Source organism: Eptatretus burgeri, chromosome 11 (assembly GCF_056783735.1).
Source record: "Eptatretus burgeri isolate ZD-2024b chromosome 11, Ebu_testis_v1, whole genome shotgun sequence".
Classification (NCBI taxonomy): domain Eukaryota; kingdom Metazoa; phylum Chordata; class Myxini; order Myxiniformes; family Myxinidae; genus Eptatretus; species Eptatretus burgeri.
Window position 1 is genome coordinate 95624766 of NC_140971.1, and position 126344 is coordinate 95751109.

At 44.6% G+C, this 126344-nt stretch overlaps 2 protein-coding genes across 5 annotated transcripts; one reads left to right on the plus strand and one right to left on the minus strand.

The window, feature by feature from the left end:
• Nucleotides 1–1752: 1752 nt before the first annotated feature.
• LOC147017699 (uncharacterized) lies at nt 1753–11936 on the minus strand. 3 transcript variants are annotated; one of them, XM_085847505.1, is made up of 3 exons: nt 11806–11936; nt 10266–10350; nt 1753–4722 (listed from the first exon to the last, which is right to left on the minus strand). In XM_085847505.1, exon 3 carries the CDS (start codon nt 3819–3821, stop codon nt 2304–2306), a length of 1518 nt encoding a protein of 505 aa, XP_085703631.1. In that variant the 5' UTR covers nt 3822–4722; nt 10266–10350; nt 11806–11936; the 3' UTR covers nt 1753–2303. The 3 variants fall into 3 exon arrangements, with proteins under 3 accessions (XP_085703631.1, XP_085703632.1, XP_085703633.1); XM_085847506.1 differs by lacking the exon at nt 11806–11936 and adding an exon at nt 10497–10741; XM_085847507.1 differs by lacking the exon at nt 10266–10350 and having other exon boundaries at nt 11806–11901.
• TRIM71 (tripartite motif containing 71) lies at nt 10703–121585 on the plus strand. Of its 2 annotated transcripts, XM_085847502.1 has the most exons (5): nt 10703–11500; nt 86071–86226; nt 99333–99467; nt 117446–117784; nt 118389–121585. In XM_085847502.1, exons 1-5 carry the CDS (start codon nt 10796–10798, stop codon nt 119511–119513), a joined length of 2460 nt encoding a protein of 819 aa, XP_085703628.1. In that variant the 5' UTR covers nt 10703–10795; the 3' UTR covers nt 119514–121585. The 2 variants fall into 2 exon arrangements, with proteins under 2 accessions (XP_085703628.1, XP_085703629.1); XM_085847503.1 differs by lacking the exon at nt 86071–86226.
• Nucleotides 121586–126344: the final 4759 nt, after the last annotated feature.

Sequence of the window (126344 nt, forward strand, 5' to 3'; positions counted from 1 at the left end):
AAACGGGAGGTATACGACTGTGCGTGGATCTTCGTGAACCCGATAAGGCGATCGTAATAGACAGTCATCCACTCCCACATATTGAGGAGGTATTCTCAGAACTTTGGTGAGTGAGAATGTTTCCTACTATTGATCTTCAGAGTGCATACCATCAAGTGTCCTTGCATGAGGAAAGCAGAGACCTTACGGCTTTCAAAACACACGAGGGACTTTTCCGGTTTTGCCGTGTTCCTGATGGTCTTGCTTCTGCTCCCAATGCATTCCAGTGAATGATGTCACAGACCTTAGCTGACCAGGAGGGCATCCGGTGTTACCGAGATGACATAATTTTGTGTGCTTTGTCTCCTGAGAAACACGAGGAACGTCTTCAAGCTGTTTTCAATCGTATCCTTGATCAAGCAGGCTTAAAACTGCAGTATGAGAAAACTCATTTGAGGAAGGCTGAACTTTCTTTTCTGGGTCATGTGATCTCAGAAAAGGGTATGAGACCAAATGCCAAACATGTGGTGTCAGTAGCACAAGCACCACCCTCAAAGGATGCATCTGCTCTGCGTTCTTTTCTGGGTTTGACTTCTTGGTCCTCCAAATTCATTCCCAATTGTGCGACAGTCGTGGAGCCACTTCGTGCCTCACTGCGCAAGGATGCTGACTTCTCCTGGACCGAGGCTGCACACACTCGATTTGAAAGGATAAAAAAATGCAATGCTAACAGCCCTGCACTTGCTTTGTTTGACCCGGCTCTGACCACCATTGGGACGACAGACGCGTCTGATTTATGGACTCGGAGCGGTGCTCACTCGACTTCATGAGGACTCTACAGAGGAAACAGTAGCATTTGCGTCATAAACGTGAACAGAATGCGAACGCAAGTTCTCTACAGTTGAGAAGGAAGCACTCGCCTGCGTCTGGGCAATTGAGAATTGGCGTACTTACCTGTGGGGTCGGAAATTTATCCTGCGTAGAGACAACAGTCTACTGACCACACTACTGTCTTTGAAAGGTCTTGGGCAAGCTGGAATGAGAATTGCACGTTGGGCTGCACGCTTACTGTCGTCTAACTCCAAAATTATGTACAAACCTGGCCATTAAAATGTGACTGCAGACTGTTTATCTCGGTTACCACTCCCCATGACAGAGTTTTACCACGAACTGGATGCAGAAATGGTGGCTTTAGTGTCCGCTGACTCCGCTACTGTACCTGTGGAACAATTTAAGGAAACTTGCAATTGATGCTATATTCTACAGAACGTGTGAGGATATGTCTCCAGAGGATGGCCTTGCAATGTGAAGGGCATTGACCCAAATGTACTTCCCTACTTTCGCATTCGGAATGAACTGGCTGTACAGGAGGATTACTTGATTCGGGGCACTCACCGTGTGATTAGTGCCGACAGAACTTCAACCCAAGTTAATCCAGCTTGCCCATGATGTTTATCAAGGTATTGTAAGGACTAAACAAAGGCTGCGTGACCTACTGGTGGCCAAGGATGGACCCCCACGTGGAAGTTGCCATCAAGTCGTGCATTACTTGCCAAATGCATGATAAAACAGCTGTCGCTCGGGTACCACCTTTGCAACCAGTTCCGCTCCCTAATGCTGCTTGGGAAAAGCTTGCCATCGATATAGTGCGACCACTTGATAACGGCCAAATGGTCTGTCGCTATGTCATTACCTTCATTGATTACTTCAGCAAATGGCCAGAAGTGGCCTTTACGTCCCAAGTAACATCTGCTACAGTTATCAACTTCCTGATTACAGTATTCAGTCGTGAAGGAAATCCACGGGAACTTATCTCTGACAATGGATCTCGGTTTGTTTCAACTGAGTTTGAAACATTCCTGCAGGAAAGAAAGATCAAACACTGCCAGAGTTGTATCTATTACCCACAACCATAGACTCCTATAGAGAAGGACTGGAACCTCCCATGCTCGGGGTTTGGAACTTGAGTCTGAAGGATTAACTTGAGTCCGGGGCTAAAATGACTTCGAGAAGGGCTCGAGACACGATCTCGGGATCCATATAGGAGTGTTTGAGGACGGCGAGTTCAATAGTGTCATCTTCAACACCACCTGAGGTCATCTTCAAGGTCAAAAGGTCATATTTCAAGGTCAAATTACTGAATTTTGGTATTTTTTGCCCGTTTTTGTGTCTAACTTTATAAACGGTGAGAGATGGCTGATTGTAATGAGATGCAAGTGTGTAGAGCTGTCAAACTTTAATATTTATTGTCATATATTGTATTACATAAACATTATATGCATGTCACAACACTATGCCTATTAGAACTATGTCTATGTCTATTACTAGTTGGAAAGCTTTTCTTGCCTCCTGAGGCATCCCAAAGCTTTTTCTTTGTCACTTACATTGAGGACATGAGCTTTCAATAGAATGTTAGCTAAAGTATTACATGCAGCATTACTACGAGCTAAAGGTGCATCTCCAGACGATAACAGCTCAGCAAAATGAAATCGGCAACGCATTTTAGTCTTGTCATACAAATTATAGGCATTATGTACAAAAAAGACGGTTGACATAGTCGGCACACTCAATCCACCTCTATTCAATTTAACTAGAAACTCAGATGACACCTCGTTACCATCTTCATCATCAATGATCTCCTCCATACTAGTGCTATCGCCAAATTTATGAACAAGGTGTCCGGCCAAATAAACTACTTTATGCTTAAGGGCATCGTCAGACCCCAAGAGATCCTGAGTGTCTTGAGGAGTAATCTCGTCAATGAGTTCACTTCGCTCATCTGGATTTATGGAAGTTGTACAGTTCTTGTCACAATCAATCACACGAGAACTAGATTCGGGCATAATGTCATGCTTAATGAGTGTTTGCAAATTTACAATTTTAGCTGCAGCCATAATGTCAGCTACGTCAATGTAGAAGTTTCCACCGCTTCTTTGCCTGGCTTGGCCGAAAAACCTTTCCAAGGCTTCATCTGCAAATATAGGAGGAAGAACGTAGTCAAAGTCTTTCTCTGCCAGAAGCAATTTGGCAGCATCCACATTATTACGTGTGGACACAGTGAAGGCTTCAGCAGTTTGCTGAGTTAGCCTCAGCTTACGACCACCACCTCCTTGCCATGCGCAGGTAGATATAACTTGGCAGGCCTGCTCCAGCCTAGGGAAACTTGTACAGTCTCCTGTCCAAGGCTGTCTGAATTCGTCGCACAGATGGATAGCTGAGAAACGGTCTTTCACGTTCATCATCTTGAACCACTCACTCATTATCTGGGTGAGGATGATTGTGCCTTCGCTGATCCCCAGTGAATCCTTGAAGGTCTTTAAAGCAGCGACAGTCTTGTCATTGAACACTTGGCATACCAATGGTACGCTCTGGCGTTGAAGGGGCTTGGGGAAAACAGCGGTGTGCGTAAGCTTGGTTAAGCGAATAGGAGTAGCCCGGTCGATCTCATAAACCTTCTGAATATCACTCCAGTAAGCTTTGTACTCATTACCATCTACGACAAATGAGAGTGTCTTGCCATCAACAGTAATCCAGTTGTTGCGAACATTTTTGAAGATGTGCACGTAGTCGTACACTAAGAACATAGATTGCTCTTGAATTGACAGCACTTGGAAACTACCTGGTCCTCCAAGTTTTGAATAAACACTGCGGTTGGTATTGCAATTGTCACATATCAAAGAAATCACAGCACCGCCAGCACCAACTACAGCTGATGCAGCTTCGATAAGGAGTTCCTTCAGCTGATCTGCAGTTAGATTTTTGCAGGGCAAAATGCGTAGAATATAGCGTGGACCACCGAAATGGCAGGCAACTTCAACAACCATAGCATGTGAAGCAAGCATTTCGTGTTCATCACCCGCTGCTGAATTTTGAGCATATCCTCCAACATGCCCCCAGAAAATCGCAATGTCTCGACCAGCTTTACCTCGTCAAACATTAAATTGACCAAACGCTGCTGTGGTTTAAGCTGGTCGAACAAGGTTTTGAGGTTGGAGTCCTGCTGACTACTAGCAAGCATCCTTTTTACCTTTTTTGTTGATGGTGGAATGATTAAGCCGGATCGACGAATCATTTTGTATGCACTGGGTGATATGTTGTGAAGCTGCATTGTGAAAATCATAGTATCAGTATCAAATCGGCGACGATCAAGAGGTTTGAACATAAGATGCAGCTGTGACAGAAGGAAGGTGAAATGAGGAAGCTCGTGTCCCTCAGTCATCCAACAGAGCTGGCTTAGACCTCAGTCCAACAGAGCAACAACAGAGCCAGGAAAATAGGAGCTGATTTTAGCACAGAAGTGGTCGAAATCTTGGATATTGTCTGCAGCCTCATCAGCTGCCTGCGTCTTCTTAGCTCTTGATTCTGATGTAAAAGATGATGTTGGGCGTGGGGCTGAGGTCACCTGCTTCAAAGCTGATTTCGGTACTCCAGGAAATATTGATGGGGGTTCTTTGGGTCGTTTGCCACCCCGAACTGACACCCAATCACAATTGAAATGTGTCTCACAAATATATATACATATATATATATAATCCTTTAAGCACCTTGAGCTTTCTTTCTCATTTGGCATTGCCAATATCCATCTCTCCCTCTCCTCAGGATCGTTTGGGAAGGATATGACCTTTACATGAGGCATCCCATCATAGTTTCCTCTACAACCAAAGCAGCTGCAACGACATGGCATATTGTCACCAAAGCAGGAAACAACACAAAGATCCTGTGAGATCACCAGTTGGACAGTTTCTGAAAGAGAAACAAACAAAACATACATTAGTTAATGATGATAGAAATCAGCAAGTAGGTGCAGTAGGTGCACAATGTCATGTTTTGTCACAGACTTTAGAAAAGTTTTCCTCTGAGTTAGACACAAAAACCGGCACAAAATACCAAAATTCAGTAATTTCACCTTGAAATATGACCTTTTGACCTTGAAGATGACCTCAGGTGGTGTTGAAAATGACACTATTGAACTCGCGGTCCTCAAAAACCCCTACATGGATCCCGAGATCGTGTCTTGAGCCCTTCTAGAAGTCATTTTAGCCCCTGACTCAAGTTAATCCTTCAGACTCAAGTTACAAACCCTGAGATCGTGAGGTTCCAGTCCTTCTCTATAGGAGTCTATGTCCACAAGCCAACGGGGAGATAGAACCATTTAACAGAGTGTTTAAGCACTGTTTACATCCTGCAAATCTCTAAGGGAAGCCCTGGAAATCATTCGTTCCCAACCTCTTGCAAACATATCGAGCTACAAGACATGCAACAACTCATCAGACCCCTGCTGAACAGACCCCATGGAGGTACATTGCACACCAAGTTGCACATTGTGGACAGTCAAATCAGCGTACCTGCTGCAACACTCGAGGATGTGTGACGCTGTGTTCAACAGAAACAAGAGAAGTCTAAATGATACACAGACAAGCGTCGGGGAGCGAAACCTTCCACCTTCCAATGTGGTTCTTTCGTGCGAGTTCGGAAACCTGGACTTCACCAGAAAGTACAAAACAAGTTTACCCAACCCCTCAAGATCAGTGAACAGAGAGGTCCTGCTACCTTCAGACTCTCTGATGGTAAAGTGTGGAATGTAATTCATCTAGCAGCTGCGATTGAGACCTCCAATGGACTTTCTGCTGGAAGCACGACGGGTTCTGAGGACTATAGGACACATTGACCTGTCCAACAAATGCCTCCACAAGTTTTTGCCCCAGGTGTTCGTCGTGAGACGATATATCGTCGAACCCCTGATTGGACCAAGGACTTTGTCATGTGACATGTTATCTTGCATTGCACGCTGACTATTTTTGGGGGGTTTTCATTACCAGTTGTTATTTTAACGAAAAAAGCAATATGTGGAATTGGGAGTTGCATGAATGCATGATGAACCTTAACTGACAAGGTGGAACTGAGAGTGACGTCAGAGAGTTCTGGAGCCAGGGCGCCAGGAGAAGCCATTAAAAACGGTTGAGCTGAAGATCCTTCGTGTAGGGTAGGAGGGGGCTGACTTTGATGCACAACAAGTGCATAATTCAATTTGAATTAAACGAGTGCATGCCCGTACGTGCAAAAAAAAAAAAAAAAAATTTCAGACCGTGTGCCAGAAACAACAACCACAAGGCCGTTCCTTCGCTCTCGCGTGCCTGTACGTGTGTGGCCGTACGTGCGTGGCCATACGTGCAAAAATGAAAAAAAAAACTGTCAAACCACGTTCCAGAAACAACAACCACAAGGCCGTTCCTTCGCTCTCGTAAACGACGACTGGATTGGGGCATTGTGTTTATCTATAAATGCGGATAAGAAATCGAGAAATTATTAGAATACAGTAAGTCATCACTATCCGGAAGTCCGTACGTTTTAACCCGTAATGGGGAACGTGCTCTAACTTGGCCATAACTTGGGAGCCACTTGTCCGATTAATTTCAAACCTTGAAAAGGCAAACAAACAGAGATTGCTGGAATTATAGATAGAATATAGATACTGTGGGTGCAAGACTCCAAGCAACGTGTCCTGTCATTGGTAACCGAGGATCTTTTCCCCAACGGCCACGCCTACGCAGCAACGTGTCCTGTCATTGGTTTGGTAAATAAATGGCCATAACTTGGGAACCACTTGTCCGATTAATATCAAACCTTGAAAAGGCACATACTCAGGTCCCCAGCAATATACCTGGCAAGTTTCAATTAGATCAGACCAGTGGTTGTCGAGAAACAGCGATCACAGACACACAGAGATTTCTGGAATTACAGATAGATAAAGATTTTAAAAGTGGTACAAATTAATTAATTCCGGAATTTGCCGCCGTTTCACTGCACTTTACCCAGTGTCTATTACACCACCTTATTTGACGCGTCACAAATGTTATTCATGCCTGTTGTTTGTGTCCTTTATAACGTCTTTCAAAAGATGCTTTTTTATTGTCAAGTTTCCTGTTTGAAATTATTTTCAATATTGTTTCACTCCCAGACAGGCAGACAAAGTAAAAATGTGATCTCGCTCTCTGCGCACGTGTGGTCGGGACGAATTCAGAGACAAAGTTCGTTTTGCGATTCACGTTCAAAATATATCATTCAATTGAAATCAAGTTATTCCTCCATTATAAACTGATGTTTACAGACAGACACAGACTGACGGACAGGCATGAACCAATTGGGAATCACCCCGCTTTTCACTTCGGGTGTACGGGGTAATTCCCAAGTTGTCAGTTATGGGATAGTGGGGAACTTCTGAGCTATCTCGCCTGGGTTGGAATCCCGACCCAGCGATAAACTACCATCCTGGAGTTTGATGGGCAGTGTAATTCATTTCATGATGTCGCCATTGTGAAGAGTAGGCGAGTTATCGCAGGCATCCCAAACAAATTACAAATAGCTGTTACCTTCGTTTGAACGTCAGGTCTGGCCAGCAGGTTCGGGATGGACTTGGGTCAAACACGTTCCTCTGCCGATCACAAAACGTGGGAATAATTGGGGGAGTAGTAGTAGTCGTAGTCATCAAAGTTGTTGGTTCATCCTTTCAGCAAAATAATGATATGCAGAAACACCAAATATTTATTTTAAATATTTTCTTGACCTTGGAATAAATGTTTATTTTCCTCATTTCAGGGATCCATTGTTTTCTTTGAGTTCAGCAGAGAGTGTGTCTGGACATTTTCCCCATTTCCTTTTGACATGCTCTCACATGCATCACGAAAAGAAACCTTCTTGGGTAGCACTGTGAACATTCGCAGCTCTTTCCACTCCTGTCTGGTGTATTTCCTGTGCAAAGGACGTTCTGCCCTTTTGCATATCCTGTTTGTAAGCTCGTGTCCTCCATGAGAATGCCCCGTGGTTTCTCCCATTTGCTTTGCTCTCTGTGTTGTGGATCTGGAACTAACCCTTTGGGAACTATAAGGTGTACAGACTCCATGTCTCCACGAGTGTCGAGCCATGAAAACGGTCCCTGTGCTCCACCCGTTGGTGGAGACCTCGAAGTCGTGACCTTCGTGTGGATCTTCTTTGAGCAAACATTGAAAGCCACTCGGGCATGTCCACCTGGACCGTGGTACCTCCTGTTGTAGGTGTGAGTTTTGTTCTCTGCTCTCCTTCAGGTGCTCACCACATGGGATCAACTCCTCATTATGTAATGGGCCAGTCGTTGTGCTCTATGATGCACAATGAGCCAGTAGTTGGATTGAATGATGTGCAATGAGCCAGTAGTTGTTTACCATGATGTACAATGGGCCAGTAGTTTTATTCCACGATGTGCAATGGGCCAGCCATTGTATTCCATGATGTACAATTGGCCAGCATTTGTGTTCCATGATGTACAATGGGTCAGCAGTTGTGTTCCATGATGTGCAGTGAGCCAGTCGTTGTGTTCGATCCTGAATTTGGTTTTTAAATTTGATTATTGGGTGTTAGGAAAGTTAGGTAGTCAGACCCAGGATTTTGAAAGAGGGGTAGGAGGGGGTTGACGTGTGAAAATCTAATGGAAAATGGAGCCAGCACCACAATGAGAATTGGACACTTCAGGTAAATGGCAGAATAATTTTTTTATCTTTTAAGACAAAGGAATGAATATAAATGACTGCTAGGATTAAACACCAGACTGGAGTAAAACCACAGGGATTGAACACCCCAATTATGGAGTAAAACCATGGAGATTAAACACCCTAATTATGAAGTAAAACCATGGAGATTAAATACCCCAATTGTGGAATAAAACCATGGGGATTAAACACCCCAATTATGGAGTAAAACCATGGGGATAAAATACCACACTATAATAAAACCACAGTGATTAAACACAACAATTATGGAGTAAAACCATGGGGATAAAATACCACACTATAATAAAACCACAGTGATTAAACACAACAATTATGGAGTAAAACCATGGGGATTAAATACCAAACTATAATAAAACCATGGGGATTAAATACCCTAATTATGGAGTAAAACCATGGGGATTAAACACCTCAATTATGGAGTAAAACCATGGGCATTAAATACCAAGGGGATTAAACATAAACCAAGGGGATAATAAAACCAAGGGGATTAAACACCCTAATTATGAAGTAAACCATGGAGATTAATTACCAAACTATAATAAAACCATGGTGATTAAACACCCCAATTATGGAGTAAAACCATGGGGATTAAATACCAAACTATAATAAAACCATGGTGATTAAACACAATTATGGAGTAACACCTGGAGATTAAATACCAAACTGTAATAAAGCCATGGTGATTAAACACAATTATGGAGTAAAACCATGGCGATTAAATACTAAACTATAATAAAACCATGGTGATTAAACACAATTATGGATGAAAACCATGGAGATTAAATACCAAACTATAATAAAACCATAGTGATTAAACACAACAATTATGGAGTAAAACCATGGGGATTAAATACCAAACTATAATAAAACCATGGTGATTAAACACAATTATGGGGTAAAACCATGGGGATTAAATACCAAACTGTAATGAAACCATGGTGATTAAACACAATTATGGAGTAAAACCATGGGGATTAAATACCAAACTACAATAAAACTATGGTGATTAAACACAATTATGGAGTAAAACCATGGTGATTAAACACAATTATGGATGAAAACCATGGAGATTAAATACCAAACTATAATAAAACCATGGTGATTAAACACAACAATTATGGAGTAAAACCATGGGGATTAAATACCAAACTATAATAAAACCATGGTGATTAAACACAATTATGGAGTAAAACCATGGTGATTAAACACAATTATGGGGTAAAACCATGGGGATTAAATACCAAACTATAATAAAACCATGGTGATTAAACACCCCAATTATGGAGTAAAACCATGGGGATTAAATACCAAACTATAATAAAACCATGGTGATTATACACAACAATTATGGAGTAAAACCATGGGGATTAAATACCAAACTATAATAAAGCCATGGTGATTAAACACAACAATTATGGAGTAAAACTATGGTGTAAGTTTACTCACCCCAATGGAATATGACCACGAGATTGAAACACTGGACATGTAATTAAATATCACACGATTGCAAACGAAAACCAAGAGGATGAAATCTTGAAACCCCGGACTCATAAAATAAAACTGGAAGGGCACTCGGTAGAGCGCATACCTCCACCACGTAATGTCTGATCCACGAGAACATTTCGGGCCCAATACATGTTTGAAATATCATGCCACACAATACGACATCGATTTTGGCCCTGTCTCTCTCAATGGCGAAGAATCACTTTAAAAATTAAATAATTCTCTTATTCAGATCTTCACCAAAATCGAATGATTTCGTCCTTGTGACACACCCAACCCGTCCACCAAGCTTCATGCGAATCCGTCCCCGACTTTTTGAGATATCCTGCACACAAACAAACAAACGGACAGACATAAAGGAGTGAAAACATAACCTCATTCACCTTCGGTGGCGGACATAATTCAAGAAAACCTTTTCTACGATAGGTAAATGGAAAACCTAAATTTGAAAACGTGGAGGAAGTGGATAACCTGTGGGGTGCTTGTGGCGGGAAAGCGTTTGGGTGCTTGGGTTGAACCGTGTGTGGTAGTTTGTGAGGAGGGAGACCTTGTTGGCTGGAGCTTGATCGGTCCGGGAAGGATGGCATTGGGGTTTGGGGAGGGATCGGTGTTCGAGGGCGGAGGTAAGGGATTGGGACAAGCTTGGGAGCGGTATTTGGAGGCGGAGTTGGGGTTTGGGGGGAGTGGTTGGGGGAGGGAGAGCGAGAGAGAAGGGCCGCGGAGATCAGCCGTAGAAGCCGGGATGCGGCGCAGCTGAAAGCTCGGCCGCTATGGCCGCGTTTGCGGGTGGCCCCCGGGGCCAGGTCGCGTCCCCACCAGCGACCCCACAGCGCTGTCCACTATGCCGGGAACACTTTGGTTTCCGGGCTGCTGGTCCACTCCGCGCCTTGCCGTGCCTGCACGCTTTCTGTCCTCCGTGCCTCGAAGCGCGACGACGCCGGGACGGACGCCTCGCCTGTCCCACTTGCCATCGTGAAGCGGCGCTCGGCGAAGCGGGAGTGAACGGCCTGCCATCGGGACTCCTGCTCTCCCGCCTGCTCGATGCCGCGGGACTCGCGACCACAGGCAATGGGCGACCACGCTCGCTGCTGCCCGCGGGTAACGGTGCCGGACCGGGGTCTCCCGGACCCCTGAACGAAGGAAACGGGGCCTGGGAGTCCGGCACCGTGGCGATTCACAGCATGTCACCGTCGGACTCACCTCCGGGAAGTCCGGGTGCGCACGGCGGCGGCTCGGGCTCTGAAGCGATGTTGAGGACTCCTGTTCGCTCCCGGTCGGTCGCCGAGCCCGCTCCACTGCTTGACCACTTCCACAGCAGTCTCAGACTTCGTGGACCTCCCGGGCCTGCAAGTCGTCCGCCCGGTCCCGCCGCCTTTCCGCGACCCTCCCTGGTCTCTTCGCTTCCTCTGTCCGCCATGAGCACCCTCTCCGCTTTGGGAGACCGAGGCCCATTGTGTTTGCATCACGGAACCGAGGTGAGCCTCGCTGGACCGCCGTGGAAACGGCGGTGCTTGTGGGTCCAGTGTTGAAAATCACGCTATAAATGGCTGTGAGTTAACGAGGGTCACCGATGACTGTGACCTCGTGGAGATGTCACCATTGTCGCGATTTGTTTGTCATTGGTTTCCCTTCATGGGGTTTATTTAATACGTTTTTTGACAAGTGCCCAAGACCCGAGGTTGTAGACCGCGTTTTCATACCGTTACCCTGGAGTCCCGTGAACACAAGCACAGGTTCGTTTGTTTGTCCAACTTAATGTATCTACTTATTACGTACGCACGTTTGTACTGAAGGTACCACCAAGTTGTGGTGGCTGACCAGCAGGAAAGGTTCGGCTCCGACGGTTCGACCGCCGCTCGGTCTTCATTTCGCACTGCAAGCATCGTGTGTCAGGTCTCCTCCCAATGGGGAGGAGACCCCGTGACCGCAACGTACCATCCCCCTGCCCAACAGCCTCAGTGTCAGAGGTGCAGGAGATCATGGAGGACGAGCAAGTCACGAATTGTGAACTCACAGTTTACAAGTTTATACCCTTATAAATAATGACATTTCTTCCAACATAATGAGAGCAAAACAAAGATGACGCATCAAGGACAATGTGGTATCTTGTGAGTGAGTCATTGATGTGTTTATGCACATTATCGAGTCGGATATGACACCATGCTCAATTGGGGCGGGGGGGGGGGGGGGATGAGTGGAGATGTCAAATGTGGTTGGGAGAGATAGATTTGGGAGGCAGGAGGTTGAATCGTGGGGATTATGGGGTGTCGTGTTGGTAGTGTTGTTGTTGCTTGCTCATCCATGTCCTTGGGTTTTGTACATGTGCGCTTGTCTGATACAGTGCGGAGTATGTGCAGACATTCATGTCGGTGATGTCCGACACGCGAGCCATCGGTGCGATATTTTCTGAAGGTTCATGGTAGGTATTCTGTATGAGAAATTTCCATGCATCCCCTCACTGGAGGAATGTCCGAGTCATTTCTGAGACCAGGTGGCCCGTTGTTCCGTTGGACCAAATTTTCATTGGTCTTCACTATCATGGGCGATTTTGCTCGTCTGGATAAAAACAATAGGTTTCTCGGCCTGGAGGGCCTTGGAACCCAAATATTGATAATAATTCGAGGACTTTCAGGGTCTTGGTTGTCTTAAGGGTCTTGGGGATCTGAAACGGTCTTCAAAGGTTGAAAGGAAGTCAGCAGTCTGAAGGTACATTCCAATAGTATGTAATTAATTGATGTACGAAATTAGACACAAAAATCATGATACACACACACACACACACACACACACACACACACACACACACACACACACACACACACACACACACACACACGCACACACACCCATCTCTAAGCTGTCTATCTTGAGTTGAAATCTCGACCCATCTATAAACTGTCATCTTGGTGTGTCACTGACAGACAAGGCAATTCATCAATGTGTGTGCCGTCCCTCGGATGGACATTCAGCTGGGCGTCCTGTCTGTTGGCATGAGTTGGTGTCCTTTGCGAAGAGTAGGCGAGCTATCTCCGGCACTGTGAACAAATCACAAATCCCTGCAGCAAACTTTAAAGTTAGGGAAAAGGTGGAGTCCCCGTCGATGTACACGTGTTATAAAGGAAACTCCATCCGGGTCGAACTGTTCACTTTGGCAGAGCGAGGTTGTTGTGGTCGTACACGTGACGTCATCTCACAATGCCATCGTACCACCATGTTGGAGTCTCGTGAGGTGTCAGTTGAAAGACTCCTCGTCGGTGTCTTTCACGAAGAATGGGAGAGTTATCGCCGGCACCAAGCTACAAATTGCTGCCAAAATCAGATCCCGTGGAATGTCAGGACTGGCCAGCCGGTTCATGAAAGACTTGGGCCAATATTAACTACCGCATACCCTACAGGAAGGTGGTATTAATTGGGGCCATTGTAAGTGGAAGTAGTCGTAGTGAGCCCTTTGGTATTGGCTGTTGTTGACTTGACGCCATTGTGTCCATGGCAAGGTGTGGTTTTGTTGAGTGTGAGTGCGAAGTCAACTAAACGGAATTGGATAAACGGTGTGAACAAAACATTGAATTATATAATTTGTTTTGTGAAAATGGCTAGGTGTTGAAATTGAATTTTTATATATTTTTATTTTTACGGGGAATCGTGTGCAGAAGCTCTTCGGTAGCGTTAAGGTTTATTGCTTATATTATGAGACAGTTAAAATATACTCATGGGAAATGGTGATTTTAATTGAACATGTCAGGAAAACTCTGAAACGTAAAAATAAAGATGCAGAAAAACCTAACATTTTAAACTCCAACTCCAATCCCGACCCCAACTCCGACTCCGACTCCAACTCCAACCAAGAGGCGGACTGACCAGTTGGCCATTCCAGCACTGACCGAGGGCCCGGCTCATGAAAGAGCCCGTGATGAAATCGGAAATGTTTGTGTTTTCAGAAATCAGAATGGGAAAGCAGGGAAGGTGATTTTTCAAACGTCTATTTAGACTTAGTACGGGACGGTATCGTAATTGGTGTTCTGGTTGAAAGTCGATTTCAATTGATTCCTGAAAAAAAAATTCAACAAAGTTACTTGAACGAACATTTACCGGAGGTTAAAGTTACACTTTCAAACTTTACAGAAAACTGTGATTAACCATAAATGTGCGTTACAAAAACCTGGGTCTGCACCCGCTTCGTGAAATGTTTTTTTATTAACCATCTCCATTCGTATTTTGTTAATCTTATCGAGAAATAGCTCGGTGTTCATTTGACGAGGGTGTAAATTGACTCGGTCGGTCCGATCATCCCGCTATCTATTTCATTGTAGATCATTCGGCTAAAGTGACCTTTTGTTTTCCCATGTTTGTTGTGGGAAACTTTTATTTCACGTTAAGTGTCATTCCAAAATTTTATCTGGGAGTCCCAAAGACCAATTTTTCCCGAGGGCCCAGAATGCCGTCAGTCCGCCCCTGGCCTAACCCGAACCATAACGGTGGTCAGCATGTACGGGTTAGCATGCCACGTAACCAAAATATCCTCGTCAAATGGGGCCCTATTTGAGACAGCGCCAGTTAGCACGGTCACACTACAGCTTGTAACCAATATTCTCATCTCATGAAGCCTTTGTGAAGGCCCGGTCACACCTTGACGTTTTAGCCAGCGATGGCAACGTATTAAAATGTATGTAAAATGCTGGCTTACGTTGAACTTTTGATGTTTTTTTTTAAAGATTCGGACGTATTCATAACGAGTTTGTCGTATGTATAACGCATTGGTAATGGACACAGAACGTTTCGTTGTGTTATAGATAACTTATACCAACGAATGCTGAACCTGTTGTCAGTCTTCACAACCGATGCCCAACGATAGTCTAACTTAGGCATAGCGCGTTGCACGCATCGCCGTGACGTAGCCTATTAAAAGGCTGACGCACAACGATTCGAATCATAACTGCCGTAGAAATGGAAGTGACAACGTCGCGGTCACACCTTGGCGATCTTGCCAGCGTATGCCGACCTAAGAAAAATGTGTCTAAAACGTTGGGGCATGTCAAATACGGTACGAGTAAGTTTGGTATACGTGAGTAGAACGCTAAAGCACGCTATCATACGTCGTAGTAAGTAGAGTACGTCAAGAAATTTTAAACATGTTCAAAATTTTTGGACGTACTCGGCGTATGACACACGTTCCGCATGCGATGGGGATAAGTTTTACACACGATATGTGGACGCTTACACACGTCCACAAAGGCGACTTATAAGCTACTCATAAGTCGAAACACGTCGCGGTAATGTCTTTTTTACTCGAAACTTATTTCTAACTTATGTTTGACGTGCTTTGAACCAATTCTTTACGTAGTCCCAACACACATCGACGTATGTAGACGTATTCCAATGACGTCTTCCGGTCGACAAAAATAAATAAATTAACGTGTTTCTAGCTTACAACTGCCATATAAAGACGTGTTCCCAGCGGTTTTGGGAATTGGTATATAAAAATGCTGCTCATAAAAGGGGAACCCAACAGTGTATTCGAGTCCTTTTTGAGTCGATGTCCATGTCAGCAGAAACAGTATCAGTATCAGTATTAGTATTAGTATTAGTATTAGTAGTAGTTTGTTCATGTTGGCAGTAGTAGGTGAGTGTGAGGGGGAGGGTGTGGGTTATGATGGATGATGGATCCTCCTTGCGTCCGCGTGTCCACGGGTAGGAGACATCTTTTCACCATTGTTCGAAGTTCTTCGCGGCTAATTTTTTTATGGGGCTTTTTCAACAATGAGCTATAGCTTGTTTTTACGATTTAGGTCTATTCATAACGGGTTGGACAAATGCACAATGAACTAATAATGTGCATAGAGTGCTTTGATTACTTATAGATACGATATACCAACGAATAATTATCGTGAAGCCGGCGTTCACAAACTATGCCCAACGATAGCCTAACTTATCCATATCGTGCGGCAGTTTATCTTTGCCGGTGACGTAGGGTTTGCTATTCATAGGCTGCCACTCAACGATTTAAATGGCTGCATCTCCACTATTGAAAGTAGACGCTTGAGCTCAACAATTGGATTTTTTTTACACTCAACGACTTTTAAACGGTACCACTCAGCTATTTTCATTGTTTACAATGAACGATTTAAATTGCTGTCACTCGCCTTTGTTTTTTGACGCTGGGGTTTTGAAATTTGAAGCGTTTCTTCTGAACGTGTTAAAACGCTCAAACTCGACTATTTTAAATAGACGCTGCCGATGGACAATTGGAATCATAGCCAAGCTAGACATTGAAGTGTGAACATCCTCGTCATGCCGAAGAAAAGTTTGAAGAATGCTGCAAATAAGTGTCCTGGCCGTGGCCGTGGACGCTGACGCAAGGACGATCCATTATACCGACGTCTTTCAGCCTATGAGTAACTTAAAAGTAACGTCTGTCGACGTGTGGCAACGATCGCGTAACGTGCCAACAACACGTTAATCATAGGTTAGAAATAAGTTTCGGGTACACTAAACATTACCTCGGCGTGTCTCAACTTATGATTAACTTACAAGTAGCATGTGTTGACGTCTGTCAACGATCGCAGACCGTGCAATACAACTTGTGGCCAGCGTAGCGGAACGTGTGAGTCATACGCCGGCATACGTCGTGAAATTTCAAGCATGAAAAAATTTGAGGACAACCAAAAAGTACAACGTTTAAAGCCAACGTACAACGACGTATGGCAGCGTTTTTCAGCATGCTCTCAATGTTATCAAAACTTACCCATAACGTATTCAACGTGTGCCAGCGTTTTAGAAAAAAAATTCAAAAATCGGCATATGTTGGCTAAAACGTCAAGGTGTGACCGGGCCTTTAGTAACGTGAAAACAGAGTGCAGGACCTAAAGGGGTATATGCCATCCAACACTCCACCGCTTGATACTTTAAAAGAGAACAGCCCTGGCTATCGTGGCTCCGGTTAGCACGGCCCTGGTTAGTACCACCCTGTTTAGCACTGGCGCGGTTAGCACGGCCCTGGTTAGTACTGCCCTAGTTTGTGTGGCACCGTTTAGCAGGGTTCGGTTAGCATGGCCCTGGTTAGTCCTGTCCCGTTGAGCACGGTCCCAGTTGGTACAGCTTGTAACCAATATTCCCATGTAATGAGGCCTTGGTTAATGTGGATCCTCACGGTGGTGGTTGTATGTGGGGGGGAGGGTGGGGAATGCTTTCTCACACTCTGCCCCCTTTAAAAAAGAGAATGTTTACCCTTTTAGTAAATTTCGTAAAATACTGATCACACTCAAACCTTTGAGGATACCTGTGCTCGAGTGCATATTGTGTATCGTGCCCGCACCTGTACCAATTGTGCTTCACCTGTATAAATATGGAGTTTATGTTCACCGGTTTGTAGCTTCTGTAATTACCATGAGAATTTTCCCTTTTAAAAAAACATTTTATTGTTTTTCAAACTGAAACACTTGGATGAGTGTAAGTGTTACACTTTGTTTCGTGTATTTTTACATTTTGAATGTATTTGTTGTACAACGGTACATTAGGCGTTTATCACGTGATTGTTTTCCTGAAATGCTTGATCCGATGGTCGTGTCCCCATTTTATGTGGGTGGCTGGTCGAGGTTTTTATCGGTCGTTTGACACAGTCGGTCTGGTTTAAAGCTTAAGAATAATTGCAGAGAATGCTCTGAACGTGTGGTAGGAGGTTGTGAAGACATGTTTCCATTGTACATGCCAAATGTAAAAGTTGTCTCATTTCATACCAGGTGGGAAACGGAGGGGTTAGCTCGGTGGGAATGTGCGGGAGTGGGGATGGGGGTTTGCATCCGATGCTTGGTAATTGTGAGTTGCGTGGTGGAAGTGCTGGATCAGCAGCAATTTTACTGTTTGTGTGTATAAAAAATAAATGACCTTCTCCACTACTCCTGAATATGTTGCAAGGCACAAGGAATGCTAAGCTGTGTACTTCTCTCCTCGAGAGAAATTATCCCCACGTCCTTGTCGGGTCGGTCGGGGAAAGTTTCCAGCTCTACGGCGGATCCTGGCAGCTCGTATTTCTGTTCCTTTGCCAGGTACAGATATCTTGACCCGAGTTAAAAAGCTGCGGGTGTGACCGCCCTGGCAGAGAGAGTCGGACAATCTCTCACCACCATTTTCATGGGAACTCGGCACAACTCTACCAATGTGGTTCCATGAAGACCATTAAGTGGAACGTCGATCGATGATGACGCTCCATCTCATTGCTATCGTGAAAAAGATCATGTTGTCGTCCCTTTGGTGTGTAGTATTGGCCTTACCCTTTACCTATTATTGGTACAGCGCACACTTTGTATCACACTCCTTTTTGATGCCTCTGCATACGAAGGTCCGACAGAGGTCTTGTATTTTGGGGTTGTCCGTACGTTCTTCTGTAATCGTTTTTATCTTGCCAAAACGAAGTTTTTGCAAGATATGTTAGTCAGCTTGGATGTTTTTTTTTGTTGTTTGTTTGTTTGTCTGTAATCACGTATAAAAAAATTCTGCAGAGCACAGTTATCATCGGAAATTTTTGTAACTTCGCATATCAGAGGCCGATAGAGGTCCCTTTCAGTGCACAAAATTTTGAAGGTCAAGGTCAAAGGTCAAGGTCACTTTGGCACAAATCAGGGGAGTCGACAAAACCCTTATTTTTTGAGTAATTTTGATCGGATCGTCTTCAAACTTCATGGGAATATAGTTCATGGTCTGGCGCTCAGCTGATTAATTTTTGGTGGCGATTGGCCTTGACCTTCATGGTTAGCGCCTAAGGTCAAACATATTTGACCCCAAGGTCAAATTTTCAAGTTTTAGGAACCATATCGTGTAGTACCTCAAATTGAACACCTCGATGAGTACTTTCTAGATATGTCAAGCTTGAGACATTATGACGTCATTTGGTGACGTTATGAGGCAAACGCATATTTTTCATGGTTCCTCTGTAGAACGATTCTCATTGGCAGATATTATGGCAGATATTCTCTCGTAGGCAGATATTCCTCAAGGAGTCTCTCCTGGTGGATAGCAGCTCTGTTCACCTCAGTGTGACCTTAAAGAAGTCACACGTGGTCACCTTTTGGCAAGGTACGGGTCACCCTGCGGGTGACATTGGTTTATTTTTTTTTTGGATAACTTGAGAACCACTCAAAGGGATTTCAACCAAACCTGGCACAAGTATGGACTGTTATACAAAGTTGAACTGATTACATTTTGGGTTAAAAAGATCAAAAGGTCAAAGGTCATGTGCCCTTTGAGAATCATTTTGCAGACAATAACTCAAGTTAGAAATAGACTCGTGCGTGGCCGTACGTGCAAAAAAAAAAAAAAAAACCTTCAAACCGCGTGCCAGAAACAACAACCACACAGGCCGTTCCTTCGCTCTCGCATGCCCGTACGTGCGTGCCCGTACGTGTGTGGCTGTACGTGCGTGGCCGTACGTGCAAAAAAAATAACTCGAAGAACCACACACGCCGTTCCTTCCCTCTCGTAAATGATGACTGGATTGGGGCATTGTGTTTGTCTATAAATGCGCATAAGAAATCGAGAAATTATGAGAATACAGTAAGTCATCACTATCCGGAAGTCCGTACGTTGTAACCCTTAATGGGGAACGTGGCTCAGGATCTCTTCCCCATCGGCCACGCCTACGCAGCAACATGTCCTGTCATTGGTAACTAAATGGCTCCCTTTCCCCATCGGCCACTCCTACGCAGCAACGTGTCCTGTCATTGGTTTGGTAAATAAATGGCCATAACTTGGGAACCACTTGTCCGATTAATATCAAACCTTGAAAAGGCACATCCTCAGGTCCCCAGCAATATACCTGGCAAGTTTCAATTAGATCGGACCAGTGGTTGTCGAGAAACAGCGGTCACAGACACACACACAGAGATTGCTGGAATTATAGATAGATGATGTTGTCTCTTCAACTTATCTCTCTTTTCTCTTCTCTCTCTCTCTCTCTCTCTCTCTCTCTCTCTCTCTCTCTCTCTCTCTCTCTCTCTCTCTCTCTCTCTCTCTCTCTCTCTCTCTCTCTCTCTCTCTCTCTCTCTCTCTCTCTCTCTCTCTGGGACGTTTAATTGAGATCAAACCTAATAGGTTGACATCTGATGTGGGTGGAGGCATATCCATCCACACGTTCACATCAAATTTTATAAGCACTGGAGACCCAACAAGACTTGCGTACTCCACTCAAAGGTCAAATGTGATTCTGAATCCTCTCTTTTTAATGAATTTCGTAAAAAAAATTCAAACCCCAACCATTACGGATCGCAAAAGTTCAAATGGTATATCTTCGAGAGCAAAATGTTGAATTCCTCATGAGATTCGTGGTATCGGAACCGTTCTTGCTGGCTCGGCTCGTCCCTAGCAAATGACACATTCAGTATGTGCACGCAGTGATCATGTTTATCATGGAGGATAATTTTGCTGGAACATGCGTCCTTGCCAGCACGTTGGTTCGCGGGACAACGTGGTCCTTGCAGCTGCAGCACCATGTTATGTATTTACGAAAAGGAATAAAATTTGAATTGTTTTGACCGTTCGTTCTTCAACGAATGCGGATGCACATGCATGAACCTTCCTCTCCCCAACCCCTTCCCTCTGCCGCGTCACCCTTTACCACAATCACTGGTGAATCGCCCCGGAGAGGAAGCCGATTCTTTGCGTGATTCAAAAGGGGTGGCCATTAAATTGACAGAAAATGTTGAAAATTGTCTTAATGTGCACTCAAACGTCCCACCATTTACGTAGCTGTTCGTGAATGAAGTAACCAGATTTGGCCGGATTTGGAATCCAAGAAAGAACTTCCGTTTCGTGTGTTTTTTCACAACATCTACTCCCAAAAGATGTGTTTTCATTACAAATCCGGGATTGTGACTCGGTGCCTTGTTATTGATCGAACGATTACTTGTCGGAATGATAAGTTTTGCAAAACGTTCGGGCAAATATAAAATATGATTGATGAATGAGAACGACCAAACATCTATTCTTGTGAGGGACAAAGGAAATGTCGCGCTCCCAATCACGGACCGGAGATGGCCGCAAAAAAATTGTCCGATAAAGGATGCAAAGTGGAAAAATCAAACGAATTAACAACTTGATCATATCTAGGAATTCCTTCTGATTTTTTTGGAAACTTTTGAATGGTTTCACTTTCATGATTTGTTGAGATACATTAGTGATGAGCAACAGCTCTGGAGAACGGTCGGAGGAAGCATATGGGCCGATGTTATAGCATTAGCCCACATTGTAAGCCCTACCCTCCTCCTTTTCCTGGCCCACGTCCTGAGTGCCTCAGGTCACCTCCTGGCGTCTGTAATTAGTGGCCGCAAAAGCTGCCTCTTTCTCTTGCCAGCAGCTCGATTATCCAGGGGCCCGTTGGTGGCGTTTACGATACCTCAAATAATCCATGCCACATTCCCATCATGTAAAGTACATCTGCGATCGCTCTGTCGGAGGACAACAAGCTGGATTTCTATGAAGTAATTTTTTTTTGAGGAAACATTGAATGGATAGAAAAAGAAGAAAAAAAAGATGACGTGGTAGGATTTCCGAAGTTTCAAAAAGTCGGAGTGTTTGTCAAGCGCAGCGAGGTCTGAGTTTTGCTGTGCAGTCTGTTGTGGAGAGCATTAATCGGTGGACAGTTGAGAGCTTTCTAGCAGGTGGTCAGCAGAAAAGTGGGGAAGGCATTTTTTTTTTATTTCATATTCTTGAGGATCAGTTTGATAGATCATAGAAAAGTTTTATTAAAAAAAATACAAGGACCTCTTCAACTGTGTCACTTACATCCACATTCTCCCACTGTCCCGAAAAGCAAAACAGCGGAATCCCAAAGTGTTCATGAAAAACAATCAGTTCCGTTGTACAATCATAGGTATACCAGCAACAACCAATCACAGAACATCAATGCGTTGCTCAACAAAATTGGTCGTAAATAATTTGACAGACCCGCCCCATTTGTTATGGTCTTTCCATTTTTTTTTTTTTTTAAATCATTCTGTTTGTGTTTTTGTTTCTCCTGACTTATTGGTCACTTTTAATTTCAATTCTCACGATGACTAATTTTCAAGAACGACCTTATTATGTCTGCTCGACTCGACTTCCGCTGCACAGTCATCGGAACACAGCTTGACCATAGCGTGATGACATCAGTTTGGTGACGTCATCCATTTTGTCTCCGGTAACCTGCTGGGGCCCTGGTGCCAAAGTGGGGGTAGCGAGCTGCTTTTCAGCCTGCTTGTGACAGGACCAGAGGCGATACAAATGTGGCAGCAAGGCTGGCCTGCCCCATCCCTCTGCCCCGAGTTCACGGTATAAATGAGCCTATCTTGGTTCTTTTGACTTCATTGACTTTAGTCCTGATTTCAATCGCCTCTGAAGAGTCCTAAAAGTCTTATTGTCTCACCTTTAGTATTTCGATCTTGCCAATCAAGTGTCTTCATTGTAATTTGCAAGTTCATTAATCCAGTTAAAAAACACAAGTCCAAAACAGCAAAGTAAACATTGCTACAAGTAATTAAAATATAGATAAGTGCCATTTGGCCCATAACCTCTATTCTTCTATAATCCCATCCCAGCACTCAGCAAATGTTTCACAGCCAACCATAACCAAAAGAGTAGGCCGTTGTGTACTCGTACCCAGTCCACATTCTCAAGCAGTTTTACTGTTGTATGCTAGTATACAATGACATTATCCTTTTCCAAAGATTCCACGGGTTGTTTGGTATCTACAGCCAAAAGGAAATCAGAGCAGTCAGCTTTATGTCCCTCTTTCAAAAGATAGTGAGCTTTGAAATGACACGTACCTGCTAAAACTGCGTTCAAATTTGACCATGTTGGGAACGCATCCTCTCGGAAATTGCACTTTGAACAGAGCCGTTTTTCTGCTTGGTGTCACATTCTTGTCTTTTTGGCAGTTACTTGTTTGGCATTCACAAATTGAACTGTGCATCAAACATTATCAAGCCTTGAGCCTTGTTTGGGTGTTTGTTGTTTACCTTTGCATTTGTATATATATACATATAATGTGTGTGTGTAACTCATTATACTCACTGACTCACTGATATTAAAGTTAGGTACCTTCCGGGTGATGTAGAAAGCTGAAATTTCACGTGCCGATGTCAATCAAAGCCAATACACCAGGGGAAAAAAACCACAAAACAGTCAGAAAGCATCTGTAAATGAAAATATAAATTAACAAGAAAAAGAGCAATCAGAGATTGCAAACCCTTGCCAGGACTTCTTTTGAGTGGTGTATTTTTCTAGGTTTTCAGGTAAATCCAATATGTGACTTCAGACGTCATGTGTGACTCTTGTTCCTCATGGACAGGCGTTCATATGTGTAAAATTTCGCCTCAATCTTTTCAGCCATTTCAGAGCCAGAAGATTTTTTAAAGGTTTTTTTTTTTAAAAGAATATGGCTGCTGAAGCACGTGACTGATGACGTCATGATTTTTTTTTTTCTGTGGACCATTTTATCCCAGGATGACCCTCAAAAATTTTCATACTGATCGGATGTGGCGTTCTGCATCTGCAATTATGACGTCATGAGGGCACCTATGACCTCATTAAAAAATCGCACTCTTTCCCATGAGGCATACTTGCTGTGTGCCAAATTTCAAAATTTTCCTTGGTGTGGTTTCAGAGATAGAGGTCCAAAGTTTTTCCATTTTTCCAATATGGCTGCCACACCACGTGACATACGACATCATAACTATCATTGAAACATTCTACATGAGTACTCGCACCAATGGTGAAAATTTTGTCTCAATCCGACAAGCAGTTGCGGGGAAGAACACAAAAGTTCTGTGTGGACAAACTAACAGACAGACAAACAAACAAACAAACAAACAGACCCAAATGCAATACCCTCTCAGTCTCCTCCAGTGAATCAAATCCTTTTGACCGAATCCTTTGGTCGGGGTAATGAAAAAATAAATGAAAAAAATGGTGGGAAGCGACCGGAGACAATGGGGAAGCACAGTTCATTATTGCTTACAATGTGTAAGCATACCTTGCTCATATACAGTATATATACCAGAAGCACCCACTCCCTATGGGAGCTGTCAAGGGGGTCATGTTATGATATTTATGCCTATTTTACTCCAAGGGGTTCCAGGATTACACACACAAAAAATGATTGCGATCGGTTCAGCCGTTTTTGCGGTACCTGGGAACAGACAGATGAACAGACGGTGAATTATAGTAAGATAATTGACCCCTCCCACACTCATCTAGCCGAGGTAGCTGCGTTTGTACAAGCTGCGTCTTTTGACGTTTAAAGACGTTCACATGAAAGGTAGGTGTGTGTGTGTGTGTGTGTGTGTGTGTGTGTGTGTGTGTGTGTGTGTGTGTGTGTGTGTGTGTGTGTGTGTGTGTGTGTCTGTGTGTATATATATATATATATATATATATATATATATATATATATATACATATATATATATATATATATGTATGTATTGTTATGTCTGGCTTTCTTCTTGGGACTATGGTGCAGTACTTGATCTTTATTTTGATTCACTCCAGTCTATTTTTGAGGATACAAAACTCAAAAAACATTTTCCATTAGAGAGTAATTACATTTCTTCTATTGGAAATGTAGACGGTGACTTGCAAACTGAGCCTCAAGGGCGGTGTACAGAAGCGTTAAAAAAAAAAAAACAATAAATGCAGGGGACGTGGAAGTCAAATTTACGACACATGCTGTGGGACATGCAGAGTAAATCTAGTGTTCATTTACATCCATAGGATGTCTAATAAATAAGAAGATAAAAGCACACCTGACGCTAGGCCGAGGTTTCACACTTTGACATGCTCACGAGGCTGTACTGTCGAAACGAAACATCCCAGAAGATAAAGAAAATAGGGTCACATTTGTACAATGCAGTGTTTTAAAATAATGCTTTTTCTTGCTACAAAACATCATATCTACCAGTCACCTGAATATTTTTTGAATAAAATAATTCCAACCGATCATTTCTGGTTGGTTTTTGTACTAGTTATTTAACAAACAACAATTCTAGCACAGGGAAAGAATATACAAGAAGCAATTCAATCAATAACTAGAACTGCACTCGGTAGAACGCATACCTCCGCCAGGTTTAATAGTTTACATGTTTTTATGTTTTGTATCCCACTGATGGGTCGGATCGGCATTCAGACCTGAACCAAAATTTAACTGGCTTGTTCTTTTCACTTAACCAACAAATCTACCTAGTTTTGTCATAACCAGTCAAAAATGTTTTGAAATATCGTGCCGTATATCATTTTTGTCCCCATCTCTCACTTTGGCCCCAATCAGAAAGTTTCCATCACATCATACAAATACACATCCCTTTCTCTCGGATGTTTCCATATATTTTCAGATTCTTTTAGAAGCCTTGTGAGCCGTTTAAGGGAACGTCGTTTTGAAAGTCACATGTTGTGAACATTGGTTAGTGAATGAGCGCTCATACAAAGTACTTAACTCTGATTTGCTTTAAAAAGACATCTTGTATGTAAGATTATTGATATAATTTTGGCACTTCCCCCCCCCCCCCATGCTAAACTGAACAGGGAAATACACATATTCTGCAGACTTTGTTTAGTTAAAAAAATATATATATTTATATTTCTTTGTGCCATTGTGCATGTTCAATAGCCTTCGGTTAAGTTTGTGTTTGAATCCTGTCTGCTTTGTAGTTCGTAAGGAATACAAGGGATCAGGAAAAATTTAATAGGGTGTATGCACGATGACGTCACTGCAACAACATATGGCACGCAGCGCATGTTGGCGAGGCAGGATGATCCAGTCAGCCATTACAGAATGTACCACCATGGCGAAAGATCAATACCGTTGCCTTCCAGGCTGTTGTAACACAAGGGGGAAGAAGCCATGAGGACTTTCATTCGACGTCCTCCAAAAAAAATGAGAGTTTGAGGAAGCTATGGGTCCAGAAAATGTCAAGGAAACATTTTATTCCTGGTGATTCTGACCATGCTTGTGGTGAACACTTTGAAGGAAGAGCAACAACAGCATGATTTATTTTATTTTATTTTATTTTTTGCTTTTTGAAAACATTTAATATGGATTGAAAATTTACATGTTGTTGTTGTTGTTGTTGTTGACAATTGTCCATTGGATTGTCCTTCCCTCTAAACCATAATTGGAGGTTTCTGTTTTCATTTGGCTCCATTATAAAAGTTATCTTCAGACGTTGCTGTTAAAACTGCCTTCCATGGTGCCGGTGCTTTTGCTGAACGGTTTCTTTTCATGAGGAATGTCACTCCCTCTTGTCGAGAAAATGGAGAACAGAAAGTTGATCTCAGATGTTGATTTTTAAAAATAAAACACACGCCTTGATGGGTTAATCGGATGGCATAGGGAGTGGGTTCCGTGGAACATTTGACAGAGCAATCTGGTGCTGACAGCCCGTGAAGTCAACTCGAGCGGTCACACTACCTACGCTGTGCACTAATTCAACCTTTATTCCATCTGTATACCCCCAGCTTGCTTCAACCAAGTCTTTAGTTCTGCTCCTTGCAACTCACCGGGATCTCTTCCACTCAAGCTCATGTTTGGAACTATGAAAGCTCACGTGACTGACAAAAGAGAACATTCTGATTTGAACTTTGATGCTTTATCACCTGGGTTCCCACAATACATTGCAAGTATGCTGTAAATGCATACTCCCTATTTATTTTTTTATTTATTAAAATACGTTGGCCCGGGGGTGGGGGGGGAGCCGCAGGAATATACAGCATATAAAATTTAGTCGAAAAGTAACGCACTGAGCAGAAAAGAATAAAAATAATTTATTGTTCCCTGATGTTTCAAGAACACACAAAAACATACACAAATTATATATGCACACCACACGCATGTACATACACAAATGCACACACAGACACAAACACACATATACATATACATAACACATGCACACATACATACATACAGTGTCTAAACACAGTGTCTAAACACACAGTGTCTAAACAAAGTCGACACCCCCCTTTGATAGTTTTTACCTTTTGTTGCCTTACGGCCTGGAATTAAATTTCATTAAATCAGACTTTCTACCTTGACTTACACACCGTAACCCATAACTTCCAAGTGAAAAATAAATACGAAAAATTTCATAAAGTTAATTAAAAATACAAAACTAGAATATCTTGGTTGGATAAGTGTCCACCCCCACTCCCCCACCTCATCCCACTGAGTTAATACTTGGTGGAAACACCTTTGACAGCAATTACAGCTGTGAGTCTGTTGGGATAGGTCTCTCCCAACTTTGCACACCTTGATTGGGCAATATTTTCCCATTCTTCTGCACAAAACTGTTCAAGATCAGTGAAGTTGTGTGGGGAGTGTTGATGGACAGCAATCTTCAAGTCTTGCCTCAGATATTTGATTGGATTTAGGTCAGGGCTCTGATTGGGCCACTCGAGGACATTTATCTATTTGTTCCTGAACTACTCCAGTGTAGCTTTGGCTATGTGCTTAGGGTCGTCATCATGCTGAAAGTGAACTTCTGATGTCCCAATTTCAGCTTTCTTGCAGAGTACAGCAGGTTTTCCTCTTGGATTTTTCTGTATTTTGCTCCATCCATTTTCCCTTTTATCCTGACAAGTGCCCCAATCCCTGCTGATGAGAAACATCCCCATAGCATGATGCTGCCACCACCATGTTTCACATGAGGGATGGTGTTCTTTGGGTGATGTGCTGTGTTGGGGTTGCATCAAACATAACGTTTTGCATTTAGGCCAAAAAGCTCCATCTTGGTTTCGTCAGACCACAAAACTTTTTTCCACATGGCTTCAGAATCTCCAGAGTGGATTTTGCATTCCTCAAATGGGACTCAAGGTGGGCTTTTTCTGTGTAACGGCTTCCTTTGCTTGCCACCGTACCGTACAGGTCAAACTTGTGGAGTGCTTTTGATATTGTTATCACATGCACGCAGTGACCAGTCTTTGCCATAAAGGCCTGTAGGTCTTTCAAAGTTGCCATTGGCCTATTGGTGGCCTCTATGATCAGTGTCCTCCTTGGTTGGTCATCCAGTTTAGAGAGACAGCTTGATCGAGGCAGGGTCTTGGTGGTACCATACACCTTCCACTTCTTAATGATTGTCTTTATTTTTCTCCAAGGGATCTTCAAGGCCTTTGATATATTTTTATACTCATCCCTTGATCTGTGCCTTTCCACAACTTTATCTCGGAGGTCTTTTGAAAGCTCCTTGGGTCTCATGGTTGAGCCTTTGGTGTGAAATGCACTACCGAGCAGAGGAAACACATGGGAACAGCTGATTTTATTCCGAAATAATCAGAATCAGGGGTGGTGTCCCTAGATATAATTAGGGGTGTCCCCATAAGCACAACAATTTAACACAAGTTAAGGCCAATTAACTTGGTGTGTAATTTTGATGATGATTCCTTATACCTGAGCGAATTTACAATTACTATTTTTAAAGGGGGGAGGGGGTGGACACTTATCCAGTCAAGATATTCTAGTTTTGTATTTATAATTAATAACCTGAAATTTGTAGAATTTGTTTTTCACTTGGAAGTTGTGGGTTATGATGTGTAAATAAAGGGGAAAAAGTCTGATTTAATGAAATTTAATTCCAGGCTATAAGGCAACTCAAGGTGAAATTTTTTAAAGTGGTGTAAACTTTCTATCAGCACTATATATATATATATATATATATATATATATATATATATATATATATATATATATATATATATATACATACATACATTCACTGATATATGCTTACATAGACTGTACATGCACACACACACACACACACACACACACACACACACACACACACACACACACACACCTAGAATATCTTGGTTGGATAAGGGTCCATCCCCCTGAGTTAATACTTGGTGGAAGCACCTTTGACAGCAATTGCAGCTTTTTTTTTCTGTGCACGCGCACACACGCACACGCACACATGCACATACGCACACACACACACATCCAAACACAACAATATGGGGTCGAGGGGGAGTTAGCACATTTTGCCCCCTCCCTCTCGTCGTCTTTGATGGGAGCAAAGCGACAACTTTGGGATGGAGGACCACCTGTGTAGCGTCTGTCTGGTATCCCGCCAGTCAACAATGCATTTGCAATGCGATGTAGGCCCACAGCTGCAGTGGCTTTTATCGGGCCAATGGCCACACACGTGGCTCCCGCTGTTGCGCTGATCGACATGCATTTGGGACATGGCCTGGTCACGCAGCCGAGAGGGCTTTGTCAGATCAATCTTGTCGAGTATGGGACCGATCTTCGGTGGGGTAGAGGACCACGCTGAATATAACAGCTTTGGTGTGGCCAAAGCATTTGTGACGCAGCTTAGCATTGCAGCTTGGTGTGCTTTAACTCCCTCAGCTTGGTGTGCTTTGTCCCTCCCACCGAGGATTACTCCCTTTTACTGACTCCCTCCCACGGTGAACGGATGGGACTGAGCTTCGGTGGGACCACATGTGGAGATTATGATCGGTGGCAGCAGTGCACCCTGTCCGGGCATGCAGGTGTGTCCCCGGGTGGGATCGGGAATACACGGGAGATCCCGCCCATCTACGTCATTGCTGCCCTGGGGACAGAGGGGGAAACAGTGCATGGATAAGGAGACGGCTTGGTCCATGAGTCATGGTTCCTTGCCGGGGTGAAAATGGATGCTTCAGATCCAGGGAAGGCTCCATTCAGTGCAACAGACTCGCTTGTGGAGATGGCTACCGATGGTGGCGGCACATACACACACATATCCATGGGTCATGATTTATACATATGCATGTGCAGTTGTGATTGTATATGCACATGAATCATGGTTGTGCACATATTAGGTCAATACATGACATTGTATACAAACTTATTGATTTGTGATGATACACACATTATACGTGACATATTATGCACACACACACACACACACACACACACACACACACACACACACACACACACGCATTTCAATAAAATAGACATTATCAAAGCTTTTCTCAGGTTAAAACCACAAGCAGATGAAGAAGAAGCACCAAACTCATTTTTAATGTTACAATATAATGTCCTCAACGTTGATTGGTTGACAGAAAGAAAGGACGGGATTACCTGATTGGTGGAACCAAAGAGTATCATGAATAATGAGTAGGCCACTTGAGCCATCATGAATAATGATTAGACGGTGATGAATCACCAAATACCGGCGGAAACATAATGCTAATTTGCTGAGGGCTCGTTGGGGGGGCATGGGAGGGGTGGTGGTTTTCATGATGACTCAACTGACTGTGGTAGAGTTAGCACACAGTCAAGCCATCATATTCAAAATATCTATAAAGTTCGGACAAATCTCCGTCGACAAAGAATGTGATTGGTTGACCTGATGAATGTTTCCTCCATTGTATGAAAGAGCTAAATTGCGTCCTTACTCAGGATTTTCAACCAGCTGATACGATATTGCTCTGCACATTGAGGATTATTCAGTAAACGGTAACCAATTGCAGAGGCACAGGGAATAGTTGTCGTACTTTGTACATTCTTACAAGCCCGAGTTGGTTGTTTCTGTTCGGTTGACTGACCCTGTCTGATCCCCAAAGGGACGTGTTGTTCAATGTGATCCTTCAATCTCAAGGATGTGCGGCCCACGTACCTCGCGTCACACTGGCATGGAAATTCGTAAATTATCTTACTGATATGAGAGGCGGGCAGAACATCTTTTGGATGTCAGTCCAAAAAGATGTTCTGCCAGCCTCATTGTTATTCTTCTTCTTCATCCATCACAATCGCACAACAAAAATAAATTGTCAAAATATGGTAATCCATAAGAGTATTGTGATGTCGTAATGTGGCGTCATTCCTACCTTTTCTGGTTGTTTTTTTTTAATATTTTTTTTTCTTGTTTCTGCAATTTTTTTGTAAGTAATAAAATGCTTGATGTTTCAAATGTTTTATTATTTTGGTATGGATTAAATCCATCTATGTTATTAAATTTGGCTTATGGTACATTCTACCCCCTCAATCCTGGCTTTTGGTTCATTCCGCTATGTGGATTACCACATTTGCGAAACGATGCGATTATCATTTCAAAAAAATAAGAAAATGCTTAATTTTTTATATATTTTATTTTGGTATGAATTAAATCCATCTACAGTAAGTTATTAAATTGTTTTAATTCTTGTTTCAGTTGATTTGGGTGATGGGATGGATATGTATCGCTTTTGGTATGGTTTGGTCCATTGTCCATTTCCCCCTCTCCCACGATCCTGGCCTGGTTTGGTTGAGTCCACATTTACGTTTGATTTATTTTCCTAATAAAACGATTAATGTTTTATTTATTTTTACATTTTGGGGTGCGTGCACTAGCCCAGAGACAAAGGAACTTCCTCGCGTTGGAATCACCATCATAGCTTCAGCAGCTATTGAGGTAGGTCGGGCTACAGTTTTACATTGTTTTAAGAGGTGAAGAAGCAGAAGAAGAAAAAGAAGAGGAAGTACAAATCATTGATTTAGCCATCTCCCGATTTGGTGCTTTAGTGATTTATTTTGGCGTCTTGGGAGTTCAGAAAACGCTCGAGAATAAAAGGTATGGCTTTTAAGTGATTATGACTTCACTCTATAGTAGTTTATAAGCCTATCATTGTGTACAACTGTACACAATTTAATGGGCCCCATTCCCCCCCACCCCCGTATCATCCCTCAATATGGAGTACTGCCGTACTCCATGATATCAAAGACTTTAAAAATGTCTTTTTCCTTGCTTGACACTCAACATTCCAAAAGGATAATGCATGGATATGGAACGAGAGGGAGGGAGGAGGGGGGGTGGAGGGGAAGTAGGGGTGGGGAAATTTCCTTTTGTATCCATCCTCTCCAACCCATTCCTCCACACACCCATTCTTTGTCCAAATCTCCCTCTATTTTGTCCTTCAACTCCACTGTTGATGTCCCCCCCCCCCCCATCTTATGAGCCTTAACTCTGCATACAAAAACAAAAACTGTCATCGGTTGCCATTGTGCAGGCTTGATGGGCCGAATGATCTTTTTCTGTGATGAAGTTCTTTGGAAGGGAAGTCATAGGTATATTATATATTGCAAACCGTGGTGTCTGTCCGTACATTCGTCTGTCTCCCATTTACGGCGGCTGCTTCCCGCACTGCGTTTGAAAAGCTCAACATTAACTTTTGAAATGACGAGAGAACAGGCTTGAATAATGTTGATGTCAAATTGTATTTCACAACCAAGATATTTTGCCCTCTTTTTAGACAAATTGAACGATGTTTCACCACCATTTTGCAGTGGATGGTAAAAGTGGCTCGGAGCTTTGGTTCTGAGTGAAACCAAGAGTGCAACGCAATTGACCTTTTTTAAAGTGCATGAAATAATTTAAATTGATCGATTAACTTTAACTCTTCCCATAACTGGGGATGGATACTTTTACTAGCGATTAATATTATGTTCCTTAAACGTCGTGGTTTGTCAAAAATGCTATTTGACAAACGTGCTCGAATAACTGAAAAGTGCGTAATTGAATTGTATTTCAATATAGCTTTCAGGTGTTTTGTGGTGCATGCTGCATCGGTTAAATGTGTTCAATGGTGAAAGGAAATGTACGAGGAAAAGACTGTGAGAAAACGGGGGCCACCAGGCAAAGAGAGGGATTTTGAAATGGCTGCAGCGGACGGAAGGGGCCAAAGGTCAGGGCCGTGGAGCAGGTTGGGGCAGCATGGCAGAAAACAAAAAGGAGTGGATTGTTTGTGATACGGCCTTCCTCCAAATATGAAAAGACTAAGAGGCGCCGATGGAGTCTGTCACGACGTACAACAAAAAGGGAAATTGTCTACCCCTTGCATGAGACTGTTTGCTTGCTCCTCACCCACGGGCCTCTTAACCCGTTATTTTAGACATTTTTGACTCTTTTTCTCTTCACTCTCCCCATCATCTCCTTCCTACTGGTTGAACGATAAGAGGATAATTCCTTCACTTCGTGCCCATGCAACCCTCCAGAAATTTTGGCAATGAAGTGCTCGGGATCATCGCTGCCTTCTCAGTTACGGACTGCATTATCAAAAGGCAGAAAATAGAACGACATGGTGTGGTTGTTGTAATAATGTGGCTAAATTTGGAAATTCCAAAGGATGTACAAATCATTTTATTTTATTTTTTTCCTTTTCATGTTTTGTTGTACCCGAGAGCACAGTCCGTGCATACCGTTGTAACTTGTCTGTTTTATCTCGATAGTTTGAATCCATTCCCGATAGATCATTTATAGAGCTCACTCACATAAGTGTGTGGTGTGTGCGTGTACTGAGCCGAGCCCCGATATAAAGCTATCATGATCGATTTGTTGTTGTATACTTTACCCAACAATGATTAGTATGCATGAGAGTTTCATTCAGTTCCCATAACCTCATGGGTGTCGTTGCACACCAGTACTTCCAGGTTTGTTATGACATCATGTTCAGAGCAGTTCAATCACAACTTAAATGCCAAATTTTTGTGCCACAACTGCCAAGAATAAAGACTTGCTGATTTTGTGCCAGCCTGCGTTTGAATCCCGACCCAGCTATAAACTGTCATCCTGGTGTTTCGCAGGTAGAGTGGTGTGTGTGTGTGTGTGTGTGTGTGTGTGTGTGTGTGTGTGTGTGTGTGTGTGTGTGTGTGTGTGTGTGTGTGTGTGTGTGTGTGTGTGTGTGTGTGTGTGTGTGTGTGTTGTGCGCCATCCGCCCAGTTGGACATTAAAGATCCCACGGTGTCCTCGAAGAGTCGGCAAGCTATCACCAGCTCATTCTGAACACATTTCAAATTCTTGATATAACTACTAGTGGGAAGGCAATGGCAAACTGCCCAGTATAACCATTGCCAAGAAACTGCATCGGCAGCCTGACGTTCTGCAACAGAGTACAGCACATCAGAATGGGACCAAATTATGTGCCTGGTTTACAAGAACAGCACCAACAGGATGGTGTGGAGGTACCACACCTACCTCCAAGTTGTCCAGCCCGGATTCCCGACCTGACCCTAAACTGTTGGATTGATGTTTCGCAAGCAAGACGTTGCATGAATGAGTGTGCCACCCCTCAGATGGCATGATAAGCTGGGGTTGCAGCTTGACAGAATTTGCTGCTGGTGGACATTAAAGATCCCACTGTGTCTCTGCCACAAGAGTCTGCCATTGTGTGTCAGAATTCTGACCACATTCCAAAATTGTACCCTGACTACAGCTGGGAAGGCAATGGCAAACCACTGAATATATTTCCTTACCGCATGAGACTGCCTCGGCAGCGATTTCCCTGGCAAGGGTACGGACTCGCTCGCCATGGTAAATGTATCACACATCTCCCTTCTTGTACCTCGGATCTCATTCACCCCCCCCATATTTGGTTGGCTAAGTTACTGTACTGTACTGTAAGGACTCCTGTACTGCATATGTTCACATTGTTACGCCTTTACCTCCGTACGTTCAGGGCCACACGACAGAAGTGCACAATCAGGCTCACAGATTAGTTGTTCGTGTGCCCGGCATCTGGTTAAACGTAACAGGCGTGTTTATAGGACACTTGTATGGTATAAAAGCAAACCACGCCTGTGTTTTACATGATATGCATGGGAAGTACGCAATTTACACGGCACTCACATGATACAAAAGGGAATAAGCTCACAGTTTGTACATTTAATGATGAAACGTGTTATGGCCTTGATCTTTTGTGTAGCTTTTTTTCTTTTGTTCGAGCCTTGCCAATTCTCTTGCCTTTTTTACCTCCACCACCAAAGGTGGAAGGAGGTAATGTTTTTACCCCTGTCTTTGTGCCTGTCTGTCTTTGTTTGTTTGTTTGTTTGTTTGTCTGTTTGTGTGCAGGATATGTCAAAAAGTTGTCGACGGATTCAGATGATACTTGGTGGGTAGGTTGTGTGTGTGGCAAGGACTAATTGATTCGATTTTGGTAAAGATCCGAATCCGGATCTGGATAAGGGAATTATTTAATTTTTAAAGTGATTCTTCACCATTGAGAGATAGGGCCAGAAACGACGTAGTACTGTATAGCATGATATTTCAAAAATGTATTGGGCCCGATATGTTCTCATGGATCAGGCATTATGTGGCGGAGGTATGTGCTCTACCGAGTGCTCTTCTAGTTTCATGTGTTTTTCACACAGCCACTAAATAACTTGCCATCCATGTACCAATGACTGCATACCGTATCATTCCCCAACAAGATAGGCCAAGACAGTGGCTGCTTTAGCCATTCATGTTCTTTCCCAATTTGACTTGCAAACCAAGGGGGTGGTGGACTCGGATTTTTTTTTTGAACCAACTACACTTTATATAGGTATTTCTCAGGGTATTACGACTGGAAACACTCCTGTACTTTCCAAAATTGAAAGCAATTTAATCGACTGAAATTGCTTTTGGTGCATGAAAAAGTCTCTTGTAAGGAAATGGCACTGATATTTTTCCATGCTGTTTGTTGACTCTTTGATTGACGTCACAAAAAAGAAAATCTTAATAGGATCTGCATGCACAACCTGCGAGTTGTTTTTGTTGTTGTTCTTTCACGCTCACAATTATTCCCACCTTGTGGGGTCGGTCATGCAACGTTTTTAGGCCTAAATCTTTCATGAACCGGCTGGCCCAGCCTGACGTTTCACTAAGTGGGTTAGAGCAGAAATTTGTAATTTGTTCAGGGTGCAGGCGATAACTCGTCTCGTCTTCATGAACAACACTGGGAGATCGTTAATGTCCACCAACGAATTCCAGCAGACGGGACACCCAGTTGAACGTCCGGCTGAGGGATGGCACACGCATTGATAAATCACCCTGCTTTATGAAACACCATGATGGCGGTTTATAGCTGGGTCGAGATTCAGACCGGAGTCAAGGGGGTGCATACCTCTAAGAGTCTAAGGTATCCTGCCAAACCAACTTGTGAGTGGCAAAGTAAAACGAGATATCTGCGATCACAAAGCGATCACCAAGGGTAAGCCTCCGCTGGCACCCACAATACAATTGTGGCCTTTTTTTTTCTTTCAGATTGCCAACATTTTTCAGACCTTGACCTTCAACATTTTGGGATAGAGTGTAAATAAATAAAATGTATCCCCATCCACACTCTATCCATAAAACTCAACTTCATGAAAATCGAAGGAAAATTGTTCAAATTATGATTAAAAAAAAAAAGGTGTTTTTGTCAATTCGATCAAAATCCGAAAAATATAAGGTCAGGATACTAATCACATACCAGGTGCACAACTTCAGTGCAGGTACACAATTCTGATGCAAAAACATCTTGGAAAGCCAAGCGGTGTTTGAGATACCGCATTGGCGAAATTGAGCGATGAGGTTTTATCTAAAGAGGGCAATTTCGTTCCGATCGTTCAAACCTTACTCAACTTGTGGTGAAAAATGTTAAAATGTCTATAAGCAAGTCGTGACCTTAAAATTAGGTCAAGGTCAAAAAGATACGTCAACCTCACATACTTTGTATTGCTGATTGCTGATGCAAAATTTAATTTCAAAAGTCCCTGCCAGCTCCAGCTCGAGATACAGCTTGGAAAATGGGAGTGCAGGAAGAATAATAATAATAAAAAACCCTAAATAGTGCTTTAGTACTTATAGGTGTCCAAAAAACTCTGGGGTACCATTAAAAATCGGGGGCACTAATTGTAGAAACACACCCGACAATAGATATGCCTCTAGCTATCCTATAGAGGGAGGCGTAATAATTTTTTTAAATAAAAATATATGGCATGTTGTTACCACGGCACCAGGACTGCTCATGGATGATTGAACTGCAAGCAAGTTGAGTAGTGTCACTCAGGATGATGAACCAGCAGTCAGTACTGAGTTTGCACAAAGTTGGTTTCATCATTTGATTGATGTTTGCTTTTTTAAAGGTCTCAGTCATGTGATAAGGCTGGCAGGATAGCTTATAGGTGTGCACACTCGTCTTTAAGCTGTCTAGCCTGGGTTGGAATCCCGAGCTAACTATAAACTGGCATCCTGGTGTTTCACAGGCTGAGTGATTCATCATTGTGTGCCATGCCCCGGGTGGACATTAAGCCGGGCGTCCCATGTGCCAGCATTAGTTGGTGGACGTTAAAGATCCCACGGTGTCCTTTGCGAAGAGTAAGTGAGCTATCTGCCCTTTGTCTATATTGACAAAATTTATTCATATCAACGTCTATCGATGTATGTGTGTGTGTGTGTGTGTGTGTGTGTGTGTGTGTGTGTGTGTGTGTGTGTGTGTGTGTGTGTGTGTGTGTGTGTGTGTGTGTGTGTGTGTGTGCGTGCATGCGCTGTTCATAAACATTACATATTCTCTGTTAACTCCTCTACCCCTTGCCCTATCTCTCTGTCCCATCCTCACTCCACCCTCTCCTAATGCAGTGCAGCATCCTCCCACACCTCTTCCCTTTTTCTGTCTCTGAATGTATTTGGATGGTGGTTATCTCCACACATATGCAGATGGTGGTTATCTCTGCACGTATCCGGACGGTGGTTATGTCCGGATGATGGTCATCTCCGGATGTGGTCAGACGGTGGTTATGTCCGGACGGACCCTCCCCTCACACTGCCTTCCCTTGCCCTCCCCCCACGCTGCCTTCCCTTGCCCTCTCATGCTGCCATCCCCTCCGCTCACCTCACACTTCTGTCCCTTCCCTTCACACTGCCTTCCCTTCCCCCACCCCTCCTTACTCCCCCCACCTCTCCTCACTACCTCATTCCTCCTTGCTCACTCACCCCCTCTTCGCACCCCCACCCCTTCTCGCTCCCCCGTGCTTCCTCGCACCCCCACCCCTCCTCGGTCTCCCTACCTCCTCGCTTCTCTACCCCTCTTTTTCTTCCCCCCCTCTTGGTATACCCATCGTCCGGATGGTGGTTATCTCCGTACGTGTCCGGATGGTGGCTATGTCCAGACAGACCATCCCCTCACGCTGCCTTCCCTTGACGTATCTGAACGGTGGTTATCTCCGGAGGTGTCCAGACTGTTATCTCTGGACACGTTCATTGATTCATTCATTCATTCATTTCGGTTTATTGAGACCTTCAAACATTCGACAAGGCAGTCCGAAGACTGATATTTGTCAGGTTTCCAATAATAAAACAAACTTACAAATTTATATATTGTTATGGGCTGGCGGGGTCGGATGAGAAGACCATTAGGTGGGGGAAAGCTACGTCGATTCCTACCAGACTTCCCGGAATTGTAGGCCGTCGCTCACGGATAATTCCGTGACGCGGTGGGTCGCTTAACCGACCGTGGACGCCAATAACTCAACCGCGTGACCTAGGGTCCTCCTATCTAGAATCAGGTAACCTAATTAACCACCGGGGAACCACGCCCTCGGTACTCCTTGTCCGAACTGGATCACTCTACCAACTACGGATCACCTTTCCGGATCGGATGCAGCTGAGCGGCACTGCCAAGGACATATCGGCTCGAAGGAACGGATTGTTGTGAATAAAGACTCGGCTAAACTTAGATCCGAACCATGCTGGACCAATGGAGGAAAAGACAAAGGCAAGCTGGGAACATTTCTACAATTGTTATTTATTTACAATAAGCGAGGAAAAGCATGTGGCACAACAAAAGGTTTATTGGGGGGTGTAATGCAGGAAAAGATGAGAGAGGTGTGGGGTGCGACAATTATACAAGCAACTTACAAAAGCAGACCCAGTGCAGACCTGACGTGAGATTAATAAAAGCAATAACAATCACAACAATGAAGATCTTTCCAGGCTTATCTAACGGACAGGTGCCAACACTCTCAGACACACACTCAGACAAAATAAACCCAATGAAAGGCAAAGGACTTTTGCAGCCAGGGAGGGAGGGAGTTGAGGTCACAGTTTTTGGTACCTGAGTATTTCAGGGGAAGGGATGCTCCGTGGTGCAGCACCCGACAAAAGCTGTGCAGTTCGGTCCACAGCTGCACGTGTGGTCATCGTGTCTGCAGCAGGAGCTTGAGTGGAGGAGAGCGGAGTCCAAAATGGTGAGAGTTGAGCAGTAGACAGAACCAGGTAAGAGGCTTGGTGGAGGTCATGTCGGTGGGGACCAGTAGGCTGGCCGTCGAGGTGAGACGTAAGCAGAGCCAAGCAGCCGGAACACCTTCGCAACAACTCCTTCAATTCCCTTTCGCACTTCTCCTTTCAATGGCCTCCCACAACAACCTTCCCATCCAACGACAACCTTCCCATTCAACTCAATACCTTCGCATCCAACAATTCTGATTGACTTCTTCCTTTTCATCCACCCCAACTTCGCCCCAATTCTGAGGATTGCTCCGTACTTTATAGATCATGGAGCTCGGGGAGGTGCCATGGCAAAACCGACGTCATCGTCCGATCCGAGCATCCCAATTGGACCGGGCCTTCATGTGGTCTGCCTTTCTGGGCGTGGTTTCGGCCAGACGCTAGTTTGGCCCGCCCATGCTGCGCCTGTCTGGGTTTGGGAAGGTGGATGCTGATGCGGCTTCCATAGCGAACGTCGGGATTTTGCCTCAGAAAACGAGACTCCGGATACAGCGGGTAGACAGTGGTACGCTGTGGCCAACGAAACGAGGGTAGTAAGCGAGATGAATTTACCTCAGATAAAGGAGAGAATAAAATAAAAGGGAAAAATGATTTATTTATCCTAACTAAAGCCCATCGTAACACACCCCCTTGCTTTTCCACTAAACAAAAGGTAGGGACCTAACTACACGTATATTAATGGAATAACTGACTCAGGACAACTGTATGTTGTATGCATACGGTTCCGAGAACCGTAACAATATATATCGGGAAAGAATAATCGTATCAAATGCATAAAATAAATGTATAGAATGAAAATGCAAATCAGTCAGGAAGCAGAGACATTTTATATTACAACAAAAAATGTCCACGCACTGAGTCCGCAAGGCTCAAAGCTCACTCAGCCAGGGCACACAGAGCACTGACATCAGCGAAGAGATCACCTGCACAGTGTCCGCAAACATTGAGCAGGACCCATGAGCGCTCAGGGTACATAGAGCATTGGGGCCTCCTGTTGGGGCTTGCATTGGGGCCTCCTGTTGGGGCTTGCATTGGGGCCTCCTGTTGGGGCATGCATTGGGGCCTCCTGTTGGGGCATGCATTGGGGCCTCCTGTTGGGGCATGCATTGGGGCCTCCTGTTGGGGCATGCATTGGGGCCTCCTGTTGGGGCATGCATTGGGGCCTCCTGTTGGGGCTTGCATTGGGGCCTCCTGTTGGGGCTTGCATTGGGGCCTCCTGTTGGGGCTTGCATTGGGGCCTCCTGTTGGGGCTTGCATTGGGGCCTCCTGTTGGGGCTTGCATTGGGGCCTCCTGTTGGGGCTTGCATTGGGGCCTCCTGTTGGGGCTTGCATTGGGGCCTCCTGTTGGGGCATGCATTGGGGCCTCCTGTTGGGGCATGCATTGGGGCCTCCTGTTGGGGCTTGCATTGGGGCCTCCTGTTGTGGCCTACTGTTGGGGCTTGCATTGGAGCCTCCTGTTGGGGCTTGCATTGGGGCCTCCTGTTGGGGCTTGCATTGGGGCCTCCTGTGAGGTCTTGCATTGGGGCCTACTGTGAGGCCTTGCATTGGAGCCTCCTGTTGGGGCTTGCATTGGAGCCTACTGTGAGGCCTTGCATTGGGGCCTACTGTGAGGCCTTGCATTGGGGCCTACTGTGAGGCCTTGCATTGGGGCCTACTGTGAGGCCTTGCATTGGGGCCTACTGTGAGGCCTTGCATTGGGGCCTACTGTGAGGCCTTGCATTGGGGCCTACTGTGAGGCCTTGCATTGGGGCCTACTGTGAGGCCTGGATTGTGGCCTACTGGGGGTGGGCTGCATTGAACGCTGTGCTTGCTCAAACTCTTGCTGCAGCTTCTCCAGTTTGGATCCCTGATCTTGCCTTGAGTTTGGTACTGGAGGATATGGTGCCGCTCACATACACACCATCTGGGCCTACCAGAGAGTGAGGAGTGTGAAGCGGGGGTACCAGACTTCAGGGAAGGGTTGTCGGATTCATTATCTCTCCTCTTACATTTTTAGAACCATCAGATTGCAGGTCCTCTCTTGGGACTGGCCCGATTCCAAAGGGATTCAATCCAGTTGCCGCTGTCTTTTACACAAACTTTCTTCTTCATCTTTCTTCTTTATTTCCTTCTTCATTATGTATATGTATATATTTCTGATGGTTACAATCCCCAAATAAAAGCGGGTTGATCGTATGTTGGCTTGGTGTGTTGTAGGCCGTGACGATACATACATTCATATAATACTAAATTAGAGAGAGAGAGAGAGAGAGAGAGAGAGAGAGAGAGAGAGAGAGAGAGAGAGAGAGAGAGAGAGAGAGAGAGAGAGAGAGAGAGAGAGAGAGAGAGAGAGAGAGAGATATAGATATATAGAGAGCTAGAGAGCTAGAGAGCTAGAGAGCTAGAGAGCTAGAGAGCTAGAGAGCTAGAGAGAGAGAGAGAGAGAGAGAGAGAGAGAGAGAGAGAGAGAGAGAGAGAGAGAGAGAGAGAGAGAGAGAGAGAGAGAGAGAGAGAGAGAGAGAGAGAGAGAGAGAGAGAGAGAGAGAGAGAGAGAGAGAGAGAGAGAGAGAGAGAGAGAGAGAGAGAGAGAGAGAGAGAGAGAGAGAGAGAGAGAGAGAGAGAGAGAGAGAGAGAGAGAGAGAGAGAGAGAGAGAGAGAGAGAGAGAGAGAGAGAGAGAGAGAGAGAGAGAGAGAGAGAGAGAGAGAGAGAGAGAGAGAGAGAGAGAGAGAGAGAGAGAGAGAGAGAGAGAGAGAGAGAACTCTGAGAGAACACTGAGAGAACACTGAGAGAACACTGAGAGAACACTGAGAGAACACTGAGAGAACACTGAGAGAACACTGAGAGAACACTGAGAGAACACTGAGAGAACACTGAGAGAACACTGAGAGAACACTGAGAGAACACTGAGAGAACACTGAGAGAACACTGAGAGAACACTGAGAGAACACTGAGCATTAAAAGGAAAAGAAAACAACCTTTTATTGTCCTGACGATTTGGGAGCTGCCTAGTTTCCATCCTCAGAGGCAGTTATGAACACCGTTTACATTTCAAACTGAAGTTTGTAATATTATGTCCCATGTTTGTAATAATATAAACTGAAGTTTGAAATGTAAACGGTGTTCATAACTGCCTCTGAGGATGGAAACTAGGCAGCTCCCAAATCGTCAGGACAATAAAAGGTTGTTTTCTTTTCCTTTTAATGCTCAGTGTGCTCTCCTTAATTTAATATGATTTATCACACACACACACACACACACACACACACACACACACACACACACACACACACACACACACACACACACACACACACAGTTAAAATACTAGGTTTGAATGTAGAACAAAGGCTGACAGGGAGATGTAACTGATGTGGACCTCGATGGATTGACTTAGCACAGACTCGGGGATGGAAAAGATTACAAATGACATTTGCTCATACCAGGAGCAGGATAGTTGGCTCAAGGCTGCACAGTGGTGCTGTCTGTAAACCACATGTGCGGCACTCAGGATTTGCTTCCTTGTGGGAAACATTTGGATTCCATTTTATCGAAGAGTGAGAGGTGTGAAGTGGGGGTACCAGAGAGTGAGAGGTGTGAAGCGGGGGTACCAGAGAGTGAGAGGTGTGAAGCGGGGGTACCAGACTTCGGCGAAGGGTTGTGTCGGATTCATTATGCTTCTCTTGATAACGATGGGTTGACTTTTTATTTGTAGCAGTTGTAATAACATGGAAGCATCTTTGAGTTCCTGAAGTTGCATTTTTGTTTCATTGTTTCAGGTTGGACGACATTGCAAGGACTTTAAAAAAAATACAACAGACCGAGACTCAAGCAAGCATGAGCTCGCACAGTGGGACAATTGCTTGACACCAAACAAAAGAATCAATGGACAAGAAAATGAGAAGAGAGGAGAGATACAGTAACCCACAAGAAGAGGGGTTAGATGAGGTATCATGGATAATGAGGTTAGAAAGACTGCAGGGAAGGGATCCTCTGGATGACATGAGATGGACCATTGTGTAAACTTTGCTTCATTTAACTCCATACTGTGTCCGCTCTTCCACGCTGTGTCCCCGCTCTTCCACGCTGTGTCCCCGCTCTTCCACGCTGTGTCCCCGCTCTTCCACGCAGTGTCCCCGCTCTTCCACGCTGTGTCCCCGCTCTTCCACGCTGTGTCCCCGCTCTTCCACGCTGTGTCCCCGCTCTTCCACGCTGTGTCCCCGCTCTTCCACGCTGTGTCCCCGCTCTTCCACGCTGTGTCCCCGCTCTTCCACGCTGTGTCCCCGCTCTTCCACGCTGTGTCCCCGCTCTTCCACGCTGTGTCCCCGCTCTTCCACGCTGTGTCCCCGCTCTTCCACGCTGTGTCCCCGCTCTTCCACGCTGTGTCCCCGCTCTTCCACGCTGTGTCCCCGCTCTTCCACGCTGTGTCCCCGCTCTTCCACGCTGTGTCCCCGCTCTTCCACGCTGTGTCCCCGCTCTTCCACGCTGTCTGTGTAGATTTTCATGGATTCCTTATCCTCACTAATCCTCCCTAATGGTACCATGTATATGTACATGTTTCATACACAATTTGGAAAGACGATGGGTATGTTGGGGGGAGGGTGTGGAGGGATGAGTAAAGGAAAGGGAAGAGATTTTAGTGGGAAGAGGAATTAGGGGGGAAACTTGGGATTGCTGGCAAATTGAAAACATCATTTGATGAGACTTCTGACTATAATCCATCAGATGAATAAGAGGATTGGTTCAGTATGAAGGGATGGTACCGCACCCCCACAAATCTACTCCATACTGAAAACAGTAAAAAAAAACAAAGGTTGGCAAGACAACAGGAAGAGAGATAGTTTGATACAACGTAATAAAGCAGAAGGGGAGCATGCAAACAGACAGGGCAGCCAACAGCACGGTAAATGCAAACAGAAACAAAAAACATTACAGATAGACAGAGGTTGGGTGCATCAATGCAGGTTTTGGTTTCAGGATGAATGTGGGCAAACTGGCAGGGTGAAAAGGGCACAGGGAATGAGACAGGTTTTGAGGCACTGCAGGATGACATGGCCATTTCAGTGGTGTGAAGGAAGCTGTTGCTGCATTTCACATCAAGGCTTTACTTTGCACTTTCTCCAGAGGTTTAACATAACATACAACAGCACCAGCTCAGATAAGAGAGAGACGCACCTTCACGGTACTGCAGTTGAGCACTTTCTTCGATGTTAAGAGTTTATGTCGTCTCAAGGACTTCGTTCTATGAAGAACTCGATGATAATTCCCAACCCTGGAAGCAAGCTCTGAGTTGTGATGAGTCCAAAACGGGTCATTGCAGGTTATAGTGAAACGGAGGACCAAGAACGAACCTGAAGAAGTAAAGAGCAAAGATGGAGTAATCAGGAGGGACCTGGATAGGATTCGGGTTTCAGCCATCAACACCACTACCCTCAAACCCATCCAGGCGCAATCAAATGAGACTTGCGGAAAACTTTCTGCAAGAATTCACTTCTCCTTCGAGAGGTAGTATCGATAACAAATGAGAGAAAGAGATGAAAGAGAAGAAAAAGCAAGAATAAGAATGAATAAAGAAAATTGTGGAAAAAAAATTAGAAGGAAATGTGGAAGGGAACAAAGATGTCGGGAAGAACATGGACAGATAGATTTCAGCAGTTACTCCCCAGGCTCAAACGCAGCAACATGTACAAGCTACCAGAGGTCCGTCAGTGGGGAAGCAAAGTCCACACAGCATCAGAATATGGTTGAAATATCGTGAAATGGAAGACCAAGAAGGAACAACAACAACAACAACCTTCAAGGAGTGTACTTTTGCCAAGAGATTGACCACAGAAGGGAGTTCAAAGGTTAGGCACATAATCGAGTTACAATCTGGATTTCCATTATTTAAATCCATTTGCCAGGTTTTAACTTATTACCCCCCCCCCTTGCCCTCCGAGCTGCTCGACACGAGGTTTTGTCATCGTGTCTGTGTGTCTGCCTCTCTGTCTGTCCATCTGTCTGCCTGTCCGGGCCTTAACTTTTTTAGCATTTGAGCTTTTGTCATCAAATTTTCAACAAGAAGGGCATTCAGTCGAGCACATACCTCCACCATGCAATGTCTGATCCATGAGAACATATCGGGCCCAATCCGTTTTTGAAATATCATTCTATATATCGTTTTTGGCTCTATCTCTCAATGGTAAAGAATCACTCTGAAAAATAAATTGTTCTCGTGTCCAGATCCGGATTCAGATCTTCACCAAAATCGAATCGATATGTCCTTGGCACAGACCCAACCTATCCACCAAGTTTCGTCCGAATCCGTCCAAAACTTTTTGAGATATCGTGATATATATATATATATATATATATTTTTTTTTTATATATATATCGGTTTCGCCCTATCTCAATGGTGAAGAATCACTTTAAAAATTCAAGTAGTCGGATCCGGATCTGGGTCTTCACCAAAATCTAATCAGTTCGTTCTTCTCACAAACCCAATCTGCCCACCAAATTTCATCCGGATCCGTCCACAACTTTTTTGAGATATCGTGCTCCATATCGCTTTTGGCCCTACTTCTCAAAGGTGAAGAATTACTTGGGGAATTCTAAGAGTCGGATCTGGATCCGGATCTTCACCAAAATCTAATCGGTTCTTCCTTGTCACACGCCCAACCTGCCCACCAAATTCCATCTGGATCCGTCCACAACTTTTTGAGACATCCTGCACACAAACAGACAGACAGAAGAAGAAGACATCGTTCCGAGCACGATACTTGCAAAATCCATAAAACAAATTTGACCTCAAAAATAATTGTCTAGTTGAATTCAGTGACCTGCCATATGAATCCTCTTCAAATGTCAAGTCAATCAGATGAAAGTTGAGGATTTCAGAAATCTCACGTAAGTTGTTGACCTTTTGGCCAATGTTGACCTCAAAAATATTTGGTGGTTGAATTCAGTAAGCTGAGAAGAAAATCCTTTTCAAATTTCTCGTCAATCGGATGAAAATTGAGGATTTTAGAAATTTGAAAAAGTTGTTGACCTTTTGACGTAACCTCAAACAATAGGCTTCTTGCTTATGAGAAACTCTACCATGTGTTGAAGTTTCGTGAAGATCGGTTTGAAATTGTGACCTGTAGGCGTTTGACAGACAGAAAGACAGACAGAATAACAAAATCGACCGACCAATATACTTGAAGAATCTTACATTTTGCAAATATCACAGACAGACAGACAGACCAGGGTGAAAACATGACCTCCTTCACCTTCGGTGGTGGAGGTAACAGGCATTTATTATGGGAATATGCAGAAAATATTGAACTGGCAAAGGTACCTGGCATTGTCTGGCAACCCCTGGTCCCTCCTCCCTCCTCTTCTCCTCCCTTGAAAGGTTGTGTTTGTACTATTTTTGGTTTTTGAGAGGTCACGTGACTCCTTTGCCAATCTCACCAATCCTTACAACGTCCTAATTAACAGTTCTTTTTCACATCAAATACCATATTTGATGATCGGAGCCCAGCAATTATATCGGTATCCAGGTTGAAATCCCCACCCCCCCCCCCCCAAATTGGGCTTTTTAATTTTTATAAAGTGTTGTATCCATGGATCAACCCTCGGAGATGGTGACAGGTGGTGGCTCATATGTATACAAGTTACTAGAAGGTTCTCCACCTCTTGAGGGGGTCCAGAGGGGGAATTTTAATTGGAGTACTTCATTCTTCACTGAAACAAAATATGTGATCATCCCACAAAGTTTGCTTGAGATTGGCCCAGTGAACTCGGAGAAACTGCCATGATTGCCTCCGTGCGAGGTATGTCGCCTAATGTGTAAAAAATTTAAAAAATGACGTCTTTTTTTTTTTATTTGCACATTAGGCGACATACCTCGTACGGAGGCAATGAAGGTATTGTTATAATCAGCAGTGATAATGAAATGGGGGTCAAAATAGGAGAATGTAAGTATTTAACGAAAGTCATTGACGTCATACACAGCAACACCTTTATAACTTTAACACATAAGGTGACATACCTCGCATGAAGCACTGCCATGATTGCCTCAATGGTAGGTTTACAAAAACAAAAAGATGTTGCTGCATATGACGTCATTGACGTTGCAATTTTGACCCCCATTGTCTCTGAAATTCTGGTGAGCAAAAATTGAGTTTTAAGCGACGCGTCGCTGTGTCCAGCAGATAGAAAGTATTAAACTGTGTTTGACATACCAAAATTTTCCTCGACTTTGTGCCCCACGTTTCTGGTCCCCTGGAAGGAAAGAAATGCTTGGCTAATAGGTGATGTTGGGAGAGAGGGAGGGGGCAAGGGGAAAATGCATGGCCTGTAGAATGGGTGGCGCTTGTGACACACAGACAGGACCTGAGCTTGAATATATATATATATATATATATATATATATATATATATATATATATATATATATATATATATTGTTACGGTTTTGGAAATTCGCAATACACCATAAAGGGTCCTTAGATCAGTTATGACGCTAAGTTTATGTTCAGCTAGGTCCCCACCGTTGTTTAAAGGGAATTCTTCGTGTTCACCAGGCTGTGATTCTTTGAGATAGCCGTTTTTCTTTTTCTATTCTTATTTTGAACAAACCTCCACGCAAACAACAAGCCGCGTTGAAAACCGTCTAACGCAAAAGGAAACCAGAGGAGTTCCGATAGGCGCACGGATTTTTCCCGCCTATTTCTCCGAGGAGTGTGACGGAGGCGGGGTGGGGCGGCTCGCCCCCGATTGGTGGACGCGCGGGGTGACGCGGTCGGGGTGAGGGAACGCCCCTTTTCGGGAACCTTCTCGAAGGAAGTTGGAGCCGAAAACGGGGAGGAGCGAAGGGCGGAGCCCCACGCTATAAAAGGCGGACCGCGCGCGAGGCTCACTCTCTTTGTCTGGGTCGTAGACGTCACTCTCGCTGTCGGGGTCATGTTGGATTCTACTCTCTGTCTGGGTCGTCGACGTCACTCTCTTTGTCTGGGTCATCGACGTCATCCTCTCTCTGTCAGGGTCGTGTTGGATTCTACTCGCTTTCTTGGTGGATGTCATCCTCTCGCTTCATCTTTGAGCTCTCTCTTCGTGGACGAGGTCGGGCTCTCTCGTCTTGGCGTTGGGCGACCTGTCGGTGAAGGCACGGGCCGGTGGCGAGTCTGGGCGACGCCTCAGAGACGCAGACGGTAGGCGCAGCCCTGCCGGCTGTATGGTGCGAATCTGCGCGTCTGGCAAGGGACGCCGGAGAGAACTCACCGACCACATCATCGCAAAGGCCCGAGAGCATGCGCGGCTACGCTTGCTGCCGTGGGAATAAGGCGCCGCGACCTGCCCACCGTCCCACCTCGAGGGGGCAGGTAACCAGCGCGGTCTCGCGGGCCTTTTCGGTCATCCACGGCCCACGACCATAGAGGTTTACGAACCCCGTCTACCTCCCTGCCTATGGAGAGGGTTTTCCTGTTGTTTTTGTATGCATGCTGTGGTGCCGTGTCCTGTTAAGTAACGACTGTGTATGTGACTGTAGATAATAATCGTAGTCGGTGGTATTGCTTGGCCTTCTATTTGTCGCTTGTATATTGCATGACTGTATACGTGTTGCTGGAATAAATGTCCTTGTGCGAAATGTATCTCGTTCGTTACGTCTTCTTTCCCATTGAAAATGCCATCTTGCATCGTGGAATGAGTAGTGGGTTTTAAACACCCGATAAATAATCTGAACTGTCGAGGTCGGCGATAACACCGCTCGGTTATCCCTGTAGCACGGAACGAATCGCTTAAGCTTAAGCGGTTCGTGTCCTAAGCCGACCTGCGGCGGGGTGCAACCCCTCGGTAGGTTACCAACGTAGGTATTTAGGTATATCGACATTCGGCGATTCAACCTATTTCGCGCGGGTAGAATGCGGACTGGGTTGTGGTGAGGTTAAACCCCCACCCATGACTGGCTCCTGGCGGTAGTTCCAGGAGGGTCACGACTGAATTGTCCGTCCGGTGGGCAACGCGGCTGCCATTAGAGGTACGCGGCCGATCGCACGCCAAGCGGGCCAGAATTCGTAACTATATATATATATATACAAATGTATCGATATTGTTGTGGATCTCCACCACGCCGGCATGCGGGCGACCACTTTTAGCTAATTGCGGCCGCGCGCCCACCGGACGGGCAATCCGAGTCGCAGCTTTCGGATCAACGCCGAAATCCAGCTACGGGTGTGCTTTTAAGCACACCACAACCTTGTCAATACTCGACCCGCGCTACAGGGTCCAATCGCCGAATGGTCGATTTACTTAATTATTCGCGCGGGCAGACTACCGAGAGATTGTACCTCAACGGGACCTGCTTGGAAACGAGCCGCTTAAGCAGCACGCTCCGTTTGCGATTTGCCGAGTGGTGTATTATCGCGAGGCCCCGTTGGACCTGATTATCTTCTCGGTATTAAAAACCAGCGATTTATTCCGAACGCAATTACAGCAGCTCAATGGAGGAAGAGAACGCAACGAGCAGGTGAACATTCAAACAATGACATTTATTTGTCACGTATGCAGTCAATGAAGCAATGCAGATATACAAGCACGTATGCAATGCAATGAATGCAACGAATGGGGGTAGTGACAAAACACGAGCAAACCAAAGACCTGCAGTCGCATCTATTTATTATGTACACAATCACTTAACCACAATTCTACTTAGCGGACACGGCACCACAACTTCCATACAAAGAAAACACCAGGAAAGGAAAGGGTAAGAACAGGGCCCGTAGGCCTTTAATGTTCGCGGAGCTGTGGAGACCGAAGGAGCTCCGTGAGACCGTGCTGGTTACCTGCCACCCTCGTGGTGACTCGCTGGGCGACCCTCGATGTTCCGGCAACATGGCAGTTGGTGTAACCGCGGCTCGGTTGGCCCAGGCCCCGCCGTGCGGCCTGGTCGATCGGGCCTATCCGACGACGCCTCGGAGGAACGAACGGGCCTTTGCTCTTTCAAGAGTTGATGCTCTTTTACTAGCCCGCCCGTTCCTCGGCGTTTGCTCGGACCGTTCTGTCGCTGGCTGGTGGCTTCTCTCCAGCCGTCTTCACCGACCCACAGTTTGGCACGGTACTGCAGGCTTGGCTGCGCTCCAGGCTTCGCTGCGCTCCGACGACCCCGACTGCCCTCCACTGGACTCGAACCTTGGTGCTCTCCACCCTGACTCCAGCTCGACTCAAGACAGACTGCCTGCTTGGTATTCCAGTGTGCCTTTTATGGGGTCCGGGGGTGGGCTTGATCTTCCACCTTCGACCTCTCACCCCCACTGGCTCCACCCCCTTTTGTCATTTTGATCCGATCTCGTCGTGAAACGCGGAGAGAGCGGACGTTGTAGGAATCATCCTTACCACGCGGACGTTGTGGAAATCATTGGCTCCCGCCCCAACGAGAGAGTCCCTGCGTCTGTCGCGGAGATGCTGTTCGTTGGGATTCGCCGTGGCTGGCGAAAAGATGGCGGTGCAATGGAGATGAAGGTGAGGCGATGTTGTTCGTTTGTGTAGATGTTGTTGAGGCGATGGTGAGGAGATGTCATGGTTGGCGCTGTGGTGGGGATGGCGTGGTTGTTGAGATGCGGTTGTTCGAAAATATAAATAGCAAAAGAATAATACTACCTCAAAGATCACAGCCCGGCTACACGAATAAATCCCTTTCGACATCGGTGGGGAAATCTAATCTGAACACACACTTTTCGACATAACTGATCTCTGGGAAACCTGAATGGTGTTCTGTGAATTTCCACAACCGTAATATATATATATATATATATATATATATATATATATATATATATATATATGTATATATATATATATATATATATATATATATATATATATATATATATATATATATATATATATATTAGCAAATACAACCTATCGCTTTGCTGACGGGGGGAGGGATAGAGGGGGGAGGGGAGGACGGAGAGGAGGAGCGAAAGAGGACCCAGTGGGGGAGGAAGGGGGGAGCTTAGAATGGGGAAGAGCAAGGAAAGGAGGGGGTGGGGAGAGCGACGCCTCACCAATCATTGCTATACACTCCAGGAGTGCGGTTGTTGTTAAAGCATTGTTCCTTTTTGTAGCCGGCTTTGTCAATGCAAAAATGTAGGAAAAGGTCACAGTGGGAATTACATGCTGGGAGAAATTATCCTTAAACCCTACCTAATTAACACAGCACCGCTGCCTGTGCGGTGACATGTAACAATCTTAAGCTGACAGTTTTCTCGACTGAAATTACATCGATATGTCTCCTGCTCGTCCACGGACCCTACAGCTCTATACTATCCTACCTTTGCTATGAAATTCCTCCATCTACCCCACATACATAACTGTGTGTATATTTTATTATATTATTTATACATATTATATAGATTATATATGTAATATTTTATATATTATTTTACGTATATATATATAATATAAAAATATCTGTGTGCCAATGAATTAAAAGTCAAAGGAAAGGTGAAGGTTAAAACGTTCACCATAAAAGGTAAATTAAATCCCCAACGTTTCGGCTGGAGCCCTTTGTCGAAAAATATATTTTTTTGTGGGAGGGACAGTTGCTAAATTAAGAAATTTAAATTAAGAAAAAGAGAAGGAAGAACAACGGGATAGAGAAAAGAGAGTTGGTGGAGTAGAGCTGGGAAAGAAAGTAAAGAAGTTTGGGAGGACATTGGAGTTCTTGTATTACAGTCTCGGTGTATGGAGGAGGTAAATGATGAAGGGCAGGATCTTTACAAACTACTAAAATATATTTTGTGGAGGGAGGGGTTGGCAGGTGGATAAACACAAAACAATTAACAATGCCCCAGAGAGGAGCAGAATGGGAAAGAATAATCATGTGTAGTGGAGATGGATGAACAGATGAGGTAGCACATTTGAAAGACTGAAATGAGCAGTACAAGACAATGGACACAGCAAGGTCGTTCCAGAGTCATGAGTATAAGGGGATATATTGTTGTGGGGCCAGGTCTCGGTGGCGAGCACGAGTCGGCTCCACCGAACTCCCGGAATTTAGGTCGTAACTTTCAGATAAATCCGAAATATCACGTGTCCCTTATCGGACCGAAGATCGCCAATAGTTCGACCACGTGAGGTAGGGTCAATTGCCAATTTCAATATACCTAAATACATACCGACGTCATCAAACTACCGGGGAAATTCACCCTCGGCAGGATCTGCGCGATCCGGTCCGTTACCGAGCCAGATCCGAGTCGTACCCCGAGCGGAAAGTACCAGAACCCTCTCGGCCAATTGCACGATTACGGCAACAATGAGGCCTCCTAATTCCCATTCGCAGCGCGGCAAACCAATGATAGAAAGGACAAGGACGAGCTGGGACATTCAACAAGAGGGGATTTATTTACAATGGGGGGAAGGGAAGCACACAAAGAGCAGAGTTATCCGAATAAGAAATGTAATGTACAATGAGCAAAAGAAAGCACTTACACAATTCTACTTGAAGACGGGCCCACACACAGACACACACCCCCCAAAAGAAATGATGGCCGCGGCCTTTATTGATACCCCCAGCTCGGAGGGAAGGTGAGCTGGAGGTAAGCATGCCAGTTTGGACCTTCCCGCCTCATGCAGCCCTTGACGATCCGGCTCGGCGGGACTCAAACCCGCAACTCGATGCCGCTGCAAGCACCGGGTATGGAGGGCAGCGTCGGGCTCCAGCACGCGACGATAAAGCGAGCGCCAGCAGAGGAGACAGGCAAGCGATCCTCCGTGGGACAGACTCGCAGGCAGGTGATCCTCCGCGGAACAGGCTCAAGGGAAAAAGACAGGACCTCCTCGCGCACACCCGCCTTCTCTTCACTCAGGCCATGCCACTCGCCTCCCGATTGGCCGGTTCAACTCAGGCGATCCGCTCCGGGAGGGGGGGGTGGCGTGGTGAGCATCCTCGTGGCCCGTCCCCCCTGAGAGGCATTCCTCCTCCTTTGGGCGACGTGCCTCCACATTGGCCGGAATGTGGTGTACGTCGCTCGCGCTTTGCCCATTGGCTGAAGGCAACACGTCTTGCTCGACCCTTGACCGGAGCCAATGCGTCGGTTGCCAATGGAACTCCGCTCACAGGCGGTCGGCACGTATGCGCGTCAGAAAGGCCGATGGTGGAAGGACGCCAGGGAGGATGCCGTTGTTGGTGGTGTAAAAATCCTAACAATAAAATAACCCGTAGCGCACGTACACTTAATTCCCATTAGACATTGGGAAAGGGAGCTATCTATCCACATTTACTTAACGAAATAACTGAGCTATGGGGACCTGAATGTTGAGTGCTCATGGCTGCCAGATTCGTAACAGTATGAATCCATGTAGGCATCAGCCTGGACTTTAGGAGGGTGAGCGGGTTAGGGTTTCGACAGGAACATGTGCGACTTGCGTTGGCTTTCAGAGGGCAGCAGAAGCAAGGCCAGATAGATGCAAGTTTGTACAAAATTGCGAACCCACCATCGTGCCACTGGTGGGAGAGTGATAGTCTTTGGGAATCCGCCTCCTGTCTTGAGATTCCACTGGTGGAAAGGCCTTGTTTTTGACATCCTCGAGGAGCAAGATTGGCAGTAGGAGCCAGATCTTGTCATGAGCCATTCTCTTTGGAACTCCATATGCAAGTCTTCTACACTGTGTTGAGCTCGGTGTGGTTGAGGAATGCATTCGTTTTACGGAGCATACCCGGATGCCGACCATCCTTTGATGTTCGTTTAGTTATGTAATCCTTCCTCGAAAGATCATAGTGAGGGAAAGGAAGTGAAGAGTCATCTCTGCACATGGGATGGGAATAGGAAGAAGGTTAAACTTGCATTAAGAATGAATATCCATCCCTTCAGGTCATTTCAGAAAGATTTTTGCTGCAAACTTTTTTGTGCGGACATAGCCAGGTTACTTCAATTCTGCTTTTACACTTTAATGTTGCCTCAAATGTTTTTTTTTTACAGGCAACACTCGGGACAAGATACATAATTGGGATGTCCTCCATCCACAGCCTTTCACAAACCTGTTGAGGCTAATTTGTTACGTGACTTCATCACAACAAGGATGTCGTTCAATCCAGGGGGGGGGATGGGGTTTATCGAATTTCTCAACATGTGGAAACCATGCGCCTTGGGGTCTTGCAATTTCGATGAAAGCAATCTTGACAAACCCCGAAGGAAGATTCATCGCACTTCCCAACCCGAAAACTTATCATGAGCGAAGTTTGCACTGGATTAGAGTGTGTGGGAGACGGCATTCCTAAATCCATCAATTACAATGCAACAATGGTGGAATTTTAGATTGCCTCTCCACCACACATCCTCCATCTACGCATTGTGTAACTACCAGCCTGACCACCATTCCCCATTGTTCCGATACAATATATTTACATAAGGATCTGAAAAACATCCGTAGCTTACAAAATGAACTGATATTTGTGAAAGACCCGTTGAGACGGAAATTCCAGGAGTTTTCTCGTTTTGTTTTTCGACCCCCTTTCCCTTTTGTCTTGTTCAAGCTGGAACTTAACGTGCTACCCTTCATGACTGTATGCAATATGTAGATTGGTCGTACATTGAAGTCAATATCAACAGAAGGATTTCACATGTTTGTTTTTTAAACTGTTAATCTTCATACATGTTGTGATGTCCAAGCTATTATAATGCTTCATGGGACGCCTCGTAAAATCAGAATTGTGCTTCAAACGGTCGAATGTTCGTAAACAACTGCTTCCTAATTGTGTGCCTTTTGTTCTCTCCGAGTCTGGAATCACAAGAATGCCTAAGTGTTTGCTTTAGGCTATAAAGCCTGCTAATGCACCCTCACTTTGAATGCACTTCCTCCACTTCCTTGAAACCGTCCGCTTTCCAGAAGCTAATCTACCTCGTCTCACCTCGTCTCATTCCTTCCCTTTGGATGGTTGCTCTCATTTTTGTTTGATTAGTCCTGAAGTGGTTCAGCATCACATTTGTGATGTTATGTAAGGATTTTTTTTTTAAAAAAAATTGTTTTATCGAGGACTGATGGTTCGTGGTCTCGTAGTATCTGAAAGGGTGTAGTCGGGAGGCTCGATAAGGTAGCTTATTGCTAATAGCTCGCCGTTATGTCCACATCACAGTTTGATCACGTGGTTCAAATCAAACAATCAGCTGTTCTTGAAGCAATTGCTTTGATGCGAAACCCTCACGCGCTTCATTTGACATCTGGTTCATGTGTGTTTGTGAATCGTGGAGAAGGGATCATCGACAGAATGATCTCTCGCCTTTCAATTCCAAGGGATCATTCCTTTTGTGCACTTGGCTGCATTAGAAACAGCTTTCCCATCTTTCAGGAATTCTGAACTTCTATGAACGTGTGGATTCTCTCTTCCACCCCTACACCATGACCCTTTAGTTGATTGTAGAGTTGAATCCTTGAAGTCTGGTGATATCTAATTATCGTGGATATTGATACTCCCTCTCCCCCTCTGTATAACGCGTACACTGTGTATTTGTACAACCTTTGAAATATTCGTTTTTTTTTTTTTCAATTAAATTATATATTTGAACAATGTACAACACAAACTGCTTCTTTTTTTTTTTAGCACTTTCAAAACCCTTTTGTTTCGCAGTACCGGGGCAAAATGTGACAGCATTTTACATCATGTCGACCAATCAAATTTGCCGCTCGCAGACCCCGTCCATGTCCTTGTTTCTCAAGACTGCGCCGGGCAAGGTGTTCCATGAACTCTCCAGTTACCCTTACCAGCTACTCCCTTCACCTTCCTCCCTAGTGATTATCAGAGATGAAGGAGTATCAAGAAGACTTCGATATTTCGGTGTATTGGGAACTTACCACAGTTGTTTCATTGTTTTATAACCATTACACACAGGAACTTTAAAATTACTCCTAATTGTAAGTCCTTTACAAACTTGTAAAGTCATTCATGGCATTTTGTTGTGTATCTATTGTCTGATTTCCAAACCTTCTGTTTCTCTTGTCGTTGTATTTGTGAAGATCACAGGTGGAGTAGGAGGAGTTTTGTTTTTGATGTCCATCCTGTAGTTCTTTTGTTCTTTATCATAAATGTGAACAGTTTCTTCCTATTCTTCCAGGTCTTGACTCGGTAACCTTGTGCCACAGATGTGATGAGTGGAGTGGCCTTTGTAATATTTCTTACGATTTTATGAGAATTGGAAGAAACTCAGTTGTGACTGCACATCTTCAACAGCTGATTGCGGTGCCGGTGTAATGATAGACAAATGGACGACAATATGTGGAAACAAAGTAGGGATCAAAAAGGCAAAAAGAAAGAGGAGGAGGAGAAGGGGGAGGAGGAGATTGGGACCATACTCTGTGCAAAGCGTTCGTGCTGCTTAAGCAGTCTCCTTGGCATTACATTACAAATGCTGATTTTCGAACCTATATGCCATACGTACATGTACATTATTGCTCATATCTCAGAAACTATTGGAGTGCCCATCACAAAACTTATGTGGAAGCTTCTTGACATCATAAGGTACCTCTGGGATGAATTTGAGGAAATTTGAAGGATACATTTTTTGGGGATTCACGATTGAAGTTTATATTTTGTGATAACTTTTTTGTGGTTGGAGGTAGGAAAATGTTGCCCAGACAAATTCATAGGGCATGAAAATACCTTTAAAATGACACCAAAACCAGCTCTCTGGGTGTTATACTTTTAGAGATATGGCCATTTGAATTCGCGACGTTGTGCTAATTAGTCCAAAGTTCGTTAGTCTGTATCTCACTAATTAAGAGGCTGTTAGCAAAAATATTTGAGTTCTTGCCGTTTTTCATGGGTCCCAATTGGTTCCCAAAGTTTTACAAAACTCTGAGAGATGACGGCAGATTCTTTGATGATTTGACATGGAATGACCCGAGTTTGAATATCCTGACCTCCTGACCACATACAAGCCATTCGTCCGCAGCTTGATGGAGTAGTGCTCTCTCCTCTGGGTTGGCTCCCCTGCCTCACACCTTGCTCAGCATGAAGCAGTGGAAACCAAGGCCATCTAGGTCATTGGAATCTCCCATGTTGAAGCTGAGTCTATGGTCAATCACTTTCCCATCGCAGACAGGTCGGCAATCTCTCTGTCTTCTCCCACCTCCTTTCTGGTCTTGCTCCCTCTGCCGTTTCCATGCTCTTTCCCCCCAGATTTCTGCTTGACACACAGTCTAAATACAGGATCACGGTGATCACATCGACTCATTCGTTCCTCTTTTACCCACCCATAGAACCAACTTCCACATCCTCTTCAATGTCATTCTTCTCTCCAGGTCTTCAAGACAGCTGTTCATCACCATCTCAGGTCATCCTCAATCCAAAATTGTGATCCATTCTACCCTTGTTAACCCCACCCACTACACCCCAAGCCCTTCTTCTTCCAAACTTCCACTTTTTCCCTCCTGAGAGTTTCCTTCTGTATCAATCTTGTCCTCCTCATGCGTCCTTTCCATCCATCCATCGGGACCATACTCTGTGCAGAGCGTCGGTGCTGCCTAAGCAGTCTCCTTAGCTATTGGACACATTTCCTGGACGGGTCGCCACTCCGACACAGGATACCATCAAGCTGGCACTCATTTTGCCGACCTCGGAAGGATGACAGGCAGAGTCGACCCCACCTGGTATCGCTTCAACAGCCTTGTGGGATTTGAACTCTGGATCCTGAGATCCCAAGCCCTCCACCCTAACCATTAAGCCAACACCAGGAATGACGCGTCCTTTTCCTGCCCCCCATTCCTCCTCACATCCATTGTTATTTCAAGTCTTCCTCTATCTTGTCCTTTAACTCTGCTGTGGTGTTCCCCCTCTCTACTGTTCCTTCTTGTTCTGTTGCGTCCTGATCCATTCAGTGTCGTAGCTCTTCCACGAACCTCGACTGTGTCCTATATATATATATATATATATATGTGTATGTATATATATATATATATATATATATATATATATATATATATATATATATATATATATATATATATATATGTGTATGTATATATATATATATATATATATATATTTTTTTTTTTTTTTTTATTTTATTTTTTTTTTTAATAATTGGGTTTAAAGGACGATTTTAATCGCAGATTTCACGCAAACAATGGCATGTTAAAAGTGCCCAGTGAGCAGAACCCAGTGTAAACACACACACACACACACACACACACACACACACACACACACACACACACACACACGCACACACGCACACACACACACACACACACCGCATACGAAAAAGGCCTCATTTAGCATTCATATATGCCATTTTGAAAGTTGCACAGTTGGCACAGTTAGTTGGTATTCAGGAAACAATAGGAACCGACAACTTGGTTACATTTCGTTTTTGTTTTACATTTTTGCGTTGACTATGATTTTAAGTTTTCGGTAAATTTGTTAATTTACGAAAATTCAACTTTTCTTGTTTTTTTTTTCTCTCAAATCCTTGTTCCAAACAGTCCTGCCACAGATTGGGCTTGGTGAATAGTTTGAATAACAAGATTTTTATGCCTCCGTGAAGTCACCAAAGGCATTACGTTTTCGGGTTGTCTGTCCGGTTGTCTGTCCACCTGTCTGTCCACGTGTTCATGATAGGTTTCTCATTACTGTAATAACTTAAGAACAGCTCCTCCATATGCAGAACAAGGCTGTGGCTGTGCCGCTGATGCAATGCCCCGATTACCAGTACAATGATACTCATTGTATTAACTCAAGTCAACCCCACCAGGTGTTAATTCAATAGTTAAAAGCAGGGGCTCAAACTCAGGACCCTAAAATACCAAGCCAGCCACCTTAACCACTAAGCTAACACCAGGTTTTTACGAACAGCTGAAAGGGATCGAAGTCAAACTTGGTACATGTATGTATAATGATGTGAAGATGAACTGATTCGATTTTTGGGTCAAGGTCAAAGGTCAGAGGTTATGCCTGGTAAAATCCTGTTGCTGCAATAACTTGTGAACCAGTGATGGGATTTTGACCAAACTTGATATACAGTGGCTTCAGAAAGTATTCACACCCCTCGGGGTGTTTTTTATTTTATTTTTCACATTTTGTTATGTTACAGCCTGAATTTAAAATGGAATCACCTTTTGAACCCTGAGCCCCTTGGACCTTCGGCTCCCCCACTCGGGTATATGGAGGTTTGAATAGCAACTGGTAAAACGGCCACTAGGGTTCAAAGGGTTAAATTAAAAAATGTGGTCACCGATTTACAAAAAATACTACAAAATGGCAAATTGCAAAAATGTTTTCAGAAATTTTTTCCAATTTTTTTTGAAAATGAAATACAGAAATATCTAATTTACATAATTATTCAGCCCACTGAGTTAATACTTTGTTAGAAGAGCCTTTGGCAGCGATTACAGCTTCGAGTCTTCTTGGATATGTCTGTATCAGCTTTCCACACCTGGATTTGGGGATTTCCTCCCATTCTTTCTTGCAGATTTGCTTAAGTTCTGTCAAGTTGGATGGGGAGCGTCGGTAAACAGCGTTCTTCAAGTCTTTCCACAGATTCTCAATGGGATTCAAGTCTGGCCTTTGGTTGAGCCACTCAAGGACTTTTACATTCTTGTTCTGAAGCCATTCCAGTGTTGGTTTGGCTGAATACTTGGGGTCATTGTCCTGTTGGAATGTAAATCTTCACTGCAGTCTCAGGTCTTTTGCACTCTGAAGCAGGTTCTCCTCAAGGATTTGCCTGTATTTGGCTCCATCAATTGTTCCCTCTATCCTTACAAGTCTCCCAGTCTCTGCCGTTGAAAAGCATCCCCAGAGCATGACACTGCCACCACCATGCTTCAGGGTAGGGACGGTGTTAGTTGGGTGATGAGCTGTGCTTGGTTTCTAGCAGATGTGGCACTTTGCATTCAGGTGAAAGAGTTCAATTTTCATCTCATCACACCACAGAATCTTTTGCCTCATGCTCTGAGTCTTTCACATGCCTTTATGAAATATCCAGGTGTGCTGTCATATGCCTTTTTCTCTCAGGAGTGGCTTCTGTCTGGCCACTCTCGTATAAAGCCTCGATTTGTGAAGTACTGCAAAGACTGTTGTCCTTTCGGCAGGTTCTCCCTTTTCAGCCAAACAAAATTGTATTTCTGTCAGAGTGGTCATTGGGTTCTTGGTCACCTCCCTGACCAAGGTCTTTCTTGCCCAGTTACTCAGTTTGGTTGGACAGCCAGCTCAAGGAAGAGTCTGGGTCGTTCCATATTCTTTCCATTTCCTAATGATGGAGATCACTGTGCTCTTGGGAACTTTCAACACTGCATAAATAGTTTTATACCCTTCCTCAGATCTATGCCTGAGGTTTTATACCCTCACATTTCTGTCTCGGAGTTCTACGGACAGTTCCTTGGACTTCTTGGAAGAGTTCTGCTCTTTTACATGCACTGTCAACTGTGGGACCTTATGTGGAAAGGTGTTTCTTTCTAAATCATGTGCAATCAATTGAATTGGCCACAGGTGGACTCCAATCAAGTCATGGAGACATCTTAAGGATGATCAAAGGAAATTGGATGCACCTGGGTTCAATTTGGAGCATCATAGCAAAGAGGTTGAATACTTATTGACGTAAGACATTTCAGCTTTTAATTTTTAATTTGTGAACATATCCAAAAAAAATAAAAAAAATTGCACTGACATTGTGGGGGTATTTGTGTCGATCGGTGACAAAATTTTTCAATTTGATCCATTTTAAATTCAGGCTTTAACACAACAAGACGTGAAAAAGTCAAGGGGTGTGGATATTTTCTGAAGGCACTGTAAGTATCGATTATGATGCAAAGATGAACTGATTCGATTTTAGCATCAAGATCAGAGGTCGACAAAGGTCATATCAGGTAAGAATGTGAGCAAGGTCGGGATTTGAACTGAACTAAGTACACGTACCATTGTACATATGCACAGATTAGATATTGAGGTCTAATAGTCTTGAGGATTTAGGTTAAAGTTGGATGCGCAAAGACTTGATGAAGGCGGAAGCATATCAGTTGATGTCGATTTTTGTCAACTTTTTTTTTTATTAATCAACAAATGTTTTAAGAAAAAGTAAGACATTCAAACTGGGTGACGTGGACAACTTGGAGTAACATTTTGTGTTGCAGACAGATACTCGTGTGGCCTTCTGCTACATGAGGTCAAGCTGAGTAAACCAACACTCATTCATAATTCTCATGGTATTGGTTGTTCAGAGCGATTTATATGCAAGTCGTGTTATGGGATGTGGAAACGCTGTAGAAATGATGTTTGTGAGGGTTAGGAAGCATGACTTGAGGGTTCATTATATCAGGGCTAGAATGATAGCTTGGTGATACTGGTAGAATAACTCGGCATTGGTGTGCTCACAGATGGCTTGCTCACCACTCAGTTATTTGCATTAACAAGGGAATGTTGTTATTTGAATAAGAATAAGCCTTAAATTGTTGAAAGTAAAATAGATCCTCATTGCAATTTTTATTCAATACCGGGCGTAGTGGCGTGCGCCTGTAATCCGGCTACTCGGAGGCTTGGGTTGGAGGATCGCTTGAGGACGGGATCTCTGCGCTGGGCCGCACTATGAGAGGGTGTAGGGCAGCCCGGAATCATGTTGAAACCCAATCCTTATCCCTGTGTCGTAAGGGGCGACCAGGGTTGCGTCAGGAAGGGCATCCGGCGTAAAACCTGTGCCAAATCAGTATGCGGATCATAACGGATGATCCGCTGTGGCGACCCCTAACGGGAGCAGCCGAACGACGAACAACAACAACATTGCAATTTTTATTCAATCTTCATATCGTCTGTTGCTATTTCTGTTATTATGACATGTCAATTGACTTGCACAGAGCCATATTTTCGGGTGGAAATGGTATACTCGAACCTTGCACTGAAGCTTTACAAACAGAATGTCAGCAGCTCATTATCTGGTCACGTTATTGATGAGGTGAATAACTTGACAATTTCATATGGCGAGATTGCCGAGAGTCTTGCACTTGAATAACATTCTGTGCTCTTTCATTAAAAGTGCGAGATAAGTACTGGATCATTAGAAAAAATTCAGTGAGTAGGTTATTTGTATATGAAATACTGTAATGCAGAAAGGGGACAGTGGGGGAGTGAGGGAGACTTATCAGGCATCTGTAACGCAGGTTACGAACACACATTCTGTATCTAATTATTTTGTATCGAATAAAATCTTTGTCAAACTTTGATTGAATACTGTAACATGGAAAAATTGACATGCTACACTTAAAATTGGATATACTAGCACATTACCCGGATGGTGAACGCATCAGTCCACCCCCGACAGTGACACACACACACACACACACACACACACACACACACACACACACACACACACACACACACACACACACACACATTTTTACCATGAGTAAATTCACTCATGCAATTGTGACAACTCCACAAAAAAGCCTCAGCCTCCCTCTCCCACCTCTGTCTCATCTTTGTTCCCCCGCACTACCCCCAACCCCAAGTCCTCGCACATCCACTCCCAACCCTAAAGCATTGATCCCCTCCCCACATTCAAATGGGTTACTATTAGAGAAGGGAATTATGTGTATAGTGTTGGTATTCTCTCGTCTGGGCAGATTATAGAGAAAGTAACATTAATGCTGTTTGGAACACTCTTGGTATAACGAAGAAGGCGGCGAACACAATGATCACATGTGGAACAGAGGTCCATCACCAAGCTCCTTGTGAAGGAGAATATCACACCACCTGACATATTTCTAGTAGACTGTCTGCACGCAATTTCCTATTGCACACCTTTCATGTGCAGCAAATGAGCAAATTGCAGCGAGTCGATGAATATTCTTGAGCATTCTCACATAAATCTAATTGCAGTCACTCAAGCAAACATTAAACATGATTTGCTCCTTTTGAAGAATCGCAAGATTACTTACTATGCGAGTTCTGTACATGTGGAATTGCTGAAGAATTGTGATGTCATTGCTGGAATAGTGAAAGTGCTCATTTGGTGCGTCTTGAAATTCAATAAGGTTAGTGCAACGTGCATACTAAAGGATCTCACATTTTCAATCACAAAGCAGCAATTGTAGCCATGGCAACAGAGCTTCTGGAAAGCTACCAGAGGGAAGGACATGATTCCTCGAAGAAGATCGCGGCAGGTGATGACACCATGGTCCATCATTTCATGCCACAGTCAAAGTTGGCTACCATGAAGTGGAGACATTCGTAGTCCCTCCCACCAGAAATATTAATGGTGTTTCTGATCCTATCATTCAGAAAGCTTAGTAAACAGTGTTTTTGGACCATTATGATGTAAATCATGTGGGATGAGGGAAAAGCATCAATGCACCTAGTCCTGCACGGGTTTGTCACATAATGAAGCGAGACGAGCAAAATGCTCCGTTTGCTGTCTTAGGGCATCACATCATGACAGGTGAAGGCTCGCACACGCACGGCCACTGTGACCACTCGTCGAGATGAGTTGGGGAGTTCCAAATCATCCCCCATACACACCAAACCTGTCACCTTGTGATTTTCATCTCCTTGGACCTCTGAAAGAACAACTGGGTGACATGAAGTGTACGAGTATGAAGATGTCAAAACACTCTTGAAATGTCTATGTACCGATCCTAAAGGTTTGGATGCTGATGGCATTGAAGTGCACCACACTGATAGGACAACTATGTACATTGTACATGTAGCAGAGGAATACTGTGAGAAATACATGATTTGCTGGAATAACTAGTCCGCATCAACCCTGAACCACCCTCGGCTTGTACATTTTACATCCTGTTTTATCTCATTGCCTTCCCAGCCGTAAGTTTTTTTTGGTAGGTACAGTCGTTTGAATTTGTTCAGGATGTCGGCGATAACTCGCCCTCATCTACTCTTAATGAAAAACACTGCAGGATCTGTAACCCCGACCAGGTAATGCCAGCAGATGGTTCTCAGGCCGACTGGCATCGATCCAAGGGACGACTCATTCATCCAATGCTCTACCTGTGAAAGTACACGACCTCTGTGTTATTCTATTATCATGTATATTTATTTACTGGCTTTTCTTATTTCTTATTTTGGCTTTAATTTTTTTCCAATTCTTTTCTTTCAATTTATTTCATTTTTAAAATGATACAAGGTGCAAGGAAGCCAGCCAGCTTTGCTTGTTCAGTACTGTCGGACCCCTCTACTCATGGATTCACTATTCGCGGGCCCCTTGTATTCACGGGTTATAAAGTGTGACCTGCTGTGACATTCGTGGGTTTTTTTTTTTGTTTTGTTTTTTTTTAACACTTCAGGACTGGTCTCCCACTGTATGTCCACCTGGGTAATTAGAAATCAGCCAACATCACAGAATTACACAAAAAAGGTGCAAAAACAGATCCTCTTAACTGCAACCCGATTAACTTACTGTACTTCCACTCATCAGCAAGGTCATGGAATCCATCATCGTAGTTGATATAAAATCATTCCTTTTCCCCCACAACCTCATCTCGGATCACCAAGTCGGATTCACACCTGGTCACTCTATCTTGGACATGCTGCGTCTACTCGAACAACAATGGATGGAGGGACTCAATATCACATATGAGATCAGGGCCGTCTCTCTGGACATATCTCGAGTTTTTGATCCAGTCTGGCTGGCATCCCGCCTTGCTCTCCAAACTGTCTGCCTATGGAATCCAAGACAAACTCCACTGTTGGATTACTGACTTCCTCCACTCCTGTAGCCAATGTGTGGCTCTCAACAGAACCCTTTCATGTCCTCTCCCTGTCAAGGCTGGAGTACCCCAAAGCAGTGTTCTCGGCTCCATATTATTCCTAATCTTCATAAATGATTTCATCAAATCTGGAAAATACTCTTTATCTCTTTGCTGATGACTCCACTCTGCCGTGACATCTCTCATCCTTCTGATAGACAGGCTGAAACCTCTTCTTACATCTCCTCAGATCTTGACAAAAATCACAAACACGTCAAACGTTTTGCCTACGTATCCATATTGTCCACCGTTTGCGTTCTCCCTTACCTTTCATCGTTACCTGCATCCCTTGTTTATCCATCTCCATCTACTTTCTCTCTCCGCCCTGCTGTTGCTGTTTCCCCTTTCTCCTGCTGCTCCCTTTGTTATGTTTCTGCCTGATTTGTTATTCCAATCACTCTTAAACAAGCCTAGACAATGTTTTAAAATTTTAAAAAGTTAATTTTTTTTTTCAAACAATGCCCTGACATTTTTCATGAACGTATTCCCCATAGATAGTGGGGTCCAACCGTGCTTAATTTCTCAAGTTTCACGTGCAGTGCTCCCTTTATTTTACGTACATCTCTGTATCCAGGAAAAAGTGTCCTTTTGTGGCGAGTTGTCGATATATGGCCAGTGGTCTTTTCATTATAGGGAAGGGCTTTTATTTATTTTATAAGTATATGTGTGGAACAAGTTCGAATTGCGAACATACCCCGTGGGAGTTCATTCGTACAACTCTCAGGTGACCGATAGCACGGACGACAGTTTTGAAATTTGGTAAGATTTTCATCGCATCAGAAAAAGAAACCAGAACACCTCACAAGAGTGAGGCTAGTTTCATCTCATCATTTGCAACATAATTTTGCATTGGACCACTTATGGATGGAGGGACTCAATGCGCTTATTTCAATGCGCCCAGCGCATTGAAAGAAAACTTTTTTAAAATAACAATTTAAAGAAAACGGGATGAAAGGGCCGTTTCTCGGCGCAAAGGGCTGGAATCGCACTTTGGGTTCAGTTAATGCCTGGGGAATGGTCTCCAGAATATACCTGTCAAGTTTGGTTCGGTTCCGTCCAATGATGACCGAGAAATAGCAATTTAAAGAAAATGGGCCGTTCCTCGGCCCGAAGGGCAGCAATCACACTTTGGGCTGGGTCAATGCCTGTGCATATGTGTCTCGTATACGCCTGTCAATTTTTATTGAATTCTGTTCACGAATAATTGAGAAATAGACGTTCAAATGAACTGTACACAAGAAAAGAGAGAACATGAGCGGCGCTTAGACCCCGTGGGGTGGAATACCCCCCGGGGTAAAAATTACTTGCCCAGTCTGGGACTTAAACCCAGGTCCTCTGATGAATGGTAAACCACACCAGTGCTCTACGATCTGAGCTATCTGAATAACCTTCCAGCTGAGCACACAATTCCATCACATTTAGAATTGCCACTCTTTCCCCCGCTGCTTCCAGGATACTCACTGCCAACCATAGGAGCAGCCAAGGACCTGTCCACGAGAGGGTCTTCACCCGTGTGGGGACAAACCCATATCCGCTATTAATCACCACTGGGGGCATAGTAACCCGATTAAAAATGAACAGAAAATAAACATAAGTATATGTGGAAAAATTACATGACCAGACTGGGAATCGAACCCAGGCCCACGAAGGGAAAACCCTCTCGTGGACAGGCCCTCGCTGCTCCTGTGGTTGTCAGTGAGTGTCCCCGAAGCAGCGGGGGAAAGAGAGCAGGATTTCTATCTGTGTCGGAATCGTGTGCTCAATCAGTTGGTTGCTCAGATAGCTCAGATGGAAGAGCACTCCCGAGATGACCTGGGTTTGAATCCGAGTCTGGGTGCATAATTATCTACTTCTACTTCTAATGTTTATTTCCTGTTCATGTATAATTGCACTTATTTATTTATTTATCCAAAACCTTCATGGCACTTTTATTTTCCAAAATCCTTCCTTGGGCACTGACACAATAGATTGCGAGAATCTTTTTTACACGTTGGACAGCAACAGGACCAAGGGACAATTTACTCTCCAAGGGGTATAATTTTATGGTTTACTCAAGCTTGAGAGTAAATCAGGGGAGAGATAAGACAGGAGCAAGACGGGAGTATTGCATGCAGTCATCAATGTGTGGAATTGTCTTCCTGAGTCGGTGGTAACAGCAGGGGCAGTTAATCGGTTTAAAATGGAATTGGATAGGTACCTCGAAGTAATGGGGGTGGAGGGGTAGAGGGACACAGACAGAAATGGAATGTCAACTGGGATTGAATCTCTGAGTGTTTTGTGAATGTTGTGCTGTCTCGGTATGTTGAGATATTTATCTGTGTTGTGGGTATTGTTCAAGGTATTTAATGTTCTCTCTGTCAATGCAGCTGTTACTGAACTGCCCTGTGAATACAACCCTCACAATGGCACCCCACCACCCCCATCCCCATATATTTTGTGATCATTGATGTCCTATCTGTGATGTACCACTTTTCCTCTGCCTCCTACCCCCCCCCAACCCTCCTCACCATCCAAGCAGGTTGTTCCCCCACCCGTACCTCCACTCCCATTCAGTGGATATCAGGTTTGATTGAACTGGTGTTGTGGAGGCTGAGTATCGTGTTTGTGGATTGGGTCATTGGGCGGGAGTTGGGAGCGTTGGACTTGTGGATGTAGCACAGGCACGATGGGACTATTGACCTACCGTGTCGAGTTTTTGTTGTGCGATATTTATGAATGAATACAAAAAATAAATGGCTCCAGAAGTTTAAAAAAAAAAAGAAAACCCATGTATTAAAGTATTCATTAAATGATATAAAATATGTAGCTTTGCACAAATATCGTGAAAAAAAAAGTTTTTTAGGTTTATATAAAGAAGCTTTATTTATTTATTTTTGTTCCTTGCCCAAAGGACAGAATCTGAAGACAACTTTCATCTTTTCACCTTCGAGACGTATTATATGCAATGTCGTTAAGATCGTTTTTTGCGTACTTGACGTCAGTTGAGCCTCTTCAGCAATGGCACATGTTCTTGTAAGATGTGGATAATCCTTTTCCCTTCATGGTTTGCAGGGTTAGCCATGAGTACGAAAAAGAAAACAAAACCTTACGATGTAAAATATCATGCGAGAGTAAGGACAAGAGAGCGATTTGTCCACCTGGAAATATGGTGCAGCCGGGCTTAGCTATCACTATTGCCTGATAGACGTACACTTCAGCTGGACAAAGTACAAAACAGCCAGGTCTCAATATTAGTTGGGTATAAAATCTGCTTCATTTGGAAAATAAATGATCAGTTCTTGAACTTTTAGGCCTCATTTCTTGAACTTCTAGCCATGACCTTTCCTGGGCCGGACATATAGAAAGGCTGGCCTCCAAAGCCAGCCAGAGACTCGGCAACCATCCTCGATCCAAATCTTTCCTTTTGAAAATCAGATGCTCACAGTTGACAAGGCCTTTGTCTCTAGCTCAATGGAGCACTGCTCTCCACTATGGGCTGGCACTCCAGCATCACATGTGTTGCTCTTCTTCCATGAGCCTTGCTGTTGTAGAAAAAGCAAAGTTCCAAAGTATTTGTCTGTGTCTACCTTGAACATGTATCCACTGGTTCATGGTGAACATGCAAATATACCATGGTTGGTCCACATTGTTTAATTGTCCTGAAAAATACAGGTATCTGCTGATCTTGGTGTCTGTAGAAGACACTGTCTTGGCCTATTTTTTATTTAAACTTTTGAAAATCCATGCGACCGTTGATTATTACCCCTTTTATTGAGTGGTCCACAGTAATTTCCTTGTGGAGATCATGCATGTCCCCTCCCCTGCCCCCTTTTCTCCACCCCCCCCCCTTTTCCCTGAGCCTGGCAAACACAGCCAATTTGACACTTGGCCATTTAACACATTTTTGTCTGAAAATTCCATTCATTCCACAATCAGTGTTCAAATCACACTGACTGGGCAGAAAGAAGCTAATCATTCGTGAGCCGCAGCCTTTTTAGAAACAATGAAATGTCCTTGTTTTGGAAGAAATATGACAAAGTTTGTTTCTGAATATCAACAGAGTGTGCTTATCTTGGTGATGTGAGAGAATCAAATTTGGAGAGAACCAACAACAACAACAACAACAACAACAACAACAACAACAACAACAACAACAACAACGACACCAGCAAACTGAGTGGACATCTGCACATGAGATATCCAAAAATGAACGAAACTTTGAACCACTTCTGTTGTTAAACCTCCTTCCTTGTCATCTGTTCCACTGTCAACCTCCTCTCCTTGTCATCTGTTCTCCTCTTAACCTCCTCTCCTTGTCATCTGTTCTCCTGCCAACCTCCTCTCCTTGTCATCTGTTCTCCTGCCAACCTCCTCTCCTTGTCATCTGTTCTGCTGTCAACCTCCTCTCCTTGTCATCTGTTCTCCTGCCAACCTCCTCTCCTTGTCATGTGTTCTCCTGCCAACCTCCTCTCCTTGTCATCTGTTCTCCTGCCAACCTCCTCTCCTTGTCATGTGTTCTCCTGCTAACCTCCTCTCCTTGTCATCTGTTCTCCTGCTAACCTCCTCTCCTTGTCAGCTGTTCTCCTGCCAACCTCCTCTCCTTGTCAGCTGTTCTCCTGCCAACCTCCTCTCCTTGTCATCTGTTCTCCTGCCAACCTCCTCTCCTTGTCATGTGTTCTCCTGCTAACCTCCTCTCCTTGTCATCTGTTCTCCTGCTAACCTCCTCTCCTTGTCAGCTGTTCTCCTGCCAACCTCCTCTCCTTGTCATCTGTTCTCCTGCCAACCTCCTCTCCTTGTCATCTGTTCTGCTGCCAACCTCCTCTCCTTGTCATCTGTTCTGCTGCCAACCTCCTCTCCTTGTCATCTGTTCTCCTGCCAACCTCCTCTCCTTGTCATCTGTTCTCCTGCCAACCTGCTCTCCTTGTCATCTGTTCTGCTGTCAACCTCCTCTCCTTGTCATCTGTTCTGCTGCCAACCTCCTCTCCTTGTCATCTGTTCTCCTGCCAACCTCCTCTCCTTGTCATCTGTTCTCCTGCTAACCTCCTCTCCTTGTCATGTGTTCTCCTGCTAACCTCCTCTCCTTGTCATCTGTTCTCCTGCCAACCTCCTCTCCTTGTCATCTGTTCTCCTGCCAACCTGCTCTCCTTGTCATCTGTTCTGCTGTCAACCTCCTCTCCTTGTCATCTGTTCTCCTGCCAACCTCCTCTCCTTGTCATGTGTTCTCCTGCCAACCTCCTCTCCTTGTCATCTGTTCTCCTGCCAACCTCCTCTCCTTGTCATCTGTTCTCCTGCCAACCTCCTCTCCTTGTCATCTGTTCTCCTGCTAACCTCCTCTCCTTGTCATGTGTTCTCCTGCTAACCTCCTCTCCTTGTCATCTGTTCTCCTGCCAACCTCCTCTCCTTGTCATGTGTTCTCCTGCTAACCTCCTCTCCTTGTCATCTGTTCTCCTGCTAACCTCCTCTCCTTGTCAGCTGTTCTCCTGCCAACCTCCTCTCCTTGTCAGCTGTTCTCCTGCCAACCTCCTCTCCTTGTCATCTGTTCTCCTCCCAACCTGCTCTCCTTGTCATCTGTTCTGCTGTCAACCTCCTCTCCTTGTCATCTGTTCTGCTGCCAACCTCCTCTCCTTGTCATCTGTTCTGCTGCCAACCTCCTCTCCTTGTCATCTGTTCTCCTGCCAACCTCCTCTCCTTGTCATCTGTTCTCCTGCCAACCTCCTCTCCTTGTCATCTGTTCTCCTGCCAACCTGCTCTCCTTGTCATCTGTTCTGCTGTCAACCTCCTCTCCTTGTCATCTGTTCTGCTGCCAACCTCCTCTCCTTGTCATCTGTTCTGCTGCCAACCTCCTCTCCTTGTCATCTGTTCTCCTGCCAACCTCCTCTCCTTGTCATCTGTTCTCCTGCCAACCTCCTCTCCTTGTCATCTGTTCTCCTGCCAACCTGCTCTCCTTGTCATCTGTTCTGCTGTCAACCTCCTCTCCTTGTCATCTGTTCTCCTGCCAACCTCCTCTCCTTGTCATGTGTTCTCCTGCCAACCTCCTCTCCTTGTCATCTGTTCTCCTGCCAACCTCCTCTCCTTGTCATCTGTTCTCCTGCCAACCTCCTCTCCTTGTCATCTGTTCTCCTGCTAACCTCCTCTCCTTGTCATGTGTTCTCCTGCTAACCTCCTCTCCTTGTCATCTGTTCTCCTGCCAACCTCCTCTCCTTGTCATGTGTTCTCCTGCTAACCTCCTCTCCTTGTCATCTGTTCTCCTGCTAACCTCCTCTCCTTGTCAGCTGTTCTCCTGCCAACCTCCTCTCCTTGTCATCTGTTCTCCTGCCAACCTGCTCTCCTTGTCATCTGTTCTGCTGTCAACCTCCTCTCCTTGTCATCTGTTCTGCTGCCAACCTCCTCTCCTTGTCATCTGTTCTGCTGCCAACCTCCTCTCCTTGTCATCTGTTCTCCTGCCAACCTCCTCTCCTTGTCATCTGTTCTCCTGCCAACCTCCTCTCCTTGTCATCTGTTCTGCTGTCAACCTGCTCTCCTTGTCATCTGTTCTGCTGTCAACCTCCTCTCCTTGTCATCTGTTCTCCTGCCAACCTCCTCTCCTTGTCATCTGTTCTCCTGCCAACCTCCTCTCCTTGTCATCTGTTCTGCTGTCAACCTCCTCTCCTTGTCATCTGTTCTCCTGCCAACCTCCTCTCCTTGTCATGTGTTCTCCTGCCAACCTCCTCTCCTTGTCATCTGTTCTCCTGCCAACCTCCTCTCCTTGTCATCTGTTCTCCTGCCAACCTCCTCTCCTTGTCATGTGTTCTCCTGCTAACCTCCTCTCCTTGTCATCTGTTCTCCTGCTAACCTCCTCTCCTTGTCAGCTGTTCTCCTGCCAACCTCCTCTCCTTGTCAGCTGTTCTGCTGTCAACCTCCTCTCCTTGTCATCTGTTCTGCTGTCAACCTCCTCTCCTTGTCATCTGTTCTGCTGTCAACCTCCTCTCCTTGTCATCTGTTCTCCTGCCAACCTCCTCTCCTTGTCATCTGTTCTCCTGCCAACCTCCTCTCCTTGTCATCTGTTCTCCTGCCAACCTCCTCTCCTTGTCAGCTGTTCTCCTGCCAACCTCCTCTCCTTGTCAGCTGTTCTGCTGTCAACCTCCTCTCCTTGTCATCTGTTCTGCTGTCAACCTCCTCTCCTTGTCATCTGTTCTGCTGTCAACCTCCTCTCCTTGTCATCTGTTCTGCTGTCAACCTCCTCTCCTTGTCATCTGTTCTCCTGCCAACCTCCTCTCCTTGTCATCTGTTCTCCTGCCAACCTCCTCTCCTCGTCATCTGTTCTCCTGCCAACCTCCTCTCCTTGTCATCTGTTCTCCTGCCAACCTCCTCTCCTTGTCATCTGTTCTCCTGCCAACCTCCTCTCCTTGTCATGTGTTCTCCTGCTAACCTCCTCTCCTTGTCATCTGTTCTCCTGCTAACCTCCTCTCCTTGTCAGCTGTTCTCCTGCCAACCTCCTCTCCTTGTCAGCTGTTCTCCTGCCAACCTCCTCTCCTTGTCATCTGTTCTCCTCCCAACCTGCTCTCCTTGTCATCTGTTCTCCTGCTAACCTCCTCTCCTTGTCATCTGTTCTCCTGCTAACCTCCTCTCCTTGTCGTCTGTTCTCCTGCCAACCTCCTCTCCTTGTCAGCTGTTCTCCTGCCAACCTCCTCTCCTTGTCAGCTGTTCTGCTGTCAACCTCCTCTCCTTGTCATCTGTTCTGCTGTCAACCTCCTCTCCTTGTCATCTGTTCTGCTGTCAACCTCCTCTCCTTGTCATCTGTTCTGCTGTCAACCTCCTCTCCTTGTCATCTGTTCTCCTGCCAACCTCCTCTCCTTGTCATCTGTTCTCCTGCCAACCTCCTCTCCTTGTCATCTGTTCTCCTGCCAACCTCCTCTCCTTGTCGTCTGTTCTCCTGCCAACCTCCTCTCCTTGTCATCTGTTCTGCCAACCTCCTCTCTTGTCATCTGTTCTCCTGCCAACCTCCTCTCCTTGTCATCTGTTCTCCTGCCAACCTCCTCTCCTTGTCAGCTGTTCTCCTGCCAACCTCCTCTCCTTGTCAGCTGTTCTGCTGTCAACCTCCTCTCCTCGTCATCTGTTCTCCTGCCAACCTCCTCTCCTGCCAACCTCCTCTCCTTGTCATTGCCTCCATCCACACTTTCCAACTCTACTTCCTCCTTTATCTCGTAACGTCCTTCTCTCGACTTTCTTTCATCTTCCTATTTGACCCACCCACACTTTCAACAAACCTCATGTGTGTTGGTCGGTGGCCCTTTCTAAGATGAGGAGACCTCTTCCCAAAAAAATATAGAAAGTTGTGCTAAATTGTGCTTTTTTTTTTTCCTATTTGTGGCTTCATTAATTAAAAAAAATTACAGACTGTCGGCCAAAACTACAAAGTGGTTGTTTTACAAGTCTACTTGAACGATTCAGAGCCAATCTTTAATTCTCGAGAATCCATGCATTGTCCATAAATCACCAGGATGGTAGTTTATGCTGTCCTATTCCTGGGATCGGCCTTTTTGGTGATTACATCTGGGCACGTTGTTCATGATGCTGGCAATTCCAGGTTCAAATCCCATATTGTGTATTGATTTGTGCATCGTCTCCTCATTGCACTCGATGAACAAGAACATTCATGATTCCCAGTGTCACACATGTCGTTTATGTGCAAGCTCCTCCAGGAATCTTCGATGCTGTCGATGAAAGTACATGGAACCTCCACCCGACATCTTTGAGACAAGTACGCTCTACTCGCACGATGGCTTGTTTAACAACTCCGATTATTTCACACGTTATTGTGGGGTCGGCTGTTGAAGGTTTCTGGCCCAAGTCTTTCACGAATCGGCTGGCCAGGCCTAACATTCGACCAAATTGGGAGGATTATTTTAATCCGTTTGCTGTGTCAGCCATAGCTCGCGTACTCTTCGCAAAAGACGCCGTGGGATCTTAACGTCCACCAACCGATACCGGCAGACAGGACGCCCAGTGTCAGTACACAACTAGGAACAAGTCTGTCATTCTAAATAAAACAAAAAAAGAGCACCACTGTAAATCAGGATAATGGGCAATTTGACCTTCAATAATTCATTGACCTTTGCTTGTGTCTGACCGTGGCCCCACCGTTCGTGCAGTACGTCGCTTTTTATCATGTCACCTTGCTTGCTCTTCCATGAGCCTCGATTTTGTATAATTTTTTTTTTAATGCTGAATCATTTATTTGAAAACATAAACCCCATCAGTTAATTGTCTGTATTACAAAATAATTGTTTGTAATTTAAGTATCCAAATCTTTTGTTTAATCAAGGTATAAATAACTGGCTTTACTGTGTAAGATGTTTGTTTGTTTTTTTTAAAAAATTCTATTCATTGTTGAGGCTCGTATAAGAGCTAACACACAGAACATTTAACAAAGGGACCAGGAGACAAGAGGGGTGGGAGAGTGAAACACAAACGGTGAGGAACAACGACATCAGGAGATGTGAAATTGCAAATGAGGAAGCTCAATTTGAAATATCGGTGAAAACCGATTTTAACTAGAAGGGCACTCAGTAGAACGCATACGTCCGCCAGGCTGAATCCAGACCTGAACCAAAATCCAATCAATTCGTCCTTGTCACACACCCAACCTGTCCACCAAGTTTTGTTTGAATCCATCCACAACCTTTCGAGGTATCCTGCGAATAAACTGACAGACAGGGGTGAACACGTAACCTCCGTCCACTTTTGGTTGCGGAGGTAATAAAAGTATAAATATTTAAATACCATACTGTCGTTAAATTTTAATTTCGGAACACAATTTGATTGATTGAATGATGATGATGATTACTATATATATATATATATATATATATATATATATATATACCTGAATGAGTGTGCCTAATGAAAGGCCTCTGACCCCACTTTGTGGTTGCCTCTGACTCCAGACGGTTAAATGCCTTGTTTTCATTTTGAAATGTTCGGTTTTATAAGCTTTTTGAATTTTTATGAATGGAATCTCCGGTTGATTCAGCGCTGTGAAGGAAATTGGAATGAAGTCCGAGTAAAGTGTTTGTGTCCATCACATGGTTGTGGACATGAGAGCATACAATATCCTTGTACATAAGATGGCATTGGAAATAAAAGTTCCCATTTGAATGGGTACAAATGGAGATCATAACCAAAGGTGATTTTCGAAGCCTAAATTGTATCAAGTGCAAATTGTCAGTGAAAGGAAGGAAATGTACACGTGATGGAAAAAGCCAATTTGCAGAGGCCTTCTTCAGGTTCGTGAACAGAGGAGCAAGCAAGGACTGGGCTTGCGGTCCACCCGATTCGTATGCTTTGGGTCCGCTGTTTCTAGCCTCCGGCCACCCACAAAGACTGGAGCCACATGGTTTGCTGAAGTCAAAGGGCGGGCTGGCCATGGGGGCAGGGAAAAGCAGCAGATCTGGCCACTGAAAGGCCTCTGACCCGACTGGACAATGGCGGCAGTCCCGTGGGCCTTGGCTCTGATACGTACAGTTGGGGGATGGTGAGCAGGGAGGTTAAGGAGCACGTAACTAGATGCGGGGGAGGGAGCAGGAAAGGCAAGCCTTTTTGGATGCTCCATGCTGCTTGTGTGAGCTTCCCCTTTGTTGTGCATATGTGTGTGTGTCCGTGTCCGTGTCCGTGTCCGTCCAGGCCTCAGGCTCCAAAATAATTGCCAGTGATAAATTTCCAACGAATCCTATGAAGCAACAGTAATTCGGTTTTGCACTTTCCCTTTAACTGTGCATGCCTGTAACTCGCATTCCCACAAACACTTTACTTCAGAGTCAAAAGAGAAATCCGAGGGATTTACGCACTCGATTGGAAAAAGCCACCAATCTCGGCCCCATTTTACAGGTTAGCAGCATATGCAGCCCAAAGAGCCTTTGGTAGTTTGTGGGCCCCACTGACCCTCGGATTGAAGGCTCAGTAATGACCCTGTGGGGGAGGAGAGGCAGGAAGTGATAAATTCCTCTCCAGGCGCTGCTTCATCATGGTTGCTATCTCATGGCTTTGCTTACTTTGGGCCTGCACTGTCCCGCCTCAGGCCTAGCACGAGTTATTTGCATTCTCTCTTCGTACCCCCACCTACCCACGTCTCGCAAAACAAATATCTCAAATGCATCTGTGATGCTTGTGCGACATGCACAAATGAATGACAGATTGTGTGATTGTTTCCATTGTAAGCCATGGCGGTGCAAGCGTTTGCAGTTCGTTATATGTGAGAAATTCCCGATGCTGGAATCTCAAAAATAGGTTTTACCAATCAACGTGGTTAGGGGACGCTTACCTGTTTGTGAGGTTCATGTCCTCTCGCACACCTTGATCGACACTTATCGATGAGGCTTTTGTACCGTGAAATGTGATTGTTTTTGAAAAAGAAAATTTTTTTGCATGTCCACGTGGCACAACCAACTTCACGACATGTGCCAAATGTGCAGCAGATTGCTCTCCGGGACTTCATCTGGGAACACGTCGTGGGTGCTCCGGATTGTGTTGCTGGAGAGAAAATATCACAAATAGCTATGAAGATCAATTTGAACCGGTGGTGTCCGACAGCTTTGAGGGTTGAGGGAGTTGAGCATGACTCGATGGACTGCGAAACTGTTCCATGAAGGGGGCAGGGGGAGGCGTATTGATGAAAAGAAGAGGTTTTGGGTTTGGAGATTGCACGGATTTCAACGGTGAAGATGAGATGAGGAGGGAGATGAAGTGGAGGAGATAGAAGGAGGGGAGGAAGACTAAGAGAGCATTTGTTCCATGAATAGATGAGAACAAGAAAGAGGAAACGAAAGTGATCAATCCATATGTGGAAACAATTGAGAGACTGTCCCTGTGCCATTGTGCTGCTCGATGATGTGCAAAGCTTTTGGTTTCACATCAGGAAGTTCGAGGACATTTGTTCGGGTCTGCCCGAAACCGATCCCCTGGATGTAATGAGTTCAAAACTTGTGGTTGTACTTGGGGTGTACAGGAGTGGGAGGGGGTTTGGAGGGGCAAAACAACTTTTAGTCCTGGGGGATTCCAAGTGGAGTGGGGGGTGGGTGGGAGAGGATGATGCCAATTCTGTCTATATACAGTAACTATGTATTACTAGGTGGTGTAATTTTGAGAGCGTCCGCTCTGAGTCGAGATCTGCGGTTCGGGCCCTGACCGAGTCATTCCGAACGCTTTAAAAATGGGACATTTTTCCATGCTGCTTCCTTGCTTGACTTTCATCATTTAAGAAGGATGGAGCACGGACGAACAAGCATATTTAACAACAGGGTGACGGGAGACGGGCAGATAGATGAGTGACGTGTCAGTAGGCAACACCTTTGTCAGGAGTCGGGGGCTATTGATGGAGGGAGAGGTCAGAAATATCTTTCCTAAAATATGTGAAGGAAACTTAGCTCACAGATAGGTGGCAGCGCCATGGAATCGTGCGTCATCACCCACATCTTGAAATAACTGTCGGGAAGAACATGACGGAGAACTCAGGGAGCCGTTTCCACAGATCCATGTGAGGAAGAAGCAGAAGGAAGTGTGAAAGATAAACTTGGAGGGGGTAATAGGTAACGGGGAATTGATAACTAGGTCAATGTACACAATCTGTAGAACCTTGAGAAGGATAAATACCAGAATAAAGCTTGACTTTTATGCTCGTTTTATAAACATTTGTAAATACCTTTCAAACAGAGTGTTGGCGCCGCCAACTCAGCAATCTCATTGCCTTCGCAGCCGTACGTTTTGGCAGGAATGTTGGATTTCCAGAGATAACTCGAGATTCGAGTGATAGCTCACCTCCTGTTCATGAAAAACACAGTGGTATCTTTAACACCCACCAACTAATGCTCGCCGACGGGTCTCAGGCCAAGCATCCATCAAACGGACCACACACACACACACACACACACACACACACACACACACACACCACACACACACACACCACACACACACACACACACACACACACACACACACACACACACACACACACACACACACACACACACACACACTTTGATGCAATGCCCTATCGGTGAATGTACACGACCTCTACTCTTATTGTCATTCTTTTTGTCCGAGCCAGTGTTGTAAAATCAGATTCTGAGTTTAACTTCACTCCATCTTTCATTTGGTCAGGTTTTACCTGTTTTGAAACAACAGTGTGTATTCCTGACCAGGTCCGTCGTGTTATTCTTATGATTACATTAAAAGTCCCCTGACATGCAAAACTTTCTGGTTTTTTATATATTAACTTGACCTTCCTAGTGAAGAAATCACCCATGTTTTTTGTTTTTTTTTAATAAAAAATGGGATAATTTGAGAAATATTTCGATCATTTCTGGTGCCTTTCACAACTTGCTATGCCGCGCCCCTAAAAAAAGTTGACTTCAGCGAATCGCAGCGTGATGTCACATACAGAACCTCGCACAGAGTTGATTGACTCGAGATCTCTAGAATCAAGACCAGCGTTTCTCAACCCTTTTAACCTCCGCCATCGAAGATGGACGGAGGTGACTGTTTTCACCCATCTGTTTGTTTGTTACTTACGAAATCTAAAGATTTCGTAAGTATATTGATGACTTCCGTTTCTGTTTGTTTGTTTGTTTGTTTGTTTGTTTGTTTGTAGGCACGATAACTCGAGAACGGAAGAAGCAACCAATGTCAAATTACACCACGTGATTCAGGAGGGTGATGGCTAGTGCTGATTAGATTTTGGTCAAAATCGGTCAAAGGTCAAGGTCACAGTGAGGTCAAATATTCGATTTTTGATGGTTTGGTACAGATAACTCGAGAACGGAAGAGGCTTCCAATGTCAAATTACACCACGTGATTCAGGAGGGTGATGGCTAGCGCTGATTAGATTTTGGTCAAAATTGGTCAAAGGTCAAGGTCACGGTGAGGTCAAACATCCAAAACATTCGATTTTTGATGGTTTGGTACAGAATCATCGTATAAACTTCTGGTTTGCGTCACTACCTTCTCTAGAGACAGCTTTTATTCGAGAAGGTCAGAGGTCAAGTTGACGATTTCGTAAGTACAAGTCTATGACTGCTTGTTTGTTTGTTTGTTTGTAAGCACGATAACTCAAGAACGGAAGAAGCTACCAATGTGAAATTACACCACGTGATTCTGGAGGGTGGTGGCGAGCGCTGATTAGATTTTGGTCAAAATCGGTCAAAGGTCAAGGTCACAGTGAGGTCAAACATCCAAAACATTCGATTTTTGATGGTTTGGTACAGAATCATCGTAGAAACATCTGGTTTGCGTCGCTACCTTCTCTAGAGACAGCTTTTATGAGACAAGGTCAGAGGTCAAGTTGACGATTTCGTAAGTAACAGTCTATGACTGCTTGTTACTTATGAAAACTAAAGATTTCGTCAGTCTATTGATGCCTTCCGTTTCTGTTTGTTTGTTATCTTGCCAAAATGAAGTTTTTGCAAGATATGTTAGTCAGCTGGTATTTTATTTTATTTTATTTTTTTTGTTTGTCTGTAATCACGTATAAAAAATTCTGCAGAGCACAGTTATCATCGGAAATTTTTGTAACTTCGCATATCAGAGGCCTATAGGAGGTCCCTTTCAGTGCACAAAATTTTGAAGGTCAAAGGTCAAGGTCACTTTGGCGCAAATCAGGGGAGTCGACGAAACCCTTATTTTTTGAGTAATTTTGATTGGATCATCTTCAAACTTCATGGGAATATAGTTCATGGTCTGGCGCTCAGCTGATTAATTTTTGGTGGCGATTGGCCTTGACGTTCATGGTTAGCGCCTGACGTAAAACATATTTGACCCCAAGGTCAAATTTTCAAGTTTTAGGAACCATATCGTGTAGAACCTCAAATTGAACACCTCGATGAGTGCTTTCTAGATATGTCAAGCTTGAGACATTATGACATCATTTGGTGACGTTATGAGGCAAAAGCATATTTTTCATGGTTACTCTGTAGAACGATTCTCATCGGAATCTCTCGTAGGCAGATATTCCTCAAGGAGTCGCTCCTGGTGGATAGCAGCTCTGTTCACCTCAGTGTGACCTTAAAGAAGTCACACGTGGTCACCTTTTGGCAAGATACGGGTCACCCTACGGGTGACATTGGTTTATTTTTTGTTTGTTTGTTTGTTTGTTTGTAGGCACGATAACTCGAGAACGGAAGAAGCTACCAATGTCAAATTACACCACGTGATTCAGGAGGGTGATGGCTAGTGCAGATTAGATTTTGGTCAAAATCGGTCAAAGGTCAAGGTCACTGAGGTCAAACATAATTCCATAAATTCACGTGGAGAAATGGAGTATTTTTGCTTCGCTCGACGTTACGACTCCATTTTAACTTCAATTTTAATTTTGTCTTCGGTTTTTGCGATCGCTTAGGACGCTTAAAACTCGGTTGTAGAAATTCTGGTAAAAATCGGATGTTTTGGAGACGTTTTAAGATTGTATAAAAAATATTTCACTCGACGCGTCACGGGTCGTCCCATGATGCAGTGCGCTCGAGCAGACGCATCGTTGAGTTACGTTAACGTATAATTGCGTGGAGAAATGGAGATTTTTGCTTCGGTCGACGTTATGATTTTTGATGGTTTGATACAGAATCATCGTAGAAACTTCTGGTTTGCGTCGCTACCTTCTCGAGAGACAGCTTTTATTAGACAAGGTCAGAGGTCAAGCTGACGATTTCGTAAGTACCAGTCTATGACTGCTTGTTTGTTTGTTACTTACGAAATCTAAAGATTTCGTAATTATATTGATGCCTTCCGTTCTGTTTGTTTGTTTGTTTGTAGGCACGATAACTCGAGAACGGAAGAAGCTACCAATGTCAAATTACACCAAGTGATTCAGGAGGGTGATGGCTAGTGCTGATTAGATTTTGGTCAAAATCGGTCGAAGGTCAAGGTCACAGTGAGGTCAAACATCCAAAACATTCGATTTTTGATGGTTTGGTACAGAATCATCGTAGAAACTTCTGGTTTGCGTCGCTACCTTCTCAAGAGACAGCTTTTATTAGACAAGGTCAGAGCTCAAGTTGACGATTTCGTAAGTACCAGTCTATGACTGCTTGTTTGTTTGTTTGTTTGTTGGCACAATAACTCGAGAACGGAAGAAGCTACCAATGTCAAATTAAACCACGTGATTCACGAGGGTGATGGCTAGCGCTGATTAGATTTTGGTCAAAATCGGTCGAAGGTCAAGGTCACAGTGAGGTCAAACATCCAAAACATTCGATTTTTGATGGTTTGGTACAGAATCATCGTAGAAACTTCTGGTTTGCGTCGCTACCTTCTCAAGAGACAGCTTTTATTAGACAAGGTCAGAGCTCAAGTTGACGATTTCGTAAGTACCAGTCTATGACTGCTTGTTTGTTTGTTTGTTTGTTGGCACAATAACTCGAGAACGGAAGAAGCTACCAATGTCAAATTACACCACGTGATTCAGGAGGGTGGTGGCTAGTGCTGATTAGATTTTGGTCAAAATCGGTCAAAGGTCAAGGCCACAGTGAGTTCAAACATTCGATTTTTGATGGTTTGGTACAGAATCATCGTAGAAACTTCTGGTTTGCGTCGCTACCTTCTCTAGAGACAGCTTTTTTTCGACAAGGTCAGAGGTCAAGTTGACGATTTCATAAGTAGCAGTCTATGACTGCTTGTTTGTTTGTTTGTGAACAGTTTTACGGAAAAAACTCCTGGACGGATTTCGACGAAACTTGGTGGGGGGATTAGGTATGGTCCAAGGATCATGCCATTAGATTTTGGACCTGGTCCAAAGTCCAATATGGCCGCTATGGCGGCCATTTTGAAAAAATATTTGAATTTTTGTTTTTGCATTTGTACATGTTTTAAGTGATTTCCAACCTGAAAGAAAAATTTTATTAGAGAAAAAAAAAATTTTGCACTTTTTTTCAAAAAAATTTCGATTTTATTTGAAAAATATTTGAATTTATTTTGCATTTCTGCATGTTTTAAGTGATTTCCACCCCCCCCCCCAAAAAAAAATTTGTTGGAGGAAAAAAAAATTACAAATTTTGCAACTTTTTTTTCAAAAAAATTTCGATTTTTTTTTTTTTGGCATTTCTACATGCGTGTCGATCAAGTTGGGTTTCTTCAATCATGGTTCAGTAGAGTCTGATCCGTTTTGACCTACAATGAATAGGATATCAGGTTCACTTAAGTGACCCAGCAGTATTGGCAGCAGAGGTTTTGCACTCTACTGAGTGCTCCCCCTCGAGTTACCCTTGCGGAACCCTTGAAATAGTTTTCATGTCTCAGGGAAGCCCTGCATAAAAATTATTATATACCATTATTAATATCTAGCTCTTTCATATTTTTATCATAGTTCACGTGGTAAATATAATATTTTTTTTGGATACCTGGTTTTAGGAAAAAATGACCCCCTCTTTGTCAAATTTATTGGCAATGAAAAAAAAAACATACTGCTCGTTCATGAGACCTCACACCGAGGTTTTAATTCACAAAAAAAAATTTTTTTTTGTTTGAAAACGTCATTTTTGAAAATGTTTGTCAACCCCGAGTCTGTTTGACAATTAAAAAACGCCTCATGTCACTTGATCAATAAAACTTAAACAAATAAAGCTGAAGCAATAAAGGTAAACAGAAGAACTGACCTTGACAGAGAGAGACTTCGCGCTGGGAAGCACAGAGAAGATAGATGGACACCGTGCATGCGTCCCGTACTTGAGTCAGTCACTCAATGATACAAGAATCCGCCACGTACAGGACGTCCACTAACCAGTGAGGGCGGTTTCACACTGTCGCCATATCGACATCGTTAAATACATTCCCTATGGTTGTTAGAATTGTAAATAATATAAGAGGTTGAAGCTTCTATTATAATAACTAAGGAGTTTCCAACAATATGCCGTATGTCTGTGTGTATAGTAAAATTACGAATATTAAATCAAACAAAAACTACTCAAAAATACATTAGCCTGTTTATTACTGTTTCTCGCGGAACCCCTAGCGACCTCTTGCGGAACCATAGGGTTGAGGGGAACCCCAGTTGAGAAACACTGGTCTGGACTAGTCTGATAAATCCGTCGTCCGTCCGACTTGGCTGATAAATCCGTCGTCCGTCCGACTAGGCCGATAAATCCGTCGTCTGTCCGACTTGGCCGATAAATCCGTCGTCCGTCCGACTTGGCCGATAAATCCGTCGTCCGTCCGACTAGGCCGATAAATCCGTCGTCCGTCCGACTTGGCCGATAAATCCGTCGTCCGTCCGACTAGGCCGATAAATCCGTCGTCCGTCTGACTAGGCCGAAAAATCCGTCGTCCGTCCGACGAGGCCGATAAATCTGACGTGCTGTAGCTTTCTTTTATTATTCTCTTTTATTCATTGTTTTCTTCATTGTTTTCTACTCTCTCTCTCTCTCTCTCTCTCTCTCTCTCTCTCTCTCTCTCTCTCTCTCTCTCTCTCTCTCTCTCTCTCTCTCTCTCTCTCTCTCTCTCTCTCGTGCATCCTGTGGCTGCTGGTTGCATCATTGGTTGGGACGCGGCTATGCCGCTGATGCAGTGTCCCCCTTACCAGTACACTGGTGCTCATTTTGCCGACCTCGAAAGGATGACAGGCTGAGTCAACCTCCTGGTGTATTTTAATTCAGCGGCCAACGAGGCTTGAACTCAGGACCATAGGATCCCAAGCCGCCACCCTCACCACTAAGCCAACACCAGGCTTATTGTTTTCTACTGGTGCTACATGACAACAGTAGGAATAAAATAAATAAGAATGCAACAGAACGTCAGATTTATCGGACTACTCGAGACAATTATGTCACAAGATTTGTTCTGTACACAAGTTTTCATCGTATCCGGACAGCGAGATTGCTTCGTTTTATGCGCGGAGAGATACGGCCGATGGCATGCACTGGCCTTATTTGTGATTCATTTGCCGCGGAGCAACATGTCCGCTGCGCTGCGCTGCGCTGGTCACGGCACCTCACTAAAATATTTCTGATATCGAGCAGTATGCAAGTCGAATTTACATTATTGAATTACCAGTAGGATTTAGTCGAACCAGTTGTTATTGTTAAGTCTTCCTTCGATGTCCTCCCGATCATCATGAATTCCAGGAATTTCATCGCCAGTTTCCTTTGCTTGTCCTGTTTCTGGCTCGAACTGCTAACGCCATATTTCATTTCCAGCTGCCTGAACTTCACCTCCCGTGACTACCTGATCCGACAATTTTCCATGTGATTCAGACCAAAATCCTTCATTTCTCTCACACTCACTGTCGTTACCAGACAAATGAAAGTCCATGTCATCCATTATTCAAAAGCAAATGTTCGATTTTTAATTTTAAAGCAGAAATGAACGAAGCGATTGAGTCAACCAATCAAATGTGGAAACACACAGAAAGCCAAAGGAATCACGTTGACCACCAACCCGTGCAATTTACGTGCAGCCTTTGTAATCCTGTAGTTGGCGTCATGTGGGTTACGCCCCTTTCAGGAGAATTTTTAGGGGCGTTCCCGAAGAGGTTTGTTGTTTTTAATTTTACAGAATGAGTATTGTGAAAAAAACATTGTCAGATCTGAAATCACGATGAAAAACTCCTCGAGGACATATATAAATGAAATTTCAGTACTTTTGTGTGTCAGGGGACCTTTAATCCATTCCCGAAGGGGTTGAGAAAGGCCATTGTAGTAATTATGTGTGTGTGAGTCCGCATGCAGATCCACTTTTATATAGCGCCCCCGGGTGGCCTCGGGCACAATTTAACATGATTGTCTGATTTAAACATAACAGGAAGTTATAAGTAAAACCAATAAGTTGATTTTGTAAGCTGGATGTGGAGTCTGTACAAGTTGGCCATTGTCTGCATCGCTCACGGTTTCAGATATGTTCAAAGGACTACGGTCTCGACTTTGGCGTGCCCAGACAGCCTTAGGCAAAGCACCACCAAGATGACCAATTTAACCAAAACATTTTTACGTTTGATTTAACCAAATGCTGATTTTGTACCTTCAGCGTCGATTCTGTCCATTTGCTGTATCTGTTCCTGAGGTTGGTTTTTGCCCCACCAATGTCTCGTTGTTTGAAAGTCGTTGCCTTCACAAATGTTCCAGCAAGGATTTGCATTGTCACGTACTTTGTATTGTTCGTACTGTTCTTCTTCATTACATGTTTAATGGTCTCTGGAAGAAACCTTGAACAAAGATTCCAGACATCCGTAACGAAGAAGGAGTCGAAAGATTCGTCTTCATACAAACAACTAATATAAGTAAACTCTACGGTTGCCATGACACGCTCCTTTGTTTCATATTCCCTGTCATTTTGAAACATATAGCGTGCTGTGGTCGTGGTGAAGCCATCAACGGTTAACATGACACATCTTTAATCGCTTTTATGAAATTACATAATTTTGTGCAATGTGGTGTTTTATATTTGTGGTTTCTACATCACAAAACCAAAACTAGACAGACCGCATTTTACAATGCGGAGCCTTGTCGGGGTATTTATCTTGGAGACCCTTTTCACACACAGGTGGGCGCTATAGTAAAGGAGGCCGCACGGGGTCGTTATTGATCTGCAAATGAAAACACACACACACACACACACACCACTCATGCGTACACAAACCCATGCGTACACCCATGCACACCCGCTTGTGTACACACATACCACACACACACACCTACACGTACACACACCTACACATCACACACATACCACCCACGCATACACACACCTACACATACACACACACACACACACACACACACACACACACACACACACACACACACACACACACACACACACACACACACACACACACACACGCGCGCGTGCGCGACATACACACACACACGTACACACACCATACACACACAAATGGACCCATACCCACACGTACACACACCGATTACAATACCTCAAAAGGTGTTTGTCTGAACACAGTCCTTTGCAGTTTTGTTCCGGAGGACATGTACATTTTGCAGGCACGTACATCTGCTGAAATGTTTACAGAGATGGTCATCTGGCGGACACTTTACATACCGATCAACATGGACTTTGCCAAACTTTGGACTCTTTCCATGTGCACACGTTGCAGGATACACACGCACGCACGCACGCTCTTAAACATGGTGGTGTACTATTATTGTTGGTACAAGCAAGAGTGTTTCAGATGATTTACAATGAAATTATTTTTCATCAATTTTCAGGTTCAAGACATTGTGACCAATGCATTGTGATGTTATTTAATTATCGAAGTTTGCCAATTCACATTACATGTTGTCTTATGTCCAAAATAAAGCTGCCACCCTCAGTAAACGTGCACACACCTATAAAAATAACAAAATACACCTATCATGCTTCCTTGTGCCCATGCTATCCCTCCCATGTTGACCCTCAGGTGGCGCGAGCATTCTGCGAATCATGCGGCCTGTCCGTGTGCCGTGAGTGCGTGCGGGGGAGGCACGCGGGTCACGCCGTGCGGCTGCTGCACGACTCCAAGGCACTGGCACTGCAATTGCTCGCGGAGGCCCAGCAAGGCAGGCAGGCTGTGCAGGTGGTTAGGGGTCAAGGATCGAGCGTCGGGCAGGAAAGCTTTAGGGATTGCTCAGAATGATAACATTTGTTCCGTGCATTAGTTGTGCGTGCAGTTGCATTACAGGCAAGCCATTAGACGGTCCTGTCATTCACCTCTCCTTCCACCCCACCCCACTTTTCCTTCCTCCCTTCGCTGATTTTTCTCTTCCGACTCTTCTTCCGTAATGCTTCCTCTCTACTTTGCCCGTGTGGATCCATCGTCTGTGCTGCCTATATGAATTGTGCGTTGATACAATATTGCTTCTGTTCCATCATTGATCGCCCAGTAGGATAGTTTGTTCACATGGAATTGCTTTAATCATGTGTTGCGTATCTCGTGCATTTATGAAAGACAATTGTTGCTCCTCACAGCATCTCAGCATCTCAACATCTCATATCCGTGATACGGCCCGTGACCTCCCTGTGCTGAGATAGTACACAGCTACATGCAAGCATTGTGTTCCCACTGGCAAAGCCAAAGCCCAAGACGATTCACATATGTTGTGTTTAAATTAACAGCCAAGGTGTGTGTTGAGCCTATGCTGATATGGATTATGCAGCTTCATTTAAATATTGCACCTCCACATGAGGGCTGACAGGATGTCCGCGTCAGGGCTGTCTGGCTTGGGTTCGAATCCCGACCCAGCTATAAACTGTCATCCTGGCATTTCACAGGCAAGATGATTAATCAATGTGTGTGCCGTCCCTCGGATGCACGTTAAACGGGAGTCTCGTCCGCCGGCATTAGTCGGTGAACGTGAAAAATCTCACGTTGTCCGTGAAGAGTCGGTAAGTATTTGCAATCGTCACGAACAAGTTACAAATTCCTGCCCTCACTTACAGGGAGCACTGCATCAGCGGCACAGCTGCACTCCCAGCAATGATGCAAACTAGCAACCACAGGTTGCACTCGAAATGAATGTACCTCTGTATGAAAACAAACACGTTCAGAAACTATTTACATTCCTAATTTGTCCAAAAGGTCGTCTCACAAAGTAGTTTAAATAATAATACGATGCACAAAACAGCTTGTTAATATTCAGGACCCTGGAAGGGGCAGTGATGCGTTGCACTGTCAGGGAAGAATTACCACTTCTACAGTTCTGAATGACAGTTTTGCAAACTACAGTATTTGATCTTAGTGGGGCAGATAACAGCAATTTTTGAGAGGAATCGTGCAAATGATGGTACAAGCATCAAATTTGGCACATTTGTTCTCCAGGGGATTCTCATCAAATCTGCCCGATTGGCCATTTGAAAATCCAAATTTTGGAAAACTTGAAGAAAAAAAATAACTTCAAAAAAGTCAAGATCACGAATCAATGTTGGATGCTGGCTGAGATTAGTGAATGTTTCAGAAACATCATCAAAGATGTTCCAAGTCTGCCATGCAGTTTTCTTCCCTTTACCGTGGAAGGCAGACACGACGTCACATCCAGTGAACGCAAGGAAGTATGGGATCCCTCTGGCTTTCTCAGGCCCTGTTGCAGAAACTACGTCATGGACTGGAATCCATCGCGCCTTGGCTCCTTGGCCAAAAGCAATCCACATGTTCTCAAGACCTAGTTCCTGTAAGGATGGCAGTACAGATATTGCTATGACTAGTACGTCCGTGTCATTAGCCTTAATGATAATGGACTTGCTACCATCCGTCGTTGCATCCCTGGCGTGTACAAATATTCATGTGTGAGCTTCTTCAGGACAACATGGAGACACAGCATCCAGTGACTTCCTTGTGTTGCTAATGGCATCTTTTCCTTTTGTGATTATGACTGTGCTTGTCGTCTGTGCTTCACATATCTTTTCCGCAAGGAAGTGAAACAGCTCAGTCTTGTTGCTGTCATCCCGAAGAAAGCTTCTCCAGTTACTTGGGTTCTTACTGGTTTCTGTCACTCTTCTTCTGATTCCTTGCCTCGGACTTCAGACTTGACTTCTTGTACACATCAAACACTACGTCCACCCTCTCGTACCTGGCACCATAGGATTCCACCTTTGGGATGATGTCCTCTTTAGCATAGTCATCAAATATCTTTGACGTGTGTGGAGGTTGGCATTGATAAGTGCTGAGCCATCAATGATGACTGCATCTCCCCTTGGTTCTCTGTCTGGGATGTTCACTTGCGCTTCAAGAATTTCAGCCAGCTGTGACTTCAAATTTTTTTGAAGTTTTTTTTTTTTCTTTCAAAATTTGGATTTTCAAATGGCCAATTGGGCAGATTTGATCAGAAAGCCCTACAGAACAGAAATGCCAAATTTGATGCTGTATCATAAATTGCACGATTTTTCCACTATCTACTACACTACGAGCTTCATCTTGTACTCTCAATCGACTTATCCATGAATGAAGGAAAGAAAAATGGGAAAATTATCCAATTCGGCTTGTACTCCAAAAAATCCAGCATATATACAGCATGTATGTACATATATATATATATATATATATATATATATATATATATATATATATATATATATATATATATATATATATATATATATATATATATATATATATATATATTGTTACGGCTGTGGAAATTCGTAAACCACCATTCAGGTCCCGTAGGTGAGATATCTCTTAAGTACATGCGTAGTTAGCCCCAAACACATTGTTTATAGGGAATTATTTCAAACAAAAACCAACGAGGACGCTCGGTGGGCTTTTCCCGCCTGTTTTTCGTGCCGTTCTTCTCCACGCTTGGTGTGAGGGAGGAGAAACGGGGTGGGGCAGCTGGCGCCCGATTGGTGGATACGCGGTGTGACGCGGCCAGGGAAGAGGAACACCCCTCTTCGAGACCTTTCTCGAAGCGCCTCGAAGGGGGGGGGTGGAGCAAAGAGCAGGGCGGAGCAACAGGGCGGAGCTCCAGGATATAAAAAGTCGGACACGGGCGGAGCGGGTTTGGTGGTTGCTCTTGCCCTCTGCCTGTCCTCCGGCTCGCTCGTCCTCTTCTCTTGCTGGTGGCCGCTGGCCTGGTCTGCTGTGGTGCGGTTCCCAGACCGCGCTGGTGGGAAGGAGCGTCCGCCATTCCCCTCTCCCGACTTCGGGCATCCACGTTTCCCCCCCTCTATCCGCACTGGGATAGCGCCAAACACTCGGTCCGTGGCATCGAGTGGCCAACACATGCAGGCGCGAGGAACGCAGGAGAGGACTCGCCTACCACGCCAGGGCACGGAGTTGCGGCCAGGCAGGACCACGTCGACGGACGTAGGAGAGGGACTCGACGGCCCAAAAAGGGAAGTCACCATTTCTTTTCGGGTTTTTTTGTATGGAACTTGTGGTGCCGTGTCTTGTGAAGTAAAACTGTATAAGTGTTGCCGTGTGTCGGTCTGAGTCGGTTGTAGCTCTGCGTCGTCGTTGTTTTATTGTTTTTCTTCTTGCATTTGCTTTATGTGCATTCTGATCCTGTTTGGCTGTATATGTGTGCTCTCTGTGTGTCGTGTGAATAAAGTGCTTGTGTGAACTTGTTCCCCGTTTCGTTGCGTCCTTCCCTTTGTTGAATCTCCATCTTGCTTCACGTAACAGGTTCGTCGTGGGCTTAATACGCCCGATAATTAATCGGAACTGTCGAGGCCGACGATAACACCGCTCGGTTATCCCGATAGCACAGAACGGACCGCTTAAGCGGCCCGTGTCCGGAGTCGACCTGCGGCGAGGTGCGATCGCCCGGTTTACCATCTACGTGGGTACTTAGGTAGGTCGAGTTTGGCGAACAACCCTATACCACGCGGGTGGCCAATTGGCACGATAGTGGTGAGGCCGAAAGGCCCACCCGTGACTAGCTCCCGGCGTTAGTCCGAGAGGGTCACGACAGAATTGTCCGTCCGGTGGGCGACGTGCTGCGATTCGAGTCACGTGGCCGATCGCACGCCGGCGGGCGCGAATTCGCAACAATATGCACAAACACACACACACACACACGGGAGTGTGTGTGTCTCCTCCATAACTCCAAAACCTAGCAGCCTATTAAAACCTAGCAGCCTGAAACTTTGCATGTGTACGAACAAAACTCCAAGGAAGTGCAAGAGTGAAAATTGGGTATTTTGGTTAATTAAAACATCCCTTTTGAAGAGAATTAACGGCCTTATTTAATGATATCTGTGTTGGAGTGGCGACCCGTCCAGGATTGTGCCCAATAGCCAAGGAAACTGCTGAGGCAGCACCAACGCTCCACACAGTATATGGTCCCAATGGATGGATGGATTTAATTATATCCTTCATCTGGCAATCCTCGACCACCTCGCTCTCTGGGTCTTAAAGCGTTTCCTGGGTAACCTCGCTGGGGTCTGAGGCCGCCATGTTTTTTGGCCTGCTCAACCAATGCCTTGACTTGGAACAGACCGCAACGATTGCTAAACATAAAGTTTTTTTTTTTTCTTCACTTTACTCACTCATATTATCGAATGCTTCTTTATCACGGCTACGAATCGCTCTGTACATCACTTTTGAAAGTGCTATAGTTTTCAAATTAGGAGCTTGCAGCGATTCCATGCATTGTACGATGTGATTTTCAATGATCTACTCTCACGGACGAATTAAAGTATATCATCGAAATATTATTTCAGTGTTGAGGATGGGATATCGTCCGGACGAAATAAGTGAAATCTGGAGTGAAATCTAATAATTTAATGAAATAACGAGTCCTACAACTAAGCCGATTTTTCTCCCTCCTTTTCCATACATACAGAAGAAAATGTGAAATTTCCAAAGCATTAAACTTATCTTTTTCTCCTGTTTGGAGAATTATATTAAGTGAACCAAAAATTTATGAACTGGCCAAAATTAACCAGCTTCATCGAGCTAATTGATTTAATTCATTCACTGCTTGACCTCACGCCCTGTACCCCAGAGGGACTTCTCATTCATAGTTTCTGCCAGATCTGTACCTATATTTTCGTATTCTTGAATTTCTTGATTTTCGTATTTCTTGAGGTATTCTACAGGGAAGTACAGCAAATTTGGTGAAAAATGGACGTTTTAAAATATAGTTATAACGTTTGCGCGTACCACAACCAATGTACCATGTGACACCTGCACAGACGAACAGGAAAGGTGGCGGATTATCTGCAATGTTTATTTCACGGGTGATTAAACGTTGCAAGGACTCCAGGGTTGTTCGACATTAAACAGCTACTCTTTTGTGCATAAAATATATTTGAATGAATTCATTTCATTTCTTTAATTGCTGCATGCGCAGTGAAGACTGGATTTCAAGTTAAAGGTTTCCTATATGGCATGCAGCCACAGCCTGGCCAGCCATTCCTTAAATTATCAATCGTTTAATTGGAGTGCTTGCATTAGTGCTGAAACCACTTGCCGAGCGGTCTCCAGTCAAAAGCGGGACCACGCTGAGTCATTCTGAGCGAATCATTCACTCACTGCGGACGCTTTTTCCGCACCACGTCATTCAGAGTGAATGGTTCATGCTCCGCCGGCCTTAGCGAGTGCTTCGCGCTCCGCCGTCCTTTGCGAGTGCTTCGCGCTCCGCCGTCCTGAGCGAGTGGTTCGCGCTCCGCCGTCCTTTGCGAGTGCTTCGCGCTCCGCCGTCCTGAGCGAGTGCTTCGCTATCCGCCGTCCTGAGCGAGTGGTTCGCGCTCCGCCGTCCTTAGCAAGTGCTTCGTGCTCCGCCATCCTTAGCGTGTGCTCCGCGCTCCGCCGTGCTTTGCGAGTGCTTGGCGCTCCGCCGTCCTTAGCGAGTGCTTCGCGCTCCGCCGTCCTTTGCGAGTGCTTCGCGCTCCGCCGTCCTGAGCGAGTGCTTCGCTATCCGCCGTCCTGAGCGAGTGGTTCGCGCTCCGCCATCCTTAGCGAGTGCTTCGCGCTCCCCCGTCCTTAGCGAGTGCTTCGCGCTCCGCCGTCCTGAGCGAGTGCTTTGCGCTCCACCGTCCTGAGCGAGTGCTTCGTGCTCCTCCGTGCTGAGTGAGTTGTGAAATAGCACCCGATTTCCGAGCCATTTGCCGTATTAACGTGTTTTCAAAATTACCGAGCCTATGTTTTTTTCCACCCATCACACACAGCTGTTTATAAAGATTAATGTTTCTGAACATATCACTGAAATATTTATATCAATGCAACATTGTTTTTCGGTGAAAGCTACTCATGGTTTTTGGATTGTATACAGTACGTACTGTAGCCGGTAATCACACTGACTCCAACCTATGTACCATGTATCATGTGGAATGTACCATGAGCTGAATTTAATCATGATGGATTTTATCCATACCAAAATAACAAAACACAAAAATGGTATTACTTATAATAATTTCTTTTAAGCATTTATTACTTTTTAAAACTGTGAAAACAAGAAAAAAAACATTTTAAAACCGTCACTCGCTAGAGCGCATTCCTCTGCCCCACAATTCCTGATCCACAATAACTTATCTGGCCCAATACATTTTGAGATATCCTGCGAGATATCATTTTTGAGCCCCATCTCTCAATGGTGAAGAATCACTTACAAAATCCTAGTAGTTGTATGCGGATCCGGATCTTCAGCAAAATTGAATCATTTCTTCCTTGTCACACACCCAAAATCTGGACCAAGTTTCATCCGAATCCGTCCACGACTTTTTGAGATATCATGCTGGATGTCGTTTTTGGCCCGATATCTCAAAGGTGAAGAATCACTGAAAAAATTCATGTAGTCAGATCCGCATCTGGATCACCAAAATCTACTCGGTTCATCCTTGTTACACATCGAACCTGTCCACAAAATTTCATCCGGATCCGTCCACAAATTTTTGAGATATCCTGTACACAGACAAACAAACATACAAACAGATGTGAAAACATTACCTCCTTCACCTTCTGTGGTGGAGGCAACGAGAAGGGCACTCTGTAGAGCGCATACCTCCGCCACGTAATACCTGATCCACGAAAACATCTCGGTCCAAATACATTTTTTTATGTATTTCCAGTACATATTTCCTGGTACGGGCCCAGGTTTCCTGGAAAGGAGGGTGTATGATATGGAGACCCAGCAGGATTAAAAACAACACCTGTCAAATGGTGGAGAAGCTCCTTTTGAGCCAACGCCCATCCATATCTAGTGCCCAACTGTGTCTGTGGACGTCCTCCTGCAGTTGGGCTACTTTTGATCAGGAGGTTGGTTGCAGGATTTTCACTCCGGCCACCGTAAATCCCTTCACTCCACAAAACAAATATGCAAAGAAATCTGAAAACCCACTCCGTGAGGTTACCTCCTGTGTCGCTGCCCACCGCAGGGTAGCTCACCAGGTGACGGGATTGGGACAAAGCCTTCGGGACCCCCACTCTGATGAAAGGAGGAAAACCATGGGTTAAACTTCCCAGGTCAGATTGCGGGAGTGTGTGTCAGGGTGGTGCTGAGGTGTCGTCCACAAGAAGGCAATCTCCTTTGGCGAACCTGAGGTGGTCCTTCCAGGTGGGTGCCTGGAAGGACCTTTCCCGAAGAGAGGATGATCACCTGTCTCTGAAATCATCTGAGCTCAAGCGTTTGGACATCAGTATTGCAGCACTCTTTGAGGTTTGGAGACTGGAGAGTGGTGAGATCATGGCGGGTATAACACTTACTATTGGTCTGGTCGCTCTGGTGGTTACCATGCCCAAGGAGTTGCTGTGGCTGTGTCCAATAAGCTGACTCCAATGATAATTGAGGTAACACCGGTCAACGAGCGTATCATGAGACTAAGGATTTGTCACTCCTTAGATGTCGTTTCCCTGGTCTCTGTATATGCTCCAACTGAGGCAAGTGATCTCACCATGAAGGACGCATTATATGCCACCCTCGAGTCTGTGGTTGATCAGTGACCCAGGCAAGACACTCTTCTGGTCTTGGGGGATTTCATTTCATCAACTGGAACTGATAGGGATGGTTATGAGACGTGTGTTGGACCCCATGGGTTTGGAACTGTGAACGAGAATAGCACTAAGTTCCTTGACTTTGCAAGAAGTCATGGACTTAGGGTGGCTGGTTCATGGTTTCAGCTCCCACAGGCTCATTGCTGGACTTGGTATTCCAATGCTGACGGTGTGGCAATGGAGATTGACCATGTGCTCGTTGATGGTCACTGGAGGACAACCCAGAACTGCAGAGTCGACTGGAGTGCTCAGTTCCTCAATACCGACGACAGACATGTTGTAGCAACTCTGAAGTTACAGCTTAAATCGTGGAGAATGGTACCATCCCAGCAGAGGCTGGATATTGGCAAGCTCAAGGATGAGAGGGTAGCTGAGGAGTTTGCGAACAGACCGAGTAGAGATTTGGGGGGTCTGGGTGCTTTGGGAAATCCAGAAGAGCTGTGGGATGCCTTCAACACCACCATCCTTGATGTTGCCAGTGGATATCTTGGAACTCACCATTGGGCGAAAAATAATTTTGTCTCGAGGGACACTGGATACCATTGACCAGAGTCGCAGGGCTTGGCTTAATGGCAGAGCTGAGCTATTCAGGGAGTTGAGGCGTAAAACTGTACGTGCACTGAGGGTACACAAGGAGGCCTATGTGTGAGGAATCTGTGAGGGGGTAGAGCATCACCTGTGTTCAAGTGATTCTCATCCTGCTTGCAGGGGAATTCGCATGTTGCGTTCATCCAAGCCCGTCCCTCAGTGTTCTGCAATTAGAGTGGAGGGTGGTGGGCTCTTGACAGAGGGGTCCGAATTGAAGGCCCGCTGGACCAGTTACTTTGAGCAGCTGTACTCGGCTGATCGACCAGCTGTTGAGCTGGATGTCAGGGGTGTACAATCCCTATTGCTGACCGTCCAATCAACTGTAATCCACCTTTGTTTGTGGAAACAGAAGCTGTGTTGAAATGTGGTCAAGCTCCAGGGATGTGTGGCATCCGTGCTGAACTTCTCAAGGCTGGTGGAAATGCTGTACTCGTGTCATTGCATGCAGGTCTGTGCTCTGCCTGGAACACAGGTATCCTCCCAACTGACTGGAAGAGGGGCCTTGTTTTCCCTCTCTGGAAAGAGAAGGTTGATCGCCAGGACTGCAACAAGTACCGAGGCGTGACGCTGCTCTCAGTACCGGGCAATGTCTTTTGTTGGATAATTCTTGATAAGGTTCGCCACCATCTGCTTGAGCACCAGCGTCCAGAGCAGCCAGGCTTTACACCAAAGAGGTCAACGATTGACCGTATCCTTGCACTTCGTGTACTCACCGAACGCCGACGAGAGTTTCAGTAGGGGCTGCTTGCAGCCTATGTTGATATCTGCAAAGCGTTCGATTCAGTGCATGTGGATGCCCTCTGGAGGATTCTCTGTCTTCGTGGGGTGCCACTAAAACTGATCAATCTGATGTCTGAGCTCTACTCTGGTATATAGAGTGCTGTGAGATGTAGTGATACCATCTCCAACTTATTTCCATTTGTTTCTGGAGTTCGTCAGGGATGTGTGCTGGCCCCCACACTTTTCAGCACTTGTATGGACTGGATTCTGGGGAGGATGTCAGAGAGATCAAGCTGCGGTGCATTGTTTGGGAATGTCAAGATCTCTGACCTTGATTTCGGAGATGATGCAGTCATCTTTGCAGAGACTCTGGATATCCTTTTGGCAGCCTTTGAGTTGCTGAATGAGTCAGAGCCGCTGGTATTACGGCTTTCCTGGGTCAAAACTAAGATCCAGGCTTTCAATGACATATTAGATACTGCTATCTTGTCTGTACCTGTTTGTGGGGAGGCTGTTGAGTTCATGGAGAGATTCACTTTCCTTGGCAGTGATAATCATGTTTCTGCTGGCTGTGACCCAGAGGTCAATAGACGTTTTGGTCAGGCCTGGGGAGTCATGGATTCACTGGATCATGGGGTGTGGCGCTGCCGGTACCTGTGTGGGAGGACGAAAGTCCGAGTCTTCAGATGCTTGGTGCTTCCAGTCTTGCTCTACGGATGTGAGACTTGGACTCTGACCAGTGATATGAGACAGACACTTAATTCTTTTGGTACCAGGTCTCTTCGGAGAATCCCTGGCTATCGCTGGTTGGACTTTGTGTCCAACGAGCGGTTGCTGAGAGAGACTCAAATGACATTTGTTACCTGCATAGTCCGTGAGCGTCAGCTGCGGCTGTATGGACATTTGGCTCGTTTTCCTGACGCTGATCCTGCTCACCTGATTCTCTCAGCGAGGGAGCCTTGTGAGTGGGAGGAGGCCAGTGGGCTGACGACGTACCTCGTGGTTGCGGCAGGTTGATCAGCATCTCAAGATGTGGATGGACCAGGCATCTGCCTAGGAGATGGTGAGACAGAGGCCCCTGGAGTACCGGAGAAAAGTGGACGCAGCGACGTGCTGCTCTGGCGCACGCTCCCATACCTGACCTGACCTGACCAGACCAGTTTTCAATTCATTCCAATGCTTTTTAACAATTTCAACCACCTCATCATCTTGTGACTCATTTCAAATTGGATGGCAGGTAACAATGCGGTGGATAGAGGAGGATCATTGAGATGCTGCAGAACATTGTTTTTCTTGAGGATATTTTTAATTTTTGTTTATACAGGACCAGAGTAAGCGTGCACCGCTCATAAAACGATAGTCTGTGGAACACTCGGTGCCATGCAGGATTTCATTTTGCCTCTCTTCCCTGACATTGACTTTGTGAGTGATAATATTGTCGATAAGTTGCCAATGTTTAGAGCGTTGGTCCATCTCGGTGGCCTTGTACTTGTTGGCATGGCTAAAGAGTGTGTTTGATGATGAGGGAATGTTTTGCACATCAGGGACAGTGTGACCACTCCTTGGCTTTTTTCACAAGATCTTGGCTATTCATTGTTCACCTTGGCGTCTTGGTTTTCTATAGGTTTTCTTGGCGTATCGGTTTTCTATATCATCGCTTTTCCGAAACCTTGTGAATTCTTGGCTTTTTTCGTTGGTTCACCTTGGCATTTTTGAAAATGATGAGTGGTCACACTGATCAGGGAGACCATTGCTATTAATATGTCTTATCTCATGTCTTGCAATTATTTTCTGCCACAAATGATGACCAGGTCAAACACCGACATCGTCAAGCAGGCCAATGTTGATCCAGTGTTACGGAAATGACCCTTCGTATGCTACTAAATGTAGGATTAGCTCAGATCCCCCATTAAATGCATGTTTAGCCATGCTGTTCCGTAAATGGACTTTACATGTGTGTCGGGAGGTGTAGGATGCATGTTTATTGTTCGTACAGTGGTGGTGTGCCGAGGGCTTCTTCTTCTTCCTCCCCCTCTCCGGACGAGGCCCCGCCCAGTCGGCTTTGAGAAGCAAGTGAAGAAAAGGAAAGAGAGGGGTGATTCTGCCGTGAGAGAAACGGCAGTCGGGCTTCCAGGAAAGCAGAAAGAAGAAAAGCCAGTGGTGATTCTGCTGAGAAAGAAACTGAGAGGACGGAGTTGAGGAGTCGGGCTTCGAGGCGGGAATGCAGGAGAGAGGCGACGGGTGTCAAGGCGCGATCTTCTGGATGAGCAGTCGGGCTTCAAAGCGAGCAAACGAAGGAGAGACAGTGGTGATTCTGAGGGAGAGGACCTGGCTGCTGTGTGAGTCTGGAGTCGGCTTCAAGAGGAGGTGATCGACAGGTTCAACCTGCGTCTAACGACGGAGCCTCTGACGGTCCCTACTCACCTCATGGCTCGACGATGTCTTGGAATCCCATGGAACCAGCCTGCCGGAGCCCGGCACCTCGATTTGGCCGTGTCTGGTGAACAGGCCAGGCCTGGACTTATATGCTAGACCTTGTGAGAGACCAGCTGAAACCCATCGCCGATCTGGCGGTCTTGTGCCGTCGACCTTGCGGTGTTTGAACGCGTGAGAGTACGTGCGTGAGGTCTGCGACAAAAAGAGGACGAGCTCCATTTTGCCACGCGGCGTGCTCGAGCTTGGGGGCTCGAATCCGTGGACATCTGCTTGTTACGAGCGACATTCGTGCTTTTGACACTTTCCTCTCGTCCATGAAACATCACCAAGTACTCAGTCTTGTCTGCATGCTGTCTATGTCTTGTTTGCATGTCGTTTAAGGCATATCTCGTTAGGGACCCCCTCGAAACCCTTAATCCATAGTTCCCTATTTAAGAACGGGTTGTAGATTAATTAACACATTGTCGTGAATGTTTTGCTTGTGTTGTGTTCCCCGAAGTTCCCCAATAAATCTGGTTGATTCGGATGAAGTTGCCACTTTGAGTTAATTTGTGTCGCCTCGAGGAACGATCCATTTGATTGGTATATAAAACCAAAATGGTTACAGACTGGCAGAAAACGCTCGGCATCTGACAAAACCAGTCTGTAACCGGGGTCTATTTCCCCAACTGGTAAGGTCCAGGACTACGTTGGTATCGCGATTGAAGACGCGTGACCCGAGGCCTGTGCCGAGCCAGCCGGCGTTATAAACCCCGGAGACGGCGGTGGTGAGGGTGGCGCCAAGACTCGGGTGAGAATCCCGCCACCCCGAATCCGCAACACTAATAATGTCTTATCTCATATCTTACAATTATTTTCCACCACAAATGATGACCAAGTCAAACACCGATATCGTCAAGCAGGCCAATGTTGATCCAGCTCAAGATATTTGTGACAACATGCCAGAATTGTTTGTAGAATTATTATTTGACGTCATATCTGTTTGTCATTTTAGGGGCAGCCGATAAGCTCAAGCATTTGCGTGTGAAGGACATAAGGCATAGGACAGGTTACACCGGATATCGCACACAACCTTAACGTCGAGGCCTTGATCCAGCAGCACGAGGCACTTGTGATAGCTTGGAAGTGTTGAAGCTGCAGTGGAGGACCGGAGCATGCTCAGTGTCCTTGTACTGAAACTGGCTTTGCTGGAAGGTTCATCATGCAATTGGGAAGTCAAATGTGCCTCATCCGGGTGATTATTAGACTGAGGTGGTGTTGGCGACCTCAACGCCGCAAGAAGGGAGCCCTCTGAGCAGGACCTCATAAAGGGTAGAGTGTGTCTTATAACCAGAACAATATCTTATGTGTACATGTTTAATTTCTCACTGGCCAGTAACATATCTACCAATTATGTATGCACTTTTTCCGATTGTTTTTTTTTTTTTTACTGCTTTCATTAAACCATCTTTTTTATGCCAATACCCACACCTTCTCTCCTCCATATCCACCTTTTAATGGTATTGCAGTTGGGATTGGAGACTGCACAATCTATGATGGAGCAAGTTGAGAGCAAGTCCCAGCTTGTGCGTACAGAAGTCAAAGCAGTGATGGCCATTCATCGACAGGCATTGGATGAGCGTGAAGGTGAACTTTTGCGGAAGGTGAATCAAATTTTATCTCTCTTAATTTTATCTCTTATTTTCTTGTGTGCATTCATTCCTACAAGATTTTTACATGCATCCTGTTTTTCTTTACACATTATCACACTTTATTGCACACTGCTCATCTATCACTGTATATATATATATATATATATATATATATATATATATATATATATATATATATATATATATATATATATATATATATATTGTTACGAATTCGTGCCCACCGGCATGCGAACGACTGCTTTTCACTAATAGTAGTTGCTCGCCCACTGGACGGACAATTCAGTCGTGACCTTCCGGACCTCGCCGGATCCGATTCTATTTAACGGGTATTTAAAACCCAACTAATATTCTGCAATGCAAGATGGCGTTCCAATGGGGGAAAGAGACACGACTAACGGGTAACATTCACACAAGCACATTTATTTTACACAGCACTCATATACAGCCATGCAATCAGTGCAGGTATTCAAAAACACGTATACAGGCAAACAATCATGCACGGGACGGGGGCAAAGACACGAGCAAGGTGAAAGCACTACGACCGCCTATAAGCAATCATCCAGTCACTTAACAGTTTTTACTTACAGGACACGGTGCCACCAATATTCATTCAAAAGGAAAGAATAGGCCACCCCCAAAGACAAGGGTGCCAGACAGGGTCCGTAGACCTCTATGGCGTGGAGCCTGGATGACCGAACGGACCCCACGAGACCGTTGCAGGTTACCTGCACCCTCGTTGTGCGATGGTGGGCGAGCTCTCTCCGGCGCTTTCCTCCCAGGTGCGCAGGCTGCGTGGCAGAGCTGCAAAGCGGCGCCTCCCATCCATGTCCTTTGCGCCTCGACCCGGACCACCGCACACAACACACACGACTTGGCGTGCCCAAAGAGAAGGCACCACCTCGACGACGACAAAAATCCCCCAACAACAACAACAACAACAACTCTTTACTTGGCGTCCTGCGCGCTCTTATATCCCCCAGTTCCAACGCCTCACTCCTCCCTGTTTATTGCTCCGCCCCCCCCTTCCAGCTCTGCGGGAAGCTTCCAGAAAAGGGACGTGCCCTCTCGCCCCCCCTCCCCGCGCGCTTCGCGGGGGCCGAGAGAATCATTCTTGGCACAGGTCCAGGGAGATTCATTCCCCCAAAATCAGGCCCCTCCTTCACATGACCTTTGACCCGCATCGCACTTCCCCCACACCAAAGCGTGGTAAAAGCAGGCGGGAAAATCCGCGCACCATCGGAACTCCTCTGGTTTCCTTTACTTCGTAGAGACATTTTACATGAGCGGAGAGGGTTGTGATGTGGTTTGTAGAGAAGGGGATTGGTGTAGCGGGTAAGGTGGTTAGGCGATCGTGGTTGTTGTGGTTTGAGGCGATCGTGGTTGTTGTGGTTTGAGGCGATCGTGGTTGTTGTGGTTTGAGGCAATCGTGGCTGTTGTGGTTTGAGGCGATCGTGGTTGTTGTGGTTTGAGGTGATCGTGGTTGCTGTGGTTTGAGGCGATCGTGGTTGTTGTGGTTTGAGGCGATCGTGGTTGTTGTGGTTTGAGGCGATCGTGGTTGTTGTGGTTTGAGGCGATCGTGGTTGTTGTGGTTTGAGGCAATCGTGGCTGTTGTGGTTTGAGGCGATCGTGGTTGTTGTGGTTTGAGGTGATCGTGGTTGCTGTGGTTTGAGGCGATCGTGGTTGTTGTGGTTTGAGGCGATCGTGGTTGTTGTGGTTTGAGGCGATCGTGGTTGTTGTGGTTTGAGGAAATCGTGGTTGTTGGTCCAAAATAACGATGGTAAAGAAAAACGGCTATCTCAAAGGATCACAGCCCTGTGACACGAATAAAACCCATTAAACAACGGTGGGGAAATCTAACTGAACACGGACTTATCGATCTAACTGAACTACAGACCTTTATGGTGTTGTGCAAATTTCCACAGCCGTAACAATATATACATATATATATATATATATATATATATATATATATATATATATATATATATATATATATATATATATATATATATATATACATTAACACACTGCTTCTTATTCATTTGTATGCAGAACGAGACTGCACGGCACAGATTAGTAATTTGTTCAGGGTGCAGGCGATAGCTCGCCTACTCTTCGCAAAAGACACCGTGGGATCTTTATCGTCCAGCAACTAATGTCGGCACACACACACTGATGAATCCTCATATCTGTGAAGCACAGGAGTGGACATTTTATCGCTGCGTCACGATTCAAACCCAGGATAGACAGCTTTGAGGTGAGTGTATTTGTACGTTGGCATAAGTACACCAGGGGGGTTGCCATCACTTCTGACACATGTTTCAATGTGTTTACTATTATTATGGGTTTGCTGGCCGGGTCACAAGGGGATTCTCAGACCCGCTTCCTAACCTTTAACCCTGAGGCCGACAAGTCGTCTGAGATTGTTAATTTTGGTGGGGTCCTTACATCCAATTCCTGCGAGCCTGGTGTTGGCTTTGTGGTCAGGGTGGTGGCTTGGGATCCTAGGGTCCTGAGTTCAAGCCCCGTTGGCCGCTGAATTAATACACCAGGGGGTTGACTCAGCTTATCAACCTTCCGAGGGCGGTGAAATGAGTACCAGTGTGTACTGGTAGAGGGGCACTGCATCAGCGACACAGTCGCACTTCCGAGAAATGATAGCTACCCCGGCAGCTAAGCTGTCATGCGCAAGCAGAAGAAGAAGAAGAAGAAGAAGAAGAAGAAGAAGAAGAAGATCCAATTCCCACGTAACCTTCCTGGCAAATTATCCCTTCATTCCCCCCACACCCCAGATAGGGAACCGTGCTCTCGATACCCCAATCCTATAAATCAAGAATCAAGAACGGCCGAGCTCAACCATAAGTGGGACATCTGTAAGTCTCTAAACCGCAAGTGGGATGTCTATTGGCAAAAGAGCGAGGGAAATAAATCTTTCTTTTTTTCCAACCAAGTAAATCGATTACTAGCCTTTTTTTTTTTTTTTTTGTATACCTTGTGGAGGCTCGTATAAGAGCTAACACACAACTCACAGCAAGGAGGCATGAGACAAGAGGGGCGGGAGTGGAAGGGACAAAACAGTGGGGAACAGACACATTAGGTGAACTGTGGAAGGGAGAGGGATGGGGATGGGACGGGGAACATGGCGAAGAGAAGATGGACATTACAGGGACTTTCAGGAAGGAAAGCAGGAGAATTGAAGGAAGTGGGCTTGGGTGGATTATCGGGGGTAGAAAAGATCGAGGATTTGGATGGGGGAAGATAAGAGGTGGTGGTGAACAGTTGTTTTGAAAGCCTGGAGGGAAGAATGGGAAAGAATAGAGTGAGGACGTTTATTCCAAATGCGGGAAAAAAGAGGAATGAAAGCTTTCCAACCAAATAAATTAATTATTACAACTCCAACCAAATAAATTGATTACGAACTCCTCTCCATCAAAGTAAATCGATTATTCACTTTCCAATGAAATAAATCCATTATTAGTTTTCTCGAAAGTAAATTGATTATGAGCTCTCCACAGATAAAATCGATTATTAGCTCTCCATTGAAGTAAGTCAATCATGAGCTCTCCAACCAAGTAAATCGATTATTCGTTTTCCAACAGAGTAAATTGTTTATGAGCTCTCCAATGAAGTAAGTCAATTATTAGCTCTCCACAAAGCAAATCGATTATTAGCTTTCCACAAAGCAAATCGATTATTAGCTTTCCAATGAAGGAAGTCAATTATTAGCTCTCCAACGAAGTAAATCGATTATTATTTTTTTTACAATGAAGGAAGTCAATTATTAGCTCTCCAACCAAGTAAGTCGATTATTAATTTTCCATCAAAGTAAATCGATTAATAGCTTTCCAACCAAGTACATTGATTATGAGCTCCCCAACAAAGTAAATCCATTATTAGCTTTCCAACGATGGAAATTGATTATTAGCTCTCAAACGAAGTGAATCAAAGTAAATCAATGCTTTCTTCTTCGACAGCAGGAACCCTTTTTGAATAAAGCGTATTGATCACACACACTGACGGATGCTTCTCCTTTTAGTCATATAATTTGTATTGCATGCATACAAATGGCAACCTCAAATGGATTATCACATGCGGACTCTTCAACATCGTGTTGAAATCGGCACCGATTGCATCAACTTAACCACAAGCTTTTCACTGTAATCATTACTCGCAACCATATTCTTCTTTCATTTGCAGCAACTTGACAAGGAACCATAATTATCCTCGCCAAAGCTGGAATTTAAAAATATTTCTTTGACATTCATCACATCTGAAATGTATTTGTTAATGCCCTTCCATTTGCCTTTGTGGGGTTGCCCATCTGATGCCATGGCTCACGGTGCTGGGAAGCCCAATTCAAAACCCCGGTCATTGTTGAACAAAGTGAGGTAGTTCGGTGCAGTGTCTGTATTTGTAAGATAAATGTATGTAATATAGTACTACTTATGAACATACTCCCAGCACGTCATTCAACTGTTGCAAGTCACGTTGAAATATCCTTGTGTCTGCATTTTAATTGTGTATCAGTTGCATGTGTGATATATGATAAGGTAAATGAGCAACATGTACCGGCAACGACGTGAGCATTTACGTTTCCTTATTACCCTGCGCACACAAAGTGGGGTAAAGCAATTTGTTCACTTCTGTCTGTCTATCCGTCTCTCCGTTTGTACAAATCTCAGTTTTAATTGAGCGACAACTTAATTTAAAATGAATGTTATATTTGGAACATGAACCTGTAGTTTAACAGTATTGTCTCTGAATTTGTCCCAATTGCACATGAGCAGAGGAGTGAGATCATGTTTTTATTCTGGCTACCTGTCTGGCAGTCAAACAAAATTGAAAATCTTTCCAAACAGGAAAGTTACTGTTTTTTAAGGACGTTATGAAGGACACAAACAACAGGCACAAAGAGCTAATGTAACATGTTGAATAAGGTGGTGCATAAGACGCTGGCATCTACAGCGGTAAACTTCTGCAATTTATTTTTTATATGACCTTTAAAATCATTATTTTGTTTCAATTGATTTATAGACTTGAACACTGTGGGTTAAGGTGTTATATGAACTCTCTATTTTTTTTTCTTGTGATAAAGCATAGTAGTAAATCATTCATTTGTTTCCTGAACTTCATCATAGACCTCCTTGTCCATTCCTTGGTCATTCGGCACAGTATATTTGTGACGGTCATGCAAAATCATTTTATTTTTCGCTTTAACTTTGCCTTTTCACTGATGATACTTGGAGAATCGTAGCCAGTTCATACGTGGACTGGAAGTAGCAGTTCACACCACTTTGAGCCAAGTCTGTCTGATAAACCAAAGATCAAGTCACATTCACATGCATGAAATCTTGATCTTTCCTTGGCACCTGTTTTGAGAAACAAAGATCTGTTTTAAGTTCAGAGCACAAATCGATGTAAAGAATGGCTATTTTTGTTGTCTGGGGATCAAATAACAATTTGTTTATAATCCTATGTTACCAGTGCAACATGCACCATCAGTCATGTGTCTGCTTCCCACCTAACCCAACCAAACCCTCTTACTTTCAGATTGAAATGTTCCCTCCCCTCCTGCATCTCCCCTTTCCATGATGATTCATTCATTGCTTGTTGTTTGCAATTATTCATTCCACTTGTCAGTTGTTACCTTTTTACCCTATGACACCGTGTTCTTAAATGATTTTTTGTTTTGTTTTGTATACATTGTCCAGACTTGTATGAGAGCTAACACACAACTGACAACAAGGGGGGCAGGACACAAGAGGGGTGGGAGTGGGAAGGACAAAACAGTGGGGAACAGAGACATTAGGAGATCTGTGGAATGGTGAGGGATAGGGTGGGGTACACGGTGTAAAGAAGATGGACACAACAGGGACTTTCAGGACCTCACACTACAGGAACTTTCAGGAAGGAAAGCAGGGAATTTGAAGAAGGTGAGGTTGGGGTGGATCAACGGGGTTAGAAAATATCATGGTTTTGGATGGGGGAAGATAAGAGGTGGTGGTGAACAGCTGTTTTGAAGGCCTGGAGGGAAGAATGGGATTGAAGAGAGTGTGGGAGTTTATTCCAAAGGCGGGAAAAAGAGGAATGAAAGAGTGAAGGTGAGCAGTGTTTCGTGATTTTGGTAGTTTTACCAGAAGGGGGTTGTTGGTGGACCTTGAGGACCCTGTGGAAATATGGGGGGGACAAATCGCAGAGAGAGCAGGGGGGAGCGAGACCAGAGAGGAGACAGGAGAAGACAGAAAGACCACCGACCTGCCTGTGGTGAGAGCGAGAGGCCCATAGACTCAGCCTCACCGTGGGAGATACCAGTAATCCTAAATGCCTTGGTTTCGACAGCATAAAGCCGAGAAAGGTGAGAGGCAGGAGCACCACACCAGAGGGGAGAGCACTACTCCATCAGGCTGCTGACGAAAGCTTTGTATGTGGTCAGGAGCTCAGGTGGGCCGAGGAAGGACTTTGCACGGCGGAAAATTCCAAGTCGGCGACTGGCTTTGGAGGCCAGGTTAGAAATTTAACTTTCCCAGGAAAGATCATGGCAGATAGTGAGACCCAGAAGCTTGAATGAAAAGACTTCTTCGAGAGGATTGTTGAGAAAGTAGCTGGGGAGTGGGTGAGGGGGGGGGGGTTCTCAACGGTCCTTTTGGAGAGACATAGTGAGAGTGTGAGATTTGTCAGGATTGAAAGACATGTTACACATCTTGGACCAGTTTGTGATTTTATCCAGATCTGCAGAGAGCGAAGAAACTGCTGCTTTCCGGTCTGAATGACAGATGGGATGGCAGATGGTGGAGATATCAGAAAGGAGACAGAGGATTTTCCAGAGAGTTGGAGAGATCATTGATGAAAACCAGAAAAAGAACAGGGCCCAGAACGCTACCTTGAGGAACTCCAGCCTGGACAGGAATGAGGGATGAAAGGACTCCATTTAGGACCACACGTTGACTGCAACAGGAGAGGAAGTCTACGAGCCATGAGTGAACATGGCCTTAGATACCATAGGAAGAGAGTTTGTTGAGCAGGGCAGGGTGCCAGACCATATCGAAGGCATACGATATGTCTCGGGATATGGCTCTGATTTCATGTCCGGCATCGAGGACCTCCATCCATTGTTGGGAGAGCAGAAGCAGCATATCCAGTTAGAGTGACCTGGTTTGAAACCAAATTGATGATCAGAAATCAGGCCATTGGAGAAAAGGAAGAATTTAATGTATGAAGCGATGATAGATTCCATAACCTCGCTGATGATTTGGAGAAGGCTGATTGGTCTGCAGTTGCAGGGATCTGTTTTTGCACCTTTTGTATGCAGGGCAGTAATGTTTGCTGATTTCCAAGTAGACGGCAGATGGCGTTGAGCAAATGAGACGGTGAATAGAACAGCGAGAGGGTGAGCAAGAGCAGAGGAGCAGGTTTTCAGGACACGTGGGCTGATGCCGCCTGGATCGGTTGCAGAATCTGAGTCGAGGTTTGACAGCAAGCTCTCCACTTTGTCAGAAGAAAAGGACACAGAGTCCAGGGACAGCTGGGTGTGACTGAGTAAGGTGGGTCCAGAAAGTGATGGGTTTCGGACACAAGATTTTGATGCAAACACCGAGTTTAGGCATTCAATCTTTTCACGTAATGTATCAGCAGTGTGTCCATTTGAGGTAAGGGAAGGGATGGAAGGGGAACATACACCAGAAACAGATTTGATTAGATGCCACCAGGATTTGGAGGAGGGAGAGAGGTTTGAGAGTTGACTTGAGATTAGAAAGATGTTGTTTTCTGGCTCTCCTGAGGGTAGATGCACAATTGTTCAGAGCTTCATGGAAGGAACTGAGATTACCCTCAGTTGAGTTTGCTTTCCATGAGGCAAAGGCAAGTTGTTTCAGGACAACTGTCTCGCCGCAATCTTCAGTGAACCATGGGTGAACAACGGTAGGACAACTGAAGATGAGAGGGGATAAATCTTTGCATGAAAGAGCACGTTTCTTTGAAAGAATTCCCAGGACGAGTTGGTGTTGGAGAAGGTAAAGATTGGAGACTAGTCTTGAAGCTTGATGGCTGCTTGGAGACCCTGCCAGTCGGTTTGAGTGAAATGCCAGACTCGACGGTGGTGAGGTGGTTCTCTAATAACAGCCAGAGAGATGTCCACTTTGACAAGCACGTGGTCAGAAGAACCGCTTGGAGTTGAGGAAGAACAACAGAATAATCCTCAATCTTGTATCGTATTATTTTTTCTCTCTCTCTATACGACTGTCGTGACTCACTAATTTTCTCAATAATTCATAAATTTTTCAAACACGTGAACTCTGGTACCCAATCAGTGGCATCTTTCCAGAGAGCCAATCAACGCACTGTATGTTAAAAAGCCCGATGACTCGCGGGAGCTGGTCTTGACGACATGTTGGAAGCTTGCGCGCCCTTACATACAAACCTTTCTCATCCCTATCCACGAGTCACTCAACACTTCATTATTTCGTTATGACTTTTGGTTCGACTTTGTCAAGACTTTGGAGCGAAGTTGATTTCGTTTGTTTGGTTAAACAACAACGACTGCAACGAACGAGTATTCCTTTTCTGCTTGCCGTTTCCGTTGTCATTCTGAAGCCGTAACAGCTCAGCGCCATTAAATCTTTCTTTCTTCACCATCCACTGGAGAGAAGACGAAGGAGCTATCATCAGTCGAAATTCTGGTAAAAATCGGATGTTTTGGAGACGTTTTAAGATTGTATAAAAATATTTCACCCGCCGCGTCACGGCTCGTCACGTGGTGCAGCCCGCTCGAGCAGACGCGTCGTTGAGTCACGTAAAGGTTTTGCGTGTGCGCGCTGATGGTGTTTTCGATAAAGATGGTGTTGAAAAGTCATTTTTCATCCCAATAAAGCTTATCGTCGCATGCCTGACTCGCTCAGCCGCCGGATGGTGTAAAGATTGTTTGTGGATGGCCGAATATTACGGTTTTATGACTTTGATAAAATAATATTAAATAATTCCGTAAATTTCTGTGGAGAAATGGAGTATTTTTGCTTCGGTCGACGTTACGAGTTCGTTTCAACTTCGATTTTAATTTTGTCTTTGGTTTTTGAGATCGCTTAGGACGCTTAACACTCGGTTGTCGAAATTCTGGTAAAAATCGGATGTTTTGGAGACGTTTTGAAATTGTATAAAAATATTTCACCCACCGCGTCACAGCTCATCACGTGGCGAGGTTTTTCGTGTGCGCACTGACGTCATCGCGCTCGCCCCGGCATCCTTTCGAGTTGGGGGGGTGGGGGCCGTCGAGTATGAACTTTACGTTACGTTAATCCGCAGTAACTCGACAACGGAAGAAGCTACCAAAGTCAAATTACACCACGTGATTCAGGAGGGTGATGGCTAGCTCTGATTATATTTTGGTCAAAATCGGTCAAAGGTCAAGGCCACAGTGAGGTCAAACATTCGATTTTTGATGGTTTCGTACAGAATCATCGTAGAAACTTCTGGTTTGCATCGCTACCTTCTCTAGAGACAGCTTTAATTGGACAAGGTCAGAGGTCAATTTGACGATTTCATAAGTACCAGTCTATGACTGCTTGTTTTTTTTTTCTTCTTTTCACAATTTCACGATTTTTTGCTTGCATGTTCATGGTTTTTCGCAGGCGGAGTCACGGTTTCTCATGGGATTTTTGATTTTCCCTCATGAATGACTAAACGCCAGGAACCTATCCTCCCTTTTTCCATTGAAACAATTCCCCGCTATTCACGGATTCGCCCTTCGCGGCATTTTCCAGGAACATATCCCCCACGAATAGTGGGGTCCAACAGTATCACCAGTCATAAAATTGATCTTGAGAGCAGTTATGTACCCAGTTAGATCAACACACAACCTATCAGTTATTGTCCTGATATTCCAAAGTAACAAACCAAATCTGTTGGGGGGGAAAGGGGAAGGGGGTTGCTACAAAAACCTCAATTTGGTCATTCTTCATATATTGTGTTTTTTTAGCTCGGATAATTCCCATTACACCGCTCCACCCCCCCCCCACCCCCTTCCCCAAAGGAATAAAAGGGGAAGGATGGGCGGAAATTTCAAAACTTGATTGAATCAAAAGAAACTTCCACAGACACAACTTCAGGGTGTCCTCATTAATCCCTGAAGGTTTCAGATTTCTAGGTAAAATCCTCTTAGAGGGATAGATGAAACACACAACATACACACACTGCCTATAGAAAGTATTCTTCCCCGATCAAAATTTTCACCTTTCGTTACCTTATAGCCTGTAATTAAATTTCATTAATTCAGACTTTTTTCACCTTTACTTACACATAGTAACCCACATCTTCCACGTGAAAAACAAATTCCACAAATTTCAGAAAATTAATTAAAAATACAAAACTAGAATATCTTGGTTGGATAAGTGTCCACTCCCCCTGAGTTAATACTTGGTGGAAGCACCTTTGACAGCAATTACAGCTGTGTCTGTTGGGATAGGTCTCTACCAACTTTGCACACTTTGATTGGGTAATATTTGTCCATTCTTCTGTACAAAACTGTTCAAGCTCAGTCAAGTTGTCTGGGGAGTGTTGATGGACAGCAATCTTCAAGTTATGCCACAGATATTTGATTGAATTTAGGTTGGGGCTTTGACTGGGCTACTCAAGGACATTTATCTTTTTGTTCCTGAACCACTCCAGTGTAGCTTTAGCTGTGTGCTTTGGGTCGTCGTCATGCTGAAAGGTGAACTTCCATCCCAATTTCAGCTTTCTTGCAAAGGCAGCAGGTTTTCCTCTAGGATTTTTCTGAATTTTGCTCTATCCATTTTTCCTTTTATCCTGACAAATGCCCCAGTTCTTGCTGATGAGAAACATCACCACAACATGATGCTGCCACCATCATGCTTCACAGAAGGGATGGTGTTTTTGGGGTGATCTGCTGTGCTGGGTTTGCATCAAACGTAACATTTTTCATATTATGCCAAAAAGTTCCATATTCGTTTCGTCAGACCACAAAACTTTTTGCCACATGGCTTCAGAATCTCCAGAGTGGTTTTTTGCATTCCTCAAACAGGACTCAAGGTGGGCTTTTTGAGTAATGGCTTCCTTCTTGCCACCCTACTATACAGGCCAGACTTGTGGAGTGCTTGGGATATTGTTATCACATGCACACAGTGACCAGTCTTTGCCGTGAAGCCCTGTAGCTCTTTCAAAGTTCCCATTGGCCTCTTGGTCGCCTATCTGATCAGTCTCCTCCTTACTTGGTCATCCAGTTTGGTGAGACGGCCTGATCTAGGCATCTTGGTGGTACCATACACCTTCCACTTCTTAATCACTGTCTTGACTCTGCACCAAGGGATATTCAAGGCCTTTGAAATATTTTCATACCCATCCCCTGATTTGTGCCTTTCCAAAACTTTATCCCAGAGGTCTTTTGAAAGCTCCTTGGCATTCATGGTTGAGTCTTTGCTGTGAAATGTACTACCTAGCAGAGGCAACCTACAGGAACAGCTGATTTTATTATGAAGTAATCTGAATCACTACAATTTAACACAGGTGGAAGCCATTTAACTTGGTGTGTGAATTTGAAGGTGATTGGTTACACCTGAGCTCATTTACAATTGCTATTATAAAGGGTGAGGGGGGGGGGGGCATGGACACTTATCCAACCGAGATAATCTAGTTTTGTATTTTAAATTAATTTTATGAAATGTGTAGAATTTGTTTTTCACTTGGAAGTTGTGGGTTACGATGTGTAAATAAAAGTGGAAAAAAACTGGTTTAATGCAACTTAATTCCGGGCTATAAGGCAACAAAAGGTGAGAATTTTGAAAGGTATGGACTTTCTATAGGCACTGTACATACATAATGCTGTTACGGATCCAGGGTTCGATTTGGACCATGAGGGGAAACTCTCCAGTTCCTCTCGAACACCTGGTCCTGAGGCCATCGGGCACAAATACGTTTGTGCTCCAACGGGTTGCAAAGCAACTACAAGCGCCCATTGGTATTGCTAGTCCTGTCAGGTTACACTACCTCGCGTGATACCTTACTTGTGGATAGCCACAGCAAGGGGGGCCTCGTGCCCTCAATGCATACTCTAATTACTCACTGGATCAGGTGCAGCCAAGTGGAGCTGCGAGTACACACTGGCTAATTGGAGCAAATTTTTGGGGGCAGAACTTCCCGGCTGTACTGCATGCGGACTGTGCTAGCCAATCGGGAAAAGACGCTACGAGCTGGGTACATTTATAACACAGGTTTATTATTAAAAAGGGAATGCAAATTTTTATTAAAGAGGACACAGTGCAGTGCAAACCCGATACTGAATTTCTGCAATCTTATGATATATACATATATATATATATATATATATATATATATATATATATATATATATATGTATATATATATATATATATGTATATATATATATATATATATATATATATATATATTAAATGTGTGTATAGACAGACACAGAGACACTATGAGATGTTTGCGACATCTTTTGTTACCTTGCGAGGTCGACGTACCAACGTAACCCAGTCGCTGAGGAGGCAGAATGGGGGAGGAAAAACTGAGGTGTCTAATGTGCATTGTTAGAGGAGGTGCGATGATTGGCAGATAAGGTGTAATGCAGAGAGGAAGGGGTAAAGATGTTTCAGGGGGGTTCTAAAACAAAGGAAAGAACGTGCGAGAGGAATAGCCTTAACATGAGCATGGAGGTCTGCACGTGTAAATGCTAATCCAATCTCATTGCACTCCGTCTGGCTCTTCCGCTCAGTCAAGGACTCCGTTCCGCTCCGTAACTCCAAGATCAAAGAGGCGGGCCAGATGGGAGAAAATGGGCAGAAGAAGAGTGGGCAAGCCAGACGAGAGAAGTGGGCGGGCCAGAGAAGAGGGGCACAGAGAAGAAGGCGGGTCAGATCAGAGGTTTATATAATTTTTTAATATATATATAATTATTTTTTATGTGTAATTATTTTATACTTCTCCCACGGGGGAGGGACTTGAGAGCAGAACAAGCAGAGCAACGTGTGTTTCCCCATGCCCTCTTTGGCACGTCGACTTGAACCACTGTGTTGGCCCCGCCCTGACAAGGATTTCTCACCGGAAATGGCCTCATTTGCTCCGAACTCCATCACGCGACAGAGCTCCAAGAATAACATGGTGTGAGGGCATCTGATGGTGCTCTCCAGCCACAAACATGCACGGGATACCAAATGGGGGCCGCAGTTGAGTGTGACACTAGCAATATCCCCATGATGTCGAGCTATGCCCAGCACACACTCGTGCCCCAAGCTAGCCTCCAGAACGTCCAGCCCTGAGTATCTATAAAGGTATGGGCCACTCCTTTGTCTCCTGCCTGTCCAGAGGAGGTGGTGGTCATTGGTGATGGTGGTTGAGCGATGGTAGTGGTGGTGTAGCATAGTGATTGGAGTGCGGAGAGTTTGTGATGGTAATGGCGGTTGTGGTCAAGATTGTGGCATCAATGGTGAGTATAGGCGAGTTTGAGCTGTGATCTGATGATGTAGGCATTATTATGAAGGTGTTGTGATGGTTGTAGAAATGTTGTAGCGTTTGGGTTAGAGTACGGCGAAGGTCTGAGGTGATATATTGTTGGAGAATGGCACAAGGTTTGAACAGAAAATGGCACGCGTATGCCAATTAACTATCTGTTGCTGTGGTTTGCAGGCTTGCATGAAGGAAAGGAGTTCATGTGTGAAGTAAAGTAAAATGGATACAAGAATTAAGAATGGGGATAATACCTTCCTAAAAGCTCTCGCAACGCATTTTGTCCCATAAACGCACTAGACATGAGGGAAGGGTGATCTAAAACGGATAATCATGAAATAACTGTTTCGGGACCGCTATATGTTTACTGTCATTGCCTTTGGGAGTGAAGGTTTCACAGAACCGCAACAATACTTTCCCTCCATTATAGGTAGACGTTTAACCTCCTCTCGAAAACCCGACACCCCACAAACACGTCACTCACCTCATTCTTCTCAGGAAACACTCATCTCTCCAAATATCCACACGTAAATCCACTCACGTAACCACAGCATCGACGCAGGCAACTTGCAACGGTTATGTACACGAGAGGCATGTGAGGCCTCAGAACTGACACGGAGCAAACAAAATGGTGGAAATTTGATTTTGAAACCCTGCCCAGACAGACAGAGAGACGGACAAACTGACAGAGAATATATATATATATATATATATATATATATAAATATATATATATATATATTGTTGCGGATTCGCGCCCGCCGGCGTGCTGGCGGCCACGTAACTCGAATCGCGGCACGTCGCCCACCGGACGGACAATCCCGTCGTGACCCTCTCGGACTAACGCCGGGAACTAGTCATGGGTGGGCCTTTCGGCCTCACCACGATCGTGCCAATCGGCCCCCCGCGTGGGATAGGGTTGCTCGCCCAAATTCGACCTACCTAAGTACCCACACGGATGGTAGACCGGGCGATCGCACCTCGCCGCAGGTCGACTTCGGACACGGGCCACTTTAAGCGACCCGTTCCGTACTATCGGGATAACCGAGCGGTGTTATCGTCAACCTCGACGGTTCGATTAATTATTGGGCGTATTTAGCCCACGACCAACCCTTTACGTGAAGTAAGATGGAGATTCAATAAAAGAAAAGACGAAGCGAAACGGGAAAAATTTCAACATAAAGCACATTTATTCCGTGGCAAACGGAAAGCACACATATACAATCACAACAATTATGCACCAAAAGCAAATGTAAAAGTAACACGACAATTCTGCACAAAAAACAAATGCAACAAAAGAGACACAATGCAGATCTACTACCGACTACGCGAGCACACGGCAACACTTACACAGTTTTACTTCACAGACGGCGCCGACAACACATATACTCCAAAGCAAAAGAAAAAGGGGCCACCCTCAAATACAAGGGGGCAGACAGGCCTGGGGCCGAGACCGCGTCGAGCCTACCCGTCTGGTGATGAGCCGCAAAATGGCGGCGGCGCCCCGACTCCGCGGGCCTCGCTTGCACTGCCTGGAATGGGGTGGGAATGGGGCCCCCTTCTCACACTATCTCAGCGCGGGGGGAAACAGGGGGGGGTTGTTGATGCTCGGGGGGTGGAGGATATCTGGCTGGCTTGGGTCCCGCGACGAGCGACTCCACTGCGACCTCGACCGCGTTCCCGGCCTCCCCTCTCCGCAGCTCCCCGACTCTGACACGAGCGCAGACCTCCACAAAGCTCCTTGGCTTCTCCAGACTCTCCGGACCCCGACAGACACTCTCTCGACTGATTTCGCCGCTGCCACAACTCTCCAACTCTTCCCTCTTCTCAACTCTTCAACTCTTCCCAACTGCCTCGATTCGCTCCGCGCTCGGTGCTTTATAGTCCGACAGGAGAAATCATATGCAGATTTTTGGATCAGGAACGGCTCGGGGGCGGAGCCACGCTCCCCCATTGGACGGAGGAAAAGTGGGCGTGAATCATTCTTGATCTGCGAATCTGCATATAGCGATTATACTCCGACGCGCCTGGAGGCGGGGCCAAATCGCCCCACGCTCGCTGATAGGACGGAACAGAAGTGGGCGTGAATCATTCTTGATCCGATTTCTCGGAAAGGCTGGTGTTTTTGCACCCGCTGCTCGGTGCGCGCCCTGTACGAGTCCAGTATCGGTGCCCACAAGCGGCGCGGGAATGGCGGTGATGCGATGGTTGCGAGGGCGAGTTGTGACGGTAAAGGTCGTGGCTGTTGGCGTTGCTGTTGTTGTGAAGCAGCGTTGCGGTTGGTGGTTGGTGTGTGAAAGCGGTTGTGGAGAAGGTGGATGTTGTGAAGGCGGTTCTGGAGAAGGTGGCTGTGGTTGTCGAGATGCGGTTGGTGGTGGTTGTGGTGGTAGTAATGGCGGTTGGTCCAAAATAAAGATAGTAAAAGAAAAATGGCTATCTAAAAGGGTCGCAGCCCGAATGAATGACATTTATTCCCTCTAAACAACGGGTTTGGGGCTAACTACACATATACTTACAGAGATATCTCACCTATGGGACCTGAATGGTGGCTTGCGAATTTCGTCAACCACAACAATATATATATATATATATATATATATATATATATATATATATATATATATATATATATATATATATATATATATATATATATATATATATATATATATATATATATATATATATATATATGAAGACCACAAGGGGAAAACCGGTGATGTCACTTTTTATAAATTTCAGGGTTATTGCACCTGCCAATAGTTGGCAACATAAGGTTTCCTCTCACAATATTACTTTAACAAATAACCAGGGGTGTCACATAATTTATATGGTATAAAGTTTAGCCGTGCAATGAAAAAACAAGTGTTGTCAAAGCTGAACAAGTAGAAAACCAGAGTTGTCAGTACTTTACTCCTGGTTATCTCCCTTTCATTCATGTTAACTGTTCCACCATAATATTCAGAGTTGAGAAACTAAAAAATGAAAGGTTGTAAAACTTTCACAGCATAAACTCTGAGCACTACAATGGCCTATTTGGTTATATCATGGGCTCTGTAGTTGGTGCATATCGTGGTTCAAGCCTGGTCAAACCTTTATTGTGACTTTTATGGGACCCACACCATGGCTTAATGGTTAGCGCGTCTGAGTACCCATCCTCATTCGATGTACCCACCGCCCAATCAACCTGCTTTGGTATATGAGGTAGTCACATGAGGTGACTTCGGCTATCGGGGGGGGGGGTGGTTTATCCTTGGTTTCCTCCTGGTTTTCCATCATATTAAGTAGTACGGAGTAAGAAATGGAGAATCCGTCGTCATATAAGCGAAATACCCTTGAGTATGGCGTTGAACACCAATCAAACAAAAAAACAATGACCGTTTAATGTTGAAAAAAATAATCTGTGATCACCAAAGTCATGTAATGTATGCTAATAACCAACAAGCATGAATTTGCTACACATCCTGGGTTAAAATTGCATGGCAATTATTAAACAATGGAATAACCAGTGATGTCAGTTTGCAACATTGATTCGTTCTTTGCTCTTAAATTTAATAACACAGAAGCTTGGCAAATGCTACATGCTTAATTTGATCGGCCAATGATCACTCTTCCTTTTACTGGAAAAGAAATATATATGACAGTTATTAAACAGTTCACCAATGTCTTGAAACTTTGTTTTTCAGTTTCTTCAAAATTGACTTATCCTGACATCTCTGGTTTTCCCCTTGTGGTCTTCATATATATTCAGTATATATATATATATATATATATATATATATATATATATATATATATATATATATATATATATATATATATATATATATATATATATACATACATACATACATACATACATATATATATATATATATATATATATATATATATATATATATATATATGTAGCCCTTGAATATAGATGAGATTAGTGCTTCACAGCCAAGGTGAGGCATGGAAAGTGTGCCATCCCTCGGCTGGACGATAATCCGGGTGTCATATCTACCAGTATTAGTTGGTGGATGTAAAATATCACATGGTGTAAAGAGACAGTAGTCGCGTTATCACTGGCAGGCTGAAGAAGTTAAAAATTCCTGCCACTTTCAAGCGGCGTCAGACCTGGCTAGCCAGTTCGTGAAAGACTTAGGCGAAATACTTTCCCCAGCTGATGTCATAAGAAGGTGAGAATAATTGTGGTGGTAGTAGTAGTAGGACTAGCATAGCATCAACGGCAAACTAGCATAGCATCAACATCAAAGTTGTAGCATCAACAGCAAATTGGCCTTTCGACAATTACAAGTGAAGCTGGGAATGGCAAACTTGTGTCAGGGAAAATACAAAGTTAACAGATAATATACGCAAGAAATGATTACTTTACCACAACACTAAGTCTCCCTCTCTATCCATCATCCCTCTCTCCCTCTCTATCCATCATCCCTCTCTCCCTCTCTATCAATCATCCTTCTCTTTCTCCGTCTCATTTAATGCAGGTTGAGAAGGTTCGGCAGGTGAAGGTGCAGAGCCTGCAGCGGCAGCTGGAGGAGCTACGGCAGTGCCTGGCACGGCTTGAGATCGCCATGGAAAGTGCACGTGCAGCTCTCGAGTGTGGTTCCGATGGTGAAACTGTGGCGGAAGCCCGTTCTCGACTGGCAAGCCATCTGCGCGAGCTGGCTTGTCTTGGAAGCATCCTCCAGCCACAAGAAGATGATCGGCTTTCCTTCTTGCCACCTGACACCACTCTGTACGCAGCCATCAGGACTTTTGGGGCTGTGCACAGTGGTGCTTGCCCAGAGCTTTCAGAACTTGCAGGCGACAACCCTGTTAAAGTGGTAAGCAAGGAGTAGCAAAGGACATCTCGGTGATGAGATGCAAATGTCCTGCATAAGATCCACGATTGTATCGCGATCATGTTTTGGCCGTTAAGGCATTCTTTTCCGAGCTGTTTACTTGCTTTAGGAGGAGCTTTACGAGTATTAACTACATGGGGAGAGATCATGTTTATCATTTTGCCTACTTTATATCAAATACATAGATTACAACATGCATGGAAAATGTATCTTCTTTTCTACCTTTTGACTTGACCTAAGGCATGCCTTCAAACGTACCTTAAAACAACATGGCAACTGCATTGTATTCGAAGCATGACCAGGTATTACTGTACTTGTTTTGAAACGAAGATTGTGGCATAAGAGCCGAGACCTCGAGGAATGTGCATGAACCTATGAGCCATCTAGCCTGGGTTCAAATCCCAATCCACCTTTGGTTTGGTAAAACCTTGAGCCAAAAACTCTCCCTGGCCAACCCCACGAGATGAGAATAATTGTTAAAGACTCCATTTGGCAAATTATATAGAACTGAGTTAAAGTTTGCGAGAAATTCCTGGTGGTTATTTTATTCTGCTGTTTCTTTTGTTTGTTTTTTTTTTGTGACCAGGTGAAGGGTCGTGTTGCAACTGTGATGCTGGTGACAAGGGACCATGCTGGGGATGTCCGGTCAGTAGGAGGTGATCCTGTGCATGCCCTGCTTGTGGAGCCAGACGGTGTGTCTGTACAGGCTGATATTAGAGACCGCCAAGATGGCAGCTACACTGTGAGCTTTTGGCCAGCAAGCGAGGGTGAGCACTCTCTGTCAGTGACTATATTTGAGCGCCATGTTGATGGTAGCCCTTGTCGGGTGCTGGTCCGACCAGGCCGTAGCTACTCCAGCCTCACCAAAGCTTTGCGCAGCTTTGGTGGTCCAGGCTCAGCAGATGGGCAACTCTGCCGTCCTTGGGGCATCTGCATCGACTCGGAAGGTCGTGTCATTGTAGCGGATCGGAGCAATGACCGAATACAGGTGTTCAGTCCTTCGGGTAGTTTTCTTTTCAAATTCGGTGCACACGGTGCTGCACCAGGCTTGTTCGACCGACCAGCCGGTGTCGCTTGGGATGCAGGACGCGGTGGTCGCATCGTGGTGGCCGATAAAGACAACCATCGTGTTCAGGTGTTTAGTGGAGATGGACGCTTCCTGTCTGCATTTGGTGAGCGTGGCAGTGACAGCGGTCAGTTCTGTTATCCTTGGGATGTGGCAGTTGGTGGCAGTGCAGGTGTCATTGCTGTCTCTGACACACGCAACCACAGGGTGCAACTATTTTCAGCCGATGGATCTTTTCTCAACAAATACGGATTCGAGGGTGCTTTCTGGAAACACTTCGACTCTCCACGGGGTGTTGCTTTCGATGCAGACAGCCGACTTCTCGTAACTGATTTTAACAACCATCGGTTGCTCGTCGTACGGCCTGACTGCCGCGCAGCTCGCTTTCTCGGTGCTCCGGGCCATGGGCCCGGACAGTTTTTGCGGCCTCAAGGTGTGGCGGTCGATGCAGAGGGTCGCATTGCCGTAGCCGATTCACGAAACCATAGGGTACAGATCTTCGAGCCTGACGGGACCTTCTTGGGGCAGTTTGGTGGTCCCGGAAGTGGAGCGGGTCAGATGGATCGACCCTCTGGAATTGCAATCACTTCCGATGGCCTGATCGTTGTCGTAGACTTTGGTAACAACCGTGTGGTCATATTCTGAGCTGTGACCAAGGCAAGCAGTCCATCATCTTTTTCATTTTCCACTTCTCTTTGCATGATTTAACTGCAAAGAGAGCTTCAGTCCATAGTTCAAAATAAGACCATATCAATATTCTGAAGCTTAAACCTGCTGAGATGCATTCCGGTGTTTCAAATGAAGTTTATTCTTTCCTTTCCAATTATCTCGTTTATGTTCATGTTTTCCTTTTTTTGTTTGTTTTTGTTTTTTTTAAAGCAGCGTAACCTGAAACTTGAGATCAACACTGATTTGAGATATTAGAGCAATGAAATAGCTCTTTTGTTCCGACGGAGGGTAAAGCCCGAAACGTCAGCACCTTGCGATCCTTTACGACGGATAACTCGAACCATTTTTATTCCAATGTTATAGCTGCTACTGAAATATAATTTCCGGAGCACAACCGTACTCTTCCAACGTGTCACCCTTTGTTTTGTAACAGCGAAACTACTGCAAACATCTCACGGCCCTAACCGCTGCTGCTTCCTCCGTTTTGTTTCTTTTGGAGAGGTTGCTTTGTGAACGTTGCTCACAGTCAGCTTTGGATGTTACACACCAGCTCGCGTTGCACGGTGCATTTCAACGTTGGAAGCGTTTAATTAATACCTCAATCTACCTACCTCGTTGCCACATTTTTAGAATTCCCGCACATTAAGAATGTGTTCAGTAATCGATTTTTGTTTTATATCCGTGGTTGTTTCGTCAGACCTGATTGTGCCCAGAATGCCCAACATAGACAGCAGACGAGGCCACATCATGGTGTGTTTATTATTATTATTATTATTATTTTTACCTCCAGCTTCTCCCAGACAATTTTCAATCCCGCTGGCACTGTGTGCATTGTGCGCGTCATATCAGGGCATGTAACAGCAGCCGTTACAATCTTCCTTGACTGGCAATGTTGGCTATCGAGCCTTTTGCTTTCTTTCTGCTCTTGCCAGCTGAGCATTGCCATTGGCTGCAAACCTTCTCAAACTGCCTCAGGGAAATAATCATCTCGCAAGCTTCCATTATGTTCAACCAGCCACTACCTGCCTCCGTCTTATCTCAGCGTCTTCCACCTTCTTGTGAACGACAACCAAAGAAAGCCACAGCCGACGTGGCGTCTGCTATCCATGGTCTCGTATCGCATCCCGAGCGGCCTGAGACCATGCCATTGTTACATCCTACCTACCTCATATTTTTACCTGGTCATATGTTTACACCTGTTGACCTGGGACACATCAGTATTTGTTCACATCGCTCTTTGACTGTTATTTATCTTCATCTTGTATACCAGCAATTTCTCTGTGACTTAAATATATGTATCGGTGGCTGCTGGATCTTTATGAAGCTTTTCTGAAAATACGTCACGTGGTTGAGCCTGTGTTCTTCACCGTGTGCAGTTGTATCGGTGATGAAATGCCGGCTGGTTTAAGCAGGGTTTTTATTATTTTGCCCGTTTTGTGGTGTTTTTTTGTTTCTCATTTATCTACCTCTGTGTTACCACAAGTGCAGCAATGTTAGTGGTATATTGTACTGTAATGAGAATCTCCAAAGGAAATGTGAATTCGAAAGCGGTTGGCATCGTTCGCCGCATTGTTTTACATGCTCGGTCGGCGAGTTTCATCACTTTGTTTAAAACGCTGACATTTAAGATTGCAACAGTTGAATTTCAAAACCAAGGTAGGATTTTGGAGACGTGCACAACATGCAATACGGGACTTTTGAAATGACATATGGATGCCAGACGAGGCCTTTTGCACATGCTCTGTGTGTGTGTTTTTTTCAGTGGCTCGGTTTGGCTCGATGGCCACTTTAACCTGCCGTTACTAGTGCAAAATCTGTAATTCAAATATTTGTTTTACATATTTTTCAGCATTTAGAGGAAAGAGTGGCAATTTCATCATGGTTAACCATAATTGTTATGTTCCTTAATGAAAATCACTCACGGAAATGAGAGAAATATCCATGGATGATCAGAGTCGGGTTCGTGTCATTTCCTGTCGATACATTAGCTAGCGGTATCAGTGGTTATAACACACACACACACACACACACAAACACACACACACACACACACAAACACACACACACACACACACGCTTCTCCTTTCACCAATAGATGCAAAAATCTCGTATAATTTCTCTTGTGGACCCAGAACCAAACAAAAATATACAAGTCCTTGATGCAAGACCCTATATTTGACGTATTGGTACCACCAAGGGGGGAGCAGTGCTGACCTATGATTTTTTTTTTTTTGAAAGGTCTACGTCTGTTGGTAAGAGAAATGCATGATAGACTTTCAGACCTGGCACCTTGATGTAATTTTGCCCCCCTTTATATCGGAGCACCCACCTGATGCCAAATGCACGCGATGAATACCGTCTTATGGCAATACAGATAGCGCTTTTGATGGAACTGCGGCCCATTGTATGGATCCAAATAGCTGTAATTTGTGTCGTACAAATAATAAAAGAAGATACCAATGCAATTATATCTTTTATTTCAATGCACAGTATATCCAAATTACTTCGGTGGAATGAAAGTTTCTGGAGTCACACATTGAACGAAGCAATCAGAATATACTTTGTTTTTGCATTTGGTAAAGTGAGATGATCTCATTAATTGACATATAATTATACTACATTATTCTTTTACAACCATTCAGTTAAACACATACACTTTGAACATTAAATTATAACACACCGAAATTACTATGATCACAACGACAAAGCGTGCATGTCTGACCAGCATATTACACATTCACTTCACACTTCAATATAACTAAAGTATCACATGTGTCTCATTGTTAGAATTTTACATTTAAATACAACTGTGTGCACAGTATCATCGTGAGAAATCTGATATTATTCAGCGACATAAAATACAAACATTCTCGAGACTAAAATGTATGAACGTTTGGTTGTACAAAATTTCAAAATCGCAGAAAAAGACAACAGACATTATCGAAGCTTTTCATCTTGCAGCTCATCAGGACACATGCAAGAAGACCGGAAGTGCAGACACGAAATGAAACAATTGATTTTTTTTTTCCTTTGTTCTGCTCAACATAAACTCTCCAAGTGGTAGAGTGAATTCTTGCAACCTGTTCTCGAGGAATTCTCCGAGTATGCAATCAAAGATTCGTTCAGGTTTGCTAAAACCATGTGTGGATTGGAGCGGAACCAGAATGCTGTGACCATGTGCTCCTTTGACATATCCAGCCTGTTCACGGACGTTCCTCTCCAAGAAACCATCGATATATGTTCCGGCATCGCTGTTTCAAAGCAACCTTGAACCACCCTGTATCTCTGAAGCAGTCTTTGTGGAACTCATGAACGCGGCAACACGAGCAGTTGAGTTCAGCTTCAATGACAACATGAACACGCAAGTCTTAGGATGAAGACTGAGGATGTATTCTTGATGACAATCTACTGCAAGGATACCTTCACTGGGCAGTACACATGGTAGGACTCCTTTAACTTAACACGCTACAAGATTGCCCTCATGAATACCCTTGTTAATAGAGCATGGGCCATATGTTCACCCTGTCTACTTGCTGCTGAAATTGAGCACATTAAAACCATTCTCCATGACAATGGTTACCCTGAGCGACTCATCTGTGGGTTCATACAGTGCAAAACTGCCAATCGGTCTGAGGACACTGTATTTGGACCAGAAAAGTGTCCGGTTTATCTTGCGCTACCATGGAGAGGTAAAATCTCTCAAAAGTTTGAACAACAGGTGAAACGGTCAGTTTCACAATGTTACAACTCTGTTGCAACGAGAGCGATTTTTACGACCCACAAATTGCTCCCCTCAGTCCAGAAAGATGCACTCCTAACCACAAAACTGAACAATGTTTTTCCGAGTTTCCGTACCGGTGTGATGCCAGGTACGTAGGTCGCACATCACTCGGACAGGAGGATCGGATTAAGCAGCACATTCCATTGGCAATTCCGAACAACTTGGAGACTGGTCGTACACCACCATCCCGTACATGTGAGAACCCAACAAGAATGCCTGCTCAAAGTGATTCTGCCATTGGTCAGCACCTCCCGAGCAATCCCGAATGTGCCCAGAACTATCACGCTGAATGGTTCCGGATTGTGGCACGTGCGCCTACTGAAACACATTTACGTGTTCTTGAAGCCACATTTATACACACACGAGCTCCTGTTCTTTGCAAACTAAAAGAGTATGTACAAACACTGCATCTGTTCTGACCTGGATCCATCGAAAAATGGGAGGTCACGGGTTCCCTCGGTGCCCCAAGGCCATGATTTGTATCTTTCTGTCAGTAACAGTCCAAAGAACCAATCCCCAATGGTCTGAACAAATATATTGTTTCATTTTGGGTCTGCACTTCCGGTCTTCTTGCATGTGTCCTGACGAGCTCCAAGACGAAAAGCTTCGAGAATGCCTGTTCTTTTTTTTTTTGCTATTTTGAGACTACAATGTCATGATATCAAGATACAATATATGAACAGTTTGCTACTGATATCTCATCAGTAAAAAAAATCTTCCTTCCCATGAGATTAATCTTAATCCCAGCATGCTTCCTCACTGATATCATCCCACCAACATGCACCTAATGTTGGTAGTTTACACATTTCTGTGCATCTTGGTCTATTCAGCAAGCAGCTACACCCTGGAAGCTGGCAGACACATTTACATTTGCACTTGCACGACATAAACTGGAGAACAGCATCTAGAGCGGGCAAACCCTCCATCCATTTGATGGTAAGCTTCCTGGTGTCATCCATCCAACCATGTCCATCAGCTGGATCTGGAATTGATGGAGATTTCTTGAGACTTGCTCTTAAGGAATGCATTTTCAGACAATCTGAAAATGGAGGCAGTTGACCTGATTCTATTTCACCTTTCTTCACCAGGAAAAGCTTATTTTTACCAAGTTTGAGTTCACTAAGTTTTCCTTTTCCACCAAAGGCACTTCGTGTCACACCCAGTGAGGCTGTGTATACCTGATGGTGCTTTGCAAACATTCTGTCCAAGAGCTGCTGCTTCTTGAGTGATGTCAATGATTCATTGACGTGTTTTGGTCCCACACCTAATGTACAGAGGACAACTTATGCTATCATTGAAAGTCAGTGATAGTACTAGAACATCTTTGGCCTCTGCTACAATGCTCACTGACTGTGACTCACCTGCTGTATGGTGGGCATGGAGAAACATCCTAGGATCTACTTCTTCTTGGATCGATTCCAAAGCATCAACAGGGAAAACATTGTGCTCACTCACTACATCAAATTTAAAGCATACACTGCCACAAGTGACAAACAGATCAGAAGTATTCAGTTTCTCTTGTATGCTGGGCTGTTTCCAGTCCTCTTCAAGAAAATTGATCAGATTTGTTTTGCTTCAGTGGACGTGAGAGCAGACGTCTCCATTGTCTCATCTTGTGACCTCTGGAGATGTTTTTGAAGAGGCCTCCGCTGTCAGATCCTTGCTTGAGCCTCTCAGCATTTTTGATTGAATTCTCTGAGTTCACATCAAATACGACATCAATGTGTTTGCTACCATATCCAATATGCATCAGTGAAGAAAACAACAATTCTGATAGGTCTCCAAAAGTGGTTGTCACCATGCATTTTCTGAACTAGAGCCATCCCTTCAATGATGCATGTGGATGGACTTGGGGTTGAGTCGGCAAGTGGAGCAACCCTTTCAATGTGACTGGCTAATGCACCTTTGTTGGTCTAATTCAAGGTATCATCAGTATTGGTCAGAGACAAAGGCAATGGTCCAAGAGGATGTTTTAAAACGTCTTGCATCTGAAGGTTCCTGGGAGTAGCAACGAAAACCATCTGCCCAAAAAGCTTGTGATATGCTTTTAGTCCAGAGTCCTTGCCTGACATGATGGTCTTTTGTTACTTGTACAGAGTGGCCACAAAATCCCTGTGCACGAAGTTAGAATTTAGTTCGAATTTATCTGAATGCTTCCCTCCATTCTCCGCACAGATATGAATTTTTCTCCATGTTCTTCTGGACATCTTCCATGTTGAGGTTTGGAGGTCATAAAAGCAGTCGCTTTGAGCTGTTTTGAGGTCTTCAACTGTTGGTTGGCAGAAATGAGAAATTTGATCTTTCAAAGTGCCCCAAAGTGAGTTGTCACATGTTGTTAAGTCCAGACTTCGAGGAGGCCACACTATCTCAGATCCACGTCCAATCCATCGTCCACTGAATTCGGCGTTGTCGAGATATTCTCTAACTGTGAGAGCATAATGTGCTGGTACACCACCTTGTTGCAGGATAGCTGATTATTGACAGTTAAAGACCTGAAAACAGCTGTCAGGGACTGCTTTTATGACCTCTAACCCTCAACATGGAATAAGATGTCCAGAAGAACGTGGCGAAAAATTTATATTTGTGTGGACAATGGAGGGAAGCATTCAGAAAAATTCTAACTAAATTCTAACTGCGTGCACAGGGATTTTGTGGCCACTATGTACATTGATGAAAAGGTTCTCAACTTCTATTTAGTTAATCTTGCATTGAAGTCTGTGCTGTGCTTCTCAATTCTTGTTGGCTGAAAAGTCTGATAAGCTCATTCCCCCTTCTCCTTTGCCATCATAAGATCTGTGCTAACTTCAGCTGAAGCTGCCCTTCCAGTGGAGATGCTTACAGGAGCTTGAGGAAAGTCACAAAATGGATTTATCAAGTTTTCTCCCATTTTAGCAACATGGTGATCCTAGTTTGCTGATAACTTGTACCGTAAGCGAAAATTGACAATTATTAGCAGTTTGAGGAAATTATGTCTTTGTGAGACTAAGCTGTCCTTCTCACATGTCTATCATCCATTTTTGTCTTCT

Excerpts from the sequence above, each read along its gene's own strand:
- LOC147017699 (XM_085847505.1), bottom strand. The coding sequence starts at position 3,821 with ATGCTTGCTTCACATGCTATGGTTGTTGAAGTTGCCTGCCATTTCGGT.
- TRIM71 (XM_085847502.1), top strand. The coding sequence starts at position 10,796 with ATGGCCGCGTTTGCGGGTGGCCCCCGGGGCCAGGTCGCGTCCCCACCA. Across the intron at positions 99,468-117,445 it reads AAGGTGAACTTTTGCGGAAG|GTTGAGAAGGTTCGGCAGGT; the intron begins GTGAATCAAATT and ends CATTTAATGCAG. Across the intron at positions 117,785-118,388 it reads GCGACAACCCTGTTAAAGTG|GTGAAGGGTCGTGTTGCAAC; the intron begins GTAAGCAAGGAG and ends TTTTGTGACCAG.